The sequence below is a fragment of the Oryctolagus cuniculus genome, chromosome 1 (assembly GCF_964237555.1).
Source record: "Oryctolagus cuniculus chromosome 1, mOryCun1.1, whole genome shotgun sequence".
Taxonomy (NCBI): domain Eukaryota; kingdom Metazoa; phylum Chordata; class Mammalia; order Lagomorpha; family Leporidae; genus Oryctolagus; species Oryctolagus cuniculus.
The window spans coordinates 231,815,818-231,931,891 of NC_091432.1; the positions used below are offsets into that span (position 1 = coordinate 231,815,818).

At 56.7% G+C, this 116,074-nt stretch overlaps 3 protein-coding genes, 1 long non-coding RNA gene and 1 other non-coding gene across 19 annotated transcripts; 4 read left to right on the forward strand and 1 right to left on the reverse strand.

Moving 5' to 3' along the window:
- The first annotated feature begins 3,895 nt into the window (after positions 1-3,895).
- On the forward strand, positions 3,896-71,016 carry SPTAN1 (spectrin alpha, non-erythrocytic 1). Of its 11 annotated transcripts, XM_070057571.1 has the most exons (58): positions 3,896-4,047; positions 16,644-16,883; positions 18,148-18,273; positions 21,290-21,430; positions 21,752-21,898; positions 24,871-25,004; positions 25,161-25,305; positions 25,383-25,537; positions 26,444-26,579; positions 29,296-29,397; positions 30,319-30,456; positions 30,979-31,089; positions 31,957-32,034; positions 32,175-32,330; positions 32,513-32,717; positions 33,125-33,306; positions 33,642-33,885; positions 34,081-34,203; positions 34,938-35,155; positions 35,805-35,897; positions 36,852-36,986; positions 38,362-38,510; positions 39,627-39,686; positions 40,805-41,003; positions 45,002-45,106; positions 45,518-45,541; positions 46,371-46,406; positions 48,680-48,727; positions 49,346-49,437; positions 49,697-49,841; positions 49,920-50,101; positions 50,947-51,046; positions 51,178-51,375; positions 51,451-51,597; positions 52,319-52,422; positions 52,555-52,717; positions 53,047-53,061; positions 54,896-55,027; positions 55,272-55,409; positions 56,235-56,339; positions 59,465-59,673; positions 60,895-61,015; positions 61,185-61,306; positions 61,478-61,610; positions 62,448-62,546; positions 64,844-65,003; positions 65,664-65,740; positions 66,116-66,325; positions 66,564-66,860; positions 66,981-67,093; positions 67,423-67,440; positions 68,314-68,376; positions 69,374-69,428; positions 69,703-69,899; positions 69,995-70,048; positions 70,135-70,281; positions 70,366-70,513; positions 70,629-71,016. In XM_070057571.1, the coding sequence occupies exons 2-58, from the start codon at positions 16,647-16,649 to the stop codon at positions 70,752-70,754; spliced, it is 7,497 nt and encodes a 2,498-aa protein (XP_069913672.1). In that variant the 5' UTR covers positions 3,896-4,047; positions 16,644-16,646; the 3' UTR covers positions 70,755-71,016. The 11 variants fall into 11 exon arrangements, with proteins under 11 accessions (XP_069913672.1, XP_069913689.1, XP_069913677.1 ...); XM_070057588.1 differs by lacking the exon at positions 68,314-68,376; XM_070057576.1 differs by lacking the exon at positions 53,047-53,061.
- Positions 14,975-15,078, forward strand: LOC127488588 (U6 spliceosomal RNA). Its single transcript, XR_007916338.1, has one exon. It is a non-coding gene; the product is annotated as a U6 spliceosomal RNA (small nuclear RNA).
- Positions 71,013-87,730, reverse strand: DYNC2I2 (dynein 2 intermediate chain 2). 2 transcript variants are annotated; one of them, XM_008251000.4, is made up of 9 exons: positions 87,523-87,730; positions 80,019-80,267; positions 73,348-73,457; positions 72,890-73,047; positions 72,462-72,571; positions 72,145-72,312; positions 71,782-72,014; positions 71,508-71,665; positions 71,013-71,304 (listed from the first exon to the last, which is right to left on the reverse strand). In XM_008251000.4, the coding sequence occupies exons 1-9, from the start codon at positions 87,706-87,708 to the stop codon at positions 71,066-71,068; spliced, it is 1,611 nt and encodes a 536-aa protein (XP_008249222.1). In that variant the 5' UTR covers positions 87,709-87,730; the 3' UTR covers positions 71,013-71,065. The 2 variants fall into 2 exon arrangements, with proteins under 2 accessions (XP_008249222.1, XP_069913730.1); XM_070057629.1 differs by having other exon boundaries at positions 71,508-71,607; positions 87,523-87,720.
- Positions 87,731-97,160: 9,430 nt separating this feature from the next.
- Positions 97,161-100,729, forward strand: LOC103345796 (uncharacterized). Of its 3 annotated transcripts, none has more exons than XR_011385363.1 (3): positions 97,161-97,505; positions 99,364-99,504; positions 100,551-100,729. It is a non-coding gene; the product is annotated as an uncharacterized lncRNA (long non-coding RNA). The 3 variants fall into 3 exon arrangements; XR_011385362.1 differs by lacking the exon at positions 99,364-99,504 and adding an exon at positions 99,554-99,671 and having other exon boundaries at positions 97,339-97,505; XR_007916328.2 differs by having other exon boundaries at positions 97,364-97,505; positions 99,370-99,504.
- Positions 100,730-102,849: 2,120 nt separating this feature from the next.
- On the forward strand, positions 102,850-112,327 carry SET (SET nuclear proto-oncogene). 2 transcript variants are annotated; one of them, XM_051838440.2, is made up of 8 exons: positions 102,850-103,005; positions 107,787-107,844; positions 108,449-108,591; positions 108,920-109,023; positions 109,125-109,238; positions 109,764-109,934; positions 110,010-110,156; positions 110,711-112,327. In XM_051838440.2, exons 1-8 carry the CDS (start codon positions 102,897-102,899, stop codon positions 110,732-110,734), a joined length of 870 nt encoding a protein of 289 aa, XP_051694400.1. In that variant the 5' UTR covers positions 102,850-102,896; the 3' UTR covers positions 110,735-112,327. The 2 variants fall into 2 exon arrangements, with proteins under 2 accessions (XP_051694400.1, XP_051694399.1); XM_051838439.2 differs by lacking the exon at positions 102,850-103,005 and adding an exon at positions 105,967-106,417.
- Positions 112,328-116,074: the final 3,747 nt, after the last annotated feature.

Sequence of the window (116,074 nt, forward strand, 5' to 3'; positions counted from 1 at the left end):
AGAATCGTAACCCAACGCAGAATGTGATTTAATACGTGGAGTGCCTGCTTGATGGTTTGGGCCGAAAGAGGAGCACAAAGGACAGGTTAGTTTCATCCAGGGCAGTTTCTCCCACAGTGCTTTTCTTCAAGTTCCTAAACAGAAAGGACTGGACAGCCAAAGAAGCTGGGGGAGTGTCATGCTAATGGCACACCAGGTAAGGAGCAGGCATGGAGCAGGCAGAGTAGACAGACGGAGAGACAGACGGAGGTTCACTCCCCAGATGGCCACAACGGCCGGAGCTGGGCTCATCCAGGCCAGGAACCAGGAGCTTCTTCTGGGTCTCCCACGCGGGTTCAGAGGCCCAAGGACTTGGGCCATCTTCTACTGCTCTCCCAGGCCATAGCAGAGAGCTGGATCGGAAGAAGAGCAGCCGGGACTAGATCCGGCACCCATATAGGATACCAGCACCACAGGCGGAGGATTAACCTACTGGGCCTTGGCGCTGGCCCCAAGACCTCTCTCTCTGCCTCTCCTCCTCTTTCTCTGTAACTCTGACTTTCAAATAAATGTAAAAAAAAAAAAAAAAAAAAAAAAAAGACTGACGTTTATTTACATGTGTCGACCCCTCAACTAACAGCAAGGAAAGTGGAAGCGATGAAAGGAGGGTGAGCTGTCAGTTACTGAGACACAGCTCACACTGGAGTCCTCATCCAAACAACCGGAAGGCGTCCGGCACCGCAGGTGAGGTGTCCGTGTGCTCCCAAGTCCAGCTTCCTGCTGATGTGCATCTGGGAGGCACGAGGGACCGCCTCAGGTCTCTGTCCCCGCCATCCACGTGGGAGACCTGGACTGGGTATCAGTTCCTGTCTCTGCCTGACTCCGCCAGAGAGACAGAAAGATCTGAGTGTGGCATTGAGGCATAGTGGGTTAGGCGGCCACCCGCGACACCAGCATCCCAAATGGGCACCGATGCAAGTCCCAGCTGCTGCACTTCTGGTCCAGCTCCCTGCTAATTAACCTGGGAAGGTAGCCCCTGTAACCGTGTGGGAGACCCAGAAGAACCCCTGGCTCCTGGCGTCAGCCTGGCCTGGTCTTGGCTGTTGTGGCCATTTGGGGAGTGAAGCAGCAGAAGGAAGATCTCTGTGGCTCTCCCACTCTTTCTGTAACTCTGCCTTTCAAACAAAATAAATCTTAAAAAAATCTTCCATCCACTTGCTCACTCTCCAGATGGCCGCAACAGCTGGAGCTGAGCCAGGCCAGAGCCAGGAGCCAGGAGCTTCATCCAGGTCTCCACACGTAGGGGGCAGGGGCTCAAACACTGGGGCCATCTTCCACTGCTTTTTCCCAGGCTATTATCTGGGAGCTGGGTTGGAAGCGGAGCAGCCAGGACCCAAACCAGCACCCATATGGGACGCCGGCATTGCAGGCAGTGGCTTTACCCACTGTGCCACAGTGTCGCCCCCCAAAGTGAGGTACTTTGCCATAGACGGGGACGTCCCAACTATTAGGCTGGATGCCTGCTCCCAAGTGCGGCCATTTTAAAGTTCCAGGACTTGAAGTGCACTCCGTGTTCTGCAGCCCTCACCATCGTCCATCTGCAGGAGTTTTTCATCTTTCCACACGGAAACTGTCCCCAGGCAGCAGTAGCCCCCCATGCCTCCCCATCGTGGGCAGCGTTACTCACCTTGTGTTTCCACGCACCTGACAGCTCTCACGTGTGCAGTCTGTCCCGCGTCTGGCTTCAGGGTTCCTCCAGCCGCTGCTGTGAAACCAGGGTGCCCCTGCAGCAGGGCAGCCTGCCTGCCAGTGACTTCTGAATCCGCCCCTCCATGGGCAGGAAAACAGTGACTGCCCTGTAACCTGAGGGGCCCGGGGCGTGGGCGGGAGACCGCTCGGCAAGCCAGCATCACCCACCGCCTGTGTCTCTCCCCACGGTTGATGTCTTGCATAAATGCAAGAGGTATTGGGACCGTGTAGGTGCCCGCAAGGGAAGGGAGATACAAATCCCGCCCCACCCCGTGCTGCTCAGCCCCCCAGGAGAGATACCGGGTGGGGTGGGGGGACAGGGAGTGGATGGGTTACAGAGCAGAGCGCGGCCTGTGCTGGCCCTTGTCTTTCCCTTAATGGGTTTCTCAGAATGGGGGCGGGAGGGTCATTATCTGCCTCTTCCCACACCTAGCAGGTGTCAGGCTTGCGCTGAAATCGGTGGCAGGCGAGGGAGGCAGACAGGAGAGCCCAAGAATGACTTTGTAAAAACGGCTCCTTTCCAGTGCCAAACGCAGACAGGGGCGGGCGAGTGAGTAGGAGCTGCGGCGGGCTGGGAATACGGGTTCTTGGCCATCTCAGAGCAGACAAAGGAGCCACAAAGCAAGATGGGAGGTCCTGCCTCCCTCCAGAGCTCGCTCTCTCGCGTCCATCTCCAGTTTCGTTTGTGTTGCCGGTGGCAGAAGCCGCAAAGCCCCCTCTTCACAATGGGAGCAGGATGACCTCAAAGACCCGGTGTTTGCCGGAAGTGCTGGAGAGCTAAGCTGTGTAAGCCATTTTCTACCCAGAACTAGATGTTGGCCTAAACATTTTGCCAAAACGGCTGCAAGAGAGGCCAAGGATGCCATTAGCTGTTTCCAGAAACGCACCCCCTCCCCCGGGGAGGAGTTGCTAGGCCCTGTGTGTGTGTGTGTGTTTCTTTCTTTTCTTTTTTTTTTTCATGCAGAAGATTGCAGGGAATGTCTCGCAGCTCCTGCGTCTAGCTGCGTCTGGGGTGTGGCCGTGTCTCAGCTATGGAGCAGGCACAGAGGAGCTGCCCACCCATCACCCAGCCGGGGCGGACCGCAGAGGCCCGGCCCGGTTCTGCTGCAGAGCCCAGCACCTCGACGCTTCTTCCAAGAGGGCTGCTCCTTCCTGGGCCTGACTGCACGGGCATGAGCTGGGGTCGTCCCCCGGGGCAGCCCCCCAGCTGCCCCCGCGCCAGGGCAGGGACCCCAGCCCGCAGACGGCTAGGGCAGTGAGCCCCAGAGATTGGGGGACGCGCCTATCCTGTCCCTCCTCAGCCGCTGGGAGGCAGGGTCCACACCGCCGAGCCCGCGTCTGCGGACCCGAGCCCCCAGGTCACGCTGGCCCCGGAGGGGGCAGTACCCGCCCTGGGGAGCGAGCCGGGGGATGGGAGCCCTCTGCCTCTCCCTCTCTGTCGCTCCGCCTTTCAAATAAACGTGATTTTTTAAAGACTATCTACCTCATAAAATAACTGCAACGGCTAGAAAAATAAAACCAGAATCTTAGCCTGGTGCCTGGCACACAAGCAAAGCTCAATTCGTTGCAGGGGAAGAAGCGTCAAGCCCAGGTACGCGACGGACGCGAGCCGTGAGGAGCCATCAGGCCCCCGAATCCGTCGGCTTCGTTTTTCCCGGTCTGGATCTGGCCTCCGCCTCTGCCCACCCCCTCCAGCCCCCGGGACCCCCAAACCACGCTCCCCTTCGCGACGCCCCCGGCCTCCGCCCCGGGAGGAAGCGGGGCTCGGGTGACCTCAGCATCCCCGGCCACACTGCGGCAGCCGCCCGCGCCCCGCCCTTCGCCGCAGTCCCGCAAGGGCTCCCGGGGGCACGGGGCGCGGTGCAGATGCTCCGCCGGGCCGGATTGGAGGACGCGGGCTGCGGCGAGGGCGCCGCCCGGCCCGCCGGGGCGGGGGCGGCGGCTCCACTGCGCCACCGCCCCCGCCCCCCGCGCGCGCCCCAGTTCCCCATCCCCCAGGGACCCGCCCCCGCTCGCCCCGTCTCCCCCACCCCGCCCCCCGCATCGCCGCTTCGGCTGCTTCCGGGAGCGCTCGGCCCTCTCCGCCGGCCGCTCGGGCGGCGAGCCGGCGGGAGCTCCGCCCCCTCGCGCCGCGCAGGGCGCTTCCCCCGCGCTCGCGCCCGCCCGCCGCGGGAGCGCGCGTTTCCGCCTATAAAAGGGGCGGGGCACGCGCGTCGTCGCCACTACCGGACCGGAGGCCGCGGAGCCGCTTGGGTCCCTCAGCGCCTCAGCAGCCGTCAGCGCGCCGCGCCCACGCCCCTCGCCCCCGACCAGGAGCCGGTGAGAAGGGCCGCGGGGACGCTCGGGGCGGGAGCGGGGCCCCGGGCGGCCGACCCCGGGGCGGGGGCCGCGCAGCCCCCGGGCGGGGCGGGGCGGCGCGCGGACAGGTGAGCCGGGCCGGCCTCGCCGCTCGCTCCGGCCGCCGCCTTTGCGGCGCGCGTGGGCCGAGCCCGGGCGCCGGCGCTGGAATGTCACGGCCGGGGGGAGGGGGCGCGCTGGGCCCCTCCCCGCCCTCGCCCTGCGCCCGGCCGCGGCCCGGCGCTGCCCCATCCGGCCTCGGCAGGTAGCTGGGGGCTCCCTGGTCCGGGTCCGGCCACCGCCTCCTTGCGGGGCGCCCCCACCGCACCCCACCGCATCGCCCCGACCCCTTTCCTGGCTGGGGAGCGGCTTGAGCGGATCCCCACCAGCAGTGCCAGCCCAACCCTCGAGGGAGGCAGGGCCCGCGGCCCGGGGCTCTCCGACCTCGGTTTTATCCTTCTTGGCAATTCTGGACCCTGTCTGGGCGAGGGCGAGGTGGCGGCCTCCTCTTTCCCTGTAATGGACATTTCCCTCCCCAGTTGGGATTCGCTGGCAAATAATGGGGAGATGTTGCACTGGCTTGGTTTGAGACCCGAATCAAATAATAGGTTACAGGCCGCCCCCTCCCCTTTCATTTTTTTCTGAGACGGAGTCTTTCAGGGGGGGAGGGCAGAATATTAATTTGTTAAAAACCCTACGACCAGGCTAGCGCGGAATGACAGAGCAGTCTTTTGTTTGAAAACCATCCTGCGAGTTCGCTAAGACGCTTCCCAAAGAAAATTGCTTTTCAAAGCCTCGTGTATGGGAATAAAATGTATTTTAGATATGGGGCTTGTCAAAGGTGGGAGATGAATACGTTTCTGCTTTATTTCTGAGAAGTCTGCACAGCCCAGAAAGCTGGGGCGGGGCGATGGGCGCGCTGCTGCAGACCTCTGATCTCTTATATAATAGACCCTAAAATACTCAGTCCCTTTGTTCTGGCTTCATCATGGAATTTCAGAAAAACTTGCCATCATGGCTGTCAGGAAGAATAGAGGGAGACCATCTGAAGTATTTCCATGTGTTGAGAAATTGCGTCGTCATAGCAATTGGACTCAAGTGAGACAGAACGCATCGAAGATGGAAGAGGGGGTGCCGCAGCCAGGCGACGCGGACCTGAAGACTGGCGGCCAACGCTGGGCTGTGCGGAGCCCCCAGCCGGGCTTCCCGCTTCTGGAACCGGGCTTAATTCCCTTTCCTGACAGCCGATGTCTTCCATGTTGAAAACTCACCTCGAAGTCAAAGTTTAAAAGACGTGCGGCAGGGTGAAAAAAAAAATGCCGCCCGCCACCAGGGCCTCTGTATAGGAAATGAACAGCAAGCCTTTACTAGTAACTGGGCTGGGAATTCCCCAGAGGGACCCTCGAAGTGTGTCACCTGCTCTCCAGGGACCCACGCATTTGCTGTGGACTAGACAGGGGAAGCAGTCCTGGGGGTAGGCTGGGGCCTGGTAACTGGCTCCCTGATAGGCTTTTGGTCTTGGCAGTGTGTTTCCTCGGAATCTAGTAATTGGAGGAATCTGATATGTTGCAGGCTGCGATCTGACGGGGAGGCGGAGGTGGGGTGAGCGGTTGAAGTGGATCCTTCGGTTCCCTGGGTTAGGATTCTCCTTCCTTGCCTTCGTCCCGGGGTGGGGTTGGCTGCAGATCCCGAGGGAGAAGTCCTCAGGAATAGTCCCCGTCCTGTGGCTGCTGGACCTGCACGTAGGGCAGCGGGCCCCAGGGCGCCTGCCTTTACAGTCAGTCTTCTGTGGCCGTGGGAGGCCTCCAGCAGTCACGCAGCCGGGTTTGCGTCTGCCCATCAGCTGTGGCCGAGCAGTGGAAGAATGCGGCGCCCTGGTGGCCCTGCTGACTCCAGGAATGTGTTGGAGGACCCAGACCGCATAGCTGATCACTTGAGCCACTTGACTGGAGCAGCTGGGCCGTGAACCGTCCCCTCCCTTCCACCTGCTTTGCATATTCCTCCTGCACCAGTTTTGAACAGGAAATAGTATTTTGTCAAAGGCGTGTGCCAGCCAGGCCCAAGGCAGTGCGCTGCGGCTCCAGTCCTTAGTTTCTGATGATTTCATGAAATCAATGAAGGGATTTAGGAATCCAGTCCTGGGGTTCTCAATTAATTTATCAGAATGTGGGTCAAGGGGAGGGCATGTTTAGTTTTAAAAGTTTATTCACAAAAGAATAAAAAATATATCAATTCACGCCTGTCAGGCTTCCTCCACCCGACAATAAACCTTGCCTCTAAAAAGTATGTTCAGTATTATTACTCTGACAAGTGAGAGAACAGGCTCAAAAGAGGGAACGACTTGGCTACAGTAACACATTTATTTATTTATTTTGGATATTTATTACTTATTTGAAAGGCAGAATTAGAGGCAGAGGCAGAGAGAAAGTCGTCTTCCATTTGCTGGTTCACTCCCCAAATGGCTGCAACGGCTGGAGCTGTGCCGATCTGGAGCCAGGAGCTTCTTCCAGGTTTCTCACATGGGTGCAGGGGCCCAGGGACTTGGGCCTTCCGCTGCTTTCTCAGGCCATAGCAGAGAGCTGGATCAGGAGTGGGACTTGAACCAGCGCCCGTATGGGATGCCAGCACTGCAGGCAGCAGCTTTGCCTGCTACACCACAGCCGGCCCCAGCACATTTAGATAGAAAATGAAGTGCCGAGACCTAGAGCCTTGGTTCCCGCTCCACGTTTATAAATGCCCAGTGGGATCTGGATGCCCTGTGGACCGTCAGAGAAAGTGCTGGGAAGAGATCTGAAATTGGATTTTTACCGGTGCCCACGTAGCTGACAGATGTTTTCTTCACCTGAAGCCCTCTCATTCAGTGTGCGCTCAGTCGCTTGTGATCTTGCTCTCCCTCCCTCCCAGACTCCGCATTCCTCCGTCATGTTGTCATCGTTTCGTAAGCGCAGAGTCCAGGTATTTGACCAGCATGCAGAAATGTGTTGCCTTCCTGGTTTTGCTTGGCTTGCAGTGCAGGCGCGTGTGGCGTGCGGGCACGAGGGAATAAAGCCCTGTGTGCATGACCTTTCTGTTCAGCAGATCGGTTAGGCTTTGTTGGAGCTTTTGGGCGTTACTTGATCAGCAGTCATTATTCAAAACCTGCAGCGCCCTCCCGGTTTCGCCTTCCTCTCTTTCTCTTTAAAGCATGAATATGTTAATTTCTTACCACCATCCTGATATTTGCATGTAGTTTGCTGTTTTTTTTTTTGAACTGATGGCTGCTTGGTTCTTGGGAACCAAGGGACTTAAATTGCCCTAGATAATTGGAAAAGATAATCTGAAAAGATAGTAAAAATAAAATTTTAAAAATTTGACAAATATTGTGACCTTGGGTTTGTTTTCCTTTCTCTTGAGTGACTTCTGCCACGGTTCCTATAATGAAAAGGCTGTTGTTACCTTTCCTTGTTTAAAATTTCTTTTGTCTCTTTTATTTGTGTATAGTTTTTGCATGTTTGCTAAATTTGACCTTTTTTAAGAAGAAAAAGATGCATAAAATCAGAATCTTGATAGTGCAACATGAGAAATTGTAAACTTTGGAAATTTCTAGTGATTACGGGTGATAACGCAAGCCCTTTTACAAATCAGATCAGTTAATTTGTGGGGTTTATAAAAACAGGTGACATTATAATCTTCCTGTTGTGAGTTGTAGAAGCAGTGTGTTTTTAAATACCTCTCGTCTGGATTTTGCAGGTTAAGCGGTAAGTAGCAGCGAGATAGCACTTGGGAAGCACCCAGAAGTGAGTTCTCAGCACTACCGTGCGTGTCTGGGTTTTGATGCAGTGCAGTATGAGTCTGCTTTCTGAGAGTGAAGGCCGCTCACCTCCGCAGCTCTGCGCTGAGCGGTTGAAGTGAAGCAGTCAGTGTGAAGGCTGACGGAGATCCACAGTCCTGACTGGAATGTGGCTGGATCAAGAGTACTGTAGTTTGTAGTCCTGTGTCAGAGCCTCACTTTGTGAATTCTTAGCTCTGTGCTCACCGTCAGATCTGCAGTAAAGCCGGCGGCTCGGCGGCTGTGCAGGTGTGTGAGTCGGCTGGTACGGTGTGGTTTCGTGGTGCTCGCCAACTCTGTGAGATTGGTTCCCTGGAGAGCCCTCCACGTCCACGGGACTTCTTTTGCTTTGCGGATCTGGAGTTTGGCAATAGGCTGGTTCCCCAAGCCATGGAAGAAGGGATTGTCAGTCCTGCACATCTGGGCTCTGTGCAGCAAAGCAGAGCTATGAGTAACGTGTCCGTGACCTTTGCTTTGGGTGAAGTTTATGAATTTTTCCATGGAGCCACGAGATCCGTTCATCTCATCAGTCCCTAAAATTCCCTTTCTAGGGAAACAGTATGTCTTGTATCCTGTCTGAAAACCAGAATTCATTTTCTGTAGCATTCCAGACCCCTCTTCGCGTGCCGAGAGAATGGCAGTCCTGATGTTCTGTGTCTCGCTGGCTTCCACAGAGACAGTGGTGCTGAGTCCCTGCGCTCTGAGGTCTGTGTGAGGGCGCCCAGAACCACTCACTGCAGGTGCCAAGTTCGCAGAGTCCAGAGCATTTGACCTTTGTTTAAAAATGTTTGCACCTGCAGTTTTTGTGTTGCTGAACACAGTGTGACTCCCACCCACCGCCTCTCCCTCGCTCCTCAGAGATAGACATGTCCCCTTGTGCAGAGGGCATGCTCCTGCAGTGTCTGTAGATTGTGGAAAGGCATTAAACTCGCCTCCTGGGATGCCTCGCACGGTGACCTCTTGGCCTGCGTCAGTAAGGCGGACATGTCCGGCCTGCGTCAATAAGGCGGACATGTCCTGCCTCCTGCGGACATCGGTTTTCAGCGGTGACCTGGGGAAGTCTCCGAGATGGAGGAGTCCTTCTGAGGCGTGCTGTGTCCTTGGATTGAATCACAACTTTCTAGCCAAGGTTCATGTCTAGACCCTGCTCTTCCTCCCCAAGACCTTCTGATTTATTACAGTGGAGGACATAGTTGTCTTACTTTATCTCCCTGAGATCAATTCACAGTACTTGATGAATGACGTGGTGAACAGTTTGCTGCAATGCAGCATTTATAAATAGCCTGCCCGTTCAGTCTTCTGTAATACAGTTTGCAGAAATGTGACCTTCTCCTTCATGCCTCGATGGGAGGCTGTCCTTAAACATACAGAGAGTGCATTGAGCACTTCGTGCCCCCGCTTCATTCTCTGTGTACGGGAACTCGATGGGCAAAATCAGTTCCACCACTTTGAGATAAGCAGTCAGTGGGTTGCATTCTGAGAAATGGTCTCTGCTGCAGTTTTTAGGCAGTCAGTGGAATGGATAGATAGGCTGAGATTGCTGATTTTTTTTTTAGTAGCACATTTTCCAGATTCTTCCTTTCTAGCACTCTCTAAAGGTGTTAATCTCAAAAGACTAGGAGCAGCCTGGAACACGCTGTGCAGAGCGCCTTATCAGTCTGCCGCATATTGCCAGGGGAGAGGCCGGCTCTGGGTGCTGGAAGCAACCGGCTGCCTGAGAGCAGGGTCCGAGAAATCCCAAGGAACTTTGTTGCAGTTTTGGGTTAGAGATTGTAACACCTTCTGGTGGCAGTAGTTCTTGATGATATTCACGAAAAGTTTCCCATGTTTAATGTGGTCTGAAAATGACCCTTTCAGGAACAAAAGGAGACCGGAATTTATTTATTATTATTATTATTTTGAGAGGTAGAGAGATCAGAGAGGGGCTAGCGCGGTGGCACAGAGGATTAAGGCCCTGCCTGCAGCACTGGCGTCCCATGCAGGCACCACCTCGTGTTCCCACTGTTCCACTTTCAGTCCAGCTCTCTGCTGTGGCCTGGGGAAAGCAGCAGAGGATGGCCCAAGGGCTTGGGCCCCTGCACCCATGTGGGAGACCCAGAAGAAGCTGATGGCTCCTGGCTTCAGATAAGCCCAGCTCTGGCTCTTGCAGCCATTTGGGGAGTGAACCATCGAGTGGAAGACCTCTCTTTCCATCTCTCTTTGTAACTCTTTCAGATAAATAAATCTTCAAAAAAAAAAAAAAAAAAGAGAGAGAGAGAGAGACCGGAGAGAGAGTCAGCTCTCATCCATTGGTTCAGTCCCCAAATGCCTGCAACAGTGAGGGCTGGGGATTCAGTCCAGGTTTCCCAGGTGTTTGGTGCACTTGAGCCATAACCTGCTGCCTCCCAGGGTGCACATTAGTAGGAAGCTGGAGTCCGGAGGTAAACTTGGGCTTGAACCTAGGCACCCTGATACGGGCTGCAGGCATCCTAAGCAGCACCAGGCCGAATGCCCATCCCCTACTGGAACTCCTGTAGATAAACTAGGGACAGCTCTCTATCAGATTAAGAGAGGGGAAACTTGGGGCCTGCACTGTGGCATGGTAGGTTAAGCCTCCGCCTGAGGCACCAGCATCCCATATGGGTACCAGTTTGTGTCCCGGCTGCTCCTCTTCTGATCCAGCTCTCTGTTATGGCCTGGGAAAGCAGCGGAGGTGGCCCAAGTCCATGGGCCTCTGCACCACGTGGGAGGGAGCTCCGGGCTCCTGGCTTTGGGTTGGCCCAGTTCGGGCCGTTGCGGCCATTTGGGGAGTGAACCAGCGGATGGAAGACCTTTCATCTGTCGGTAATTCTCAGATGAATGAATAAAAAAAGAGAGGAAACTTACTAATCCCTAACTTTTTTATTGCCTCTTATAATCACAAACAGTGAAAATTTCAGTGCTGCCTGCGGTGGGAGTGACTTGGTGACTTGCAGATGCTCAGCTCCCTGCGCCAGCCAGCGCAGCTTGGCAGAGCGCCCACCTTCTGACGGCAGCTGATCTACTGCAGGAAGAACAGTCCATTATTGCCTGACCAAAGTACTTGGTGTAGAATTGACTTGTTCTACTTCACTGGGGCCACAAAGAGGGCCTTTTAGGTTGATGATTTCAGCAGGGCCTCACCGAGCCTCCCTGGATTCATGGGGTCGAACCAGCACTCCTGGCCCACGCAGGGGGCTTGCTCAGGTGGAGTCTCGGCTGTGTTAGGATGGAGTTTTTGTTTTTATTTATGTGGTTGAAAGGCAGAGTTTACAGAGAGAGGGAGAGGCAGAGAGAAATCTTCCGTCTGCTGGTTCACTACCCAGATGTCTGCTGTGGCCGGGGATGGGCCAAGCTGAAGGCTAGGAGCTTCCCCCCATCCCCGATGTGGATGCAGGGCCCCAGCACTTGGGCCATCTTCCGCTGCTTCTCCAGGCCACAGCAGAGAGCTGCATCAGAAGTGGAGCAGCCGGGACTTGAACCGATAGCTGTAGGAGATGCCAGCGGTGCAGGAAGAGGCTTACCCACCGTGCCAAAGTGCCAGACCCACTGGGATGGAGATTCTTTTCCCGTTGGGAAAGGCCGCTCCCAAATGTGATTTCCTAGAGAGCCCCGTGGCAGCTGAAGGATTTCAGAAATGCCGTGAGGCTGGCGGTTGGGGGCAGGACACATGCCGGCCACTTTAATCCTGCAGGCTTGGACATCTTCCAGGAGCCCCGTGCTCCTGTGCTGTGTGGTTTTTATTTCATGTGTGATTATCCTTTTCTTTGGAAAATCTCTTTGCGAGAAAATTTTGTAAGCGAGCTAATTAGATACATAATATTCTGATGTTTTCCCATCTTAACTGTTTGTTGAGGGGTGAGAACAAAGGAGGCAGGGAACAAATGACTCTAATCCTGATTGTTTACCAACTGAAGAAAACCCAGTTTTAAAAAACAGCAAATGGTTGATATAGCCCCTTCTCCTCTTTTTGCCTCTGAAGTGAGGAGACGGAAAAGAGAAAGGAATTAATAAATAACCCAAAGGCTGTCAATAAAAGATACATCAGCTCCAGTCATGTTAGGAATCACTGATTCTAGTGTGCAAGCCTGGGAAGCCAAGGACGCTGGGTCACCTTGAATTTTATACTCAGTAAGGTTAAGATGAAACCTTTTTTTATAGTTCCTTTTTGGTATGTTCCTTAAAGAACTTTTAAATATGGTAGGGAAAGGCCTGGCGAAAGCCCTGGCCTGCAGTGCCGGCATCCCATATGGTCACCGGTTCAAGTCCCAGCTGCTCCACTTCCGATCCGGCTCTCTGCCATGGCCTGGGAAAGCAGTGGAAGATGGTCCAAGTCCTTGGGCCCCTGCACCCGCATGGGAGACCTGGAAGAAGCTTCTGGCTCCTGGCTTTGGATCAGCTCAGCTCTGGCCGTTGTGGTCATCTGGGGAGTGAACCAGCAAATAGAAGACCTCCCTGTAATTCTTTCAAATAAATAAAGATAAATCCTTAAAAAAAAATTAAAAAAAAATATGGTCGGGAGGAAAAACTGAGGTGACAGAATGTGATAGTGCTGAGATGAGAGGTTAGCAGGTAGAGACCGCTGAGGCAGGGCTGCGGAGGGAACAGGTTTTCCTTTGACTTGGAGATTTGCATGGTTTCAGTTGGCAGAGTTGGGAGAAGGGGACATTCCTGGCCGAAGGCACTGTGCTGGGAGAGGAAGCCTGCCCAGGGCTGGGACGTGGGGTGCAGCTGTTGGAGGCAAGTGCAGGGCGTGTGAGGGACAAACATTTGACTTGCAGTTACTGTGGTGGCAGTGGCAGTGTCCCCTGCCAAGTCCCTTGTTGAAGGCAGCCTTCCCCCAGCCGATGTACTTAGGACGCAGTGTGGGCCAGAGCGCCTGTGCAATTAAGCATCACTTCAGAAACTGGCCGGAACTGGCCCTTGGTTTTTCATGGTCACCCTCAGTGTTTGTTTGAGACTGTGCTCTTCCACAGCTTTTTCAAGCTTTTTCAAGTTCCAAGGCTGCGAATCTGTGCCGCGTTGAGCTGGTTCCCTGCGGTTCCGCCCTGTCGCAGCATAAAGAGCAGCTGCTTTGTCGGTGCTGTGTCCAGGAGTCACTCCCCCTTCTCCTTGGATGGACACCTGGTCGTAAAGCTGTAATCAGGCCAGCGCCGCGGCTCACTAGGCTAATCCTCCGCCTGCAGCACCGGTACACCAGGTTCTAGTCCCGGTCGGGGCGCCGGATTCTGTCCCGGTTGCCCCTCTTCCAGGCCAGCTCTCTGCTGTGGCCTGGGAGTGCAGTGGAGGATGGCCCAAGTCCTTGGGCCCTGCACCCCATGGCAGACCAGGATAAGTACCTGGCTTCTGCTATCGGATCAGCGCGGTGCATTAGCCGCAGCGCGCCAGCCACGGCGGCCATTGGAGGGTGAACCAACGGCAAAGGGAAGACCTTTCTCTCTGTCTCTCTCACTGTCCACTCTGCTTGTCAAAAAAAAAAAAAAGCTGTAATCACATCCTTTGTTTGCCATTCTTGGCACAGACCTAGCGTTCACCTGTCTAGGGTGCCTGATTTACAATATGGGAGTGAAAGGTTGGTAACTGCCCCCCGTGCACCCCTCACACACTGCTTCAGGGCTGCTGTGCAGCAGCTGTAACAGCTAGCATGTCCTGGGGCATTTATTCAACAGACTTCTCTCTTTATGTATTTGAAAGGCATCGTTAGAGAGAGAGAGAGAGAGAGAGAGAGAGAGAGAGGGAGGCAGGCAGGCAGAGATTTTCCATCTGCTGGTTCACTCTAAATGGCCACAACAGTAAGAGCTGGGCCGACCCAAAGTTAAGAGCCAGGAGCTTCATCCAGGTCTCCCACGTGAGTGCAGAGGCCCAAGTACTTGGGCCCTCTTCTGCTACATTCCCAGGAGTGTTAGCAGGGAGCTGGATCAGAAGTGGAACAGTTGGGACTTGAACTGGTGCCCGTATGGGATGCTAGCGCTTACCCACTATGCCACAGCGCCGGCCGACATTTCTTAATGACCTCTGTGTGCTAGAAACCATGGATAGAAAGATTAGGTCAGGGTTGCGGGTGGGAGGGAAATTATGGGGCCGGGGGGAAGCCATTGTAATCCATAAGCTGTACTTTGGAAATTTATATTCATTAAATAAAAAAAAAAAAGATTAGGTCACTCAGTCTGATCTTACCGTGGGAAGTAGACATTAGTGCTTTGCTAATCTACAGAAAAATGTGATTACATCAGGAAGGAGAGGGGAGGAATGTGGTGTGCAGCTTGGTAAGGAGGCCGACGCCTGCAGTGTGCTCCTTACAGCTGCCCTCCGATGTACGCAGGAGCTGCCCAGGCAGAGAGAGGTGGGACATTGAGACAAGGAAGCACGTGCACGTGGCCTGGAGTCTTCATGGCAGTCGCGTGTTTTATGTGCCGAGAGGACAAGGCCGTGGTGAGACGGTCCCAGGCAGGTGTGTGGAGCCGGATGGGGAAGGGCGTGCTGCAGAGGGAGCCGCCACGGGCTGGGAGTGGTGTGGCGTAGGGTTTATGTGAAAAAAGGCTGGAAAAACAGGACGACAACACAAAGAACTGGTTTGTGGTTGCTGTGTGGGGAATAATGTGGAAGGGATGGTGATGCAGCTAAAGCCATCTCACGTGCTGTCCCCGTCCTCAGAGCCCGGCAGGTGCATGCGATGCGGCCTTGCCACCGCCAGAGCGGCTGCGGTCACTAAGAGCTGGAATGTGAGCTCCCAGCCTCGGGAGTTGACCTCTTGGCTGAGCATGGCGGAGCTCCCTAGCCAGCTTCCCTTCCTGATCCGTCTCCTGCTTGCCGTAACTTTTCCCTCAGCTGGGGCTGGGACAGGACGATGGGAGGAGCCCCAGATGTTTCCTGGGTAGCCCAGTTTTTATACCTTTTGTAAACAATAAGCTCTGGAACAATAGCTGGAAAAGCAGAAAGCTTATCTGGTTTGCTTCCTTACCAAACCCCACGACCACGCCATTTTCACTTGCCATTTTGGGTCACACTAGGGTTTTTCTTTTTTTTTTTTTTGACAGAAATTTATTAACATTGAAAGATGCTTAGTGCTCGCTCCGGCAGCACATATACTAAAATTGGATGTTAGTGCTCGCTCCGGCAGCACATGTACTAAAATTGGAACAATACAGAGATTAGCACGGCCCCTGCGCAAGGATGACACGCAGATTCGTGAAGCGTTCCATATTTTTAAACCCTGGTGCCACCGTCAAAAAAAAAAAAAAAATTTAGTCTTCTGTGCCATGAGCATCAGTGCCTTCCAGAGGGTGAGCTGCACGCTTGGAGTTCTGAGGGTGACGGAACACCAGTTTTCAGGATCCCCGTACTTCTACAAATGTGAATTCTTAATCCTTTGCTTCAAACTTCTTGCTCTGTGCATTGTAGCTAAGGTGACTTTCATACCTTTGTTTAAAAGATCTCCGAAATCTACCATCCATGGATAAGCTAGTCCAGATAAGTGAGACCTCGTCATTTCAACTTCTAGCTTCCTATTAGCACCTGTGTCACTGTGGCCAGAGTGAGGCCTGCCCGTGAGGGCCTCAGTTCTCGTCCCTCTGAGGCACAGAACTGCCCATGTGGTGCCAGCAGAAGCCACACTGTACCCAACCCAGCACACGTTTTCCGCCCCCATACACCACGCTCCGGGTCACCGAGGCAGAGAGGGAAGCTGGCCTTTCTGAGAGGGCATGCTACAGAAACATTCTGTCAGTAGTCTGTACCTGTCTCTTCTGTAGTCCTTGATTGGTTAGAGGACAAAGTAGCTCTTTCTTGATTAGATCAAGGAGCATATTCTGGGCTTCTCACAAAAATAGGCCAAGTTCTCATTTTGACATTAAAATTTGATGAAGGTGCCAGAAATCTGAGAGCTGAAAGTTGAGGCAGATTGAGCGCTGAGGGTAGTGCCGCCTGCCTGATTGGCCTGCACTGGGGGGCAGTTTGAAGTTGGTGCTGAACTTACATCGTCTGTTTGCTTTTTCAGAATAACAATAACAGAAGCAGGGTAAATCTTCCACAACACCTTTTTTTTTTTTTCCAAGCTACACGGTGACTTACGCTTGCCTGCGTTCTGATGAACTAAGCCTGTTCGTTTTCCGGGCTCTAGGGCAGTCTGAGGACTTGTAGGGTTGGCGTTTAGGAGCAGCTGAGACATGAGCTGCTCTAGGCAAATGGTTGTTGTTGACATTAAGGACCCAGGTACGTGTTACAGGCCGAGGTCTGGAAAGATGCAGAGGGACGCTGGTCTAGATGTGAGTCAGCTCATTCTAATCTCCACGCAGTGACATGCATAGACCCACTGCAGGACTTGATCTCCACGCGGTGACACGCAGAGACCCACTGCAGGACTTGGGATCTCCACGCAGTGATGTGCAGAGACCCACTGCAGGACTTGGGATCCCCACGCAGTGACGCGCAGAGACCTCTGCAGGACTCGGGGATGGACTTGCCGAAGGGGCTGTTTCCTTGGGTGCCCAGAGTCCTGGTTGAGCGGACAGCAGACACCGCCGTCCTCCCATCCCTGTCTTTCACTTGCTTTGTTGCGTGTTGGTTAGGCGCCCTCTGACGTGTGTGTGTGTGTGCCGGGGAGGGGGGGGGTTGTCATTTTTAGCTACACGGCCAGGATCTGGGCTTCATTGTTAGGCCATAGAAGGGGCTCCCTTCTCAGCGTGTGGCTGCCGGGCTGCTGGTCGTCCCTCTAACCTCCAGAGAGGCTGGTCCCAGTGAATCCGTCACCATGTCAGGCACTGTGTCTTTCCAGAAAATGGACCCAAGCGGCGTCAAAGTGCTGGAAACAGCCGAGGACATTCAGGAGAGGCGGCAGCAGGTCCTGGACCGATACCACCGCTTCAAGGAGCTCTCAACCCTGAGGCGCCAGAAGCTGGAAGACTCCTACCGATTCCAGTTCTTCCAGAGAGATGCGGAGGAGCTGGAGAAGTGGATTCAGGAGAAGCTTCAGATCGCGTCTGATGAGAACTACAAAGACCCGACCAACCTGCAGGTACGCGTGGCCCCGGGACCCTGCCGAGTCGGGCCCGACCATTCCGGCTCCAAAACCAAAGCTGTTCCATGATGGTGTTGGGAGACGGCGTGGCAACGAAAGTGTAGCTGGGATGTAGGGCAGGGTTTATGTATGCACTGCTCCGAATAACCCGTATAGTGAGGGTGAATGGGAACTCTTGCAGGAACGAGCTGATTTATCTTTTCTGAATATTTTAAACTGATGGTTCTCACACCAGTGTTGAAATTCCTGGGGATCCTTTTACATTTTTCAAGGAAGGTCTGGGTTGATCTCTTAGAATGTGTGTGTGTGTGTGTTGTGAAAAGCACACTGACAGTGTTGTTGCTAGCACATTTATACTGATGAGCCTTTAAAGAAGTTCAAGTCTTATCAAAAGCAAAGCCGCAGAGAGAGAGGAAAAGATAGAGAGATCTTCATCTACTGGTTCATTCCCCAGATGACTGCAACTGCTGGAGCTGGGCCAGGCTGAAGCCGGGATCCTGGAGCTTCGTCTGGGTCTCCCACGTGGGTGCAGGGGTCCAGTCACGTGGGCCGTCTTCTGCTGCTTTTCCAGGTTTACTAGCAGGGAGCTGAATTGGAAGTAGAGCATCCAAGACTCAAACCGACACCACTGCAGGCAGTGGCTTAATCTGTTATGCCACGATGCTGGTCTCATAAATAAATCTTAAAAAATAAATAAAGGCCTACTCCCAAAACTGTTCTTTTGAAAAAGGGAAAGCCGTTCTTGTCATTGATTTTGGTGAGAGATGTTTCGGGAAAAAAAAAAAGTCTGGTAGCAAGTGGAGCAGTAGTTGGGCTTCTGGGTTCTTTCACACAACACTGGCTGAGGTACAGTTTCACCTAGGCCTGTGCTCAGTACTTGGTGTCAAAGCTATTAAGAAGTGGAATGTCAGCACTTTCAAAGACTTTGGCTTCTAGAACCAGTGAAATGAAGTATCATGTTGTGAGTGAATATGGATGAATTATTCAAGGGTAAACACAGTGTGGGGTTCTGTATTTCTTGAAGGGGTTGTCCACACAAAGGCTAATTTCCTGATAGAAAATTAAAATGAGGATACTTTGTAGCCTAGCTGTCTGCAGAATGGTGGTCATGGAGAGCCCTGTGTCCCAGGGCCAGGAGAGATGCAGTCAGGGGATGTGCGTGTCTGAGCGGGTGCAGAGTGATGTTCCGTACTGGAGGGCGTGGGGGCACGGTGATGAGTGCCGTGCGGCCCCGCCTGTGCTCACTGCCTTGTCACCTCAGGGGAAGCTTCAGAAGCATCAAGCCTTTGAGGCCGAAGTGCAGGCCAACTCTGGAGCCATCGTCAAGCTGGACGAAACTGGGAACCTGATGATCTCAGAAGGGCATTTTGCGTCTGAAACCATCCGGGTGAGTAGAGCTGGGGCTGGGCGGATGGGGACGTGGAGCGCGCCTGTGTAGCAGTTTGCATTGCTGACAGATAGCCTTTGCCAGCGTTTTCCAACAATTTATGAAGTTTCCTAAAGCAGTTGCCAAATCTTGCCTCGGTTATGTGGTTCAGCATGAAGTATTTGTACAGTCAGTGAGGACATCAGTGTTCTTTTTATAGATTATACTCTGAGTGAGATCCCATAAAATACACGTGTAGATGGGCTTCAGATGGGAGAGCCTGTTAGTGCCCTCTGGGGTTGGGATGCAAAGGTAGGAGCCGTTGCAGCACTGAACGGAAGTCGTCTCAGTGCGGAGGGCTGAGTCTCGGTGGCTTGCCCTCAGAGCTGGTGACAGGGTTCTGGGCGGCCAGCCAGTTCGAGGCTGTGCTCCGAGAAATGACTCGTGGTGCCTCTGTTCCATGGTGGTGGCGAGAGGCAGGAGTCCTCGCTCACTCTGGCCCAGCTTGCGTTGGTGCCGGTACGTTGGAGTGGAGCAGCGGTTGGTCTTTCTCTGCTTTGTTTCCCGTTTCCAGTCCCAAGGTGCTGAGGGAGAGCAACACCCTTATGACGAGGTGTGCACACGAGTTTCTCACGACTGGACTCTCTCTTTACTAGACCTTGTGTCTGGCTGTGTGTTTGGTTTGGTTCTTTGTCATCTAAAGGCCATTGCACTAGGACCCAGGCTTGTCTAGTCCTTGTCACGTCGCAGCAGTCCTGGAAGCCGTGTTCTTGAGCCTCAGCTGGAGGGTGGGGAGTGACCCTGCCCTCGTCGCCCTTCGCAGTCTCCATGCCCTCTGTGACTGTCGGTTGCCCCACATTTGCCCTGCTGATCTCAGTCTCATCGTGAAGACCTGCCATTAGCTCTGGGCTTATGACTAATAATTATTAACTATGACTACTAATAATTGCCAGTCAAAAAATGGATTCCGAATGCCATATGACCAGCTGTTTATACATTCAGCTTATTTGGGCAATATAATATATATTTCTGTAATTAAATGCAAATATTTATCTGCCCATTTTCCCATTATTTTGTAGAGTGTCTTGCAGTAAATGAAATCAGTACGCCTGTTCTTTCCTTGATAGAAGTTGTTTTCCCAGAGTACATGGGGTTGCTGCCTAGTGGTGTAAGCAGGTCCCAGATGGTGAACCCGAGGACTGGGTCACGGGCTGGGTCCAGTGAGTGACCTGGCAGGAGGGGAGACCCCACCGCTGACCTTGTTCATGTCGGAGTGCCCTCTGTCCTGTTAGAGAGCTAATTAAAGCAACAGTGAAAGTGCTGTGCACTGTTTGCCGAGTCGCTGTTTGGCTCTGGAGAGTTTGCTGATCTCGAATGTTTGTAGTAAGCTGGCAAGGTGGCCCTGCCCTCCATGTGATAGCAGTGCAGAAACAGGGGCTCAGTCTGGGGAACTTTCCAGGTCACCCCTCTCTGAGGCATGGCAGGCTGCTCCTTCCTCTCCAGTCCCATTTATTGGCTTAATTTTCATTCCCGTCTTCTTGCCTCAGTTTTTCCACAGCTGCTTCTCTGAAAGCTCCTGTCCCTGTTGAGACGTCAGACCAGGCTTTCCTGTCCGCCACCCCGCCCGCATGGGGTGTGTGGGTGACACACCTGCCTCCCTGCCCACTCACTTTCTCAGACCGTAGGAAGCCTGTGAAACCGGACTCTGCCTAACCTGTAGTCTGCAAGATCAGATACAGCACCAGTGGGAAGGTTGTTTAGTCCTGGAATCAGCCTTGCCCTAGTTCCTGAGTGTGTGAAAACGAAGTTTGTGCGAGGTTTCTCTCGAGTCTCCTGTGGCCGGGAGCTCTTGACTTTCACGCCCACAGTTCCGGTAGTGATCCTGGCTCGGGAGCTTAGTCGGCCACATAGCTCAGCACTTCAGTTTGGCAGGAAGCCGTAGCACAGAGGAGGGCGGGTGGGTGGGAGGCCTTGTCTGTGTCCGTTATAACCTGTGTGTCACTGGTTTAGACTTTCACACCGTACCGGACGGCGTGGCGCCCCATAGTCACGGCCACCCACATCGGGTCCCACATCCGAGTAGGTGGAGCACCGACTTGTGTGGTTGTCTTTCCGCCTTGCCTTGCAGTGCCTCTCGCTTTCTCCTCCGTGGAGGCTCGCGCTGGTCCCAGCAGCGCGCACGTGAAGGGTGTGACGTTGATTTCCCTACCGCTTTCTCCTTTCCAGGGAAACACACACCCTGGTTTCCAAGGGAATCCACCCGTGTTGACTGTCTCCCTGGCTTCCACGTTTATCTTGCTGGGAGTGGCCTGTCAATGATGGGTGGATCCCAGACTTCTCTCCTGTTGGTTTTCTTCTGTCTCTCAGCGTTTTCACAAGCTCCCAGGATCTCGGGTGGGTGTCATCACGGCACTGAGGTTGGATTGGCCACCGGATTGATTGTCACTCCCCCCACTTCCTGACAAGTCCTTACTGTGCCTGTGCGGTGAGCACCTGAAGATGCTGGGAGCTGAGTATGTTTGGCCTTGTGGCTGCCACTTGTGGAGTTTGAAATAAGCCTCGTGAAATGTTATACCACGAGCTGCATTTTTCCATCAAAATCCCAGAACTTCTGCCGAGAATAATTTTTGGAATAATTTCAGGACGTCCATCCTTTCCACGTTTATGCTGAGGTTTTCCTGTTGTGCCTCGTCATCTCTGCAGTCATGTCTGGGAGGCATCTTTGTGTTTCTGCTTGCCTCTGTGGCTTCCGAGTGTGCCCTTCAGTTACTTCTCAGTTCCCGTGTTAATTCCTCACTTCCCTTCCCTAGCTCCAGCCTAGGAATCCCACTTTAATTATTTAATAGTTTTCCTAAAGTGAAGTAGAATAAACCTTCCTATGAAAGGTCGGTTGTTGTTGAAAACACACCAAGCCACTCTGAAGGGTGCGCTTCCACCCCATTCCGTGAAGCGGTAGGTAAGCTGTCGGACCGTGCGGAGGAGCGCGATCCCGGAGCGCCGCTTGTAGTCTGACGGGAGGTCTGCTTTTTACCCGCAGACGCGTTTGCAGGAGCTGCACCGCCAGTGGGACTTACTTCTGGAGAAGATGCGGGAGAAGGGGGTGAAGCTGCTGCAGGCCCAGAAGCTGGTGCAGTATCTGCGCGAGTGCGAGGACGTGATGGACTGGATCAACGACAAGGTGCGCCTGGGGCGGGAGCGTTTGCCACGCCCTTCCCAGTGCGGGGAGAGGCCCCTCCAGGATCTGCAGCTGAGAGGCGCGTGGGTGGGGGCGGGGAGTTGCTGTCGCCTGCTGGGTCTGTTCTGCTCCATGACTCTGAAACCAGAGTCTGAGGCAGGAGTGCTGTGAGCTCAGCCTCTTCACTGTGGGAGGAGCCCACGCGCCCTGCGTCCATTGACGCTAACATGGCCCCATTTCCAGTCTGTGTGTTTCCTGGTAGGTTTCTGGGAGCCTCTGCCCCCAGGCTGGCTGCTGACACTGCTTTGTTGTGGCCCTGTGTAGGAAGCAATTGTGACTTCCGAGGAGCTAGGCCAGGACCTGGAGCACGTGGAAGTCCTACAAAAGAAATTCGAAGAGTTTCAAACAGATATGGCTGCTCACGAAGAAAGAGTTAATGAAGTGAACCAGTTTGCTGCCAAACTCGTTCAGGTAAACAGCCGAGAGCTGTGTGCTGCTCACGCACGATCACGTTGACTCTCCAGTGTATTCTGACGGCGATTTTGGTTACTGGCTTCCCAATTTCTGAGAGCACGTTTTTGTAAGCACACACACCTGAGACTGTCGTTGAGGTCTGAGGAAGGCCAGTGCTGATCACTCCTCGTGAGAGCATGCTTTCAACTTGCAGGAAGGGCAGAGTTCATGTGGTCTGTTTCCTCCACCGGTTTTCGGGTGGAGCCAGAGGAAGCTTTTATTGGGCTGTGGAAGCTGGGTCTCAAGGTTTCTCAGACGAGGGTGTGGCGGCAGCTGCTTGCTTGGCTTTGGCAGACACCCATGGGGCCGGCCTGCTCCTCCCTTCCCTTTTGACTTGAAGCTTCCTTGGACTCTGTTGGGAGCCGGGGGAACCCTGTATTCACTGGGCTCTTCCCCTGGCAGGCAGCTCTGGAGCCCATTAGGTGGGGAGCGACATCCCTTCCCCAGCACCTGTGTGTGCTGTTCCCTGAGCGGCTCCCTTATCCTCTCCTTCCACTGCGAAGTTCAGGGTGCTCCGGACACGTCAACAAATGGGAATTCTAGGGAGATTGGACTCGGGAGGTATGGGTTTCACATTTGTCGATCTGCTTCAGGCCTGGTAAGTGTTCCCTTTCTCTGATGAGTGATTAAGAGGAAGGACAGCCAGTGTCCCTCAGAAGACCTCAGCCTTCCACAGTGACGGGTGTGCCTCCGCACATGCTGGGCCATCCCAGGGCTGTGCGTGAGGGGAGCAGGCAGGCCAAGCCCCCGGGCTCACAGACAGATGGTGCTGGACCCTTGAATTACATCACCTCTTTACCTTACATACGTATTTTTAAAGATTTATTTATCTATTTGAAACGCAGAGTTAAAAAGGGAAAGACAGAAATCTTCCATCCACTGGTTCACTCCCCAAATGGCTACAGTTTCCAGGGCTGGGCCAGAGGGAAGCCAGGAGCCTGGAGCCATACTGGTCTCCCACGTGGGTAGTGGACCATCATGCACTGCTTTCCCAGACACAGCAGCGTAAGCTAGACTGGAAGCAGAGCAGCCAGGGCTTGAACCAGTGCTCCCGTAGAGGATGCTGGTGTCGCAGCACAGCCCATCCCACCGTGCCACAGTATCAGCCATCCTTTATATGTTTTTTGTTGTTGTGTTAAGATTTGTTTTATTTAAAAGGCAGGATTACAGAGAGAGGGAGATACAGAGAGAGATCTCCCATCTGCTGGTTCACTCCCCCCATGTCTGGAATGGCTTGGGCAGGGCCAGGCCAAAGCCAGGTGCCTAAAACGCTGTCTAGGTCTCCCATGTAGGTACAGGGGCCCAAGTACTTGGGCCATCTTCTGCTGCTTTCCCAGGCACATTAACAAGGAACTGGAAGTGGAGTAGCCAGGACTCAAACTGGTACCAGCTTAACTCACTGTGCCACAACGCCAGCCCTAGTTGTTATTTTTAATGGAATCAAAACAAAAATACCAAAATGTGGCTGATGCAGAAGGATATTTTTATTTTTAAATTTTAAAATTCTATATATCTTTTATTTATCTATTTATTTATTTTTGGACAGGTAGAGTTATATACAGTGAGAGAGAGAAGAGACAGAGAGAAAGGTCTTCCTTTTCTGTTGGTTCACCCCCCAAAATGGCTGCTACAGCCGGTGCACTGCGCCAGTCCAAAGCCAGAAGCCAGGTGCTTCCTCCTGGTCTCCCATGCAGGTGCAGTGCCCAAGCACTTGGGCCATCCTCCACTGCCTTCACGGACCACAGCAGAGAGCTGGACTGGAAGAGGAGCAACCAGGACAGAATCCAGCGCCCCAACTGGGACTAGAACCTGGGGTGCTGGTGCCGCAGGCTGAGGATTAGCCTAGTAAGCCGCGATGCCGGCCAAAATTCTATTTATATGGAATTCAATTCTATTTATCTATATGGAATTCTGTGTATCTATAGATCCTCTACCCACTGGTTCATTCCCAGATGCCCACAAACAGCTAACCCTGGGCCAGCTAACCCAGGTACATGGTGCTACATCCAAGTCTCTCATGGGCAGCAAGGACCCGGATACTTCACCCATCAGTGCTGCCTCCCAGGGTGCGCCTGGCAGGAAACTGATTCAGAAGCAGAGAAGTGGGGCCGGCACTGTGGTGTAGTGGGTAAAGCCGCCACCTGCAGTGCCCTCATCCCATATGGGCTCTGGTTCAAGTCTTAGCTGTTTTACTTCCAGTCCAGCTCTCTGCCATGACCTGGGAAAGCAGTAGAAGATGGCCTAAGTCCTTGGGCCTCTGTACTCGCGTGGAAGACCAGGAAGAAGCTCCTGGCTGCAGGCTTTGGATTGGCCCAGCTCTGGCCATTGGTGGCCATCTGGGGAGTGAACTAGTGGATGGAAGACCTCTCTTTTTGACTCTCTGTAACTCTGCCTTTCAAATAAATAAATAATTAATATTAAAAAAAGGAGGAGCCGGGTTCTAGCCAGGCACTCCCAATATTGGCTACAAGCATCCCAAACGACATTTCAACTGCTGTGCCAAACACCCACCATGGAGCAGGAGACTCAGAAATGTTTCAAGTCTAGAGCAGGAGCAAACCCGTCAGCCCCGAAGCCTCGTGAACTCGGCAGTGCCCGGTTCCTGAGCAGGTGGGTAAGGCAGTCACGGGGTTGCAGCCCAGGTGTTTGTTAACATAAAGGTGTTTGTTACTGATGCGCAGAACCACTGTCCACACTAGCACCCTACCCTGAGGGACAGGCAGTGGATCTCCTCTTCTACGTGAGAAGTAGAAGCTCTTCCGAGTTGCAGTTCATTGAGTTTCAAACACAAGACCAGTATTTCTTCTGCTGGGATTTTCTTCGGCTTGATGAAGATTTGCTCGGATACCCGGAGGAGCCACCCCCAGTGTAGCAGTGGGAGGAGCCTGAGGCTGTAGACCCCACCCTGTCTTCTGCTCTGCCTTGTTTAGGAGCAGCACCCTGAGGAGGAGCTGATCAAGACTAAGCAGGATGAGGTGAACGCGGCCTGGCAGCGGCTCAAGGGGCTGGCTCTTCAGAGACAGGGGAAGCTGCTCGGGGCAGCCGAGGTCCAGCGCTTCAACAGGTACTGAGCCCGAGTGGGTGCCTTTCTGCCGGGCAGGGCTCGGTAATGGTGTGCGTGGCGTGTATGTGGGGTGGCAGGGCAGACTGGGTCTTGGCCCCGTGTAGTACTCACTGTTCCCTGCACGGTCATGCTGCTAACGGGTGCCCTGTTCTGTAGGGATGTGGATGAGACTATCAGTTGGATTAAGGAAAAGGAGCAGTTAATGGCCTCTGACGATTTTGGGCGAGATCTGGCAAGTGTTCAGGCTCTGCTTCGGAAGCACGAGGGCCTGGAGAGAGATCTTGCCGCCCTAGAGGACAAGGTGGGTCTTGAAGGCTGCTAATCCTACAGGCGGTTCCCCCGGGTCAGGAGAGGAGCTCTGACAGGGTGTGTTTCTAGGTCAAAGCCCTGTGTGCCGAGGCTGACCGCCTGCAGCAGTCCCACCCTCTGAGTGCCACCCAGATCCAGGTGAAGCGGGAAGAGCTGATCACCAACTGGGAGCAGATCCGCACTCTGGCAGCGGAAAGACACGCGCGACTCAACGACTCGTACAGGTGGAGACCCTGCCCCGTGCTTCCCAGCCGCTGTCGCTGACTTCTGCAGAGAGCAGGGGCGGGCGGGGCTGAGGGTACCCACCAGGTAGAGCCCACCTGCCTAGACAGTGCCATCGCTTCTCCTTCACTGTGTTTGGCTGGAGACGGCAGCTTTAAAGTGCATGACGTGCGTGTAGTCTACAGCTTCTTTAGCCTGTATCACTGCAGAGTGCCCGGGCACGGAAACGTGTCCCTGCAGCTCTCTGGGCGTCCTGTGGCATAGCCTGGTAGCGAGTAAACAGGGACTGGAGAGCAAAATCATGCTTCGTCCCCGCCAGGGGTTGAACCCAGGAATCAGTAGAGAATCTGGGATGAGATTGGGGCGTTATAGTGAGGGAGAGAACTCAAGTGTTTTGGTTTTTTGAAGGTTTATTTACTTATTTGAAAGGCAGGGTTGTAGAGAGAGATCTCCCATTTGCTGGTTCACTCCCTGGATGGCCACAGTGGCCAGGGCTGGGCCAAGCTGAAGCCAGGAAGCAGGACCTGCTTCTGGCTCTCCTATGTGAGTGTCAGGGGCCCAAGCACTTGGACCATCTTCCATTGCTTTCCAGGTCATTAGCAGGGAGCTGCATTAGAAGTGGAGCAGCTGGGACTTGAACCGGCGCCCATTTGGGGTGGTGGCGTCCCAGGTGGCAGCTTAACCTGCTGTGGCATAATGCCAGTGCTGGAACCTGAGTCCTGAAGGATGATTTCAGCTCTCTCTCTCGCTCTCCTTTTCATTCTGCACTGAGCAGAGTGTGTATTTCCCAGACGAGAGTTGGTATGGTTTTTCAGAATTGGGAGAACATGGAAGAGCCGTGGGGAGGCCGTTTGCGCCCTGGGACCTGCACTGGAGACGTCTGGGGGTTGACCTGTGCTTCTCCCTAGGCTCCAGCGCTTCCTTGCCGACTTCCGGGACCTCACCAGCTGGGTGACTGAGATGAAAGCCCTCATCAACGCAGACGAGCTTGCCAACGACGTGGCCGGGGCCGAAGCCCTTCTAGACAGGCACCAGGAGCACAAGGTAGTGTGCAGGGCCTGCCAGAAGTGAGGCCGTTAGCCTAAACGTGAGCATGTCGCTGAGTGGTGAGGACCGAGTGGGAGTTGTCAGCACGGTATCCACAGGTGGCTGTCCCCGTAAGGATTGTTGGGCTTGTCTCTGGAGACCTGCTCTACCTGCTCTGATCGAGAGCTGACTGGATCCATTGTCAGATTACCTGGGACCTACAGAAGCAGAGAGGCTGGTTCTAGTCGGGTACAGCTGCACAACTTCACATACCCCTGTGCCATCTGAAAAAATGTCTTTGTTAAGCCAGATTTCATGGTTGGTTTGAATAAGTCTAAGTGTGTTTTTCTGGTATTTCCCCGAAGTATGTTCCATGGGAAACGAGTTATGTGAGCTGTAATAGGTATTATCTTGAAAGGGAAGCAGTTTTTGTTTTTTTTTTTTTTAAGATTTATTTATTGAGGCCGGCACCACAGCTCACTTGGCTAATCCTCTGCCTGCGGCGCTGGCACCCCGGGTTCTAGTCCCGGTTGGGGCGCCGGATTTTGTCCCGGTTGCTCCTCTTCCAGTCTAGCTTTCTGTTGTGGCCCGGGAAGGCAGTGGAGGATGGCCCAAGTGCTTGGGCCCTGCACCCCATGGGAGACCAGGAGGAAGCCCCTGGCTCCTGGCTTCGGAGCATGCTGGCCGTAGCAGCTACTTGGGGGGTGAACCAATGGAAAAGGAAGACCTTTCTCTCTCTCTTCTCTCTCTCACTGTATATAACTCTACCTGTCCAAAAAAGAAAAAAATGATTTATTTATTGAAGGAGTTACAGTGGGTGAGAGAAAAGGAGATACAGAGATCTTCCATCCACTGGTTCACTTCCCAAATGACAACAACAAACCATGCTGGGCCAGGCCAAAGCCAGGAGCTTCATCTGAGTCTCCTACATGGGTGCAGGGCCCAAGCACGTGGGCCATCCTCTGCTGCCTTCCCAGGCGCATTAGCAGGGAGCTGGATGGGAAGTGGAGTGGCCAGGACCCAAAGCAACCCATATGGCATGCTGGTGCTGCAGGCCAAGGCTTTAACCCACAGAGCCACAGTGCCAGCCCCAGAATGGAAGTTCTTTAAGCAAGCTTGGGAAGCACTGCTACATAGGATTTTTTTTTTTTTTTAAGATTTATTTTATTTATTTGAAAGACAGAGTTACAGAGAGAGGTTGAGACAGAGAGAGAGAGAAGTCTTCCATCCGCTGGTTCACTCCCCCAGATGGCTGCAATGACTGGAGCTGCGCCGATCCAAAGCCAGGAACTTCCTCTCGGTCTCCCACGTGGGTTCAGGGGCCCAAGGACTTGGGCCATCTTCCACTGCTTTCCCAGGCCATAGCAGAGAGCTGGATCGGAAGTGGAGCAGCTGGGACTAGAACCTGCGCTTATATGGGATGCCGGCGCTTCAGGCCAGGGCTTTAACCCGCTGTGCCACAGTGCTGGCCCCTAAATAGCATCTTTAAAATTGTTACTCTGAAGCCGGCGCCGTGGCTCAATAGGCTAATCCTCCACCTTGCGGCGCTGGCACACCGGGTTCTAGTCCCGGTTGGGGCGCCGGATTCTGTCCCGGTTGCCCCTCTTCCAGGCCAGCTCTCTGCTGTGGCCAGGGAGTGCAGTGGAGGATGGCCCAGGTGCTTGGGCCCTGCACCCCATGGGAGACCAGGAAAAGCACCTGGCTCCTGGCTCCTGCCATCGGATCAGCGCGGTGCGCCGGCTGCAGCGGCGGCCATTGGAGGGTGAACCAACGGCAAAGGAAGACCTTTCTCTCTCTGTCTCTCTCTCTCACTGTTCACTCTGCCTGTCAAAAAAAAAAAAAAAAAAAATTGTTACTCTGAAGCCCTCTGAGAGAGTCTAAGGCTCTGTTAGCAAATCAGTGTACAAAAGTCAAACATTGTCCCTGTGTGCTAGCAACAGAAGCTGAGTTTTGAAAATACTGCTTATAATCACAGCAGAAAATGTAGGGTACTTGGGAATAAATGTAACAAAAGTTACTCACATTTGTGGAGAAAGTGATAAACTGTTGAAAGACATGCCAGGAAACTGAGACAGTGACTGAGCTGGCGTGCAGCTGGCGTGCCCTGTTGTATAAATTCTCCCCAGGATATCCATGAGGGCATGTCCAGAAGTTCATGGGAAAACTACTTTGCTTTCAAAATTTTTTGCACCAAGATAAACTTATCTTTTAATTCTACTTTTCCATGAACTTCTTGGATTATTCTCATATGTTCAGTGCCAGTCAAAAGCCCAGTGTGTGTGTGTGTGTGTGTGTGTGTGTGTGTGTGTGTGTTTGTGTGTGTTTGTAGATAAGCGAATTCTAAAATTGACTTGGAAGAAAAATGGTCAAAAGTAGCGGAGGTAATTTTGAAGATTTCAGTGGAGCCTGGGGAGGGACCCACCCTGTCCGGGGCTATTAGAAAGTTAACCTGCACCAGGGGACAAATAGACCAGTGGAGGAGACGAGCCAGCTCGGCCAAGTGAGTGGGCGGAAACTCGGTGAATGGCGAGTGGCACACAGCTCCCGCGCAGTCGACTTCTCGACTTCTCGGTAAGCGGTGCACGCTGACGACCCAGACTGCTCTGGGGGAGCCTGGCCAGGCCTGTCGTCTTCTTCATTCAGGAGGTGATGGTCTGACTGCAGTGACTGGGAAAGTCCACCACTTGCTCTCTGAGCAGCTGCCGGCTGTAACTCGAACTTTGCCTCCCTGCAGGGTGAGATCGATGCTCACGAAGATAGCTTTAAATCTGCAGATGAGTCCGGACAGGCATTGCTTGCTGCTGGCCATTATGCCTCGGATGAAGTGAGGGAGAAGGTAAGAGGAGAACAGGAGCTCCAGGGAGGACACGAGCTTCTTACCGCACGTCCGACAGCTGTTACCGCCCCGTAGAGGACCCGTAGTGGAGCTGTCCTGCACCAGTAGATAGCAAAAGAGGCAACAGATCCTTATAAAGCGATAATATAGGTATAAAATTTCCTGAGGAACATTAGGTACATACACGAGAGCCCTCCCTTACCTGCAGTTTTGCCTCCCATGATTCCAGTCACCTGTAGTCAACCACGGTCTAACAATATTGATGGAAAATTTAGAAATAATTCATGTTTTCAATAGCCTTGATTACAGTGCATTATAATTTGTTATTTATTATTGTTGTTAAACTCTTACTATGCTGAATTTGCTGGATTTACACATGTGAAGGAGAGAAAACCATGGAGTTCAGTGCTTTGCTCCCAGTCATCCATGAAACAAACGTCCTTACAGCTTAGGGAGACTACAGTGTACATTTCTCTTTTAATAAACAGGAGAAGAGATGTTGCGAAGACATTGTTACCAGTAGCTCCAAGCCTCAGCTCTGTCCTGGGCCTTCGTGGGTCTAAGGTGTTTCATGAAGCACCCCTTGATTGAGTTTAAACGGCTGTTTCACTCACTTCACATCCATGCACTTTGCTTTGACCTATGCATTTACTTAGCATTTTTACCTGAAACAGTTGTAATCACGTGCCAACAAGCTACCACTTGGTTCAGTAGAACAGGGCCTGCCTGCTTGTGTTTGGTGCACACGCAAGGTGTTTCATGTATTTCTTGTGACCTGATTTCCACATACAGCTGAATGTAGCTCATCCCCTTTCACACATCAGAAAAAGGCCTGAGGTTAGCGCTAGGATCAGAAATTGTAGGGCAGCCTTTGCATCCGGCGAAGGCCTCAGGACTAACGCTGGCTCCCCTCCTTCCCAGCTGACTGTCCTCTCGGAGGAGAGAACCGCCCTGCTGGAGCTGTGGGAGCTGCGCCGGCAGCAGTATGAGCAGTGCATGGACCTGCAGCTCTTCTACCGCGACACCGAGCAGGTGGACAACTGGATGAGCAAACAAGAGGTGAGCCGCGAGCAGGAGCCCGGCCTCTTCACTGAGCGGGAAGCCCGAGCTCTGTCCACGTCTCAGGTGGTCAGGGTGTTTGTTTGAGGAACTTGGCCTCATTTCAGTCCTGAATCAAGTGAGGAGAGGACTTGGCCACCCTCTGTCCCTGTGCAGAAAACAGGGCCCTCAGGAAAGGGCCCCAGAGTTTGAGGTTAGTGTGATGGGCATTTCCTTCCCTCCCTCCCTCCCTCCCTCCCCTTTTTCACTAAAGTTTTGTGTTTTAGAATTTAGTGTTATGGATAATCTAATTCTCGTAGGAACTACAAAAGCTATTTGTAAAAAGTATTAGTGGAACAAGGAGTTCATGATGATGCCAGATTGACGTTCAGTGACTCTGCAAGGACTTCAGACTTGGCGGCAGAGCTCAGAAGTTACTCACCTCTTTCTTTTTGTGTGTTGGCCAGAATACCCTTTGCTTTCAAGTCTTAGGTGATTAGAGGGCTAGGGCATCGCTGTGAACACTGTGTGTCCTCTTGCAAGGCGTTCCTGCTGAATGAAGACTTGGGCGATTCCCTGGACAGCGTGGAGGCCCTTCTGAAGAAGCACGAAGACTTCGAGAAATCCCTCAGCGCCCAGGAGGAGAAGATTACAGTAAGGCCCCTGTCAGAGCCTCCGCCGATCCTTAGAGGACACCAGAGGCCTCTTTTTCTTTCTTTCTTTCTTTCTTTCTTTCTTTCTTTCTTTCTTTCTTTCTTTCTTTCTTTCTTTCTTTCTTTTTTTTTTTTTTTAGCTTTATTTATTTATTTGAAAGAGTTAGAAGGAGAGGCAGAGAGAGAGAGGTCTTCCATCCACTGGTTCACTCCCCAGATGGCCGCAGTGGCTGGAGCTGGGCCAGTCTGAAGCCAGGAGCCAGGAGCTTCCTCTGGGTCTCCCACACAGCTCTAGGGGACCAAGGACTTGGGCCATTCTTTGCTGCTTTCCCAGGCCACAGCAGAGAGCTGGATTGGAAGTGGAGCACCTGGGATACAAACCGGCGCTCATATGGGACACCGGCACCACAGGTGGTGGCTTTGCCCGCTGCGCCACAGCGCCAGCCCCCAGAGGTCTCTTTTTCTAAAGCATCTCTGAACAGATTGTTGGAGGATCTGTGTCCCGAGCACTTAAAATCGCAGGTGATGATACGCCGTCTTGTTGGAGACAAAGCGATGAAATACCTGCTGGGTGGCAACCTGGCAGCTGAGGAATTAGGAGTAATTCAGTTAGGCTCTGCATCTGACCCCTGTCAGACACCAGGTCGCTGCTGTTATCTGCATTCTTGAGTGGAGCTAGCACGGTCTTGCTGTATCTGGCTACTAACACCAAGCACAAGTTACAGGAGAAGATGTCACCAGCCTTGACGCTCGCCTCGACCTGTGCTGACTTCACAGTGTTCTGTCCCTGAGCAGCCGTGGCCTCTCCCTTGAGATGAAGGTAGGGAGTCGTGTGCTTACCAGTGAGAAACTGTGTCTTCCTCTCTAGGCTTTAGATGAGTTTGCAACCAAGCTGATTCAGAACAACCACTATGCAATGGAAGACGTGGCCACCCGCCGCGATGCTGTAAGTGTCCAGGCTCTGTGTGTGCCTCCCTGTCTGCACGTGAATATCCCCTCTACGACAGATAATGCAGTGGAATCCCGTGAGCTGGACATCTTGTTGGGCGTGAGGACTGGAGACTCACGGGAATCCTTGTCTTCCAGCTACTGAGCCGCCGAAATGCCCTTCACGAGCGAGCCATGTACCGCCGCGCCCAGCTGGCCGATTCCTTCCACCTGCAGCAGTTCTTCCGTGATTCTGACGAGCTCAAGAGCTGGGTCAACGAGAAGATGAAAACGGCCACGGATGAAGCGTATAAGGTAAGGCGCTGTGGCACTGCTGTGCAGCACTGGTCAGCCAGCCAAGCGCAGCTCCCACAGAGGCAGTGCCCAAAGAGCGCCCAGTCTAACGTCCACTGACGTGCATTGCGCGTGAAGAGGAGTACGGAGGTAACGTGGCAGCGCAGGTTTAAGGTCGGCTCCCTTCTTTCCTTTGTCGGCAGGACCCATCCAACCTGCAGGGCAAAGTTCAGAAGCATCAGGCCTTTGAAGCTGAGCTCTCAGCAAACCAGAGCCGCATCGATGCCCTGGAGAAAGCCGGGCGAAAGCTGATTGACGTCGACCACTACGCCAAGGATGAAGTTGCAGCTCGCATGAATGAGGTCATCAGCTTGTGGAAGAAGCTGCTGGAGGCCACCGAGCTGAAAGGTGGGGACAGCGTGACGCTGCATTGTGCCGGCCTTTCCCTCTCGTGCAGGGTTTGAGGGACACACCCCACCCCGCCAGGCAGGGTGTGGGGGACTGCTTGCTGTGTAGGAGCTGGCCTGGGTTCTTGTCGCTTTGCTGGCTTGGTCCGTGTGGTCGAGCACGTGAGGTTGACAGGGGAGTCTGAGAAGGAAACAGTTGGGCTCCACTGTGAGCCAAGGGCACGAGTGCTTCTCACGGCCTGTCTCCTGACGTCTGGAAGGCTTTCCCAGACAGCTTCCGATTTACCCTGTAGGAAGTAGGACAGAGGTCACAGAGTGTGCTTTCATCATCTCTGTAATACAAGTGAAGCGCTGTTGGTGCCAGCGTCGTGTTAACCAGCAGGAACTGGAACTTCCCTCCCTGGACAGGAATAAAGCTTCGCGAAGCTAACCAGCAGCAGCAGTTCAACCGCAACGTGGAGGATATCGAGCTGTGGCTGTATGAAGTGGAAGGTCACTTGGCGTCCGACGATTACGGCAAAGATCTTACTAATGTCCAGAACCTCCAGAAGAAGCACGCCCTGCTGGAGGCCGACGTGGCCGCGCACCAGGTAGCCTGCGCCTTGGGGGCTGGACGCAGGAGTGGCGGGACTTTGAAGACCAGGCTAGTCTGGGGAGGGATGCGGTGTGCTGGCTTTCCTAGATGACTCGGGTGCTTCTGCTGCTCACATTAAGTAAGTGAAGTCTCACCTGATAGCCTCTGGGAGCCTGAAATGAGGAAGGAGACGGCAGCCAGACCCCCGTGGGGATGGCAGCAGGCCCATGTTAACTTTTTTGGAGATACCATAACCCCTTACCCAAAAGATCAACGTTAGCCTGAAAACGTCCAGAACATAGTGGCTCAACACCAGTCCAAACTCACGACTTTGTCCTGTGCTGTTGGCAGGATCGAATTGACGGCATCACCATCCAGGCCCGCCAGTTCCAGGATGCTGGCCACTTTGATGCTGACAATATCAAGAAAAAGCAGGAAGCCCTCGTGGCTCGCTATGAGGCTCTCAAGGAACCCATGGTTGCCCGAAAGCAGAAGCTGGCCGATTCCCTGCGCTTGCAGCAGCTCTTCCGTGACGTGGAGGATGAGGAGACGTGGATTCGAGAGAAGGAACCCATTGCTGCATCCACCAACAGAGGTCAGTCTGCCTGCACCAGGTGGGGATCAAGCCAAGGAAGGGCCGTGCGGTATTGGCATGGAGGGGACGCACGTCGGAATAACAGGGTCAGGTTTAAATTATTGCCCTGGTGCCGTAGGGGTAGTGAAGAGTTACAGGTTGGTGCTGACCTCTCTCTTCGTGGCTGGGTAACGAGGGAGTGTTTCCTGCTTCCAGGCAAGGATTTGATTGGAGTCCAGAATCTGCTGAAGAAGCACCAGGCCCTACAAGCAGAAATCGCCGGACACGAGCCCCGCATCAAAGCAGTCACGCAGAAGGGCAGCGCCATGGTGGAGGAAGGTGAGTGGGGTCGTCTCCGGACACGGCTGGTTTTGCTCTGTGTGTCCCCGCCCTTGGATGTGGGCACGGCTTCCTGGGCTAAGGGGCTGGGATCCACCTCTCTCTTACTGTGTCACCCGGACGGGGCCTCACGTTTTCTGAGCCTGGATTTCCTGCATTCACAACACCTCCTCCTGATGAAGTTGTGAGGATCACATGAGCTGCGTAGGTGGAGCGGCTGGTGGAGGCCTGCGTGCGTGTCGCAGTAACTGAACCGCGGGGCGCCGGCTTCACTCTGTCTATGATGTATCAGGATGCCTACTGTGGCGTCTGCTTCTTAGAGTCTAGAAAGATCTACAAAAGGAGTTGGAAAGGGCCTGGCCCGCCGGTCACAGCAGTGAACGTGCCAAGAACACACAGAGGCTGCTTCTGATCCCTCTGTGACTGTCCGTCCTCAGTTCCCCTGCCTGGAGTGGCCACTGTGGCACACTGAGTCCTGGCTGCTCCTCACCTCCAGCCCAGCTCCCGCTAATGCACCTGGGAGGCAGAGGTGATGGCCCAAGTACTTGGGTTCCTGCCACCTGTGGCTGGCGTTCCCAGTCCTGGTTTTGGCTCAGCCTCATTGCAGTTGTTTCGGGCATTTGGGAGGCGAACCAGTGAATGGAAGATCAGTCTATCTATCTTTCTCTCCTGCCTCTCTGGCATTCTACCCTTGGAATAAATAAATGGTTAAAAGAATTCCCATTGCCTTGCAGGCCATTTTGCGGCAGAAGATGTGAAGGCCAAGCTTAACGAGCTGAACCAGAAGTGGGAGGCGCTGAAGGCCAAAGCCTCCCAGCGGCGGCAGGACCTGGAGGACTCACTGCAGGCCCAGCAGTACTTTGCGGACGCCAACGAAGCCGAGTCCTGGATGCGGGAGAAGGAGCCCATTGTGGGCAGCACGGACTACGGGAAGGACGAGGACTCTGCCGAGGTGCCGTGAGCCCAGAGCACAGGCGGGGAGAGCGGGTGGTGTGGGACGTCGGCATCGCAGTGCCCGTGTCTGGAGGCGTTTGGAAATCTGTTCTGTACCTGCGGAGGGCGATTACCTGCCACCCGCATTGGCCTTTCCTGTGTCTTTGTCCTCTGCACCACACACATACGTGCAGTACAGACACACCAGCGTGCACAGGAGCACAGCACTCACGCCTGCGTCTGCTGATCGTCTGTTCTCTGACCCTGACTCAGACAGGCCTGGGTCTAGTCTCCAGACCTGCCTCTCTGCCTGCTGGTCTTCACAAACCAGAGGGAGCTGAATATTAACATGAGCTGCACACGATTCTCCCCAAACCTGGGAGAACTGCACACCCTTTGAAGAGGGAGGTGGTGGGAAATGACCCAGCCCAGAATGCGGAAGGGGAAGGGCGGTCTGGTAGCCAGCTCTCACTGAGCTGCTGATGCCCTGGTTCTTAAGCTGGAGGGTGGCGGCTTCGCGACGTTCCTGTGTGTCCAGATGTGTCCAGATGTGTAACGAGGGAGAGAGTGTCGCGCAGGAGAAGACAGGCTCCGGGGAGGGGCATGCTGGGAGGCAGCCGAGGCCGGAGATGGCTGGGCGGCCGCTGCAGCTGTGGCTTCACTTCCAGGCCCTACTGAAGAAGCACGAAGCCCTGATGTCTGACCTCAGCGCCTACGGCAGCAGCATCCAGGCTTTGCGGGAGCAGGCTCAGTCTTGCCGGGTAAGTGTCTGGTTTCAGGTCACTTGTGGCGGGGTGGACAGCGCGGGGACAGGGAGAGATGAGGCCAGACACTGCCAGCAGGTATTATGGTCTCAGCAGCATTCTTTTTTTTTTTTTAAGAATTATTTTATTTATTTTGAAAGAGTTAGAGAAGTCGTCCATCTTCTGATTCATTCCCCAAATGGCTGCAACAGCCCAGGATTGGGCCAGACCAAAGCCAGGAGCTTCTTTTAGGTCTCCCGCATGGGTGCAGGGTCCCAAGGACTTGGGACATCCTCCACTTCTTTCCCAGGTTCATTAGCAGGGAGCTGGATGGGAAGTGGAGCAGCCTGGGTCCCGAACCAGCACCCATATGGGATGCCAGCACTGCAGGCAGAGGCTTAACCTACACCACAGCACCGTCTCCAAGATTTATTTATTATTATTTATTTGAAAGAAGGAGTAACGGAGAGGGAGAGACAGATCTTCCATTTTTTGATTTACTCCCAAAATGGCCACAATGACCTCAGTTGAGCTGGGCCAAAGCCAGGAGCCTGGACGTCCATGTCAGTCTGCCACATGGGTGACAAGGGTCCAAGTACTTGGGCCATCTTCTGCTTTCCCAGGCACATCAGCAAGGAGCTGGATGGGAAGAGGAGTTGCTGGAACTTGAACCAGCGCCCGTACAGGATGCCAGTTTTGCAGGGAAAAGATTCTTAACCAGCTGCACCACAGTGCTAGCGCCACAGGCACATTCTTGTGACTTTACTGTTAACTCCTGTGAGGCACAGGCTTCCAGACAGTTTAAAAAGAGAGTGTTAAAAGATCCGAGACCACTACAACTCCTGCTTTGGTGAAGAGTGGTCTTCAGTGTGCATGTGGTTAGTTTGGGGCTGCTGTTAGAGCCGAGTGTCGGTGTTCCTGTGCCACACCGTGGGCGTCCTCTGACCCGCCTTGCTTGTCTCGGTTTTTCAGCAACAAGTTGCCCCCATGGATGATGAGACCGGCAAGGAGCTGGTCCTGGCTCTTTATGACTATCAGGAGAAGAGTCCTCGAGAAGTGACCATGAAGAAGGGGGATATTCTCACTCTGCTCAACAGCACCAACAAGGCAAGCATGGAAATTGGCTGTGTTCCCATCACAGCACCACCGTGTTTGCTCAGTGGGTGTCTGTGGGCGGTCTTGTCTCCCTGAAATGAGGCTGGCTGGAACTGGAAGCAGTGAGGGCCTCCTGTGGGTCACCCCCTTCAGATGCTCTTACCTATTCTTCCTGTGGCTGTCTCTGAGCTGCTGTTGGGCAAGTAGTGCAGAGTGGCAGTCTCCAGGGCGACCTTTCCCACGACTGGACAGGGGACAGGTGCCGATGGACCCCTCTCCCTTTAGCCGCAGTCTACCTCTAACTCGTATGTCTTGGTGGTTAATCTGGACTGCAGGCTGTGTCATCGCCCCACAGGCCCGCAAGCCTTGTCTTCCCCAGGCTAAGTTCTGCCTGGTTTATCTTACCACCTTTCTGCCTTGACATATTCTGGTTTGGTAGTGGCCTTGCGAAGAGGCCCACCATCTTCCGTGTGTTACCTGACTAACCCTGAGCGATCCTGCCTCTTCTGTCTTAAGACATTGCCAGGAACTCACCCTCATCAGATAGCTTGAGACAACCGGTGATTCCCAGCTTTTTGTTGACTGACTGACAGCCATGCCAGCCTCTGCTGTAACCCTGGTTCATACAAGAGCAGTGTTGTCCAGCAGCACTTCGTGTGATGGTGGGAATAGTGTGTCTGTGCTGCCACTTGGGCAGCCACCAGCCATATGTGACAGTTACTTAAAACACGACTAGTGCAACTGAGTTCCTAATTGAGTCTGCTTCCATCCTGCTGAAAGGTAGCACTGTGGCCGGTGGCTGCCCTGCTGGACAGCAGTTGGGGTCAGCAAAGAGAAGGCCAGCATGCCCGGCAAACGGCACTGCTGCCGCTTTTGCGGCCCTCTCCATGCCTGGTTGGGCAGCAAGAGAGCCTTGTACAATGTGACTTAAAAAAAAAAAAAAGTATATTTATTAACTTGGGAGGCAGGCACGCAGACAGAACTCCCAGTCAGTATGGTTCATTCCACAATGAAGGCATTCCACAGTTCCTGCATAGCTTGAGCAAGCCTGACCGAAACCAGGGTCCAGGAGCTCAGTCCAGGTCTCTCCTACAAGTGGTAGGGACCCAACTGCTTGAACCATTGCCTGCTGCCTCCCAGAGTGTGCATTAGCAAGAAGCTGCGATCAGAAGCAGAGCCAGAACTTGAAACCGGGCCCCGGGGTGCGGGACACAGGTGTCCCACGCGGCAGCTCGACTGTTGGGGCAGATGCTCCTCACAGGTAGTGTTACTGTCACTGGCCTCTTAACATGAGTAGCAGTCTGTCTTGTGCATGTAATACACACAGGCACGCAGGCCTCTCTTGGGTAAGGAATTTGCTTTCAGTTATGTTCCTACTGTTTCTCAGGACTGGTGGAAAGTGGAAGTGAATGACCGTCAGGGTTTTGTGCCCGCCGCGTACGTGAAGAAGTTGGACCCCGCGCAGTCAGCCTCCCGGGAGAACCTTCTGGAAGAGCAAGGCAGCATAGCGCTGCGGCAGGAGCAGATTGACAATCAGTAAGGACCATGCGGTCGTGCCAAGGGCCGGCTGGCACTGGGGCTCCGTCGGTGTCTGTGGCGGAAGTGTGGGCAGTGTCCTGTGGCTTCTGGAGCCCGGCCACACTCTCCCTGCTGTCCCCACGTCCCTTGTATTTCACAGACCTCCCTGTGTGTGCCACAAGTCCCTGACTGGTGGTCCTGTTCCTGTGTGTTGTTTTCTTCCCTAGTTCCTAAGTTTCTCTCCCCTAACGGCATCGTCCCGAACCCTGGCGTCCTAACCTTTCTGTCCGTGCTCAGGTGCTTGGTGCCGTCCGATCTGCAGAGGTTCCACGTGCCTGCAGCTCCGCTGGGAACGCTGTGTCCCCAGCGGCTGTGTGTGATGAAATGGAAGTTACTGTTCCCAAGTGGCCCTGTCCACTTCCGTATGCCAAGCCCTTGTGGTACCTGTGTCCCTCCTTCAGGGCGCATCTTTCCGCACTTAAATGAAATCAACAGTTGTGGACATTTAGGAAATATTCAGAAAAGACATTCCCACTGGGGTCGAGAGTAACAGCTCTTCTGACCCTGATGGGGGCAGGGTTATTTGTTTCTGTTGAGCCAGCACAGGTTTGAGTGTGGCTTCTTATTGTGGCCTAGGTCACACATGTGAGGATAGTTCAAAAAGTTCCTAGAAAATGGAGCTAAAAGATACGTTTACCTTGGAGCAAAAATTCTGAAGTCAGTACTCATTTTCTGTGAACTTTTTGAAGACCCGCATAGGAGCACAAAAACAGTAGACTGCCTGTGTGGCTGAATCACCTGTTAGCGCTCAGTACAGTTTCTTTCTAGGTTCGTTTGTTCCCTGGCCTTGCTTTGTGAAATTGCCAGCGTTTCCAGTACAGGAAAGCCTGCCTTAAGTACGGCAGACTTGTCAGGAAGGTGAAGGTGAACTAACCCTCTAATTCAACTCGGCTGCTGTTTCTTACTGAGATTCCCGTCAAGGCCTGGACTGCTTCTAAGAGCCTTTGAGCGACTCCTTCATTTTCCCCACTCGAAGCATCCGCCATCGCGGCACCGGTTGGAGCTGCTGCTCTTCGTCCCTGTGGATTAACCCCACTAATGTGTGCGTGCTTTTGCTGTACCCCTTCTGTGCAGGACGCGCGTTACTAAGGAGGCCGGCAGTGTATCTCTGCGTATGAAACAGGTGGAAGAACTGTGAGTAGGCGGAGAGCCTTGCTGAGCACCCATGTCCGCTGCTGCCCCGGCCACGCTCCCTCTGCCGCTCTCTTGAAGGCCCTTGCTCATCCAGACGTGAGGTGGCGGCAGGAACCGCGTGTGCAGCTTTCACTCACAGGGAAGAGGTTTTGGTGGAGCTGTGTCAGTCAGTGGTGCTTTTCCTTGGCTGCCTCTGTGCACAGCCGTGTGTTCAGAGTGGTGCTGGTTTGCTTCCTGTTAGTTTTGTGGTGGGGAAGTGCCGTCCGCGTGCACCTGAGAGCCGGTCCACAGCGCTGCCTGTCGGGAGAAGAAAGGCCTCTCACAGTGTGCTCTGATTCTCCGTAACCGACTGCTGGCTTAGCTGTTCGGGAAGCTCAGATTTGGCGGTTATTCTAGACTTTTTTAAATCTTTTAACTTTAATTCTGATCAAGTTCATTGTTGTCATATCTCCAAATATATTAGGAGTTTGACCTTTTGTATTTTACTTCCCACGAGTTATACTGTTTTGATTCTTCCTAAAAAAATCTTCCAGAAATGGAATAGTACAGGTATCCTGTACTCTGATTTTCCTTCTGAACTTGACAAAACTTCCTGAGAAAGGTTTCACTTTGTAAGTGACCTGCCAATCGGGAGATACAGACATGCTGTATCAGACTGTTTTAACCCTCAGTGAACCTGTCCCCCGACACACATACCTGGGGGCTGCTCAGAGAATGAGCCAAAGGAGGGAAAAAGTGCTGTGCGTGCATTGTGCCCAGCGAGTTCATCTCATCTCTCAGCTGTAGTCGCATGAACCCTGTGTCGCCATGCTGAACGCTTGGTTGCCGCCATTTGTGGTTGTGATGCTGTGAGCGCAAACTTGGCCTGGGGATGAGTGTACCTGGCTGGCACAGCCAGCTGTGAGCAACGAGGCGCGTGCTGCCCCTGACGCTGTAGTGTGGGTCCCTGGGATCGTCATCTTCATGTGTGTCCTGGCCCTCTCACTAGGGCATCATCATTGCACACTCACACCTTGGATCCACACCGCAGAGATGCCTAGTGGTTTGCCTTTCTGTTAGTGTCTGCAGGCAGCTAACCGCCTTCCTTGCCCTCTTGTCACCCTCTTGACGTGCGTCAGGTATCACTCGCTGTTGGAACTGGGAGAGAAGCGCAAAGGCATGTTGGAGAAGAGCTGCAAGAAGTTCATGTTGTTCCGTGAAGCCAACGAACTCCAGCAGTGGATCAACGAGAAGGAGGCTGCTCTGACCAGCGAGGAGGTCGGCGCGGACCTGGAGCAGGTCGAGGTGCTGCAGAAGAAGTTTGACGACTTCCAGAAGGTACAGGAGGCCTCACGGCTGTGCTGAAAGCTTGTTTCGATGTGGTTCTTGTGCCTTTTGCCTGCAGGATACTGGGATGAAAATTCCGCAGGTTACTTCCCACCGTCCTTGTGGGCGGCCTCTGCTGCTGTCCCCCTCGGTGGACTTCAGTTGAATGTTCTCGGATGAGTTTAGTTGCAAGGAAAGAAATTCTGTTTTTCCTACATGTTTTAAGAATTTTTCTTTTTTTAAAAAAGATTTATTTACTTATTTGACAGTCAGAGTTACACAGAGAGAGGAGAGGCGGGGAGGGGGGGAGGTCTCCCATCTACTGGTTCACTCCCCAATTGGCCACAACGGCTGGAGCTGTGCCGATCTGAAGCCAGGAGCCAGGAGCTTCTTCTGTGTCTCTCGTGTGGGTGCTTTCCCAGGCAATAGTAGAGAACTGGATTGGAAGTGGAGCAGCTGGGACTCAGAACCGGCACCCATATGGGATGCTGGCGCTTCAGGCCAGGGCATTAACCCACTGCGCCACAGCGCCGGCCCCAAGAACTTTCCTAAACCCAAGATAAAAAAGGTGTAAAAGGATTCCTTTTTGAACTGGGTATGCTTTGCCTAACATGCAGTCAAGCCCAGGGTGCTCGGCAGTGTGTAGCCGTCACCTTGGCCATTGCCATCACCCGTGACTCCACAGCCCCAGGCGGCAGCTAATCTACTCTGCCGTCTGGATTGAGCTGTTCCGGACTCTGATATAAGTGGAATCACACATGACTGGCCTATTTGAAATAATGCAATACATTTTCTTTGTGTGTGTGTGTGAAGATTTTATTTATTTACTTCAGAGGTAGAGTTACAGACAGTGAGAGGGGGAGAGAGAGGGAGAGGGAAGTCTTCCATCTGCTGGTTCACTCCCCAACTGGCCACAGTGGCTGGAGCTGCGCCACTGCAAAGCCAGGAGCTTCTTCCGGGTCTCCCACGTCGGTGCAGGGTCCAAGAACTTGGGCCATCTTCCACTGCTTTCTCAGGCCACAGCAGAGAGCTGGATGGGAAGAGGAGCAGCCGGGACTTGGGCATCCATACGGGATGCCGGCACTGCAGATGGTGGATTAACCTGCTGCGCCACAGCGCCTACCCTGCAATACATTTTCAAGTTCTGTCCTTCCTGTGGTTTCCGTTAGAACTGCATTCCTTTTTTTTTTTTTTTTTTAAGATTTATTTATTTATTTGAAATTCAGAGTTACACAGAGAAGGAGAGGCAGAAAGAGAAAGACAGGTTGTCCATCTGCTGGTTCACTCCCCAATTAGCCACAATGGCTGGAACTGCGCCAGTCCAGAACCAGGAGTTTCTTCCGAGTCTTCCACGTGGGTGCAGGGGCCTAAGGACTTGGGCCGTCTTCTACTGCTTCCCCAGGCCACAGCAGAGAGCTGGATCGGAAGAGGAGTGGCAGGGACTCTAATCGGTGCCCATATGGGATGCCTGCACTGCAGGCAGTGGTTTTACCCGCTATGCCACAATGCCAGCCCCAAGTATTGCATTCCTTTGTATTGCTGAGTAATATGAGAAGACTTCAAAAAGTCTGTAGAAAAATTAAATTAAAAGGTAAGTTTTATTCTTCTACAGAAAATTTTGAAATATGCTTATAGGAGGGGTCGTCAACAAGTTAATGCATTTTTTTCATAGGACACATTTTTCTGTGGACTTTTTGAGGACCCCCAGAAACTTATCTTAAGACAATTCCATTTTTCCTTCTTTTGAGCAAAAGCTCCCATTTACTCCCCAGATCTCTGGGGCTGGGCCAGGGGCCTCTGCCAGGAGTTGAGAACTCAACCCGGGTCTCCCACATGCTGGCAGAACCCAGCACTTGAGCCGTCACAGCTGCCTCCCAGGGTTTACGTTGGCAGGAAACTGGAGCCACGTAGCAAGCCCAGGCACTCCAGTAGGGGATGCAGGGGCCTTTACCCAGCATCTTGTTATAATTACTGTTATTTCAAAGGTTTATTTATTTATTTGAAATTAGAGAGACAGAGAGGTCTTCCATTTGCTGACTCATGCCCCAAATGGCCACAATGGCTGGAGCTGGGCAGGTCTAAAGCCAGGAGCATCTTCCTCTGGGTCTCCCACATGTGTTCCAGGGGTCCAGGGACTTGGGCCATCTTCTGCTGCTTTCCCAGGCACATTAACAGGGAGCCGGATCAGAAGTGGAGCAGCTGAGACTCAAACCGGCACCCACATGGGATGCCAACACCTGCTACACCATAGCACCAACCCCTTTAACTGGCTGCTTAACCCACAAGGCCAAGCTGCCTGCCCCAATGAACTTTTTTTTTTTTTTTTTTTTTTGACAGGTAGAGTTATAGACAGTGATAGACAGAGAGAAAGGTCTTCCTTCTGTTGGTTCACTCCCCTAATGGCCGCTACGGCCGGCGCTGCGCTGATCCGAAGCCAGGAGCCAGATGCTTCCTCTGGGTCTCCCATGTGGGTGGCAGGGACCCAAGTACTTGGGCCATTATCTGCTGCTTTTCCCAGGCCATTAGCAGGGGGCTGGGTTGGAGGTAGAACAGCTGGGACGTGAATTGGCACCCACAAGAGATGATTGCTGTCCCAGATAGCAGCTTGTCCACTGCTCAGTGCTGGCCCCGCAACTGATTTAGGATGCATTTTTGTTTGAAAGTCAGAGAGAAATCTATCAGCTGATTCACTCCCCAAGTGGCCTCAATGGTCAGGGCTGAGTCAGGCTGAAGCTGGGAGCCAGGAGCTTCATCCAGCTCTGTCACTGGATGGCAGGGGCCCAAGCACTTGGGCCATCTTCTGCTGCTTTTTCCCTGGCCATTAGCAGGGAGCTGCATTGGAAGTGGAGAAGAAGGACTTGAACTAGCACCTATTAGGGATGCTGGCTTCACCGGTGGTAGTTTCACTGGCTAGGCCACAATGCCAGCTCTACTTGTAACCAATTAAAATAGCGGCGGCGGGGGTTGGGGGGCATTATCCTACGGCCGTGCATTAAAATTTCATCACATTGGGGCTGGCATTGTGGTGTGGCGGGTTGAGCCACCACCTGAGACACCTGCATCCCATATGGTTGCCAATTCATGTCCTGGCTGCTCCACTTCTGCTCCAGCTGCCTGCTGATGTACCTAGGAAGGCAGCATGGTACCTAGGAAGGTACCCATGTGGGAGACCCAGGTGAAGCTCCTGGTTCTCAGCCTCTGCCTGGCCCAGGCCTGGCTATTGTGGCCATTTGCAGGGGGAGAGGGGTAGGGGGTGAACCAACAGATGGAAGACATCTGTCTCTCCCTCTCCCTCTCCTCCATCTCCCTCTCCTTCTCTCTCTCTCTCTCTGCCCTTCAAATAAAACAATCTTTTGAAAAAAGTTCATCACATTTTAAAAACAGTATTTCTTTTTTATTTTTTTAAAATATATTTGTTTATTTGAAAGACAGAGTTACAGAGAGGCAGAGGCAGAGAGATTCTCCATCCTCTGGCTCACTCCCCAAATGGCCTCAACTGCTGGAGCTAGGCTGATCCAAAGCCAGGAGCCAGGAGCTTCCTCTGGGTCTCCTGTGGGGGTGCAGGGGCCCAAGGACCCAGACCATCTTTCACCACTTTACCAGGCACATTAGCAGGGAGCTGCATCAGGAGTAGCCAGGACTCGAACCAGCACCCGTGTGGGATTCCAGCACTGCAGGTGGTGGCTTTACCCGCTCCACATTGCCATTATTTCTTTCCTCCCACAATTTCTAAAAGTCTGTATTTGACAAGAATAATGAATTAATTATATATAGCAAAGTCAGCATGAGACCGTTCGCCGGACTCTCCTGTTGGCTTGCTGCTTCAGTAGTCAGTGAGACCTGGCTGTCAGGACTTTCCTGACCTAGACCGCTGTTGAGGATAGAAAAGCCCATCCCAAGTTCGCTGTGGAATGGGTCTTTCTAGGTTCAAGCCCGTGTCTGACTGCCTGTTGGTATCCTCTGCTTTGACTTGTGGATTTTCTTATGTCTGTATGGCTTGTGCTTTAAAGGATCTGAAGGCCAATGAGTCCCGGCTGAAGGACATTAACAAGGTGGCTGAAGACCTGGAGTCGGAGGGGCTGATGGCCGAGGAGGTGCAGGCTGTGCAGCAGCAGGTGGGTGTCTGCGTTGCCCGGGGGCTTCGCTGCCTTGAGGAAGCACCTTGGTCCCCTCCTTTGCCTTCTCGGCCCAGCAACAGCGTTTCCTAGTGGAGAACTGTAGCTCGGCCCCAGGTTGTTGAGGGCTCAGGGTGACCTAAGCCATTTCAACTCCTTTGGGCCAGTATCCCTCTACGTACCGTGGGGACTCCTGTCTCCTGCATGTGCCTGTTAAATATCAGAGTTCAGTGTTTGAACAGCCCCCAGTTAATGGTCATTTTATGAGTCCTTAACTGAGTGAGATTTTACATGTAAATACGAGGTTTGAAGTTCTGCTGGCCAGTTGGGCTGGCGTTTGATCTGACAGCTGGGAGCATTCCTGAGGGGGGTGTTTCCTCGTAATGACGCTGATCTCCCCTCTTCTCGTAGGAGGTGTATGGCGCGATGCCCAAGGTAAGTCCAGGGGCCCTGTGTGGACCTGAACATGAGAAGGGTGCAGACCCTGGGAGGAGGTGGCACCAAGTGCAGAGGAATCCGTGGGGAAGAAATGCTGGGAGCTGAGGGCTGCTCGCCATTCTCCAGCAGACCAGAGACATCCTGTATCTCTAGTGGCTTCTCGTGTCTTATTGTTTTTATGTGAAAGGCAGAGAGACCTACAGAGACAAATCTGTCCTCTGCCGGTTCACTCTCCAAATGCCCACCACAGCTGAGGCTGAGCCGGGCCACAGCCAGGAGCCTGGCGCTCATCCCGGGTCCGCGTGGCAGGCAGGGCCCCACGTACATGAGCCGTCACCTGCGGCCTCCTGGGGTGCAGTAGTGGAAGCTGGAATTGACGCAGAGCCGGGAGCTGAACCCCAGCTCCCTGCTGGGAGGTGCCGGTGTCCCAGGTGCTGTCTCTGGCTGCCGCACCTGCCCGTCCTCAGTTTTCTAACTTTTCTCCCAGCGGTCATTTAAGTCTGCTTACGACCCTTGTCAGAACTAATCCTAGGAGCGTGCCCTGAAGAAAAGCTGGTTGCTTTCTTAGTGAATTTCCTCATTCTCCCCATTTATTCTACTGGGTAAAAAGAATTAGAATTTTTCTCCCGTTTGCTTAATTTTTCTCTACCAGCCTTGCCACGAGTTCCCTGCCAGTGATAGGCTCTGAGGTATGGTGGGGAAATGCGCTCTTGCGTCATGTAAGTGTGCACCGCCCTAGGCCACACTCGAGGCATCCACAGGAAGGGCTGAGCGCCGTGTTGGGTGCGTGCTGCACGGCTGCTAAACTCTTTTCTCCTGTGAACAGGATGAAGCGGATTCCAAGACGGCCTCCCCGTGGAAGGTAAGAGCGCCGTGGCCAGTGGCTGCCCAGGGGTCGCGGGAGCGCTCCCTTTCTGATGTGCTTTTCCGAGGACTGAGCTTGTCTCGAGCCTGTGGCCATTTCGGGACTTGTTTGGGCTGGTTTCTCTCTCACCTTGGCATTCCGCTCTTTGACGCTGTTACGTCTTGAGATTTGACGTAGAGAAGGAAGCCGCATGTTCACATGGAATGCTCAGTGTGGCTAAGTTATGTTTCCCTCCCTCTGTAAGTGGGCACTGCGTCGGAGCAGGGTCCCGCTGGTAGGGTTGCAGTTGGCACAGAAGTGACCAAGCACACAAGGGAGGGTGAACTTTCCATTTGTCTGCCTGACCCCTTGCCCATGGCCTAAGAAGAGCTTTGCAGAAGGTTCCAAATCCAGGGGAGAGTCACAGAGGCAGACAGGAGATGCCTTCCAGCTGTGCAGACGTTTCTGCAGACATACAGGTGTGGTGCTCAACCAGTGTGGGCGCCACTGTGGCCGGAGTGCAGGGACGTGTGTGTGTGTGTGTGTGTGTGTGTGTGTGGTTTCCACAGCTGTGGCCGGAGTGCAGGGACGTGTGTGTGTGTGTGTGTGTGTGTGTGTGTGTGGTTTCCACAGCTGTGGCCGGAGTGCAGGGACTTGTGTGTGTGTGTGTGTGTGGTTTCCACAGCTGTGGCCGGGAGTGCAGGGACGTGTGTGTGTGTGTGTGTGTGTGGTTTCCACAGCTGTGGCCGGGAGTGCAGGGACGTGTGTGTGTGTGTGTGTGTGTGTGGTTTCCACAGCTGTGGCCGGGAGTGCAGGGACATGTGTGTGTGTGTGTGTGTGTCGTTTCCACAGCTGTGGCCGGGAGTGCAGGGACGTGTGTGTGTGTGTGTGTGTGTGTGGTTTCCACAGCTGTGGCCGGGAGTGCAGGGACGTGTGTGTGTGTGTGCCGTTTCCACAGCTGACATGCCAGTGTCTGCTTCTGGCATCTTGCTTCTTCGCTCCTGACCCAGCTCTTCAGGAATCTGTCAGTTGAGCTTTAGGCAGGTTAGAGAGCAGATTTCTACTTGATCAGCGTATGTCTTCTTGAAATGCAAAGACATGAAAACCTAGACACAGGCCCCAGGCTCTGTGGGCATCCCTCACGGAGACTCTTTACAAATTGAAGGTTTTGGGCCATTGTGTGTCAGGTGAGTCTGTCGGCATCCGTTTTCTAAGAGGTCAGATAACAGGTTTGTTTTCTTTTTTAAGCAGTTAAGTGTTCTTGATGAAGGCATGCATACTTTTTTAAAGCTATAAGGGCTATTAGACTCTTAATAAACTACAGTTTAGCATAAACATAACTTTTCAAAAAAGATTATTTATTTAAAAGACGGAGTTACAGGGGGAGAGGCAGAAGCAGAGAGAGAAGGCTTACATCCACTGGTTCACTCCCCAGATGGCCACATCAGCCAGCACTGGGCCAGACCAGAGCCAGGAGATTCATCTGGGTCTCCCGCATGAGTGCAGGCACCCAAGCACTTGGGCTGTCTTCGCTACTTTCCCATGTGTATTATCAGGGAGCTGGATCAGAAGTGGAACAGCTGGTACTCGAACCAGTGCCCTTATGGGATGCTGGTGCTGTAGGAGGCGACCTAACCCCCTAAGCCACAATGCTGGCCCCATAACTTGTTTTTAAGATTTATTTTATTTATTTGAAATGGTGACAGGGGAAGAGACAGAGAGACAAGAGCTCTTCCATTCATTGGTTCACTTCCGAAATGGCCTCAACAGCTAGGGCTGGGCCAGACTGGAGCCAGGAGCCCAGAACCCCATCCGCGTGTCCCACATGGGTGCAGGGGCCCAAGCACTTGGTCCATCTTCCACTGCTTTCCCAGGCACATTAACAGGGAGCTGGATCAGAAGTGGAACAGCTGGGACTAGAACTGGTGCCTGTATGGATGCCAGTGCTGCAGGCTGAGGCTTTAACCCACTAAGCCACAGCACCAGCCCCCCTCTTTTTTTTTTTTTTTTTTTTTTTTTTTTTTTTTTTCAGTTGTTTCTCTTTGAGCTGTTATAGTCCTGGCTTTCCACTTGTCATCACTGAGCAGTCTGACTGTGCCGCTGGGTTCCTCATGACTGCGGGGGGGACTTACAGACGTGACTTGTAGACGTCCCTGCTCAGGGTGTTGGTGGCATCCCTTTGGGGTGATGCTGGCTGACCCTTGGGACCTGGCGGGCGCACCTGCCGCTCAGGTCGCTGCCTGGGTGGCAGACCTTTGATGACTTTCCCTTCTGCTTTCCTCCCTGTGTAGTCTGCCCGTCTGATGGTCCACACCGTGGCCACCTTTAACTCCATCAAGGTAAGTGGTTTTCTTCATGGCCTTCCTTCCTGTCCGGTGGCGCTCTGGGCCTCGTCCGTCAGCTGTGACGTTTCTCAGTCTCTGTGCTGGTGTGTCCTGGGCACAGCAGTCCCCATGGCTGCAGGGAGGCGTGGTGGCCTTTCCTGGTCGAGAGCTCGCCACTTTGCAGTAGAGTAAGTTTTGCCTTCAGCCACCGGCAGGGTGGAAGCTGTAAGGAGTCTGCTGTCGGCAAAGAAGGGATGCCCATTTCACGCCTTCTGTGAGGCCCTGGGTGCAGCTGGGGCTCTTCCTGGGGGCTGTGGCCCAGGGTAAAGCTGGGCAAGACAGCAGCTTTGTTGGGATTTGCCCACTCGCAGTGTTTGCAGCAAGTGCTCCCTGCCAGGCACCAGGCTAGGAGTGGGAGGGAGGACACGTGAGCTGCGTCCCTTGCTGCTTCTGAGGGGATTCCTAGGTCCAGTTCTTGCTAGCGTTCAAGACATTGAACTTGGTTCTGACTCCAGCTTTGCTGTTGTATAGTAACCGGTGAGGCAGGGGGCAGCGGGCAGCTGTTTTCCCAAGGCCTGGCTGTGCGTGTGACAGGAGGGTTGCAGCGGAGCTGACGCTGGCTGTCGTCAACAGGAACTGAACGAGCGCTGGCGGTCCCTGCAGCAGCTGGCTGAGGAGCGGAGCCAGCTCCTGGGTAGTGCCCACGAGGTGCAGAGGTTCCACAGGTGAGGGCCCGCTGCTGGGCCAGGGAGGGGGGCGTGCGCCCCGCCCTCGCTGACTGAGATTGCCACGGAAGAGCTGCGCCTGCCGCACCAGGCCTGGACCTGACCCGGGGGCAGGCGGGCACACTGCCGAGCAGATGCACGTGTGCCCTCCTGCTTGCCAGAGGTCTTGGGGGGCCACCGACAGACGTTCGTGCGTGTGTCCTGTAACCAAGGAGCGGTGCTCAGCAGTCTAACGTGCGTGTGTGGGTCTTCCCCGTAGGGATGCTGACGAAACCAAAGAATGGATAGAAGAGAAGAATCAGGCGCTGAACACAGACAACTATGGCCACGACCTGGCCAGTGTGCAGGCCCTGCAGCGCAAGCATGAGGGCTTCGAGAGGGACCTTGCGGCTCTTGGTGACAAGGTAAGAGCTGGCCAGGGTGGACACGGTCTCAGGACAGACTCCCTTTCCTTCTGCCTTCTCATCACTGTCTTCCTGCAGGTAAATTCTCTTGGGGAAACAGCTGAGCGCCTGATCCAGTCCCACCCTGAGTCAGCTGAAGACCTGCAGGAAAAGTGCACGGAGCTGAACCAGGCGTGGAGCAGCCTGGGGAAGCGCGCCGACCAGCGCAAGGCCAAGCTGGGCGACTCGCATGACTTGCAGCGCTTCCTCAGTGATTTCCGGTGAGGAGGCGGGCGTCTCCCGGAGCTCTGGCGCCCGGAGCCTGCTGGGCAGTCCTGGTTCCTCCTGAGAGCACGCAGGGCGGCACTGCAGACTGCCGATGCCGGGAAGTCTCCATTGTGGCCCACGCACGCACCCGCCCGATCCCCCGCCAGCAGTGCGGTTTCCGCGTGCATTCCATAGATACACCTCTTTCCCGCCAGCGTCTCTGCCTCAGCAGTTTTAGGGCCACACAGAAGCTGAAAGACGAACACAGTGCAAGCGTCTGTGTGCCTTCGTCTGCACTCCCGGTTAGCGCTGGCCCTCCCCGTGAGCACTGTAGCCTGTCCCTCGCAGGAGAGGACCTCCTGTGCGGTCTCGTTTCCACACGTCCACACTCGCGTGTTTCCTCTCGGCCTCACACGCTATAACCGGGGCCCACCTGCTGATCAAGGGTCCGGCTGAGGACCTCCACTGCACTTGCGGGGCCTGTGCCCGTGGCCCCTCTCCCTAGAACAGTGCCCCTCTGCCCTGCCCTTTGTCTTTCCTGACACCCTGCACGCTGGCTTTATCCTCATGAAAAGCTTCTCACTCAGCTGTTACTTCACAGCGTGAAAGGATCTTCATTACAAACCTGTTTATTTTAACTCTGAGGAACTCTGGGTTTGTTTATTATTATTATTATTATCCACCAAGAAGAGGCGGTTTTGAGACCCTTTGCTCACAAACTAGCCCCATTTGATAGATTTAACTACATCAGCCCAAAATAACCTTTCGAGGCAAGAACTAGGTGCTTCCCTGTTTCCTGGGCAGAAGGCCTGCCTGCCAGTTAATGTAACAGCTGCCACCCTGTGGATCTGGTTTCCAGGGACCTCATGTCTTGGATCAATGGAATACGGGGCTTGGTGTCCTCAGACGAGCTCGCCAAGGATGTCACTGGAGCCGAAGCCTTGCTGGAGCGGCACCAGGTGGGCCGACCTGCCTGCCGAGCGGCAGACACGAGGCCGCCCTGGGGCTGCGGCCCGCCTCTGTGTTGTGGTTGGTGGGGACGCTGCTGGGCACCACTGCCAGTTATCTCATCCTGCCCTCCTCTTGGCAGGAGCACCGGACAGAAATCGATGCCAGGGCTGGCACTTTCCAGGCATTCGAGCAGTTTGGGCAGCAGCTGTTGGCTCGCGGTCACTATGCCAGCCCCGAGATCAAGGAGAAACTCGCCATCCTGGATCAGGAGCGCGCAGATCTGGAGAAGGCGTGGGCTCAGCGCAGGATGATGCTGGACCAGTGCCTGGAGCTGCAGGTGCGTGGCCCCGGTTCTGGGCGGGGCTCTCCCTGCCGAGGCCGCACCGCCTCACCTGCCTCTCCCCTTCTTCAGCTCTTCCACCGCGACTGCGAACAAGCCGAGAACTGGATGGCTGCCCGGGAGGCCTTCCTGAGCACGGAGGACAAGGGGGACTCGCTGGACAGTGTGGAGGCTCTGATCAAAAAGCACGAGGACTTCGACAGAGCCATCAACGTCCAGGTGAGGCCTGCGCCCTGGCGTCTGGAGCTGGAGTCCTCCCGGTTGGGATCGTCTCTGTCGGCTTGTTCCCCTCTCCTCTCAGTGATGAGAATGAAAGATGGCTGTCAACTCAGTTTTCTCAGCTGAGGGCTTTCGCGGCTTCTTTAAAGTCAAACACTTGGTCTCAACTCCAGAAAACAAGTACAGTGTGCAGTCACATCTCCAGGCAGTGGTTGTGTCCTCTGGGAAGAACGCTCTGGGCGTGACGAAGCAGAACCCCTTTACGTGCAGAATGATACCCTTGAGGTTTCCATCATGGAGCTGCCAGTGGAAATGATTGAATGATTTATTTAATGATTCCAGGGGGGAGCCAGCAGACATGTAGGTGGGCTAGGGAGTACGTGGATATAAACCAGGAGGTCACACAAGTCTTTGATTTAGAAATGTTTTGTTGAGAATCTGCCCACCTTGTCCTGTGGTGAGGCCTACCTTCTGTGTGGTATCAGTGTTCTAGCCCCTGTGCCACCTGGAGCCTTCCTGAGTGCAACTCTCCTCCAGTAATGATTAAAATCAAGCTGGCTTCTGGCTTTTACTCTCCAGCTTCTAAAGTGTCATTGTATTCTGATCCTGTCGCCGGCTAGTTCCCAGTCACCCAAAACAACAGCTTTCTTCTCTAGAGTGGCCGGCCGTCTGGGAAGGCCCAGTCGCCGCTCACTGACCTCACGCCTTCGTTTGCCGACAGGAGGAGAAGATCGCTGCCCTGCAGGCCTTCGCCGACCAGCTCATCGCTGCTGGCCACTATGCCAAAGGAGACATTGCAAACCGGCGCAATGAGGTCTTGGACAGGTGGGTGTTCCCGGTGCTATGTCGCCACAGCTCCGCGGGGATCTGTCCCCTCCTGTGAGAGCGCGGGTCTGCTCCGGCTTCCGGCTGCCTCCTCCACGCAGCTGGGCTCACTCTGGGCTCCTGGTTTCTCAGGTGGCGACGTCTGAAGGCCCAGATGATCGAGAAGAGGTCGAAGCTGGGAGAGTCTCAGACGCTGCAGCAGTTCAGCCGCGACGTGGACGAGATCGAGGCTTGGATCAGCGAGAAGCTGCAGACGGCGAGCGACGAGTCGTACAAGGACCCCACCAACATCCAGGTGAGCCGGGCCGAGCGGGGGTCTGCAGGGAGCCCCGTGGTCTTGTAGCTGCTGCTAACTAAGGGGTCTTTAGATGGGGAAGTCCCTGCACAGCAGTGGGGCAGCCAGTGAGAAATGCTTTAATAACCTGAGCTGGTGGCAAACACACTGATTCAGAGCCGTCTAAGAACTGCCTCCCTCACTCGTCTGTGCTCGGAAGTCTAGAGCCCTCTGGGCACGGGCCGCACACGGAGCTTCCCAGCAGTGTGACGGCAGGGTGAGTGTGGAGTAGCTGCTGCGTGCGTTCACACCAGTGTACTGAACTGTGTTCTTTCCATCTGTTTTTGTAGCTTTCCAAGCTGCTGGTAAGTGTTTGATTCTCTAAGAGTTGTAGTTAAGTGAGTCCTGGTACTTGTGCTCCTCTCATACATCACTGTCGTTGTGGCCACACGGCCTGCCGGTGTCTTCTCATCCATCCTGTCATTCCTAATCTCCCCGCGCCCTCCGTCCCAGTGTCCCTGTGGGATATGGCTTTCTCTGTCGTAATTAGCCTGCAAGCCCTACTCCTGCGCCCGCAGTTCATCCCTTAGCCAAGTTCTGTACAGTGTTTGATTTGGGGGGCAGTAGTTTTACTGCTTTCCTTCAAGGGGTGCCTGTTGGAATAGGCATCTTCTGTATTGATTTTGGTCTGGTCTTTGGTGGCCCAGCCAGGGAGTCTAGCCAGGGGTGCGAGTTCTCTGCATACCCAGGTCTCTGGGCAGGAGCAGTGAGAAGGCTGTGGAGAGGCAGAGGAGCTGTGTCTGGATCTGAGCGGCCCAGCCAGGGAGAGGTCAAGGTCAGAGCAGACCATGCTGAGCTCAGATTGGGAAGAAATGAAGATACAAGTGGGTTTCAAAAAGTTTGTTCAAAATGGAACTAAAATATAAATTTATTTCTTTCGGTGCCAATAAATTTTTGATTTCCATGCATGGTTTTTTATTTTTTGTTGTTACTATGTACTTGAATGGTAGAATTACAGAGAGAGGGAGAGACAGACAGAGTTCTTCCATCCACTGGTTCGTTCCCCAAATAGCCACAATGGCCAGAGCTGGACCAGTCCAAACCCAGGAGCCAGGAACTTCTTCCCGGTCTCCCACATGGGTGCAGAGACCCAAAGACGTGGGCCGTCTTCCACTGCTTTCCTAGGCACCTTAGCAGGGAGCTGGATTGGAAGTGGAGCAGCTCGGACTTGAACCAGCCACCCATATGAGATACCGGCACTGCCACGGTGGCTTAATCTACGCCACAGCGCCAGCCCTGCATAGGTTTCTCTTAATGCACATTTTTCATGAACATTTGGAAGACTCCTTGTAGAAGAGAAGAAAGGGGATTTGAACCAGAGAGGTCAGAACCAGCAGCAGAAGTGGGCCCTGGGCTCCTGTGAGGGTCTGTGGTTGTGCGCTCGGAGCAGGGACAGGGACACTTCGCGTTAGTGCCACCTTGTTCCGCAGTGGCTCCACCCTTGGACAGTTGCTGCCCCTGAAAATGAAACATTTGCTGCAGAATTCTTCCCTGGCTATACTGCTTTATTTCCTTCTACTGTTTCTTCCCGAATAACACTGTTCCCAAGACCCTGCCTTTCTCTCCCTGCCCAGTGTTTTCCTGGAACTGTGCCGCAGCTGTGTCCGTGCAGTAGTGTCTTGTAGTCATTCAGCACCTGTTTCGTTATGAATCCGTCCGACACCTCGGGCCCGGCTCCAGCTGCCCTCGCTCCCCCAGCCCTCTCTCCCTAGTGAGAATAAAGCCTGCCCGCAGTCAGACCTGGGTTTTGACAGCACCCAGTGATTGGATTCACGGTGACTACCTGCTGATGGGCAGGGTCCGCAGCCGCTGTCCCCAGGGAGAAAGCTGCCCTCGGGTGGCTGCAGCCTTCGATGGCGGCGTAGTGCCGCTGTGGTCACAAGCCAGCGGGGCGCACACTGATGGACAAGTAGAGCAGCGCTGAGATTGGCCAGTGCCGCCCTCAGTGTGAACAGGATGTCCCTCCCACCAGCTGGCACGCTGCGTCCCTCCGTGGGGCCCCTCATCCCTCAGAGCCCCGTGACGCTTCCCACAGATCCTGAGTGCAGGCGCCCCGGCTCCTCACACTGACCACTGCTCCGTCCCCCGCGGCGGTCCCCGGCAGGAGCTGGTTTTGAGAGGTGGTTTTTGGTGTTTTAGAGCAAGCACCAGAAGCACCAGGCCTTCGAGGCTGAGCTGCACGCCAATGCCGACCGGATCCGCGGCGTCATCGACATGGGCAACTCCCTCATTGAGCGTGGGGCCTGTGCTGGCAGTGAAGACGCCGTCAAGGTACCGTCCCGCAGCGCCCGCTCGGCCCCAGCGCCCCACGTGCGACCCTCGCGTTGTCCTGACTTGGAAATGCGGTCTCAAGAAAATAAGTGGGTTAATAAGGCTTGGCTGCATTGCACGTGGGGCGTGCCCGCGCACGTGGCCCCAGGAGCGCCTGCCTTCTGCTCACCGATGGGCCCAGATCCGGCCTCGGGAGACAGGGTTCTTTGTGAGTCTCGCCATCTGAGGGCGTCCTCTCTTCCAGGCCCGCCTGGCTGCCTTAGCTGACCAGTGGCAGTTCCTGGTGCAGAAGTCAGCCGAGAAGAGCCAGAAACTGAAAGAGGCCAACAAGCAGCAGAACTTCAACACGGGCATCAAGGACTTCGACTTCTGGCTCTCCGAGGTACCCGGGACGCGGTGCCCTCTGCCAGCAGCACAGTTCTCACCTCCGGGCACTCGCTCTGTTAGCTCTGTTAGCAGGGCCAGACCGCAGGCGCCAGGGCTCACCACCAGCCCTTGTGATAGAACGCGCACCAGAGAGGCGTTTGCTGCGGCAATCACCGTGGCTCACTGCCCGCCACGGGCGTGAGAGGGCGGGGTCATGGGGCCTGGGGGCCGGCAGCCGGATTCGTTCCTTGGAGGAAATCTGGAAAATGCAGAGCGAATGAAGGAACAGGGGCGTGTTAGAGAGCTGCGCTGCTGGTGTTGTAGAGTATGTCTTTCCGTTCCACACTTGGCCTTTACCCTGGTCAAGCTCACCGTGTAATTTCTCATTGCTGTGTCTTGGCCGTGTGCTCCCAAGTCCCTAACAGTTCTTCCTGACACGTGAGTGACTGCATACGTGCCCTGCAGGGCTGTACCACAGGTAACCGCTCCGTGGTCTTGGCTGCCCGGGGCGCTCCCGCTCTGGGGTAGAGATTTTGTTGGGACGGTCACCTTTGTCTGTCAGCCTTTGCCTGCACTAGGGAGCTCCCCGGGCGAGGACTGCGGTGCCTTCTGCCCCCGTGCCCGTGACGGCTTCTGCCCAGCTGCCGTAGTGACGGACACAGCGGCTCTGCATCTGCGTTTGACTGCCAGAGGAGCATGGCGGGCGGGGTAGACGACCCAAGCCAAGTGACAGCTCTTGATGGAGAGGTGTCCAGCTGTCCCAGCAAGGACCCGAGGGACAGGCAGGCCTCCGGGATTCCCCAGAACACTCACCGGCCGTTCCCTGGTGTCCCCCTGCCAGGTGGAGGCCCTCCTGGCGTCTGAAGATTACGGCAAAGACCTGGCTTCCGTCAACAACCTGCTGAAGAAACATCAGCTGCTGGAGGCGGACATCTCCGCGCACGAGGTGGGTGGGGCTTGGGGGGCCCCAGCGCGGCGCTGAAGGCGGCGCTGCCCCAGGCTGCTCTGGCTAAACGGCTGCGGGGCCATGGAAATGCTGCAAGTGCGGGCTTGTTGTGTGTGTGTTGTTCTGCTTTTGGAGGTTATGCTGTTCACGTGAAAGGCAGAGGGAAAGGTTGACTCCCCAGATGCTGCATAGCTGGGGCCAGCCCAGCTGCAGCCAGGAACCAGGAGTCCTGTCTGGGTCTCCCACGTGAGCGGCTCCCGGGAACAGTAGGAAGCAGGATCAGGAGCAGATCCGGGACTCCTGTGTGGGAAGCCAGTCCCAGCTGCCCATCACCGCGTCCCTAGACTGCACGTGCAGATTCTGGTTATCAACAGCCACCATTGAAAGTGCATTCTTAGGTGAATGTTGAAAGCCCAGTTTCAGAGGCCTGCTTGCTTGCAATCCTGTAGTGCTCTGAGGGGCAGGCTGATGGGCTGGAGACAGGCATCACGGGGTGGAGGGGTGGGGGCGTGGGGGCAGGAGAGGCCTGCGGGCCCCAGGGGCTGCCAGGGAGCCCCCGGGCACGGGGAGGACCAGGTCTGTGTCTTGAGGTCGGAGGTGGTCCCGGGAATCTGCGCTCACCGTAACAGCACACAGAACATTGTGTGGGCTCAGGCACACGGACGCTGCGTGGAAGAGTTGCTGAAAGCTGAGTATGGGCCGTGGACTGTGGGTGTCTGCCGTGGTGCTCGTGTTGCGCCCGTAAAAGATGCTACCCTTGGGAGAAGCTGGAACACCACTGCTTTTGCAACTTCTCGTCAATCTGTAGGGGTTTTTTTGTTTTTGTTTTTGTTTTTTGACAGTTAGAATGGACAATGAGAGAGAGACAGGGAGAAAGGTCTTCCTTTTACCGTTGGTTCACCCTGCAATGGCCGCTGCGGCTGGTGCGCTGTGGCCAGCGCACCGCGCTGATCCGAAGCCAGGAGCCAGGTGCTTCTCCTGGTCTCCCATGGGGTGCAGGGCCCAAGCACTTGGGCCATCCTCCACTGCCTTCCCGGGCCACAGCAGAGAGCTGGACAGGAAGAGGGGCAATCGGGACAGAATCCGGCGCCCTGACCGGGACTAGAACCCAGTGTACTGGCGCTGCAGGCGGAGGATTAGCCTAGTGAGCCATGGCGCCGGCCTCTGTAGTTATTTTTTAAATATTAAATAGCTGATAATTCAGTTCAAATGGTAAACTTGTTTAAGTTAGCATAAGTAATATTTTTATGATCAGTAGCTGTTTTCCTGAAACATACAAACAGGTAGTGAGGATAGTGGCATTAGTTACGTGTTCGCCAGCCCCTTTTAATGTCCCACGTAATAGAAGACGTCTGGCCTCCATGGCTGCTGCTGATTCATTCTGTTGCAGCGTGTCCCGTCACGTATGTGGAAGAGTACGGCTTTGGGCTGGACTTGCGGGGCAGTAGCCTAAGCTGCCACTTGGAACACTGGCGTCCCATGTCAGAGTGCTGGCTCTGTCTCGGCTGCCTGCTAACGTGCTGTGAAGGCAGCAGAAGACGGCCCTGCCACCCACGTGAGAACCCAGCATGGAGCTCCTGGCTCCTGGCAGCTGCCTGTCCCAGCCTGGCTGCAGGCTGTGGCAGCCACCTGGGGAGTGATCTAGTGGATCTCGTAGATCTCAGTCTCTCTCTGTCTCTCTCTTTCTCTCCCCCCCCCCGTTGCTTTTTTTTTTTTTTTTTTTTTACAATACAGCTTTACATAGGCAGAAAAGAAAGGGATACCTCTTTGTTTGTTTAAGATTGATTTTAGGGGCCGGCGCCATGGCACACTAGGTTAGTCCTCCTCCTGCGGTTGCTCCTCTTCCACTCCAGCTCTCTGCAGTGGCCCAGGAGCGCAGTGGAGGATGATCTGGGTGCTTGGGCCCTGCACCTGCGTGGGAGACCAGGAAGAAGCACCTGGCTTCTGGCTTCGGATTGGCATAGCTGTGGCTGTTGTGGCCATTTGGTGAACCATTGGATGGAGGACCTTTCTATCTGTCTCGCTGTCTGTGACTCTACCTGTCAAATAAATAAATAAAAAGATTTATTTTATTTATTTGAAAGGCAAAGTTAGAGGGAGGGAGAGAGGCCTTCTGTCCGCTGGTTCACTCCTAAATGGCCTCAGTGACTGGGGCTGGGCCAGTCTGACGCAGGAGCCAGGAGCTGCTTCCGGGTCTCCCACGCAGGTGCAGGGCCCAAGGACTTGGGCCTTCCTCTCTGCTTCCCCAGGCGCAGCAGCAGGGAGCTGGAGTGGATTGGAGCAGCCGGGACTGGAACCATGGCGCGCCCACGTGGGAGGCCGGCACTGCAGGCGGCAGTGTTGCTTCCACACCACAGCTTCTGTTTAGCTGCAGACTGCCAGTTGTCTTGGAAGTGACAGGCCCACTTCATTCATTCGGAGCAGCGTATCTGTCAGATACTCAAATCCGAATGACCACGGACTGTTCTTTCAAATAAAAAGATGGATATTGAGTAAAACTAACTTGTGCTGCCTTTTTGAGGACATTTTCAGTGAAATGGCATTTTTTATTGCAAGGCAGCAGTGAAGAAGTAGGTTCTGCTGGTGCCATATGCCATGCGTGCATTCCAGCCGAGCCCCCGCCACTGCCACACCTTGGTGCAAACGGCAAGGAGGGCACATCATGTCCCAGTTTGGTTATGAAAATAGTTGTGGGGGCCGGCACTGTGGCACAGCGGGTAAAGCCGCCGCTTGCAGTGTCTGGTCCCACCCGGCATCGCATATGGGTGCTGGTTCAAGTCCCGGCTGCTCCACTTCTGATCTCTGCCATGACCTGGGAAAGCAACACAAGATGGCCCAAGTGCGTGGGCCCCTGCACCGCATGGGAGACCCAGAGGAAGCTCCAGGCTCTTGGGTTCGGATCGGATCAGTGCAGCTCCAGCCATTGAGGCCATTTGGGGAGTGAACCAGAGGAGGGAAAACCTTTCTCTCTGTCTCTCTGTAACTCTGCCCCACAAATAAATAAATCTTAAAAATAATAATAATACTATGTGCAACCTCCCAGTAAGGAATCCCAGCTCATCATTGTCCAGCAGAGATTGCACGGGAGCCCAGACTTCTGACCCCGCCTCGTGTCTCCACACCAGGACCGCCTCAAGGACCTGAACAGCCAGGCCGACAGCCTGATGACCAGCAGTGCCTTCGACACGTCCCAGGTGAAGGATAAGCGCGACACCATCAACAGCCGCTTCCAGAAGATCAAGGGCATGGCGGCCTCCCGGCGAGCCAAGCTGAGCGAGTCCCACCGCCTGCACCAGTTCTTCCGGGACATGGATGACGAGGAGTCCTGGATCAAGTACGTGCTGCTGGGGCGGGAGGCGGGCGCCGCTTGGACTGGCCGGGGCGGCAGGCCCCCCGGGACCGTGGTGGGCAGACAGGAAGGGCACAGGCTTGGGAACCTGCTGCCTGGGTCCCCGCTCTGCCACACTCACCTGGCGTGCCTTGTGCCCCCTGGCCAGGTGCGTGGCAGGCAGCAGTGGCCCACAGTGGTCACACTGCCCTGCCCTGGGCCCCGTGAATCCTGGGTGTATTGAGGAGTTGCTGTGTGGCTGGGGGGAGGCCTCGTGCTCACAGAGGGAGAGTCGGGGTGCTTTTGCTGTCCTCTCCCAGGCTGCCGGATCTGTCTCCCTTCTGCAGTTGGTGTGGTGTGTGACAGACCACTCAGGACAGCCTCCTCCACCCTCACTCCGGGTGCTGAGTTACTAGCGTGGGTGTAGACGCCTCTGTGCTCACACGCAAGCGTGCAGCAACATTTGCGGGAAAACAGGATTAAAGGATGTTTATTGTGGTGTAAAAATATTTAGAAATCCACGCACAGCTTCTTTTTATTTATTTATTTTTTATTTTTTTTAATTTTTTGACAGGCAGAGTGGACAGTGAGAGAGAGAAAGAGAGAAAGGTCTTCCTTTTGCCGTTGGTTCACCCTCCAATGGCCGCCGCGGCCAGTGCGCTGCGGCCAGCGCACCGCGCTGATCCGATGGCAGGAGCCAGGTGCTTCTCCTGGTCTCCCATGGGGTGCAGGGCCCAAGCACTTGGGCCATCCTCCACTGCCTTCCCGGGCCACAGCAGAGAGCTGGCCTGGAAGAGGGGCAACCGGGACAGAATCCAGCGCCCTGACCGGGACTAGAACCCGGTGTGCCGGCGCCGCAAGGCGGAGGAGTAGCCTAGTGAGCCGCAGCGCCGGCCATCGGCTTCTTCGTAAAACCCACTTTCCGTGGCTGTGTGAGTCGGGCTCCTGAGGGCAGCCCTGGTGCCTGCCGTCATCACGCGCGGCCCCTCCTCTGTGGAGGCCGGCATGGTGAGCAGGGCTTGCAGGCCCGTGCAGGACGGCGCCATCTCGGGCACGCTCACAGGGGAGGTAGATTTGGTTTTGTGGGTGGTTTTGTGGGAAACTGGCCGGAAGCGTTTTTCCTGGAGATAGGTAGACGTAGGTGGGCTCATCCGGGTCCGAGGCTGAGCTGACCTCTCCCTGAGAAAACGCAGGCGTGCAGAGGCCGACTGCTCCGCCGCCCTGCAGGGAGAAGAAGCTGTTGGTGAGCTCCGAGGACTACGGCCGGGACCTCACAGGCGTGCAGAACCTGAGGAAGAAGCACAAACGGCTGGAGGCAGAGCTGGCTGCGCACGAGCCGGCCATCCAGGTGGGGCCCGCGGCCGCCCTGCCCTGTCCCTGCCCTGTCTCTGCCCGAGGTCGCGCGGCACTCGGGACCCCTCGGCCCAAAGCAGCAAGGTGCTCTCCCTGGAGGCATGAGCAGAGGCCCCTGGAAGCAGACGCACGGCACCCCCGTTCACCTGACCGTTCCTGCCCAGGGTGTGCTGGACGCCGGGAAGAAGCTGGCTGACGACAACACCATCGGCCAGGAGGAGATCCAGCAGCGCAGGGCCCAGTTCCTGGAGCACTGGCAGGAGCTGAAGCAGCTGGCGGCCGCCCGGTGAGCGCTCAGCTCTGCATGCGTCAGCCCGCGAGTGGGGTTCCAGGGCTTGGTGGCACGCAGAGGGCTTGACTGAGCTGTCATGTCCCCCTCCAGGGGTACCGCCAAGGACAGGGGCGCTGTTGGAACCCCAGGGGAGCTCGTGCCCATTTGCGTCTTCTCTGTCCTCAGGGGTCAGCGGCTGGAAGAGTCCCTGGAATACCAGCAGTTTGTCGCCAACGTGGAGGAGGAGGAGGCCTGGATCAACGAGAAAATGACCCTGGTGGCCAGCGAGGACTATGGGGACACTCTCGCTGCTATCCAGGTCAGACGCGCTCGGGCTGCCACCTGCTTCCCTCTCGGCCACTGGTTGGGTAAACAGAGTCGGCCACGAGCGCTGCGTGCGTGTGGCCCTCTGTGAACAACACTGCCTGCCCGGTAGCACCCATGCCCTCGTCCTGGCTTCTGGGTCGCTCTCAGCTCCCCGCGGCCACACACAGCACAGCGTCTGTCTTCCACCCCGGGAGGGCGCCTGACGGGAGGGTGTAGGCGGGGCAGCGCCCTCTCCAAAGCCCCCCAGGGCGGGGGTCCTCCCTGTGAGCCTCTGCTCGCAGCCAGGTTCCCGGCCACCGGGGCCTGCTTAATTCTGCCCTCTCCCTCTGCGTCTGGTCCCACCCAGCAGTCCCGTGTCTGCCCAGATGTCCGTCTTCCCACAAGGACGCGGTCACACCGGCTAGCGTCCGGCTGCTCAGGAGGGGCAGTGGAACTTCGTGCTTGAGTTGCAGGAGCCTGGGAGGGCGTTGTCCCCGCTTACCCACTCCAAGGAAGGGAACAGGGACAGTGCTGGGGACATGCAGCCGAGTGAAGCCCAGTTGTCTTAAGCCCGCTTCGTGTCCGCTCCTGGGGCCTGCCGGAAGGAATGAGGGGCGCCCCTTCCGAGAAGCCTTCCCTGACCACGCCCCCTCGGCCCCTCTCCCTGGGGTCGTCCTCGCTGCCGCCTGCTTCTGCTCCCTGTGTGACGGCCTCCTCCCCAGGAGCTCGCCAGCAGCTCACCCCCACCTAGGCTCGGCGTGGGGCGGGCAGGTGGGTGGTGTCCGGTGTTCACCCCACAGTGCGCCTGCCCCCAGGCTCTGAGGAGCCGGCCTGGCCACTTCCTCCGCAGGGCTTACTGAAGAAGCACGAAGCTTTCGAGACGGACTTCACCGTGCACAAGGACCGCGTGAACGACGTCTGCACAAACGGGCAAGACCTCATCAAGAAGGTGAGCCTGACGGGGCTCGCTCCGTGTCCCTCCCCCAAAATTAAAAAAAAAAAAATTCATAAGGAAGCTGAGCCTGGTCCTGTGATGAGACGGTCGCTCCTGCTCCCAGGCACCCACACACGGGTCGTGTGGAGCACCCTGCTCCCAGGGACCCGCACACAGGCCGCGTGTAGCCCCCGTTCCCGTGTCATGTGCCCAGGGGAGACGGTGACCGCCAGCGCCTGCTGCCACAATGCTCTGCCGTAATTAAGCAAGCCCGGAAGTGCCACTGGTGGTCCTTCTGCGAGGCTGGCCCACTGCTCTGCCCTTGGCTCACTTCCGCATAGACGTTGTACTGCCACGGTAGAAACCACGAACAGCAGAGTGTGGAGCTCGGGTCGCCCATCCCCGCCACCTGTGCAGAGCCACGTCAGGCGAAGCGGCAGCTGACCCCAGCTTACCCGGAGCCTGGCCGCTCCCCAGGACGCACTGGTGTGGACCGGTGTCCATCAGCAGCCCCCCTACAGGCTCCTGCTACCTCTCCCAGCACCGCCAGGCCAGGGTCCCACGTCCCCGGCAAAGCCACTCGGGTGTGGTGGTGTCACAGGGGCCGTCTGCTGCCACAGACACGAGTCAGGGTGCTGACTCAGCAGGGAACAGCACAGAGTCGGTGTTCCCCGAGAGCTTGCTCGCCCTGAGCAGCGGATAGCCAGTGTGAGGGAGCCAGGCAGACCCAGCCGCGCCACCCCAGCTGCTGACTCCGCTCCCTGACGCTGGGAGGCCGCTCACTGCGGATGCTGGTGGAGAGCCCCTGCTTCACCCTGCAGGATCTGTCTTCTCCCTGAATTTCTTCTTCTTTTTAAGGTTTATTTATTTATTTGAAAGAGTTTGGCCGGCGCCACGGCTCACTAGGCTAATCCTCCGCCTGCGGCGCCGGCACCCCAGGTTCTAGTCCCAGTCGGGGCACCGGATTCTGTCCCGGTTGCCCCTCTTCCAGGCCAGCTCTCTGCTGTGGCCCGGGAAGGCAGTGGAGGATGGCCCAAGTGCTTGGGCCCTGCACCCGCAAGGGGGACCAGGAAGAAGCACCCGGCTCCTGCCATCGGATCAGCCCGATGTGCTGGCCACAGCATGGTGGCCATTGGAGGGTGAACCAATGGCAAAAAGGAAGACCTTTCTCTCTGTCTTCTCTCTCATACTGTCCACTCTGCCTGTCAAATAAATAAATAAATAAATAAAAGTTACACAGAGAGGGGAGAGGCAGAGAGAGAGAGAGGTCTTCCATCTGCTGGTTCACTCCCCAATTGGCCGAAACACCAATCTGAAGCCAGGATCCAGGAGCTTCTTCCGAGTCTTCCCCAGTGGGTGCAGGAGCCCAGGCACTCGGGCCATATTCTGCTGCTTTCCCAGGCCATAGCAGAGAGCTGGATTGGAAGTGGAGCAGCCGGTTCTCGAACTGGTGCCCATATGGGATGCTGGTGCTTCAGGCCAGGGCGTTAACCCGCCTGCGCCACAGCACCGCCCCCCCCCCCCAATTTCTTTTTTTTTTTTTCGGCCCCCGCAACTTTTTAAGTTGTATGCTAACTTGTGTTCATTTTCACCAAGACTGAACTGGGTAATTAGAGATGAACAGTTTTCAGCGTACGTAGTGTCAGAACCTGCTCCTGAGCTGTTGGTGCTGCACACAGCTGTTAGCTCATATTTAAGGGATAATCATTTAGGCTTTTTCAGTTCTTTATTCTCACAAATGCTGACGACTGCACCATCATAAGTTAAAATGTCGGCACATTCTTCACGATTTCTTAGAAATAGATTTGCCTGGGCTGGCGCTGTGGCGCAGCGGGCTAAGCCACCTCTTGCGACACCAGCGTCTCATGTGGGCATCTGTTCAAGTCCCGGCTGCTCCACTTACGATCCAGCTCCCTCCCTGCTAGCACGCCTGGGAAAGCAGCAGCAGACGGCCCAAGGCTTGGGCCCTGCCACCCACACGGAAGGCCGGATGGAGCTCCAGGCTCCTGCTCAGCCTGGCCTGGGCCCTGCCCTTGCAGCCATCTGGGGAGTGAACCAGCAGATGAGCGATCCTTCCCTGTGTGTCTCTCACTCTGCCTTTCAAACAAATCAGTAACTCCGAAAGGCAGAAGGAAGGAATGGGGCCGCCAGGAAGAGCGTTCGTCTGGGGGCCCTCACTCTGCCTTGCGGTGGGAAGTCAGCCTCCCCTCCCCCCACAGCGGGCAGGAGTGGGAGCAGCCCAGGGCCTCCCAGGGGGCACGGAGGCGGTGCTGCGGCGGGAGGGCCTCACCCCCGCGTCTCCTGTCGCCCAGAGCAACCACCACGAGGAGAGCATCTCTGTGAAGATGCAGGGCCTGAGCGGGAAGGTGTCGGACCTGGAGGGCGCCGCGGCGCAGCGGAAGGCCAAGCTGGACGAGAACTCGGCCTTCCTGCAGTTCAACTGGAAGGCAGACGTGGTGGAGTCCTGGATCGGTGAGCCGCCGCCCCAGGCAGGACCGCCTGTCCCACGGCCAGGGCTGGGCCGACCCAGGGTTAACAGCTGCAGGCCTCGCAGCCCCCACGTCGCGGGGCTGCCTCAGCACAGCCTGGGGCCTGGGGCGGGCGAGGCTGCATCCCGCAGTGGCTGCCTGGTCCAGCTCCCATCTCCCAGTCTGGACTCGAGTTCCTGCTAACGCAGACCCTGCGAGTCAGCAGTCACAGCTCACGGGATTGGCTCCCGGATTGAGTTCCTGGCCCAGCCCGAGGCAAATGCCAGTGCCGGCGTGTGGGGAGTGAACCAGCCGGTGGGAGAGCGCTCACATACCCCCCTCTCTCAAGACGGTTTTGTCACTGGCACACGGGAGGGGACTGAGGGCCCCAGGCCTACTGCGCCTGTGCCCTGGTCAGAGCCCCTCTCGGCGGAGGAGCTCCTGGGGTTCTGACCTCGAGACCCCGTGCCCCTGGTGGTCATGTGACAACAGCGCTCCTGCCCCACATCGGGCCAGGCTGGACGTGAGGTGCAGGCAGGGAGCGGCGGCTTGGGCGGGTTTAGAGACCTCGGAAAGCACGTGGTGGTGTGGCTGGGGCTCATCGCCTGAGTCCGTGTGCGGCGCTGGGGAGCAGGGGGAGTTCTCCACGCTCGGTTTCTGGTAGGTGAGAAGGAGAACAGCTTGAAGACGGACGACTACGGCCGCGACCTGTCTTCCGTGCAGACCCTGCTCACCAAGCAGGTGGGTGTGGCGGCTGCTGGCCGGTCGCCTTCGCTGCCGTACTGGATTGTCACTGGGCAGTGCTCATGACCAGGTGCTCCCCGGGGAGCAGCCACATGCACAGCGCAGGGCCCCGTGGACCTGAGATGCAAGGGTGCCTCTCGGGGGCGCCTCTCGATCCGATCCTCAGCCTGCCCGGGCTGTGGGGAAGGGAGAACGGGAGGGGCCGCTGGGAGGAGGGCGAGGGGCGGGGAGGGGCGGGGCCGCAGGGGCCGAGGCTGCAGCCGTCTGCAGTCTGAAAGGGCAGGGGCTCGGCCGACAGTGGCCTGGCGCCCTGGGGGGCAGCTCTCGCGTCACTGCAGTGGGCACTCATCGACCTGCCACTCCTCGTTCCAGGAAACCTTCGATGCTGGCCTGCAGGCCTTCCAGCAGGAGGGCATCGCCAACATCACCGCCCTCAAAGACCAGCTGGTGGCCGCCAAACACGTGCAGTCGAAGGCCATCGAGGCCCGGCACGCCTCCCTCATGAAGAGGTGGAGCCAGCTGCTGGCCAACTCGGCCGCCCGCAAGAAGAAGCTGCTGGAGGCTCAGAGTCACTTCCGCAAGGTGAGGGGGCCGGGGGCGGGCTGCGATGGCGGCACGGAGGTGGCGTTGGCAGAGGCCACAGCAAGCCAGACCTTTGCCTGGGGAGGCTGCTGCTCCCCGGCCCAGGACAGACACAGGCACGCGCCAGGGGCCGAGGGGGCAGGTGTGGGGGACGCCCCCGCCTTTCCTGCTCCAAACCCGCCACCCCCCGCCCAGGACGGCGCCTCGGCCTGGCCCCTGATCCATTCCACTGCTCCAGGTGGAGGACCTCTTCCTGACCTTCGCCAAGAAGGCTTCGGCCTTCAACAGCTGGTTTGAAAACGCGGAGGAGGACCTGACGGACCCGGTGCGCTGCAACTCCCTGGAGGAGATCAAGGCCTTGCGCGAGGCCCACGACGCCTTCCGCTCCTCCCTCAGCTCCGCCCAGGCCGACTTCAACCAGCTGGCCGAGCTGGACCGGCAGATCAAGAGCTTCCGCGTGGCCTCCAACCCCTACACCTGGTTCACCATGGAGGCGCTGGAGGAGACCTGGAGGAACCTGCAGAAGATCATCAAGGTGCGCCCCGCCCCCAGGGCCAGCCCGGGCTGTCGCAGAAGCGGTCAGCGCCGCGGGGGGCCGCGTTCCTGCGTGCTCGGCCTGGCCGCAGGGGACGAGCGCCGCCCGCTGTGTCCGCAGGAGCGGGAGCTGGAGCTGCAGAAGGAGCAGCGGCGGCAGGAGGAGAACGACAAGCTGCGCCAGGAGTTCGCGCAGCACGCCAACGCCTTCCACCAGTGGATCCAGGAGACCAGGTGCCTGCCGGCTGGCCCCGCCCCACACCTGGCCCGGGGGGCGGGGGGGCACAGAAGGGCCGGCCCGGCCTGCTCAAGCCTGGAGCCGGAGGCGGGCCCTGCCCTCCCCAGAGGAAGTCGCTGGATGTCCTGGCCCGGGTGCGAGCACGCGTGGCCCAGTCAGCCCGCAGCAGCTCGGCCGCGATGGCGGCGCAGGCTCACGCAGTGTGGGGCTCTGACGTTCCTGGTTTTGTTTTTCTTCTTTCTCGTGTCTTCTCTGTCCCCCCCGCCCCGACTGCCGCTGCCGTGTGGACACCACCTGTCCGGCTGCTTGGATCCCCGCTCCGCAGAACGTATCTCCTCGATGGGTTAATATCGTCTTCTTCTTTCCCGGGCTCGCGTGTGCTGTCTCGTGTGCTTGTCCGTCTGCCCCCGTCCCCGTGGCCTGGCTTGCAGAGGATCCAGGATGGGCCTTGGTGCCCGGGCAGGCTGTGCGGCCCCTGCCCCCACACCCCTGCCCCTGCCCCCGCCGGAGCCCCTCCCGCCTTCCTGTCCAGACTCCAGGGGTTCTGTCCGGGGAGGAAAGGTGCCCAGGCGAGGACGCCAGAGCCTCCCCGGAGCCTGGTGCCTGTGCAGCCGCGGGGCCACGTCAGACTTCCCTCATGCCCATTTCCCTGTCTGCCCAAAGGGGCCAAGTTCAGCGCAGGCGGCCAGCGGGTGTGAAGCCACAGGGAGCTGGCAGGCTCAGGCTGGTGCAGTCGGTGCACAGCTGGGGGGGGGGGGGGGCTGTGTGGTGACGCCCCCCAGGGCTGAGGCAAGGAGGGAGGAGATCAGAGCTGTGCCCTGCAGAGAGCAGGCGTGTCCAGCGCTGCCTGGGGAGGGGGCCGCCGGGCTCACCCAGGCTGCAGCCGCCCACACGGCCACCGTTGAGGTTCTGCAGACAGGAATCCGGCGAGGGCCCCGCCGACCTACGCCGTGGCGGTGTCTGGCTTGAGCCCCGGGACCCAGCCTGGCTGCCTGGCTCTCCCCCCGCTCCCACCCTGCCTGCTGCTCTCGCCCTTCTTTTCCCGAGGTGCTGTGCTCCCCTCCCGTGTGGCCCAGGCCACGCGAGCTGCTGCAGGGCGGCCTACCTGGTGCACAGGCGCCACCGGCTCAGCTCGCCTGGCCCTGGCCCGCGGCGCCGCCCCTGCGTGCCCCGCTCCTCCTCCCGCGTATTCATTTGGTTTCTCTTCTCTGACTAGCATAGCATATCGCCGGGTCATCCGTGTCTATCAGTATGAAGTTGGGGATGATCTGTCTGGAAGGTTTCTCTCCTCTTTTTCTTTTCTTCCCTCACTGTGGTTTTACCGGTGCACTCTTGACTCCCCAGGCGGCTCCGCTTTCTGACTAACCCACCGCCCCCGGCCGCTTGGGAAGGAGGGTCTGTCCCCCTCGCCGGTGCTGGCACCCAGGGCCTGGGGATGTGCTTGTCCCTGGGGGCCGTGGTGTGACTGTGGGTCTGACCTGCTGGGGCAGGAGGAAGCTGGCGCCTTGCTTTGCTAGAGCACTTTGAACTTGGGGGGAAGCTCAGCGCTCACCCCGGCCCTCGGGGTGTAGAGGGTAGGTTGGGACAGGGTACGGGGAGGCTGGGCTCAAACCCCCAAGGCTGTGTGCACTGTGTGACCTCGTGCCTGCACGTGACCCAGCTCTCGTCTCTGTTCACTGGTGCCCGCCTGTGACTTGCACTGTTTGCTGGGAGGGAGGCAGCTCCCACTGCCACCTGCTCTTCAGGCCCTGGCCCTGGCCCTGTGCGTATGGAGCCCAGGTGTGGGCTCGCTCAGCCCCTCCCTCCTCGGGCAGACGAGAGCCACGTCTGGTCCCAGTCCTCGGCCCCGGCTCGCTGGCTCATCCGAGGGCCTGTGCTCTCACCCTAGAACGGGCCCCTCCCTGGGAGCCTGCAGGAGGCTCTCGGGTGCTGTCAGCTGCTCGGCCCCGCCTCTCCTGACGCGTCCACTGAGGCCGCAGAGAGTGCTGCCAGGGCCACCCGCTGGTTCCCGGGTCGCCCTCCAGGGCCTCGCTTCTCTGGGGCGGAAGAGCCACACGGACAAGGGTCTCAGGTTGGGAGCAGGCTGAGGGGCTGCTCTGGCCCGCAGGGTGGCCAGCGGAGACGTCACCTCCCCTCCCTGGCTCCCAGGGCCGGCAAGGAAGAGACACGATAGCAGGTGGCTCCGCTTCCTTAGGATTCGGAGGCCGCCAGGCAGGGCTCCAGCCGGGGAACCTGAGCTCGAGATCGGGCCCTCCTCACTGCGCTTCTCTGTGCAGGTCCTGCATGGTGGAAGAGTCGGGAACCCTTGAATCCCAGCTCGAAGCCACCAAAGTGAGTAGCATCAGCCGGGAGCCAGCGCGGGCACTGCTGGCTGGTGTGTGACCCTCCTCCCTGTGGCTCAAAGCGGCCTGGGCTCGGCAGCTTCCACCTGATCCCTTCTTGCCAACACAGAGACCGCTTTGGTCTCAGTTCGGGGACAGCAGGACTGCCGCTGGCTGTGGCTCCCTCTGCCGGGGCGGCTTGGGCCTCTTCAGCCTCAGCCGGAGCACAGCGCCCAGGAGGGCACCCAGTCCCACATCCGTGTCCCTCCCCAAAACCTCCCCAGCGCAAGCACCAGGAAATCCGGGCCATGAGGAGCCAGCTCAAGAAGATCGAGGACCTGGGGGCGGCCATGGAGGAGGCCCTCATCCTGGACAACAAGTACACGGAGCACAGCACCGTGGGCCTGGCCCAGCAGTGGGACCAGCTGGACCAGCTGGGCATGCGCATGCAGCACAACCTGGAGCAGCAGATCCAGGCCAGGTGCTGCCGCCGGGCTGGGGCCGGGGTCACGGTCACGGTCACGCGCTGCGGGGGGCCCGCTCCTCACTCACTCACTCACTCTGTGCCATTTGCAGGAACACAACGGGGGTGACTGAGGAGGCCCTCAAAGAATTCAGCATGATGTTCAAGTGAGTACAGCCGCCCCCTGCGGCCGCCCCTCGCGTGGGAGCGGTCGGCACCCCAGGTCTGAGCAGCCCTCGGGCCTGTGCCGCAGGCACTTCGACAAGGACAAGTCCGGCAGGCTGAACCACCAGGAGTTCAAATCCTGCCTGCGCTCCCTGGGCTACGACCTGCCCATGGTGGAGGAAGGCGAGCCGGACCCCGAGTTCGAGGCGATCCTGGACACCGTGGATCCCAACAGGTGAACGCCTGCAGGGGCGGGAGCGGCAGCGGCTCTGGCCTCCTGCCCGCCACCCGGCTCACGCCGCCCGCCCCTCTGCCCCAGGGACGGCCACGTCTCCCTGCAGGAGTACATGGCTTTCATGATCAGCCGCGAGACCGAGAACGTCAAGTCCAGCGAGGAGATCGAGAGCGCCTTCCGGGCCCTCAGCTCCGAGGGCAAGCCCTACGTGACCAAGGAGGAGCTCTACCAGGTGCGGCGGGGCCGGGCCCTCGAGGGGGCGTCCCCACTGGAAGTGGAACCCGGGGTCTGCTCGGGAAGGGGCAGGAGGGCGCGGCCACTGAGCCGACCTGGGCCCCTCCCCGCAGAACCTGACCCGCGAGCAAGCCGACTACTGCGTGTCCCACATGAAGCCCTACGTGGACGGCAAGGGCCGCGAGCTGCCCACCGCCTTCGACTACATCGAGTTCACCCGCTCGCTCTTCGTGAACTGAGGCTCCGCCCCGGCCCGCCCGCCCACTGCATGCCCGCCCCCACCGCTGCTGCTTCCCCTAACCGCGCCTGCTTAGCTTGGGATGAGGCTCAGTAGAGGGGGCTTCACTAACCGCTCCCGGCCCAGTGCCAGCCCCTGCTGCCGTGGGGACCCCGAGCCCGCTGCCCTCATTCCGACTCAACCTCGGCAGCGGCCCGCGCTCCGCTCTCCTGCCCCCAGACCCCGTTCTCACGAGAAAATAAAGGACGAGACACGCCCCTAAAGGCTTTGCTCCTTCATTCAGCTCAGAAACATGCCCCGCCCCCGGCGCCCTCAGGTGGCCACTTCGGCAGCCAGCCGGTCCAGGTCCTCTGTTTCCCGGGGTCCCTGCGCGGTGAACTCTGTGCTCAGCTGCCACACCTTCACGGTGCCCTTGGCATCACCAGCAGCCAGGAGCTGCGTCTGCTGGTGGTTGAATTCCAGGCAGTAGACGGGGCTCCCGTCCTGGGTCTGCTTGATGGAAACTGTGGGCTTCTGGGAGCTCCTGTGGAGGTCAAACAGCAGCACCTCCCCTGCAGGCAGGGAGAGCGGCGGGGGGAGGCCGCGCAGTGAGGCCGGGGCAGCGGCCCCCGAGCCCCGTGAGCTTGGCCCGGGAAGCGGGCGTCCACGGCGCAGGTGCAGTTCCCGCCCGTGGCCAGCGTGCTCAGTGGGGCGTCCGGAGGGGGGCCAGCCTAACGCACGACAAACCCGCGCCACCAGGGCCCCTGCTTCCTACCTTCCCCAGAAGCAGCTGCGAAAACCAAGGGGCGCACTGGGGACCAGCGCACAGCGAACAGGTACTTGTGCGACAGCTGCAGCGAGGCGAGGGGCTGCGCCTGCAGCATCGAGTACAGGTGCACGTGGCCGTCAGTGCCCGCGCTCAGGAAGAGATTCCTAGACAGGGCGGGGCAGAGGGAGGCGCCCCGGCTCAGCCCCCAAAGACCCCGGCCCGCGGCGGGGCCGTCACGGCTGGTGGGCGCCCTGGCCCACCCTGCGTCTGCCGCCTCTACCTGTGGAAGGGGGAGCAGCTCACGGAGTAGACGGGGCCGCCGTGCGGCGAGAAGGTGAACTGCGCCGGGGCGCGCAGGGGCACCGAGCTGGGCATGCGCGTGAGGGCCGCCTCCTCGGCCGCCCGGGAACACTTGAGGGGGAAGCCGCCTTCCGTGCCCAGGACGAAGAGGCTGGGGTCAAAGCTGGAGAAGCTCACCGCCGTGGCGCCCACCTCCGTCTCCCCCCGGGAGGGCTGTGGACAAAGGGCAGCAGCCGGGTCGGCGCCAGGCCGGCACGACGCTGTCCAGGCAGGCGGCCACAGCGCGGGCCCGGCACCCCGGGCACCCCGGGCAGCACCCGGAACCCGGGGCCCAGACCCCTACCTTCTTCAGCTTGGTGCTGCGCGGCAGCTGCTGCGTGGCCAGGGCGAAGCCCTCGGCGAGCTGCAGGCGGCCGGCGCCGCCCGCCTGCCAGAGCAGCACCTTGCCGTCGGGGGCCACGCTCAGCACCTGGAAGCGGTGGCCGTGGCGGGGCTCGGGCAGCCAAACCACCTGGGGGAAGCGGGCCGGGCACAGAATGGAGGAAGGGGGCGCAGCTGCACCCCCCCCCCGCGGGGAGACCCAGGGAAGGCTGGGAAGGCCGGAGCCAGCTGCACCCAGGCAGGGCAGCTGCCCGGTCCCAGCTCCGCCCCAAGGCTGACCTGGTACACGGGGTCCGTGTGGGTGTCGTCGGAGAGGCCTGTGCGGCACAGCAGCGGGTCCTCGGGCCGGCTCATGTCCCACACCAGCACCTCACCACTGTACAGGCCTCCTGCAGGGACCAGAGCCGTGCCCACCCCGTGGAGCAGCACCCGGAGCCCTCCGGAGGGGACGTCCCAGCCCCCACCCCCCGTGCCCCGGGGGCAGCCGCTGCCCAGCTCCTGGCCGCTCCCTGCAGGCCGCCCGCCTCCTGGGGCCTCTCCGCCCGCCCCGCACCCTCTGGTCCCTCCGAGCGAGCTCCCTGCCCTGCAGCCCCAGGCTGCCAGGGTCCAGGCACCTGCTGCGTCCTCCCAGCAGGTGGCCAAAGCCAGGCCCACAGGCAGGAGGGTGGACAGTCACGGCGGGCGAGGCGGCAGGCGGCGGCGCTCACCTGCGACGTGGGCTGGCTGCGTGGGGTGGAAGGCCAGGCACGTGACGGCACTGGGCACCTCCACCACTGCCGACGGCTGCCGCGGGTGCAGGCCTCGCCGGTCCAGGTTCCAGGCACACACGTAGGACCTGAGTGTGCTCCAGTCCCCATCGTCCAGCCTGCACAGGGACAGGCCTGAGCGGCTCCTGCCACCCCCGCCTCTCGCTCCCAGACGCTCCGGGTGTCCGAGGGGCACGCGACGGCAGGTGGGAAGCCGGTGCGACAGGGAACAGGCACCAGCGACGGCTGAGGGGCAGGCGCGGCGGGAGCAGAGCTCATGGCCCCAGGTGGGCCTGTGCCCCGCAGCCTGACGCCTGCTGCCCCTGCTCTCTTCTGCCAACCTGGCGCCAGCCCTGCCCGGCAACCCTGGGCAGGAAGACTCCCAGGACAGCCGCCCCACACCGCGCGCCCCCACTCACCGGCCGTAGGCACAGGCCACCACGGAGCCGGTGCTGTTCCAGGAGACGCTGGTCACATGTAGCCCCTGCCCTTGGGCGGGGGGGTAGCCCAGAGTGTGCAGACAGGACACCTGCAGACAACACCCCCACCTGAGCGCGGCAGTGGCCTCAGACGTGGGGTCTGCTCAGGGCCACGTGTCCTGGAGGGCGGGGCCCGAGACGCAGGCCGTGTGGGGATCCGGAACGGCCTGGGGTATTCCTGGGGCCACGCAAAGTTAAAGCATTCAGCACGGAGCTGGGAGGCAGGGATGAGGCCGCGACTGTCCTCGCCACGACGCTGGATGCCGTGGTGCGGCCGTGAGGCCCTGCTGGCGACTCCAGCGTCCTGCATCCGAGCAACAGCCCAGTGCCGGCCGCCCTGCCCCTGGGGAAGCAGCGGAGGGAGGCCCAAGTGGCTGGGCCCTGCCACTGTGTGGGCGACCAGGACGGAGTTCCCAGCCCCGGCTTCAGCCCGGCCCATCTGGGAGTGAGCCAGTGGATGGAAGTCCTCTCTCTCTGTCTGTCTCTCTGTCTCTGTCTCTCTCTCTGTCTCTCTGTGTCTCTCTGTCTCTCTGTCTCTGTCTCTCTCTCTGTCTCTCTGTGTCTCTCTGTCTCTCTGTCTGTCTCTGTCTTTCTCACTCACTCTGCCTTTCAAATAAATCAACCTTTACAAATGAGAAGAGCTGCAGTGGTCTAATGTCATGTAGCGTGCAAAGCGTTTCCCGCAAAGCGTGGTCTGGGTGTCAGCACCGGCGGGCACACAGGAACAAAACCCCTCCTGCAGCGCCAGCATCCCAGGGACGCCAGTTCGAGTCCCGGCTGCTCCACTTCCGATCCAGCTCCCAGCTAATGCAGCTAGGAAAGCAGTGGAGGATGCCCCAAATATCTGGGCCCCTGCACCCGCGTAGGAGACCTGGAAGAAGATCCTGGCTTCAACTGGCGCAGCTCTGGCCAGTGCAGATATTCGGGGAGTGAACCAGCAGATGGAAGACCTCTGTCTCTGTCTCTAACTCTCCCTTTCATACAAAATAAATATTTAAAAACAAAACAAAACAAAATGCTGGCACCGTGGCTCACTAGGCTAATCCTCTGCCTTGTGGTGCTGGCACTCCAGGTTCTAGTCCCGGTTGGGGCACCGGATTCTGTCCCGGTTGCCCCTCTTCCAGGCCAGCTCTCTGCTGTGGCCCGGGAGTGCAGTGGAGGATGGCCCAGGTGCTTGGGCCCTGCACCCCATGGGAGACCATGATAAGTACCTGGCTCCTGCCATCAGATCAGCGTGGTGCGCTGGCCGCGGCGGCCATTGGAGGGTGAACCAACGGCAAAAGGAAGACCTTTCTCTCTGTCTCTGTCTCTGTCTCTCACTGTCCACTCTGCCTGTGGGAAAAAAAATAAAAAGAGCTGTCCATGGTGCCAGCACGAGGGACAGGGACCTGAGATCACGAGGTCTCGGCCACAGTCACACCTGTGGGCCCCACGACCCAGCAGCAAGCGGCCAAAACCCCAGAGAAGCCGCCCAGCGGCCCGTGGGCACAGGGCAGAGCCGCTGGGCGGAGGGCGGCAGCTGCATGTTGAGGGCCCCGAGAGCCGCACGGGGACACGTGCGCCGAGTTCACAGCCGTGTCGCCCACGATGGCGAGGAAGCGGGCGCGGCCCAAACGCCCGACAAGGAGCAGCAGAAGCGCGCGAGGCCGGGAAAGCGAAGGGCCACGGGAACCTCGGCAAGGCACAGGCGCCCCGAGCCGGGGACGGGGACGGGCCCGGAACCAGGGTCATACGGCACCACGTCAAGCCACGCAGACGCCCAGAAGACGCCACCCAGAAGGCGGTAACCCTGGAGCAGCTGCCAGAGGCTGGGGGAAGCGAGGCAGCCGGCTGGCGGCGACACACGGGCTTCTTTTCTTCTTCTTGTTTTTAAAATATTTATTTATTTACTTTGAAAGAGTTACACAGAGAGAAGGAGAGGCAGAGAGAGAGAGAGGGAGAGAGGGAGGGAGGGAGGGAGGGAGGGAGGGAGGTCGGTCTTCCATCTGCTGGTTCAATCACTAAATGGCCGCAATGGCTAGAACTGGGCTGATCCAAAGCCAGGAGCCAGGAGCCTCTTCCGGGTCTCCCACGCAGGTGCAGGGGCCCAAGGACTTGGGCCATCTTCCACTGCTTTCCCAGGCCACAGCAGAGAGCTGGATGGGAAGTGGAGCAGCCGGGACTCGTACCAGCGGCGCCCATGTGGGATGCCGGCACTGCAGGCGGCGGCTCCACCCACTACGCCACAGCGCCAGCCCATAAGCTTCTGAGTGAGGCCAACGTGTTAGGGTGGGGATTTGGTGGAGCAGTGAAGATGCAGCAGAGGGCAGGCTGGCGCTGTGGCGCAGGCTAAGCCGCCCCCTGCAGTGCCGGCATCCCACGTGGGCGCCGGTTCAAGTCCCGGCTGCTCCACTTCTGATCCAGTTCCCTGCTGATGGCCTGGGAAAGCAGTGGAAGATGGCCCAAGAAGAGACGCAGAAGAGGGCCCAGCCCTGGCCATTGCAGCCATCTAGGGAGTAAACCAGTGGATGGAAGACCTCTCTGTAACTCTGCCTCTCAAATAAATAAATCTTAATAAATCTTTTTTTTTTTTTTAAGATTCATTCATTTGGTGGCCAATGCCGTGGCACAGTAGGTTAATCCCCTGCCTGCGGCACCAGCATCCCATATGGCCGCAGTTCCTAGTCCTGGCTGCCCCTCTTCCCATCCAGCTCTCTGCTGTGGCCAGGGAGCGCAGTGGAGGATGGCCCAGGTCCTTGGGCCCTGCACCCCATGGGAGACCAGGAGAAGCACCTGGCTCCTGGCTTCGGATCAGCGCGGTGCGTCAGCTGTTGCAGCCATTTGGGGGGTGAACCAACGGAAGGGAGACTTTGTCTCTGTCTCTCCCTCTCACTGTAACTCTACCCCTCAAATAAATAAATAAATAATTTTTAAAAACTAGGTCTTATCTAAAAAAAAAAAGATTCATTTATTTGAAAGAGTTACAGAGAAAGGTAAAGAGAGAGGGGCCTTCCATCCACTGGTTCACTCCCCAGATGGACACAACAGTTGGAGCTGGGCCAATCTGAAGCCAGGAGCTTCCTCCAGGTCTCCCACGTGGGCGCAGGGGTCCAAGGACCTGGGCCATCTCCCACTGCTTTCCCATGTGCCCCAGCAGGGAGCTGGACTGGAAGTGCAGCAGCCGGGACTCACACCGGCGCCCATACGGGATGCTGGTGCAGCAGGCCAGGGCTTTAACCCACTGCGCCACGGCGCCAGCCCCTGTAAGTAAATCTAAAAAACAGAAGGAGCAGCTTGGGACACCAGCAGGACGTGCAGCCGCAGCTGGGTCTGGATCCCAGCTCCACTCCCTGCTCGCGGGGACTGGCCCTGGGAGACAGCAGACAGCTGAGTGGCTGGGTGTCTGGCACCCACATGGGAGACCTGGACCGAGTTGCCGGCTTCTGGCTGCCAGCTCTGGCTGTGGGCATTCAGGAAGTGAACCAGCAAACAGGAGACTGCCATCCCTTTCCCCCTGTCTGTCAGACAGAAGGACAAACTGATGGCGAGGCCTGCGCCGCGGGCAGACAGACTACAACGTCCCGTGAGCTGTACTGACAGGGTGTGAGGGTGAATGACAGGTGAATTTTTTTTTTAAGATTCATTTATTTGAAAGGTAGAGCATCAGAGAGAAAGGGAAAGACAGATCTTCCACGCACTGGTTCCCTCTGGCCAGGCCGGAGCCAGGAGCCCCATCCTGATCTCCGATGGAGGTGGCAGGGGCCCAGGCACTCTGCCCCCACCCCCACCCCCACCCCCACCCCGCGCACTGGCAGGAAGTCCGATCAGAAGGAGCAGCCGGGTCGTGCCCTGCACCCCGGTGCAGCCTACACACAGGCGTGGCCACTGGTGCAGCAGGTAACCCAACCCTTGGGACGGGGACGCCTGCGTCCCGCAGCTGCGAGACCAGGACCAAGACCCACTGACCTGGTCAGTCCGCCCCTCCAACTTTTTTTTTTTTTGACAGGCAGAGTGGACAGTGAGAGAGACAGAGAGAAAGGTCTTCCTTTGCCGTTGGTTCACTCCCCAGTGGCCGCTGCGGCCGGCGCGCTGTCCATTTCAAATAACATTTTTACAAAATTAAAATTCTAAACCCATTTTTTTCTTGAACTTTGACTTGACGGTTAGGGGTTCGAGATGGAGTGTGCGGCCGCAATACCCACAGCCCGCCTCAGGGCACAGACGGGAGCCTCGGCCACTCTGCCTCCCACCCAGCCTCCTGCCAGCGTGCACCTGGGTCGCAAGAGCTGATGTCACCTCCCCGGAGATCAGATCCATGGGTCTGCCCTCAGCCTGCCCAGACCTGGCTTCTGTGGGAGTGAACCGCAGGCGGAGGGTCTCTAGTTCTCTGCCAGCCTCTATCTCGCTACCTTTCAAAGAAAATTTTTAAAAAAATTTTTTTACATTAGAGATCGGGGCTGGGGCTGTTGGTACAAAAGTGGCTTAGGCTGATGCCTACAGCACCTGCAGCCCACATGGGCACCAGTTTGAGTCCCGGCTGCTCCACTTCCGATCCAGCTCCCTCCTCGTGTGCCTGGGAGAGCAGTGGAAGATGGCCCAAGTGCTAGGGTTCCTGCCCCAACATGGGAGACCTGGAAGAAGCTCCCGGCTTCGGCCTGACCCAGCCCTGGCCGCTGTGGCCTTTCAGGGAGTGAACCAGGAGAGGCAAGTCCTCTCTGTCTGTCTCTCACCTTCTGTCATTCTGCCTTTACATATTTTAAAATATTAGATATCTAAGTAAATGTTTAGACTCTAAAATGAGTCTTTTTCTCGCAGGGCCTGGTTAGTTCTTGCTATAAAAGACTGAGCTCAAGGCCTCCCAGACACCCTGACACCGTCTGGCCTGACCGGAGAGCACACGGTCTCTCCATCTCACGCCTGCTCCCACACCGCGATGCCGTCCAGTGAGGCTCTCACCACGGCCAGGCCAACGCCGGCTCAGCTCGCTTGCGCCTCCATGATCACAAGCTAAACAACTCCTTTTCTGCATTAAGCAAAACCATTTTTAGAAGTAAAAACTGATTTTTTTTTAATTTGAGACAGACAGGCACAGTGGGGGCCGGTGCTGTGGTGTAGCAGGTGAGCCACGGCCTGCAGCGCCGGCCCCCACGTGGGCGCTGGCTCATGTCCCGGCTGCTCCACTTCCGATCCAGCTCCCTGCTATGGCCTGGGAAAGCAGCAGAAGATGGTCCAAGTGCTTGGGCCCCTGCACCTGCGTGGGAGACCCGGAATAAGCTCCTGGCTCCTGGTTGCTGCAGCCATCTGGGAAGTGAACCAGCTGATGGAAGATCTCTATCTCTCCTTCTCTTTCAAAATAAACAATTTTTAAGATTTATTTACTTACTTGAGAGGTAGAGTTACAGAGAGAGGGAGAGACAGAGAGAAAGGCCTTCCATCCACTGGTTCACTCCCCAAATGGCCACAACGGCCGGAGCTGGGCTGATCTGAGCCAGGAGCTTCCTCCAGGCCTCCTGTGAGGGAGCAGGGGCCCAAGCACTTGGTCTGTCTTCCACGGCTTTCCCAGGCCACAGCAGGGAGCTGGATCGGAAGAGGAGCAGCCAGGACATGAACTTGCGCCCATGTGGATGCTGGCGCCACAGGCAGAGTCAGCCCAGTACACCACAGTCCCAGTCCCAGTAAAGAAATCTTTACAAAAATAAACAATGAAAAGAAGCAGGGATCCACACATGGACCAAAGGCAGCCACGGGAACGGGGAACCCTGACGGTCAGCAGCCAACACTTTCCCTCCCGAGAGGAGGGGGCCGCACAGACTCCTTAGGTCGCGTTCTCCCCCTTGTTCTCTTCCTCTGAAGACTTATTTACCTGTTTATTTGAAAGGCAGAGTTACAGGGAGAGAGAGACTTAGGTCCAAGCACTTGGGCCATCTTCCGCTGCCTTCCCAGGCCATTAGCCGGGAGCTGGCTCAGAAGTGGAGCAGCCGGGACTCGACCTCTGCCACGTTTCCTAGGAAACAGGAGGACGGCACGCGAGGAGTGAAGGCTGGGAGGAGGGCTAAGGGCTCCGGCTACCTGACCACCCAGCTCGGTAAAGGGAAGGGCACGCTGCCCGCATCCCGTGAGCCAGCTCTGCTTCCAATCCAGCTCCCTGCTAACGCGTGGGCCATCGCCCACTCTTCCCCAGGGGCGTCAGCGGGAGCAGAGGAGCCGGGACTTGAGCAGCGTCCGTGTGCGGTGCCGCAGCTGCAGGCCGTGGCTCTGCCCGCTGTGCCACCCCACCCGGCCTCATGGAGTCTGTGGCTCCTGGCTTCTGGCTTGGGCCAGCCCTAGCCCTACCCGTTGCAGCCATTCGGGGAGTGAGCCAGTGGATGGAAGATCGGTCGATCTCCCTCTCTGTCCCTCCCTCTAACTACCTTTCAAGTAAGTACAATAAATTTTTAAAAGAAAAGAGGCCGGGGGCCGGCGCTGTGGCTCCCAGCCTCGAATCCTGCCTCTGCTGCCACCCGGGGTCCACTCCTCCAAGTGCAGAGACAGGAGCGGAGGAGCGCCACGCCTCACCCCTGCAGCAGAGGCGGAGCGTGCTGTCCAGACTGGGACGACTGCGACTGGGGGCAGAGCAGAGTGGCGGCACCTACCGTCTGCTGGTGCTCGGTCCAGTTCACCTCGAAGCCATCGAAGGCGTGGCTCTGCCAGTTCTTGTTCAGCTCCCGGATGACCATGGCCTCCACTCTCCGAAGAAAGGCTGCAAGCCGGGGGGCGTCATGGTGCGACAGCGGCTGCACGCTGGGCGGCTCGGGGGCCTCCGTCTGCACCTGGGCGTCCACATGCTGCCGGGCCTGGGCAGAGGCCTCCGCGGTGGCGATGCTAGCCGTCTGGCAGCTTTTCTGGGGGCAGGGATCAAAACAAGGGTCACGGCTGGCGCCGCGGCTCACTAGGCTAATCCTCCGCCTTGCGGCGCCGGCACACCGGGTTCTAGTCCCGGTCGGGGTGCCGGATTCTGTCCTGGTTGCCTTTCTTCCAGGCCAGCTCTCTGCTGTGGCCCGGGAGTGCAGTGGAGGATGGCCCAAGTGCTTGGGCCCTGCACCCCATGGGAGACCAGGAGAAGCACCTGGCTCCTGCCATCAGATCAGCACGGTGCGCTGGCCGCAGTGCGCCAGCCGCGGCGGCCATTGGAGGGTGAACCAATGGCAAAAAGGAAGACCTTTCTCTCTGTCTCTCTCTCTCATACTGTCCACTCTGCCTGTCAAAAAAAAAAAAAACAAACAAGGGTCACCTCCCCGCCTCCGGTGACCCACACGTTTCCCTGTCGAGAATCCCAGTGAGAGAGTATGTGGTCACTTTGTCTGCCCCAGAGGAGTCCCGTGTGGTTTCAGCTGGAGAGGACTTGGCAGCCTCTCTGTGCCGCTGAGGGGGGCGGCAGTTCCATCTGGCCATCAGAGAGCCAGGGACTGCTTCGGGGGCGGCCGTTGCCTCCAGAGGGCTCTCAGGTCCCCCCAGCCCCAGCCCCGGCGTTTGTCCCCTGATCGCGGGGTAGGGGTGTGGACGAGACTGTGGGAGGAAACACCAGCTGCCCTCGTGCAGGGAGAAGTCCAGTCTTTACCAACCAAGGGCTCTCTGGGAGGTGGCCACCGTGTGGACACTGCGGCCCGCGAGAGGCTCTGCTCACGTGGCCTCTCCCAGGACAAGAACAAGGCCTGGACGCGTCCCGGCTCAGGAGGCCGAGCCCAGGGGAGGGCAGGGGCTGCCCCGTCCTCTCGGCTTGTCTCCCGGGACACCGCGCCCCTCCCGCATCAGCCCTGGCTGTCTCTGGTCGTACCCCGGGCCCTGTGCATGGCAGCCGGCGTGCAGCCGACCAGCCTCTGTATGAAAGGGACCCCAGACGCTGGCTTGTCTGGGCACTCAGGACACAGCGAGGTTCCTGTGTCCCTGGTGCTCACACGGGGCAAGCACGACACAGATGAGGGAGAAACCAGGACAAAGTCGCCACCCGCAGGGCTGAGGCTCACCCATAGGCCACGGCGGGAGGGGGACGAGGAGAGGCTGGGTAGGGAGGGTGGGAGAGCAGCAGACCTCGCTCAGAGAGGGTGGGGGAGGCAGAGACCTGAAGCCACACAGCCCCAGGTCATCAGGAGGGGAGTGTGGGAGGATGGGACAGGGACACAGGGCCGTCCCGCCGAGGCCAGGGGTCTGCCTCGAGACCGGGCCAGCGCGTCCCCAGTGCAGGGCAGGTGCGGGAGAGGCAGGCACCTGGCAGCCATGCAGGGCCTGGCCCAGACCCAGACGCCTCCCGCGCTCACTCATGGAGGCATCCAAGACTCCCCAGTCACTGGGCTCTGGGCAGAACCTGGGAACAGACAGGTGACTGGAAGCCACGGCCCAGAGAAGGCCACCGCCCTGGCACACTGAGGAGGGCAGGGCCGGGCCACGGGGCATCTGCTGGTGGCCCAGGACCTTCAGAGGCCGTGTGTGCACCGCAAACTCCCTGAAGCCATGATGGCAACAGTGCAATGATTTTTTAAAGATATTTATTTATTTATTTATTTAAAAGGCAGAGTTAGAGACAGGGAGGGAGAGAGATCTTCCATCTGCTGGCTCACTCCCCAGAAGGCCACAACGGCCAGGGCTGGGCCAGGCTGAAGCCAGGAGCTTCTCCCAGGTCTCCCACGTGGGTGCTGGGGCCCAAGCACTTGGGCTGTCCTTTGCTACCTCCCCAGGTGCATCAGCAGGGACTGATTAGAAGTAGAGCCGCTTGGGGGCCAGCGCTATGGCACAGCCGGTAAGGCCACCGCCTACATCCCACGAGGACACCGGTTCCAGACCCAGCTGCTCCACTTCCAGCTCTCTGCTGTGGCCACAGATGGGCCCAGCTCAGGCCATTGTGGCCATTTGGGGAAGGAACCAAAGGGCAGAGGATCTCTCTCTCTCTCTCTCTGCCTCTCAAAATAAATCTTAAAAAAAAAAATAGTTGACTCAAAAGAATTTTTTTTCTTTTTTCTTTTTCTATTTTTTTGACAGGCAGAGTGGACAGTGAGAGAGAGAGACAAAGAGAAAGGTCTTCCTTTGCCGTTGGTTTACCCTCCAATGGCCGTCACGGCCGGCGCACCGCGCTGATCCGAAGCCAGGAGCCAGGTGCTTCCTCCTGGTCTCCCATGGGGTGCAGGGCCCAAGCACTTGGGCCATCCTCCACTGCACTCCCGGGCCACAGCAGAGAGCTGGACTGGAAGAGGGGCAACCAGGACAGAATCCGGCGCCCCGACCGGGACTAGAACCCGGTGTGCCAGTGCCGCAAGGCGGAGGATTAGCCTAGTGAGCCGCGGCGCCGGCCTGACTCAGAAGAATTTTAAAAAAGTGGACCAGCTGCTGGTACCCACATGAGATGCTGGGGCTGAACACAGCACCACCCCAGCGCAACCATTTTTTTAAAGACTCATTACAAAAAAGAGATAAATATAGATTAATTTTCAATTAATCTATGTACCTGAAAGGCAGAATTAGAGAAAGTGGGAGAAACAGATCTTGCACCTGCTGGTTCACTCCCGAGATTCCAGCTGAAGCCAGGAGCTTCTCCCAGGTCCAGGCACTTGGGCCACCACCTGCTGCCGTCCAGGAGCGTTCTCGGGAAGCCAGATCAGAAGCGGAACAGCCAGGATCCAAACTGGCGCTCTAACGTGGGGTATGGTTGTCCTGGGCGGTGGCGGCTTAACCAGCTACGCTACAGCGGCCGCCCCAACGGTGGCAACCACTCAGGGCTAACCACCAGACTCTGTTTCCACAGCTTTGACCTCACCACCCGCGAGGACTCTCAGGCATCCTAGGAGGGGGGCCCCTCATTACAGGTGGAACAAACCTAACCCGACACCGCAAACCCTCAACTTCCTAAGCACGGCTGTGACACCACAAGTGGAATAGTCCACACCTGACCTCATGTGACGGGTTCCAGTCCAAACGCAGGTGCACTACACACCGAATAAAATTACGGTCTGGGCCACCCGGGATACCCCAGTCCGCATCGGAGGGTCAGCTGAGTACCAGCTGCTGCACCTAAGAAGTCGGCACACAACGGCTGATCGCTGGGGTCCCTGCCACCCACGCGGGGCGCACACACGGGGCACACGCGGGGTTCCGCACTCCCAGCTTCGGCACGGCCCAGCCTCAGCCGGGCAGGCATCTGAGGAGTGAGCCGGCGGATGGAGGAGCTCTTTCCCGGTCTCTCCCTCTCGCCACTCCGCCCTCCGATAAATAAAACTGGGGCCGGAGTCGGGGCGCCACCATCCCACGCGGGTGCCAGTCGGGTCCGACTGCTCCTCTCCCAATCCAGCCTCCTGCTCATGTGCCCGGGAGAAGACGGCGCATGTACCTGACCCTCCTCCCCCGTGAGGGACCCAGCTGAAGCTCCTGCTTTGGCCTGGTCCAGGCCTGCTGTTCCGGCACCTGGGGAACGAACCAGCAGATGGAGGATCTGCCCCATCCCGTATCACTCTGCTTTTCAAATAAAGAAAAACAGAGTGACAGAGAGAGGGAGAGGCAGAGAGAGGCCCTCCGCCCTCCACCTGCCGGTTCACTCCCCAGATGGCTGCAACGGCCAGGACTGGGCCAGGCTGAAGCCTGGAATCCCATCAGTGTCTCACGTGAGCAGCAAGGGCCCGACTACTTGGTCCCACGACACTGACCTCGGCTTTTTGTTGTTGTTGACAGGCAGAGTGGACAGAGAGAGAGAGAGAAAGAGAGAAAGGTCTTCCTTTACCGTTGGTTCACCCCCAAATGGCCGCCGCGGCCGGTGCACCGCGCTGATCCGAAGCCAGGAGCCAGGTGCTTCTCCTGGTCTCCCATGGGGTGCAGGGCCCAAGCACTTGGGCCATCCTCCACTGCACTCCCGGGCCACAGCAGAGAGCTGGCCTGGAAGAGGGGCCACCGGGACAGAATCCGGCGCCCCGACCGGGACTAGAACCCGGGGTGCCGGCGCCACAGGCAGAGGATTAGCCTAGTGAGCTGCAGTGCTGGCCAGGACCTCAGCTTTTTAAGATGTTAAAAGCCTGCCCGGGGGCTGGCGCTGTGGCACAGCAGGTTAAAGCTCCGGCATGCAGTGCCCGCTCTGCCGGCTCCACTTCCCATCCAGCTCCCTGCTGTGGCCTGGGAAGGCAGTGGAAGATGGTGCAAGTCCTTGGGCCCCTGCACCCGCGTGGGAGACCCAGAGGACACTCCTGGCTTCAGATTGGCCCAGTTGCAGCCGCTGCGGCCATTTGGGGAGTGACCCAGAGGATGGAAGACCTCTCTCTCCCTCTCTTTGTAACTCTTTCAAATAAATAAAATAAATCTTTTTTTTTTTTTTTTTGACAGGCAGAGTGGACAGTGAGAGAGAGAGAGAGAGAGAAAGGTCTTCCTTTGCCGTTGGTTCACCCTCCAATGGCTGCCGCGGCCAGCGCACTGCGGCCAGCACACCGCGCTGATCCGATGGCAGGAGCCAGGTGCTTCTCCTGGTCTCCCATGGGGTGCAGGGCCCAAGCACCTGGGCCATCCTCCACTGCACTCCCTGGCCACAGCAGAGGGCTGGCCTGGAAGAGGGGCAACCGGGACAGAATCCGGCGCCCTGACCGGGACTAGAACCCGGTGTGCCGGCGCCGCTAGGCGGAGGATTAGCCTAGTGAGCCGCGGCGCCGGCCCAATAAAATAAATCTTTAAAAAAAAAAAAAAAAGCCTGCCCGCTCATCTCCAGCCAGCGGCTCCCCCATCACCCCTGCTCAGGACGCTGCCCGAGGAGCGCCCCCAGGGACCTGGGGCTCAGAAGCCCTCAGGCCCCCTGCACCTCAGCCCTCCCCTCCCTCTGCTTTCCTAGGAATCCCGCGTGCACACCTGGGGAGGAGGGGAGGGAAGGGGAGGGGAGACCCCAGCCCCAGGCAGCGTCCCTTCATCAGCACGGAGCCTCGGAACCGCACTCAGGTGTGAGGCCCGTGCTGCTGGCCAAGCACAGGGCCAGGGGGCGGCGTGGCCACACACAGCGTCCACCGCGCGGGTCCGTGAGGCCTCCAGGGGCACGGGGAACAATGAGCCAGCAGCAGGCCGTCTCCTGTTTACTCCAGGTTGCCTGTGCAGTAAACCAGGGCAGGAAGCAGCTCCTCCAAGGCCAGAGTCAGCCACGCACAGAGGGCTGCCCCGGCTACCGCCCACGCCAGCAGGCCGCCTCTGCCCACACTAAACATACTGAATAAAATCACGGTCAGGGCCCGAGAGCAGAGCTGCCCGGCAGACTCAGAGGTCCAGGGGCAGCTTGCACTCTCCTTGAAGAGAGGCCAGACACACGCGCACCCGCACGCGCACGCACGCCAGCAGGGGGTGACGCGGGCACAAAACCTGCTGAAGGTGCACCTGGCCCAGGGCAGGCAGCAGGTCTAACACAAAACAGGAACCAGCTACTCTATTTCCGATCCAGCTCCCCGCTAAGGCACCTGGGGGGGGGGGGGGCAGCGGAGATGGCCAAGATGGCCAAGACGGATCCAGAAGAAGCTCCCGCTCCCGGCTCCAGATCCAGCCAGCTCCGGCCGTTGCTGCCATCTGGGGAGTGAACCAGCGGACGGGAGACCTCTGAGAGGACAGGGCCCAGGTGAACACCTGAGGCTCGTGAAGAGATGGCACTAAGTCAGGCCAGAGCAGGAGATTTCAGAATGTTCCAGAGACAGGCTGTGAGCCGCACTGTAACCAGAACTTCTCCACGTGGGCGGCGCTGTGGCACAGCGGGTAAAGCCGCCGCCTGCAGCTCTGGCATCCCATAGGGGCACCAGTTCTAGTCCTGGCTGCTCCTCTTCCCATCCAGCTCTCTGCTGTGGCCTGGGAAAGTAGTAGAAGATGGCCCAAGTGCTGGGGCCCCTGCACCCGTGTGGGAGACCCGGAGGAAGCTCCTGGCTTCGGCCTGGCCCAGCCCCGGCCACTGCGGCCATTTGGGGAGTGAACCAGCGGAAGGGAGAGCTCTGCCCGCCCCGGCCCGCCTCCGTCTGTCTCTTTAAAAAATAAATAAAAGCTGGGGGGTGGGGGGGAGCCCAGGCTGGCCCAGCCGCAGGGACGAAAACACCAGAGAAGGGCTCAGTGATTTTCATCTGAGGTGGAGATGCACACTCGAGGGTCTGCTCCCCCAGGCGGGCACAGCCTGCACTCAACCAGGTCTCCCAGAGGGCGGTGGGGGTCCGTCCACCCGAGCCAGCACCACTGCCGCCCGGTGCACAGTGGCGGAGGACGGAGCCCAGCCACGGCTCAGCCCCGGGCGGAGGACGGAGCCCAGCCACGAAGCCACGACTGAAACCCAGGTAGAGGACGGGCCAAGCCACGGCTCAGCCCCGGGCACTAACCACCAGGCCAAACCCCCACTCCTGCGGGGGCTCCTATTACCCTTTTTTGCTCGTCTAGATTTTTCTAAACTTCAGTTCACTTGGAACAAGCAACTTCCCGCGCTCCTGGGGCCCTCGCCATCCTGCGACTACCGTCGCCCAGGGAGCCAGAGCTGGCGGGGAAGCGCCCTCACCCCCAGCCCTCAGGGTCGGGGCCAGGACCCCCCAGGGGGCGGGGCTCAGGAGGCCAGGTGGGAGCCCACTCCCCACACCGGCAGTGCAGGCCCAGCCTCGGCTTCCAACTCCAGCTTCCTGTGAACACCCCCCCGGGGGGGGGGCAGCAGGTGCGGCTCAAGCATCTGGGTCCCTGCCACCCCACGGGAGACCCCGAGGGAGCCCGGCCCGGCCCCAGCGGTAGCGGGCACCTGAGGGACGGGAGATCTTGGTCTCTGCCTCTCATATAAAGTGAACTAACAGGTAAGGGGTCGGACAATCACCTGGCTAATCCTCCACCTGCGGCGCCGGCATCCCGGGTTCTAGTCCCGGTTGCCCCTCTTCCTGTCCAGCTCTCTGCTGTGGCCCGGGAGGGCAGAGGAGGATGGCCCAGGTCCTTGGGCTCTGCACCCCATGGGAGACCAGGAGGGAGCTCCCGACTCCTGGCTTCGGCCTGGCCCCCGCTGCAGCCATTCGGGGAGTGAACGAGCGGATGGAAGACCTCTCTCTCTCTCTCTGCCTTTCAAATAAATAAATAAATAAATAATAAAGTGCAAAAACAAAAAGGCCTGGCCTCAGAACCCCGCCCGCCCGGGGCCCGCACCCTCACCGTCTCCCCGCGGATGCCCTGGACGCCCCTCCACTGCGAGGGCACGGACGCCACGCCCAAGGTCTCATCCTTAAGCGGCCCCGGCCGCCCGGGCCCCTCTGCGCTCGGAGCCCCGCCGGTAGCCAGCGCCGCGACACCCTCGCCTCCCGCCGGACACAGCGGCCCGGGCAGCGCGCGGGTTGCCATAGAGACGGCGCCGCCCCCCCCTCGCGCCGGCGCACTCCGGCGCGACCGTCACCTCCCCCTCCTCCCGCGGGTCTCCGCGAGCTGAAGCCTGGGATTGGAGCCTGACGGCACCATTTTTGAATGGGTCACAGCGCCTAGTCTAAGAGCCAAGAGAAAAAGAATGATGCTTTATCGACGAAGGCGAAAAGCGTGACTAGTTTTGAGTAGTCCCTTTACACCTCGCTCCTGCCCAGAAAGTGCATACTCGGGTTAGGCGTGACTACTCCTGACCGACAGGAAGTGCGGAAGGGCAGCACGGGTGCCAGGCTCAAAGATGGCGCCGAGCAACCCCGCGCAGAGGCGCGGGCAGGGAGCGGAGGTCCTGGCGGGCGGCCAAGTTCAAGGCCTCTGAGGGTTGGGTGCTCTCTCGGAGCCTCGCGGGGCGCCCCTGGGGTTGGCGGGCAGCTCGGAGTCGAGTGTTGCCCTCCGGTCCTGGTTTCTGCCTCAACACAGTGATGAGAAACATCCCATGCGCACCACAGGTTGAAGAATCGCGAGGCCCCGCTGAGGTGGATACAGAAAAGTGCTTTTTAAATCAAAACTGAGGGGCCGGCGCCATAGCTCACTCGGTTAATCCCCTGCCTGCAGCACCGGCATCCCATATGGGCGCCGGTTCTAGTCCCGGCTGCGCCTCTTCCAGGCCAGCTCTCTGCTGTGGCCCGGGAGTGCAGTGGAGGATGGCCCAGGTCCTTGGGCCCTGCACCCCATGGGAGACCAGGAGAAGCACCTGACTCCTGCCTTCGGATAGCCGCAGTGTGCCGGCCATAGCGGCCATTCCGGGGGTGAACAGACCTGTCTCCACTGTCTATAAGTCTACCTGTCAAATAAAAAATAAATCAATCAATCAAAACTGAGGACACAGGCAACTAGCAATTAGTGAGTGCCTGCCAGACGTGTTGATCGTCTTAAACCCTCCCCCGAGGGAGCAGCTGTTTTTATTGTACGTCCACGAGGGGGGAGGAGGGGGCGTAACTGACCCAGGCCGCTGAGTAGGACCCCACGCCTGGTCCTGAGGCTCTGGGCAGGAATGCACGGCCACAGGTTCCTCTTGTCTCAGAAATGGCTGTGGCCTGGGTGCCGTCCGGGCCGCCCAGTACCAGAGTCCTCCTTGGAACCCCTTCCGGCCAAGGCCCCGGGACCGATTCCATCAACAACGCCGGGAAACCTGAGTGCGATAGAAATTACTGCCTAGAAAGGAGCTGTCACCGGCCGGCTTGCCTCAGCTCCTTCTCGCCGAGGGAGTTCATGAATCACAGTTGAGAGACACAAAAGTAGGGGTAGCAAAGCAAAAGTGTGTTTAAGTACTTCCCAAAAACGCAGTGGGCCAGTGGAGAGAGCAGGTGGCAACCTTCCTTCTGGGGTCGGCTTTTTATGTCTTAAGGATGAAGGGTGTTGACTGATGATGTCGCTGGATTGCTCATGATTGCTTTGTTTTTTAAGATTTGTTTATTTATTTATTTGAAAGGCAGGGTTAGAGTGAGAAGGAGAGGCAGAGAGAGACAGGTCTTCTATATGTTGGTTCACTCCCCAGATGGCCTCAATGGCCAGAGCTGGGCTGATCCGAAGCCAGGAGCCAGGAGCTTGTTCTGGGTCTTCCACGTGGGTGCAGGGCCCGAGGACTTGGGCCATCTTCCACTGCTTTCCCAGGCCCCAGCAGAGAGCTGGATCAGAAGTGGAACAGCCGGGACTCGAACCAGCACCCATATGGGATGCCGGCCCTGCAGGCGGTGGCTTAACTCCTCGCAATGCCACAGCACCGGCCCCTGTTGGCATTTGTGACTGACGTCTAGGAGTTGCATACCTTTGGGCTCTCCACGCTCTGACTCCAAAGCTGAGCTCCCATTTTACGAGGACGCTTTAACCAGGAGGTAAACCCCTAAGTCTTGGGTGGGACCTGTAGCAGTGTCTCTGGTCCCTCCCCCTGGGTGAGGGTTTCGTAGCCCCACCCCACTGCTCATGCTGAACCATGTACCCGAATTAGACAAGGTTCTCCTTGTGAGGCCGTCTTAAACACTGGGAGAATTTGCAGGCATCAGTAATGAAGTGCATAGCTATGGGATTGAGGGGTCTGGATTTGAAGCCCTTCTTGGACTTGGGGCTGAGACTGGGACCACAGGTGGAGCTTCCCTAGTTTCCCATGTTTGAAACCAAAAGTGCTTCAGAGTTGACACTTTTTTTTTCCAGGTTTTGGAATATTTGCATGTCCCTAGTGAGCCATTCTGACAATGGGAGCCAAGTCTGGACATGAACACGAAATTCATGTCTGCTTCCTAAACACCTTATACACATAGCCTGAAGGTGAACTTACACATGTTTTTTAGAGTATTTGTTCAAAATGCCAAATGGCTGCAATAGCCAGGGCTGGGCCACGCTGGAGCCAGGAGCCAGGAACCCAATCTGTGTGTCCCACGCGCATGACAAGGACCAAGTACTTGGGCCATCATTCCCTGCCTTCCCAAGTGCCTTAGCAGGAAGTTAGATCAAAAGCGGAGTACAGGAGCCAGAGTTGTGGCACCACCCTTTTGACACCAGCGTCTCCTGAGTTCCTCTTTGAATCCCAGCTGCTCTGGTTCCGATCCAGCTCCCTGTTTATGTGCTGAGAGACCCAGGAAGAGCTCCTGGCTCCTGGCTCCTGGCTTCCGCCTGACCCAGCCTCAGCTGTTGCAGCCATTTGGGCTGTGAACCAGTGGATGGAGATCTTTTTCTCTGTGTGTTTCTGTCTCTATTTCTCTGTCACCCTGTCTTTCAAATAAATAAATAAATAAATCTTCCAAAAAAAAAAAAAAAAAAAGCAAAGGAGGCAAAGTAGCTGGGACTCCAACTGGCATTCTGATATCTGATACTGCACCACAGCACCTGCCCCCTTTATGCAGTATTTTTAGTGCACCTGTGTTTGGACTCTGAGGGTTTGAATTTTCCAGTTGTGATATCAAAAATTTTAGATTCAGCCGGCACCGCGGCTCACTGGGCTAATCCTCCGCCTGCAGCAACGGCACCCCGGGTTCTAGTCCCTGTCAGGGCGCCGGATTCTGTCCCGGTTGCTCCTCTTCCAGTCCAGCTCTCTGCTGTGGCCCGGGAAGGCAGTGGAGGATGGCCCAGGTCCTTGGGCCCTGCACCCGCATGGAGGAGGCACCTGGCTCCTGGCTTCGGATCGGTGCAGCGCACCGGCCGCAGTGTGCCAACTGTAGCGGCCACTTGGGGAGTGAACCAATGGAAAAAGGAAGACCTTTCTCTGTCTCTCTCTTTCTGTCAAAAAAAATGTTTTAAATAAATAATAAACTAAAAATAAAAAAGTTTTAGATTTAGGGGATGGGCAGTTGGTGCAATGGGTTGAATTCCCATTTGGAACATTTGCCTTCCACGTTGTAGAGTCTTGTTTGAATCCTGGGCATTAGCAGGGAGTTGGATCAGAAGTGGAGCAATCGGGCCTTAAAGGAGTGGGCACCACAATGCTGGCCCCCACTCTTCATTTTAAATAAATAAATAAATAAATATTTATAAATAATGGTAATAAGTACTAATGATAATAATTACTAAACACGTAGTCTTTCAGTCATTATTCCCTAAGCAATGCAGTAGAACAATTACAGAGCACTTACATTCCATCAGGTTTATAAATAATCTGGGGGGAGCCGGCGCTGTGGCAGAGCGGGTGAAGCCACCGTCTGCGGTGCGAGCGTCCCACATGTGCGCAGATTCGAGTCCTGGCTGCTCCACTCCCAATCTAACTCTCTGCTGTGGCCTGGGAAGGCAGTGGAAGGTGGCCCAAGTCCTCGGGTCCCTGCACCCGCATGGGAGACCCAGAAAAAGCTCCTGGCTCCTGGCATCAGATCGGCACAGCTCCAGCTGTTGCAGTCAATTGGGAAGTGAACCAGCGGGTGGATGGAAAACCTCTCTCTCTCTCTCTCTCTGCCTTTCTTTCTCTCTCTGTGTAACGCTAACTTTTGAATAAATAAATAAATATTTTAAATAAAATAATAATAACCTGGGGGCCAGCATGTGGCAGAGCAGGCTAAGCCACCATGTCTGAGCACCAGGTCTGGTCCCAGCTGCTCCACTTCTGAACCAGCTCCCCGCTCGTGGGCCTGGGAGAGCAGCCCGTGCCTGGGCTCCTGCCGAATGGAATTCCTAGCTCCTGGCTTCACCCCAAGCCTGGGCCAGCCAGCCAGCGTTCAGCCATTTGGGGAGTGAACCAGTAGATGGAAGATACCTTTCTTGTTCGCTCTCTGGCTCTGTCTTTCAAATAAATAAATCTTAAAAAACAAATCTCATGCTCCATGTTGGAGTGTCGGGGTTTGACTCCTGGTGCCACATCTGACGCAGTTTCCTGCTGAGGAGGACCCGGGAGGCAGCAGCAGTAGCTCAAGAAGCTGGGAGACCTGGATTGAGTTCCCGTCACAGCCTCAACCCAGCCCTCGGGAGCATCCGGAGTGAACCAGTGAATGTCAGCTCCATCTCCTCCACTCTCTGCCTTTCAAATAAATACTTTTTAAAATTCGTTTTATTTGTTTCAAGAGCAGAGATACAGAGTGAGAGACAAAGAGAGAGAGAGAGAGAGAGAGATCTTTCTTCTGCTGGTTCGCTCCCCAAATGGCCATAATGGCCAGGGCTGGGCCAGACCAAAGCCTGGAGCCAGGAGCTCCTTCTGGTCTCCTACCTGGGTGCAGGTGTCCAGCACTGGCCATCCTCTGGTGCTTTCCCAGGTGCATTAGCAGGGAGCTGGATAGAAGTGGAGCAGCTGGGACTCAAGCCAGTGTCCATGCGGGATGCCGGCATTACAAGTGCAGCTTTGCCTGCTACTCCACAATGCTGGTAGCCCCAGTAATAATTTCTTTTTACGGTGATCTGTGTAGCCAGTGTTGTGGCACAGCAGGTTAAGCAGCTGCCTGGGATGCCAGCATCACATGTGAGTGCCGGCTCCAGCGGGAAAGCAGTGGAGGCCCTGTCATGGCCCGTGGGCCTGGGCTCCTGCACACACGTGAGAGCCCAGGATGGAGTCCCCGGCTCCTGCTTTCGCTGGTCTGGCCCTGACCATGTTGGCCATTTAGGGAATGAAGCAGAGGATGGAAGAGCTTTCTCTCTTTGTCTCTCCCCCTCTCTCTGCCTTTCAAATAAATAAATAAAATATTTTTAAAAGAAAAAGTAATTTAGGACAGATTTAAAGTGTATGGAAGGAGGTGAGCATTGTGGTACAGCAGGTTAACCCGCCACTTGGGACGCCCACATCCGTGTCCGCTGGTTGAGGCCCAGCCCAGCAGTCCAGCTTCCATTGGACAGAAGCAGAACACCCAGGACTCAAACAGGTGTTCCTGTATGGAATGCCAGCGCCGGCCTGCTCTGAGCAGAGAATTTCTAAAATTATTTGTTTACTGTCATTTATTGGGAAGCAAAAAGACAGAGAGAGAGATCTTCCACTCACTGGTTCACTCCCCGAATGCTCTCCACAGCCACGGCCGAGCCAGGCTGAAGCCAGGAGCTTGGAACACATTCCAGGTGTCCCACGGGGTGACCTTGCTTGAGCCATCACCTGCCGCCTCCCAGCTTGGGCGTCAGCAGCAACTGGAGTCAGAAGTGGGGCTGGGAGTGGAACCCGGAACTCCAGTGTGGAACGCAGGTAGCCCTGGTGGTTTCTCAACCATTGCCCCATGCCGCCCCACCCCCACCCAGACACCTGACATGTGCTAAGCAGATCAGTAGCTACAGAGGGAAGAGTGATCCCAGGAAGTAGGTGCTGCCAGGTGGTGTTCACCGCCCCGGGGTGGAGGTGGGGGTGACTCCTACAGAGGAGATGGACCCAGGGACCAGGTGGGGGCATCTGGGGACTGTGCAGCCAAGGAAGGACCCTGGGCAGGGGTGACACCTGAGAAGTCAAGCCACCCCTCCAAGGCCAAGATTCCTTCTCTGTCTCCCTTCCCTCCCCACCCAAGCCCTCCCCTCAGGCCCCAGCCCACCTCCTCCCGGAAAGGCCCCAGTCAAAGGTGGACCGAAGACAAAAGGAGCCTCAATAAACTCATTAAACCGCTCTGTGGGGGCAGCCAGGAAGGGAGGGACAATGGCTGCCGCTCTCCCTGCTGGGGCCCGGGGCAAAGATTCCGCTCAGCTCCGGAGGTCACTGCAGGAGCAGCCCCAGCCCCGAGCCGAGCCGCCGTCCACCCTCCCGGCACCAAGCCAGGGCAGGCTTTTGGGATCTGCCGCCCGAGCTCCATGCCAGCGCTGTTAATGAAGGGTTAGTAGGATCATGGATGGGAGGGGCAGGTGCTAGGGCCCGGCAAGTTAAAGAGCTGCCTGCTACGTCCTGCCCTGCTTCCAGTCCTGTTCCTACTGTGCACCTGGGAGGCAGCGGAAGGCGGCCCCACCACCCCTGCGGGAGACACAGAATTCCAGGCTCCTGCTTGAGCTGTTACTGGTATTTGGGGAATGAATCAGTGGAACTCTGTGGCTCTGGCTCTGTCTGTCATTCTGACCTTTTAAGTAAATAAATAAATTATATATATATATATATATGTATGTATGTATATTATAGGTGTTGTGGATGGGAGTTAGGGGCCTGGGTTTGAAGTCTTGCTTTTCTGTGCGGCCTGCTGTGTGATCGCACATCCTCCCTGTCCCCACTCTGAGCTGCACCCTGCTCTCCTGGATTCTTTGTCTTCCAGCTCTGCTGGGCACTGGCTCCTGTTTATTTCTAGACTGAGATACAAAATTATCTTCTATCTTCTTTTTAAAAATGTTTTAAAGGATTTATTTCTTTGAAAGAGTTACAGAGAGGGAGACACAGAACCAGAAAGAGAGATCTTCCACCTGCTGGTTCACTCCCCAGCAGCAACAACCAGGGCTGGGCCTGCCTACAGAGGTGACCGTTTTGTATAGGCTCTTTGTGTTGGCGGCTTTGAAAGACCCCACAAATGGACAATGGAGGTAAAACAACCAGACATTCCTGGTCCCAAGCCCCGGGTGCTACAGTCCCATTATAAAGTTATGATGTGGCCAGCGCCACGGCTCACTAGGCTAATCCTCCACCTGCGGCGCCAGCACACCGGGTTCTAGTCCCAGTCGGGGCACTGGATTCTGTCCTGGTTGCTCCTCTTCCAGGCCAGCTCTCTGCTGTGGCCAGGGAGTGCAGTGGAGGATGGCCCAGGTGCTTGGGCCCTGCACCCGCATGGGAGACCAGGAGAAGCTCCTGGCTCCTGGCTACAGATCAGTGCAGTGCAGCCATTTGGGGGGTGAACCAACAGAAAAAGGAAGACCTTTCTCTCTGTCTCTCTCTCTCACTGTCCACTCTGCCTGTCAAAAAAAAAAAAAAAAAAAAAAAGGCCGCCGTGGCAAAAAAAAAAAAATTATGATGTATTTATTCTGAGGCTATGGTTCAATTCCATCTGATAATAACTTGGCTAGTTTGGGAGACCTGGAAGACGTTTCTGACTTGTAGCTTCAGTTTTGGCTGTTGTGAATATTTGCAGAGTGAACCAGTGGATGGAAGATCTTTGTCTCTTCCTCTCTCTCTGTCGCTCGCTCTCTCTCTGTTGCTCTGCCTTTTAAATAAATAAATAAATCTTTTAAAAAATAATTTTTGTAGGGGCTAGCACTGTGACTTAGTAGACTAAGACTCCCTGTGGCACCGGCATCCCATATGGGCACTGTTCGAGTCCCAGCTGCTCCTCTTCCAATCCAGCTCTCTGCTGTGGCCTGGGAAAGCAGTAGAAGATGGCCCAAGTCCTTGGGCCCCTACACACACGTGGGAGACCCGGAGGAAGCTCCTGGCTCCTGGCGTCAGATCGGCGCAGCTCCGGCCATTGTGGTCATTTGGGGAGTGAACCAGCAGATGGGAGACTCTCTCTCTCTCTCTGCCTCTCCTCTCTCTGTGTAACTCTGACTTTCAAGTAAAATAATTAAATCTTTTAAAAAAATTTTTTTAAATATTTATGTGGGGCCAGGACTGTGGCAAAATGGGTTAAAGCCCTGGCCTGAAGTGTCAGCATCCCGTATGGGCACCAGTTCTAGTCCCAGCTGCTCCACTTCTGATCCAGCTCTCTGCTATGGCCTGGGAAAGCAGTAGAAGATGGCCCAAGTCCTTGGGCCCCTGCACCCACGTGGGAGACCCAGATGGAGCTCCTGGCTGCACCTCGGCCCAGCCCTGGCTGTTGTGGTCATTGGGGAAGTGAATCAGTGGGTGGAAGATCGACCTCTTTCCTCTGTCTTGGGCCACCTTCTGCTGCTTTCCCAGGCCATTAGCAGACAGCCTGAATCAGAAGTGGAGCAGCTGGGACTCGAACTGTTGCCCATATGGGATGCCGGCACTGCAGGTGGCAGTTTTACCTGCTACACCACAGCGCTGGCCCTAACCATGCATATTTTTAAGGAGCCAGAGCACACCGTGTGCAATAAAACAGCGATCTCTTGTTTCCATACGGAACTCTGCCAGGAGCAGCCTAGCGCCCTGCCAGCGCTGGTCTTGTGGACCAGGGATCTCGGGACGAGCCTTGCAGGCCAGTATTGTGGCCCAGAGGGTTACACTGTGGCCTCCAGTGCCATCATCTGTTGTCAGAGTGCCAGTTCAAGTCCTGGCTGCTCCACTTCTGGTCCAGATCCCTGCTAATGCAACTGAGAAAGCAGAGGCTGAATGATTGGCCCTATGGTATAGAAGGTAAAGCTGCGCCTGCACCCATATGGGTGCTGGTTCAAGTCCAGGCTGTTCTTCCTCCCATCCAGCTCCCTGCTGTGGCCCAGGAAGGCAGTAGAGGATGACCCAAGTGCTTGGGCCCCTGCACCCACATGGGAGACCTGGAAGAAGTTCCCAGCTCCTGGCTTAGGACCAGCTCAGCTCCAGCCATTGTGGCCACTTGGGGAGTGAACCAGCAGATAGAAGACCTCTCTATCTCTCCCTCTCTGTACCTCCGCCTTTCCAATAAATAAATGAAAGCCGAGGTGGATGGCTCAAGTGCTTGGGCCCTGCCACCCTAGTAGAAGACCCACATAGAGTTCCAGCCTGGTCATTGTGGCCAACTGGGGAAGTGAACCAGTGGATGGAAGAGATATCTCTCTCTCTCTCTCTCTCTGTGTATCTGTCTTTTCTCTTCTCTCTCTCACTCTGTCTTTCAAATAAATAAAATAAAAAAAGGGAACAGGGTCTGGGAGCCTCGGGGCTGGGTTAGCCGTCAGCCTGCCTGAGCAGCCAGTGCCAGGTTAGCAGAGTGAAATCAAGGAGGCCGCGGCTCAAGTCCCGACTTTCTGGCCCTTTGGTGCCAGGGCAAGTGACCTCTGAGCGTCGATGCTTCATCTGGTGTTGGTTCTCTTGCCTGTAGAAAAAGAAGATAACACGATTTGGAAAAAGGGTTCAAAAGGATCAGGCTACAGAGGCTAAAGCTGTGTGACGTGCCTCTCCTGCACAGAGCCGACGCTCAGTACTTGGTAAAGTCAGTCTTCCTGAGCCCGCTGGTGTGCACACAGCTACACAACGCTGTGTTTTGGAAAGTTCTTGCTCCCAGAGGGAGCTGGGCCCCAGGGTCACGGAACATCTGGCCACCTCCCTGCCTGCCAAGCTTTAGGTGGGGCTGAGGAGGCCATTCTCTTTGCCCCGCCCCTTGCAGCCTGTTTGGGATCAGAGCACCTAGGTGGAGTTGCTACAGTTGCGGAGTGACACCCCAGGAATCCAGGAAGCTGGAGAGGAAGGGAGAGGGCCGTCTCGCACACTAGAACTGAAGCTGCCGTGTGCTGAGCCCGAGCCGTGCTGGGTGGCAGCGATTCTGAGCACTGGAGCGCAGGTAATCTTTGTGTGTGTGTGTGTGTGTGTGTTTTAAGATTTAGAAGTATTTACATTCTTTATAGGAGAGGGAGAGGGAGAGAGGAGAGAGAAACAGAGCGCCCATCTGCTGGTCCATTCTCCAAATGTCCTCAACCGCAGAGGCTGGGCCAGACTGAAGCTTGGAGCCTTAGAGCTCAACCCAGGCCTCCCACACTGAAGGCAGGAACCCAGCTACTCGAACCATCGTCTGCTGCCTCCCGGGGTCTGCATTAGCAGGAAGGCAGCAGTCAGGAGCCGGAGCTGCGCCCTGACCCAGGCACTCTGATGAGGAATGAGTGTTCCAACGCCCATTCTTGGGTCTTTTTTGTTTTACATGATGGTTATCTTGCTGGTTACAAATTTTTAATTTATCACTAATTTTTATTTTATTTGAAAAGCAGAAAGGGAAGGAGAAAGATTTCTTCCATCTGCTATTCGCTCCCCAGATGTGCAGCTGAGCACTCCCTCTGGTTCTCCTACCTGGGTGACGAGGACAAGGTTTTCAGCCATCACTACTGCCTCCCGGGGTCCCCACACGCAGGGAGCTGGAGTCTGAGGTGCAGCCCTGACTGGAACCCAGGCATTCCCACACAGGATGCAGGGGTCCCACGAGCATTGCTGTTCTGTGCCAAGTGCCCGCCTCTTTTCTCTCTCTCTCTCTTTTTTTTCCCTTAAGATTTATTTATTTGAGGCCAGTGCCACAGCTCACTAGGCTAATCCGCCACCTGCAGCGCCGACACCCCAGGTTCTAGTCCCAGTCGGGGCACTGGATTCTGTCCCGGTTGCTCTTCCTCCAGTCCAGCTCTCTGCTGTGGCCCAGGAAGACAGTGGGGGATGGCCCAAGTGCTTGGGCCCTGCACCCGCATGGGAGACCAGGAAGAAGCACCTGGCTCCTGGCTTCAGATAGGCGCAGTGCCGGTCATAGCGGCCATTTGGGGGGTGAACCAATGGAAGGAAGACCTTTCTCTTTGTCTCTCTCTCTCACTGTCTAACTCTGCCTGTCAAAAAAAAAAAAAAAAAGATTTATTTATTTGAATGGCAGAAAGAGAGAGAGAGAGAATTTTCCATCTTCTGGTTCACTCCCCAAATAGCTACAACAGCCAGGGCTGGGCAAGACCAGAGCCAGGAGCCAGGAGTCAGGAACTCCATCGGGGTCTGCAACGTGGGTGGCAGGGACCAGTTGGGCCCTCTTCTGTTGCCTTCCCAGGCACATTAACAAGGAGCTGGACAGGAAGCACAGGGTGACAGAATGACCTTCCCTGCCCCTTTTGTCTTTTAATGTGATATAGTCACAAAGTTCAAAATTCAAGATGTGGGGGAAGGTATTTGGCACAGCAGCTAAGAAGCCACTAAGGACAGCTGCACCCCATATCCGAGTGCATGGTTTGAACCCTGGCTCCCCTTCCCATCCTGTGTCCTGCTGATGTACACCCTGGGAGGCAGCAAATGACGGCTCAACTACTAGGGTTGGGGCTACCCACATGGGGGACCTAGAATGGGCTCTGGACTCCTGGCTTCAGTCTGGTCCAGCCATATCTGTTGTGAGCATTTGGAGAGTGAACCAGCAAGATCTCTGAGTCTCTGTCCTTCAAGTAAAATGAAAATGGATAAATAAAAAATGTGTTTAAAAAATTCAAAATGTATAACATGGACGAGAGAAAAAAAATCAGATCTCCCTCCCAGCCAGTCCTCTGGCCGCTCAGTCCCCTTCCAGAGAGAACCCTGAGATTTGTTTCCTTAACACGTGCGCGCATGCACACACACACACACACACACACACAAATCAGTGAATGTGTGTCTTTTTGTTGTTAAAGATTTTATTTACTTATTTATTTGAGAGGTAGAGTTACAGAGAGTGAGAAGGAGAGACAGAGAGGTCTTCCATCTGCTAGTTTACTCCCCAAATGACTGCAACAGCCAGAGCTGAGCTGATCCGAAGCCAGGAGCCAGGAGCCAGGAGCTTCTTCCGGGTCTCCCAGGTGGGTGCAGGGGCCCAAGGACTTGGGCCATCTTCTACTGCTTTCCCAGGCCACAGCAGACAGCCAGGACTAGAACCTGCAACCATATGGGATGCGGGCGCTGCAGGCGGAGGATTAACCTACTGTGCCATGGCGCTGGCCCCATCTGCTCCCCTTTCCCACCGACGGTAACATACTAACCAGGGGCTCTGGACTTTGTTTTCCCGCTTCCCCAGCTCTGGTTCCCTCGGCTTTTATGACTGCAGGGCATTCCAAGGTATGGCTGTAGCCTTTGTCCCCAGCAGCCTAAAGAAGTCATTAGGTTGTTTCCTTTTGCTTTTACAAACCGAATTGTCCTGCGAGAGGCCTTGTTCACGTGTCACCTGACAGCTGTGCGGCCACTGCGGAGGGTAGACTCCTTCAAGGGGAACTTCTGAGTCAACCTGTGTGCTTTTAACAGCTGCTCTGATGGCTAAACTGCTGTCCAGAGAAGCTGCATCCATTGAAGCCGCCACCAGCAGAGACAGTGCCTCTTCCCACCCCGGCTCAGGCACGCAGCCAGGGCGCAGGGAGGTGGAGTCTAGAGCGCCCCCGACGTGCGTCTGGCACGGCGCCTCTGAGTTACTTCCCAGTTAGTCTTTCCTTTTCAGAGAGGTCCCGTTCTGGCCGGAAGCTGGACCGGGAAGCAGACCCAGGCGCTCTGGTCCGGCATGGCGGGGTCCCCGGCAGCACGCTAACTGCTGCCCTACACCAGATTTCCACCCCTCCCACCAAGTTTATGGGGTACCCTCGAATTAGTACCCATCTTACAGGTGTAACTCCCGAGACTGGGGCTTCACGATGAGGTAACACTCAGTTGTTCTCCCCCACCACCTGGGGCACAGCCTAAAGCCAAGACACTCGTGACTGTCAAACCTCTCGAGTGAGCAGGGTCCCTCAGAGCGCCCCAGGAATGTGCAGGCTGGAGGGGACGGTGGGGGCCTCTGCCTTTTCTTCCATCTGGGAGTCCTCGGCTTTTATCAGCGGTGACGTCATTGATTTATGCCTCGGATCCGTCTCATTAACAGGTGACTAATGGTGTGGAATATGCAGAAGACAGGGACCATCGCGGACTGTCTCAGAGGCTGCAGAGCCACGCCCCTGGGTGACAGTGGGCGGATGATATGTTTTGTGTGATCTATCAAGTGCATTTGTAAAAAGCTGAATGAGTTGCCAACTTCTAAACACCCAGAGATCTCATATAAAATTGTATCTCTATTTTACTGTTAGAAAAATCAAAGCTGGGAGGGGGAGGCAGGGTACAAAGGAAGACGGTTAATGGCACAGCGGAGCGGGCGGAGAAGGGAACTGGCGTCTGGTGTTCTACGCACTGGAGGGTAACTACAGGTAAGAACACTTAATTGTAAATTTCAAAATAAGGAGTAGAGTGAATACTCCCATCACAAAGAATATAATTATACATGTTCCAGGTGATGGTTTTGCCAATGACCCTGATCTGACCCTTACAATGTATAGGCGTATTGAAGTGTCACACTGTATCCCATAAGTATGTACAAGCATTATGTGTCAGTTAAACAGGAAAAATACTTTTTAAAAAAAGAGCACTTGGGGCGGATTAAGCCTGGAACGCCTGCATCCCATATCAGAGCACCTGGTCTGGGTCTCACCCCCTCTGATTCTTTTTTTTTTTTTTTTTTGACAGGCAGAGTGGACAGTGAGAGAGAGAGACAGAGAGAAAGGTCTTCCTTTTGCCGTTGGTTCACCCTCCAATGGCCGCCGCGGCCGGCGCGCTGCGGCCGGCGCACCGCACTGATCCGATGGCAGGAGCCAGGAGCCAGGTGCTTTTCCTGGTCTCCCATGGGGTGCAGGGCCATCCTCCACTGCACTCCCTGGCCACAGCAGAGGGCTGGCCTGGAAGAGGGGCAACCGGGACAGAATCCGGCGCCCCGACCGGGACTAGAACCCGGTGTGCCGGTGCCGCTAGGCGGAGGATTAGCCTAGTGAGCCGCCGGCCTACCTCCTCTGATTCTAACAGCAGCTGATGGCTCAAGTACTTGAGTTCCTGCCACCCCCCTGGGCTATTTGGGGCGTGAACCAGCAGATCTCTCTCTCCCATTTCTGTCTCTGTCTTTCACATGAATACATACAAATCTTTACAAAAGAAAAGAAGGAAGAAAAACCAAAGGCCTGGCAACCACAGGGTTCCCACATCAAATACACTGGTGTAGCAAAGCCCTTGGCCATCACCAGGACCCCGGGGGCCCCAGTGCCCCCTTTCGGTGACAACCCTGCTGCACCCATGGCAAAGGTCGCCCCTCCGGAAATCTAACAGCAGAAAGCAGTTTTGCCTGCTCTTGTACTTTATACGATGAAATTGCCATCGCACAGCGTCTGCTATTCTGTGTCTGAACACCGTGCTTGTGGGCTCCATCCACGGCACTCTGCAGCTGCTGGTCATGTATCCTCACTGTCCAACTCTCACAGCGCGCCTCCTGCTGCGGACAGTGTTTCCAGATGTTGGCTGTGATGGATCTCGCTGCACGTGACACTCTCACCTACACACCTCTCACACCAGGCCGCAGCAGTGCCGCTGGTGACACGGCCAGGAATCAAATTCCCGGGAGCCGAGTGGGCCCGTGCCTTGCCCAGCACAGTTTTCCTCGCTGGTTGTACTGACCGGCCTCCCAGGAGTTGTGGTGAACTCACCGGGTGCCCTACTCCTTGTTATGATCTGGCAGGCCCCGAGAGGCACTGGGCTTTGCGAACCCTGGACAAGGCACCTTCGGAAGGTCCTTCTAACTCCTAACCTCCATCCTTCCTGAAACAAATGGGAAGCCAAAGGCTCTCAAAAGGGTACCTGCTTTCCCCTCCTCCTCCGTCATTCTCCACTGGGGATCCTTTTCAACACGCCCCTGCCTTTCGGGAGCCCGGAGACCTGGAGGTGGGGAAGGAGTTGGCCAGATGTGGGAGGGGGGTGACTGAAGAACGTTCTACACTGAGGGTAAGCAGCAGCGCATACTGAAATCTGGATGCCGAGGGAAGAAGACCCGTTTCTAATGAGGGCAGGGCTGCCTAAAGGATTTGGGACCCATGGGGGATGGGCTGCGGGCACCGCAGTGGAGACCAGGATCTGAAAACACCGAGCAGATTAAGGAAGAACCTGCCCCCCCCCCACCACCACCACAGTGCCCCTCTGGAGAGAGGCAGAGAGCTAGGAAGAGTGGCTGTGGGTTGGAGGGGGGTGGGAAGGGAAGAGCCTGGGGGAGGGGGAGGGGGCGAGGGGTGTGTGTCCCATTGTCATGTAAATATCCCCTCCCGGCGGCTCCCGGGCAGATTTAAATTCCCGGCAATTGGGGAAGTCGCAGTCCTCAGCTTCCTCCTGCCCGGCGCTGGGGTCAGCGTTTCCTGGGAGCATGGCCCCCAAGCGCCCGTCTTTGCTCCTTCCTCACGCGAAGAAGCCAAGAGCAGCTCCTGGCCCGAGGCCGGCGGACACATCGGCCTCTCGGGGTTTGTTGACCGGAGGTATGTCCATGCGGCAACTTTTTTTTTTTTTTAGACTTAAAGAGATTTACGAGGATCGGCACCGCTTTTTTCTCCCCCTCCCAACCATCCATTCTTGAGATGGGACCCCAAGCTCCCTGTCGGGTTTCACTCGTGGAGTTGAGTGGATTCGGCTTGTGGGAAGGGGGAGCCAGAAGGGGCGGAAGTGAGACCCAGAGCACATGGGCGCTCATCCCCGCCGCGAGCTCCCTCCTCTGGGGCTCCGTGGCTGGGCAAGGGGAGCAGCAGCCAGCCGAGGGCTCTTCCTCCGTGCAAATCGGCCAAATTCCGGGTCCCAGTGCCTCTATCTTTCCGCTCCGACCTGCTCCCCTGTGTCTGACGCCAGTGACCCACAGCTCTGACCTGAACTGCCACCTTCTCCTCCCTTCTATCCAAGCCAAGCCAGTCACGTGACTCACCCCCAGGTCTCAGGTCGGGACTGGACTTCCGGGTCTCGCGCACCTGGGCCCTCCGACCTCTCCAGGTTCTGCTCTGGACACGCACCTGGACGCCTCCCTCACACCCTGAACCACTCCTCAGCTCCTGCTCTGCTCTGTCCTCTCATCTGGCCCCGGATGCCCGCTTGCTCCGGGCCGGGGCTATTTCCTCTGTGCCTACCCTGCCCCGGGGAGCCCCCCTCCAAGCTCTCTTGAGGTCTTGTCCTTTGAGCTTCTGCTCCAGGCCATCAGGAGTCCCCTAATGTGCCCTGCTGGCATCATCTCACCCCTGCCCCCACTAGACCAGCAAACTTGGAGCTGAGGACTGTATGTTGCTGACAAAGAGCTTGGAACAGGACACAAAGTTGACTGTGGTGGTGCCTGGGGTCTCTCTGGTAGGGTGGGAGATGGCAGGGGCTTTGGGTAGGTAGGAGCCACCGAGTGGGTCGCTGGGGAGTGGGGAAGGAGCACTGGGCTCGTCTCCGCCCTCCCGCGGATCCCTTCTGCCGTTTCACTTCCACTGCGTCCCAGGCCCACCACGCGGGATGCAGAGGCCTCCCAGCGTGGGCAGCGGCAGGGGTTGAGACCCGTCCTGTGGCCAAGTCCTCTTCCCTGACAGGGTTTAGCGGGGCTGTTTCTCAGGCCTGCCAGTCTCAGCAGAGCCCTGAAGCAGGCGAGTGGTGCAGAAGCACAGAGCAGCACAATGTGGCTCAGGCCTGCCTCCTGCCATTCAGCTCCCTGCGGCGCTGGCAGAGCGGAAGGGCGAAGAGGTGCAGCCTGAGCCCTCCTGAACCCTAGCAACTGCTGTGCAGCTGGTTGCCGACAGCGGGTACCCCACGTATCAGAGGGGGAGAAAGGAGGCGCAAGGCATGGGCGCCTGGTCAAGGCCGGGCTGCTGAGATTTCCCAGGCTCCTCTCTGGTTCCCCTCGTTCATCCCTCTTCAAAGGAGGCTGGGGAGGGGAGAGGGTCAGGAGCCGACGCCAGCTGCTGGTGGGAGCCCGCGGGGGAGACCCAGTACTTGGGGCAGGCAAGTGCTCTCTCGGGGTGCCCGGGCCGCCCCCGTTTCCTGAAACGCGGCCCTTGCTTTGTTTCTCTTCCTGATGTGCCTCTCCCAAGGGCTGCTGGGAGGCTGGGGGAGCCCGCTGGCTCCTGCGAGCGCTGCAGGGTGCCGGGGCCCCCGTGCGTGCCCGGGAACCGGGGTCCCCAGTGCCGTCGTGGGGCGCAGCCTGTGTGCGCGTCCCTGAGCATGGTGCGGCCAGGAGCCAACTGCGACTTAAAAAATAACAAAGTCGGAGTCCTATCCGCTTCAGTGAGGGCGAGCGTGGTTTTGTGCGTGGGTTTGTGCCGCTCGCGTGGACAAAGTGGAAAAATCGCTGCAGCGCCAGGGCCTTGTCCCGCGCCGGCCTTCGCGGGTGTGACGAGGGTAAAAGCTGCCTGGCGCTGGGGGAGACTGAGCGAGGACGACAGAGCCGTCCACCCGCGGGGCCGGCCGTCCTAGTCCCCGCGACTCCGCTCAGTGCCACCACTGGGCAGCCGCGACTCGGCCACGGTGAAAGCGTCCGCCTCGCCGAGTCGGCAGATGCTGCACACCGGGGTTTTGTTTTTCCCTCTCTTTTTCCTCGGGAGCTGGCTGTCAGACATGAGCAGTGTATCCCAGATGCGAATAACTTCCTTCAGAAAGGTGTCCACTGCGAGAGCTGGGCTCGCGGAGGGACAGGTTCACGCGCGGCCGCGTTCGGGAAAGTTCCAGCAAGTCAGCTGTGGTTCCAACCAGAGCGTTTCCGGCCACTCGTGACGTGAACAGCATCCGAGCCTCGGGAGCCGGCAGGACCTTGTGGGTGCTGGGACCCTCGCGGTCCGCGTCGCGTCGCGTCGCCCGCGCGGGGGTCGCCGCCTGCCCCCCGCGGACCCGCCAAGGGCCCCAGCGTCACGGCTGACTGGGCTGTCACTTCCTCAGAGGGACGCGGGCTGCGGGGCGCGGGGCCGCTTCGGGTTCCGCGAGCGCCCCCCGAGGGAGCGCCCCGCACGCCGGCCTCCCCGTCTGCAAGACCGGACGAGGGCGCCGCCGCTCGCAAACTCCCGCGAAGAGGGAGGCGCCCAGGGGCCCCCGGGCTGGCGCACGTCCCGGGGAGCAGCCCCGGCTCCTACGAGGCCTGCGCCGCCGGGGGCCCGCGAGCTCGCAGCCCGCGGACAGGGGAAGCCGCGCCGCCACCACGTGACGCGCCGCCGCGCGAAGCCCCGCCCCTCGGCCGCCGCGCGCCAGTGTCCCGGGTCGGGCCTGAGAAGGGGACAGACGGGGGGAGGGGAGCGCGGCGCTGGGGGGCCGGCCCCGGACGTCGCCGCGTTCCTTCCGCCCGCCTCTTCGCCCAGGCCCTGTGTCTCCTCGCGGCGGCTCCGCCCCCTCGCCCCGGCGCCCCGGCCAATGGCGAGGCGGCGCGAGCCTCTCCGGCCGGGGGCGGGGCGTGCGCGCGGGGCCTGGCGCGCCTGCGCCCTGCCGCCCGCCCCTCGCCGCGAGGAGGAGGTGGAGGAGGAGGAGGCGGCTCGGGGAGAGCGAGCAGCGAGCTGGAGCGCGGAGCGCGAGTGAGGGAGCCGAGCCGCCCGCCCGCCGCCGCCGCCGCCGCCGCCGCCGCCGCCCCTCCGCGAGCAGCAGCCCCGGCCGGGGCCCGGCGCGCCGCCCCAGCCCCTCCCGCGTCGTCAGGCCGCGAGGGCCGCGCGCGCGAGCGAGCGAGCGAGGGGGAGGGCGAGCGAGCGGCGCCGGGAGGAGGCGGCCGGACCGAGCGAGCGAGCGCCCGCGCGTGTGGCGTGAGGGGAAGCCGCCCGCCGCCCCCCGCGCCGGCCCTTCTCTCCCCCTCCCCGCTCCGCCCCCGACCGCGGAGCAGCACCATGTCGGCGCCGGCGGCCAAAGTCAGTAAGAAGGAGCTCAACTCCAACCACGACGGGGCCGACGAGACCTCAGGTGAGGAGCGGCGAGGCGGGGGCCGGCCGCGCCGCCATCTTCGGCTCCCGCCCCGGCCCGCGGGCGGCCGGCGGGGCCCGGGGCGCGCGCGCGGGGGGCGCCGGGCGGGGGGCGGCGCGGCCGGCGGGGGCCCGCGGGCGCGGCGCCCCTTTTTGTGCGCGGCGGGGCCGGGGGCCGGGTGGCGCCGCGGCGGCGGGGGCGCTGCGGCCTGCTCGGCGCGGGCGGAGGAGACCCCCCCTTCCTCTCCCTCCTCCCTCGCTCTCCTCCCCCTCCCTCCCTCCCGAGAAGCCGCTCTTTATTGTGCTCCGCCATGATGCCTCGCTCCCATCAGCCGCCGCCGCCACATGGTGCGGCCGGACGCGGCCCCGCGCCCGGCCTCCCCGCGCCGCCCGCCTTCCCGCCCGGCCCGCGGCGGTGCCCCCGGCGCCCCCCGCCCGGAGGCCGGGCCCGGCGGGGCCTGCGCCGGGGCCGGCCGGGAGGATGCTCGGGCCGGCCCGGGCGCGCTCCCCACGTGGGCCGGCCGCCGCGCCGGGGGGCTCGGGAGCGGCCGCCCGGGAGCCCGGGCCGCTCCGGGAGAGGCGCTCGCGGCAGGGCTACCGGAAGTGGCCCGCGCGCTCGGGCCCCTGCACGCCCACCTCTCTTTGTGGGGTTTGCAGAGCTCCCCGGACAAAAGGGCAGCCGAGCCGGAGCACACCCCCTTCCCCCCTGCGCCTCCGAGTGGCCTGGCCCCGTAGCGATCGCGCGCCGACGTCGCGTGGGGCTGAGCTGAGGTCAGCCCGCCTGAATTGGGGTGGAGGACTGGGAAGGTCAGGTTCGAGTCTCGTGGTTCTTGTTCGAAGAGGAAGGCGAGGCCGAGTGGAGTGTTCCGGTGGCGAGGGGCTGCCGCGTGCCCTCCCTGGCCGGGGGGCGTAGCTCGCGCGCTTTGTAGCTGGTATCCAGCGGGGCCTCCGACTTCGGGCAGGGGCTGTCGGGGTGCCGTGGAGGTGGCGGCGGCGGCCTGACGCCTCTCACGATCTCTCCAGCAGCTGGCTCTGTGTGCAGTGCGGGCAGAGTAAACACGGGTTTCCTCTCCGCTTCATAGTAGAAACTTTAATGTCGGGCCCCTGATTTCTTGTACTGGAACTTTTTGAAGCGATGGAACGGTAACATTGCTGGGTGTAGCCAGCGAGTAGCATGATTGGTGAATGGTCTTAGTGAAAGTTATGTGTCAGCTACATGCGTGAACACGTGGAGAGCGTGCCTTGTGGTAGGCACTTTTTAAAAAATATCTTTATTGAAACGTCACATCGGTGTTGCTTAATACCAAAACCAGTGCTTGTTAAATTTATCTGTCAATTAGTATTGAGTCTTATGCTCCTTTTTCTTGCAGAAAAAGAACAACAAGAAGCAATTGAACATATTGATGAAGTACAAAATGAAATAGACAGGTAATACTTCCCATAGCTTGCATTGGAGGAGTTTTCTGAGGAATCTAGTGGCCTGGTAATTGGTAAAATGCATGTGTATCCACTGGCTAAAGGGAGCTAATTCTGTGTTGGTTACAAATACTACCCAGATCCAGTGTTATTTTTTCTGTGAAATATTTGTACAGTGACAAAGTTCTCAGTGAAATTCCATTTGCCCTGCTAAGACGGGTTTGCGATATTAAAGGCTACAAATTGTCTGAATGAGTGTAGGATCTCTAGTAGGTTAGTATGATTGGCATCAGTGTTGCTCTAACTAGTCTTAGAATTTTGTTACTTGCTAAGTGACTTTGTTGAGAAATTGCTTGAGGGACACAGTTGAAGTTTGCCTGGAATTAAGGTAGAGAGCCGAAGTGAATTTATACAGTGTTACCAGGATGCTCAGCTTGGGCGCTGGCGGAACTGCCCTGTGGAGTCTGGCTTCAGCTGTAAACCAGGTGAATTGACTGTGTAAGTAGGTACTCTGTACAGTCGTAAGGCTAATAAACGTTCGGTTCTGTAGTCTTGACCAAATCTTGTGTTTGTTAAATACTGTCATTGTCAACATGTCCTTTTCCATTTGCTTCAGACTTAATGAACAAGCCAGTGAGGAGATTTTGAAAGTAGAACAGAAATATAACAAACTCCGCCAACCATTTTTTCAGAAGAGGTCAGAACTGATCGCCAAAATCCCAAATTTTTGGGTAACAACATTTGTCAACCATCCACAAGGTATGTTTGTGCTGTGGGCAGGGCACCGTTAGAGGATGGCGGGTGTGGGGTTGTTAGCGTGGGGAGGCCCCGCTGAGGACTTCTCCCAGCTTGCTGGTCAACCAGAGGGTTGACTTCCTCAGAGCGGGGAACGAGACTTGCAGGTGATTTCTTGTAGTTCATTCAGAGAGGCCCGTTCTAGCTAGGAATTGAGTTTAACTGCTTGATGAAGATGGTGACGGCTCTCTCACCGAGTGCTCTGACTTTAGTTAGCTTAGAAACACTAGAAAGGGGTCACTGAAGTGAACGTCTGTGTGAGCTCACGCTGATGTGTGAATTGCTGGTTTAGTGTCTGCACTGCTTGGGGAGGAGGATGAAGAGGCGCTGCATTATCTGACCAGAGTGGAAGTGACAGAATTTGAAGATATTAAATCAGGTTACAGAATAGATTTTGTAAGTATCAAGAATCCTGCTTAGCGGTGTGGAAATTAACTTGAACTTTGGCTAGAAGAGCCGTTTGTGTTCATTTCTGTTCTTCTAATCATTTGTTTTAGTATTTTGATGAAAATCCTTACTTTGAAAATAAAGTTCTCTCCAAAGAATTTCATCTGAATGAGAGTGGTGACCCGTCTTCGAAGTCCACCGAAATCAAGTGGAAATCTGGGAAGGTATGCTTGAGGACTTGTTTGTGTTTGTGTTGGTTTGGTTGCACCACTTGGCAGTACCTGGTGCTCTGGGCGTCTGGTACACACAGAAGCTGAAGAGAAGATGCTCCAGTATGTCAAATCCAGATACAAAGCTTAGAGCTCTCGTTGGAAGTTACCCTGCGGACTGAAGATTGGAACTGTAGCTCTTTGGGTTTCTACATTGGTGGTGGAGCTTATCAATGTCTTGATACTTCGCAAAATCTTTATGTGTGCATTTAAGGAGTAAGATACGTAACACATGCTTAGTGGTTGTTAAGGCGGAACTAATTTTAGATAAACTTAGCTGGTAGCTTCCCTTTGGGAAAAGCATCGTAACAGCACTGGCAGCGTGTGTGACAGGTGCTGTGTGTTTGATTGTTCTTATCAATAACGCAGCTGTTACTGTACTGATGACTGTTCTGCTTTGGGCCAATTTTTTTTTTTTTTTAATTATAGAGAAGTTTAGATGTGAAGAACTTATTTAAAGTTCCCTCCATTTGAATTTAGGATTTGACGAAACGTTCAAGTCAAACGCAGAACAAAGCCAGCAGGAAGAGGCAGCACGAGGAGCCAGAGAGCTTCTTCACCTGGTTCACTGACCATTCTGACGCGGGTGCGGATGAGTTAGGAGAGGTCATCAAGGATGATATCTGGCCGAATCCATTACAGTACTACCTGGTGAGTTGAGGCTGTTCATTTGTGCGAGGCTGCCTGTATCTAAAAGTGAGGACTTAGGGAAACTCTCTGTTTCAGGTTCCTGATATGGATGACGAAGAAGGGGAAGGAGAAGAAGATGATGATGATGATGAAGAAGAAGAAGGGTTGGAAGACATTGATGAGGAAGGCGATGAGGATGAAGGGGAGGAAGACGAGGATGAGGATGAAGGGGAAGAAGGGGAGGTAAAGAATCTGACTAAATCCCAAAAGATGACTTCAAAGAATTAACTGTCTTGTACGTTATGTATTTAGTATCAAACTGTCCCAGAACTGATACTGGGGGATTTGTGAAGACGACTTCAGACAGTTGTCTGGGGGTCCAGGAAGTGCTTGATAAGCTCCCTGTACTAATGATGGCACTAGCATCGTCCCCTTGTCTTTCCTAGCCAGTTTTTAAAGTGACAGCGTCCAAATTGTAAACCATCACTCAAATACGAGAGCTCTGCACGTTTTGGACAGGATTTGTTAAAAAGTCCAATTAGAAGAGATAGGCTTTGTTTGGGATTATTTGGTCAGAAATAAATGGGTCCAGTAGTTTGCTTAGGGCAGAGAGTCAGTGGTTGATGTAAGGCAGCACCGCTGGTCTCTTCTGTCTGGATTCAGTGTAGGTGGGTGATAGAGATGGAGAAAATGGGCACATTGTCATTGCATTCTGGGGGGTCCGTTGTGGTTCCTGTCAAAGCTAGCAGGGGACCTTAGAATTAACCCTGAAGATTAACTCCCACTTTCTCTTTCAGGAGGATGAAGGAGAAGATGACTAATAGAAAACACTGATGGATTCCAACTTTTTTTTTTTTTTTTTAATTTTCTCCAGTCCCTGGGAGCAAATTGCCGTCTTCTTTTTATTTTTTTCCCTCTTGTGCTCAGTCTCCCTGTTTTTGAGGTCTCTTTTCTCTACACCATGGTTCTCACCTTATTGTGGGGAAAATACCTGAAGCAGAATACAATGGGAAAAGAATCTCTACCCCTTTCTGTTCCAAATTCATTTTATCCCTCTCGTCTCGACAAAAACTGTATGGAATCAACACCACCGTGCTCTGCGGGAAAAAGAAACCCCCCTGCTCCCGGCTCTGCTGGAAGCTGGAGGGTGCCAGGCCCCTGTGTAGTAGTGCATAGAATTCTAGCTTTTCTCCTCCTTTCTCTGTATATTGGGCTCAGAGATTACACTGTGTCTCTATGTGAATACGGACAGTTAGCATTTACCAACATGTATCTGTCAACTTTCTCTTGTTTAAAAAAAGAAAAAAAAACCTTAAAAAAATGGGGTTATAGAAGGTCAGCAAAGGGTGGGTTTGAGATGTTTGGGTGGGTTAAGTGGGCATTTTGACAACATGGCTTCTCCTTTGGCATGTTTAATTGTGATGTTTAACGGACATCCTTGCAGTTGAAGATGACACTTTTAAATAAAATTCTCTCCTAATGATGACTTGAGCCCTGCCACTCGATGGGAGAATCAGCAGAACCTGTAGGATCTTATTTGGAATTGACATTCTCTATTGTAATTTTGTTCCTGTTTATTTTTAAATTTTCTTTTTGTTTCACTGGAAAAGAAAGATGCTCAGTTTTAAACGTTAAAAGTGTACAAGTTGCTTTGTTACAATAAAACTAAATGTGTACACAAAGGATTTGATGGTTTTCTCTCAGAGGAACTGAGTTTGACTTGTAAGTAACGTTACTGTCAAACTTTTATCACCGTAATTGCGTAGTTTTTGATATGCACTTTGCAGGACGACCTCAGGGCTATGTGGATTCAGTAAAGGGGTTTGAATTAATGTAGTATTGTCTCCCCATACCTGGGAACCATGGGCACGGCTTGCCTTTGCTTTCTTAAAATATCACATCGTTTGGAGAGCATGTTGCTCAGCTGAGTTCTGAGTGTTGTACTTTTACCAAATTGGCAGTTTTTTTTAAAATGGGCTTTTATTTACTTGAATATGTTAGTGGCTGCCACCACCATCAGACAGACCTGGTGCCTTGACGCCAAGGGAGACAGGAGACGGTCGCTGTCGGGTCTTCACTGGCGCTTCAGTGTGGCCCACGGGAAGAGACTGTCAGAACGGTCCCCGTTGAGGCTGGGGGTGTTGCCTCAGTCCCGGTGGGAAGATGCCCACTGCCCTTGTACAGAGCGTCTTTGAGAAACTCTCAAAGTGGATAAGCTTTTGAATGCTGTGAGTGGGCTGAAGTTAAATGCCACTTTTTTCACAGATGAATTATTGAGCACCCTGGACAAATCCAAAGCTTGGGATGTACCAGTAGGCGAAGTGTGACAGGCTCGGCGGGGTGGGGAGTGCGTTGTGCTCAGGTCTGGAGGGAATCCCTCACTGTGTGCTCCAATAAAGGAACCTGAAGATGTTTGTGGATGGGTCATTCTCGTCTTTGGTTTTAGACATTCACGTTCTCAGAGACTAGAGAAAGGGAAAATTACAGTACAAATTACAGTGCAGATAACCTGTAGAAAAGGGTATAAGCTGGGCTGGCGCCATGGCTCACTAGGCTAATCCTCTGCCTGCGGGGCTGGCACACCCGGTTCTAGTCCCGGTCGGGGCGCCGGATTCTGTCCCGGTTGCCCCTCTTCCAGGCCAGCTCTCTGCTGTGGCCAGGGAGTGCAGTGGAGGATGGCCCAGGTGCTTGGGCCCTGCACCCCATGGGAGACCAGGAGAAGCACCTGGCTCCTGGCTCTGGGTTGGCGCAGTGCTGGCTGTAGTGGCCATTTGGGGGGTGAACCAATGGAAGGAAGACCTTTCTGTGTCTCACTAACTCTTTAAAAAAAAAAAAAGGTATAAGCTAGGCAGTATGAAATTCATTTTAATTGAAATGTAAGTAAAGGTTTCTAAAGAAATTATTGGGTAACTTGGGTTTTAACTATTCAGGAGAAAGTTCCTCAATAGGTAAGCCTGCAGTGCTGTTTTTTGTTTCGTTTTTTGGCCACAGCTGGTGGTGTCTTGGGTGCTGGTGAGATCCTCATGCTGTTGGGTTTTCCATCACTGATTTTAGAGTTTGTTGAGAAACGGAACTGGCAGCCACACACCCGTGAGGGCTCTGGCTGGGCCGGGCCTGGGCCTGACCAAAGCTGGGATCCTGGAGGTAACTGGGGCTTCTGTGAGAGGTAGGAAGCTGCCTGAGCCGTTACAGCTGCTGGCCAGGGTGTGCTTTAGCAGGAAGCCGTAGTCTGGACCCCAAGCCCGTGATAGCCAGGTGCTTCCAGGAAGGGAGGTGGGTCAGGACCCCGCAGTGTGGCTTAGTGGAGCCACGTCTTGGGATGTCGAGTTTGCCAGCTCTGCCAGTGGCACCCGGGGAAGCAGCCGAAGGTGGCTGAGGTGCTTGGGCCCCTGTACCCACGTAGGAGACCTGGTTGGAGTGCCCAGTTCCTGGCTTTTAATCTGGCCCAGAGCTGGCTGTTTTGGCCTTGGAGTGAACCTGGCAGTGGAAGGTCTCTGAGTCTGCCTTTTAAATGAACAGAAAGTGAGCAGGCAAAATGGCAGCCTTCACCCACCAGCCCTCGGCCCCACTGTCGCCTCCGGGCGGGCTCTGGGACTTTCAGCGGGCTGGTGGGACAGTTGGAGCGGCTGGTACTGAGCTTGATTGGCTGGCACGCGTGCGTCACATCTGGTGTTAGCTGCTTGGCTCTGACACAAACATGAAGTTTTGGTTCTTGCATGCATTTTTGGGGGGTTTTGGGCTTGATAATCACTGCTGTTTTCAGTCCAAGAAATAGGTTTCTGCCTTTTTTTTGTGGTGGTGGATTTTGCTTAGGGATCTTGATTATTACAAAAACAGTTCTGTGTAAGGGCCGAAACTCAGGGTTTCCTGGGGAAGTTCTTTGATGAGATCCGTGAACAGTTTACTCTTTATTTGAAAGGCAGAATTAGAGGTCTGCCATCTGCTGGTTCACTCCCCAAATGGCCGCAATGACTGGAGCTGGGCCAGGCGGAAGCCAGGAGTTTATTCCCAGTCTCCCACATGGTCGCAGGGCCCTCGGGACTTGGGCCATCTTCCACCAAGCAGGGAGGAGGATTGGAAGTGGTCCTCACAAAACGGGTGTGTATATAAACAAGGACAAAAGGGTGTGTTCCAGATGGACAAACACTGCGAAGGTAGGTGTGCGGGGAGAGGGAGGCGTCTATACAGCCTGGTGGGGAGTTCTAGCTTCCCTCCAGCCTGGCGGTCCAGTGATGGCAGTTAGCTGGAGAGTGGGCTGCACTGTTCACGACCCAGTGGGTGCTGGACATGAACCTGAGCTCATGAGGAGGCCCATCTCCGGGTGGTCCCAACAGACACTGGCGGGCTGCTCAGAGTCAGCCCAGGGCTTGCTCTCCCGGTGCAGGTGTGTTAGGTGGGTTCTGCTAACTGAACCCTTTTTTCTGCCAAGGGTCGTTTGGATATAACATTCCCAGGCCTAAAACATTACCAGCTGTTGTGGAATAGTGGGGAAAGCTGCCGCCTGCAACACTGGCATCCCATGTGGGTGCTGGTGTGAATCCCAGGTGCTCCCTGGAAAAGCGGGAAAAAGCCCGGGAAAAGCGGGGGAGGATGGCCCATGTGGGAGACCCGGACGAAGCTCCTGGCTCCTGCCTGGTCCGGCCCAGTGACTGGCCATTCAAGCACTAGGCCAGCAGATGGAAGTACGTCTCCTGCCTGCAGTTGCCTTGGCAGGCCAGACGTTCCCGCCCCTGCTAGTGTGGGGTGGGGAAACACCTCAGCAGACTGGGACAGTGAATTCAGCTCTGGCTGTGGGGGGAGGAGGGAAGCCTTCCCAGGAAAGTGATTTCCAGTTATTGGGAAGTAGCCTTCACCCATCAGTTCAAATATGGAGATTTGAAGGGAGAGAGCTTCCATCTGCTGGTTCACACCCAAAACAGCTGCAAAACCTCCGGGGCTGGACCCACCAAAGCCAGGAGCCAGGAAACTCCAGGTCTCCCAGACAGGTGCAGGGACCCAAGCACTTGGTAGGGAGCTGGACTGGAAGCGAAGCAACCAGGACTTGAGCCAGCACCCACAGGGGATGTCCACGTCGCAGGCATAGCCTTCGCCTGTGTACCGCACCACCAGCCGACATTTCTAAGTGCTGCTTGGCAAGACTGGTTAAATATTTATTTATTTATTTATTTATTTTGACAGAGTGGACAGTGAGAGAGAGAGAGACAGAGAAAGGTCTTCCTTTTGCCGTTGGTTCACCCTCCAATGGCCGCCGCGGCCGGCGCGCTGAGGCCGCGCACCGCGCTGATCCGAAGGCATGAGCCAGGTGCTTCTCCTGGTCTCCCATGGGGTGCAGGGCCCAAGCACTTGGGCCATCCTCCACTGCACTCCCGGGCCACAGCAGAGAGCTGGCCTGGAAGAGGAGCAACCAGGACAGAATCCGGTGCCCCGACCGGGACTAGAACCTGGTATGCCAGTGCCGCAAGGCGGAGGATTAGCCTAGTGAGCCGCGGCACCGGCCTTTTTAAACTTTTAAATGGTGGGTAACAACACACAGCTCAGGACAGTGTGATGACCCCATTTAAGGGGTCGACGCTGTGGCGTAAAAGGTAAAGCTGCCCCCTGTGGCGCCAGCATCTGGGCGCTGGTTCGAGTCCCGGCTGCTCTGCTTCTGATCCAGCTCTCTGCTGTGTCCTGGGAAAGTAGTAGAGGATGGCCCAAGTCCGTGGGCCCCTGCACCCACATGGGAGACCGGGAGAAAGCTGGCTCCTGGCTTCAGATCAGCGCAGCCCCGGCTGTTATGGGGAGTGCACCAGCAGGTGGAAGACCTCTGTTTCTTGCCTCTGCTTTTCAAATAAAATCTTAAAAAAAAAAAAAAAAAAAACAAAAAAAAAAACAAAAAAAAAAACTAGTATGTGCCAAGTGCTTGTGTTAAATGTCCAGCCCTCAAAAACTGGGCGGCTGGCGTGGTGCAGCAGTTACGCGGCCAGATCAGCGACGGTGTGTGAGCCGCCCTCACTTCTGACCCCTTGGACGAGGTGCCGTCCAGTGAGGTCTTGGCACGGTCCTGGGAGGCTGGAGTGCTAGGAAGTGACGAAGCAGCCAGCCCTATCACGGAGAAAGAGCCAGGGTCCCTCGTTAGGGCTACTTTCCTGAGACGGTGGGGGTTGCACCAGCGTGTCTCC

Coding starts and splice junctions, on each gene's coding strand:
- SPTAN1 (XM_070057570.1), top strand. CDS start 16,647: ATGGACCCAAGCGGCGTCAAAGTGCTGGAAACAGCCGAGGACATTCAG. Junction 56,340..59,464: donor CGGACATCTCCGCGCACGAG/GTGGGTGGGGCT, acceptor TCTCCACACCAG/GACCGCCTCAAGGACCTGAA. Junction 70,514..70,628: donor CCAAGGAGGAGCTCTACCAG/GTGCGGCGGGGC, acceptor CCCTCCCCGCAG/AACCTGACCCGCGAGCAAGC.
- DYNC2I2 (XM_008251000.4), bottom strand. CDS start 87,708: ATGGCAACCCGCGCGCTGCCCGGGCCGCTGTGTCCGGCGGGAGGCGAG. Junction 73,458..80,018: donor GGACCGAGCACCAGCAGACG/GTAGGTGCCGCC, acceptor TGTTGTCTGCAG/GTGTCCTGTCTGCACACTCT. Junction 73,048..73,347: donor GTGGCCTGTGCCTACGGCCG/GTGAGTGGGGGC, acceptor GTCCCTGTGCAG/GCTGGACGATGGGGACTGGA.
- SET (XM_051838440.2), top strand. CDS start 102,897: ATGGCCCCCAAGCGCCCGTCTTTGCTCCTTCCTCACGCGAAGAAGCCA. Junction 103,006..107,786: donor TCGGGGTTTGTTGACCGGAG/GTATGTCCATGC, acceptor TTTTTCTTGCAG/AAAAAGAACAACAAGAAGCA. Junction 108,592..108,919: donor ATTTGTCAACCATCCACAAG/GTATGTTTGTGC, acceptor TTGCTGGTTTAG/TGTCTGCACTGCTTGGGGAG.